The following is a 144,179-nucleotide window of genomic DNA, read 5'->3' as shown; positions in this document are numbered from 1 at the left end:
TGTATTAAAGACTTTAATGTATATTTTTTGAAAATCGAAATAACTGCTGGTTGAATAGTATAGGTTATTCTTAGACCTAATGCAAGTTGTGTCTTTTTTATTAAAGGATACAGAAAGGCATACAAACCACTTTTAGGCTAATGGATAGTCCTGCTTATGACACTATATTAATTTTCACAAATATAATTGTGTACCACAGCACAGGATTTTTCTGCTTCCCCATCCTTTGCAACCTCCATCTTACCTTGTTCATCGTCTGTACTGTATTATCTCAAGACAGGGGGCATGTTCAGGGGGCAGGGTAGAAACCAAATAAAGCAGCTAGAGTGATATAACTAGGCCTTTAAAGAGACAAGTCAGCAATACAGTGATTTATGGCAGAGCCTGTTCAGTTGTCGCTTCCTTAAAAATGACTGTTTCTTTAAATTACAAGAAACAAGCCCCTCCAGGGGCCAACACATGGCAATATCCTTAACTCAATCACGGTTTAGATACTGCAAGCTTCACCAAGTATTCTTAATTATACTGTTATATTTATGCAATACAAAATTCATTCCATTACCTTAAAAAGGGGATCAGAAAAAAGTTAAAGGGTCTCTGTTGTATGCAGAATGGAATGAAGTTCACAGTATATCAGAAATAAGGTGCATAGAGGTTATAAAGAAGCAAACACTACTGTCCATGCCCTAGCTCTAATAGGGTATAGCTTGTATAGCTTGTATGCAAATCCACAACCTTTAAGTGAGTATCAAGTGTTGCACTCCACAAAGATAATAAGAAGAAAGCTGGGAGTAGCTACAGAGGAAAGCAGACCGTGCGGCTGCAGAAGGGCACAGGAAGTATGGGGGCCCCATGAGACTGTAATTCATATACAATTTTAATAAATGTTTTGGGGGTGCTGGGCAGCTACCTCTTCTGCCTACTGCTAGACTGAACCCAGCTGAAACTCTGATTGCGATATGCGCCGTGCGCTCAAGTGGCGTTTCGTGCACGGAAGCATCTTTACTGTGCATTCGCGCCGGGAAAGTCTTTACTGCGCATGCATACCGGGAACGTTTTTACTGCGCATGTGCGAGTGATGGAGGAAAGGAGGGGCGAGCAGGCTGGCTGGGCTGCCTAGGGTGCCCAGCGGGCTTGGCCCGCCTCTGACCTCTAGATATTTTTGGGGCCTGAAAAATTGCCGTGGGGCCAGTAATATATTGTTACACCACAATGGAAAAGGGTCATTCTCCACAGTCCTGCTATCATAAAATCCTTAACTATTATTTAATTACCCTTAACGTGATTCTGTCTTGGGAAAACATTTCTTTTTTTTTAAAATGCCTCAGTTAATAGTGCTGGTCCAGAACAATCCTGCACTGAAATCCATTTTTTATATTTCATTTCGAAATCTGACATGGGGCTAGACGTTGTCAGTTTCCTAAGTGCCCTCAGTCATGTGACTTGTGCTCTGATTAGCAGTCGATCTGTACTGCTGCAATGCAAGTTGGAGTGACATCACTCCCTTCCCCAGCAGCCCATCAGCAGAGCAATTAGAAGGTAACCAAATAACAGCTCCCTGGTAGATATGAGAATAGCACTCATTAGTAAAATTCCAAGTCCCACTGTGACTCCTGTCACAGGAGAAGGAAATGTACTGAAGCAGTTTATTGTCAATAAAATTAGCCACAACAGTGCAAGCTATAACACTATTTATTCTGTAGAATGCTTTACCATAGCTGAGTAAACAACTCTAGAAGCTCTCTGTTTAGGATAACAGCTGCCATATTCACTTGGTCTGACATCACATCCGGCCAGAGTTTTCCTGCTCAGTCATGGCTCTGGGCTCAGATTACAGCAGGGAGGGGGGGGGAGCAAACTGAGCATGCTCAAGCCCTAGCCCTGGAGGTTTAAATTGAAAATAGGAAGTCTGATACAGAAGCCCATGTGTACACAATAGAAGGAAGCAAAACTGTGTTTCTTTTGACAGAGGAGCAGCATTACTTTGAGGGTTTACTGGTGTATTTATATAGACCTTTATATAGATCTTTCTGATAAAGCTTACTTAATCTTAGCCTTTCCTTCTCCTTTAGGGAAAAGTCGCCTGCGGCATAGCACACACGTCGCTTGGTATTCTGAAGTTGCCCGAAGTTTCCTCGCGAGGCAACTTCGGGCCACTTCGGAATACGAGGCGATGCGTGTGCCATGCCCCAGGCGATTTTTAATTTGAGCCGGTGCAAGACAGAGGTAAGGCATTCAGGGAGATTGGTTGCCGCAAAGACAGGCGATTAGTCGCCAGGCGACTAAATCTCTCCAAATCACCCAGTGTGACCTTACCCTTAAGTTACATTGAGTAGGAGAAACAAAAACTTAATCTGTAAGCAGTTCCACTGTGTTGGCTCTTTTGAAAGCACAGGAACAGGCTCAATGATCTGAGATGGTTGCCTACATACTAATATTAAAGCTAAAAAAATACACTTGCTTGCAAGGAATACAATTTTATACAGTGCAGTGAAAGTTTTGGTCTTCTGTACCAGCCCAAGACAACCACACATCTGTGTCTCCAAAGATGCCCCAGTAGCTCCCTGTCTTTTTTCTGCTAATTCATTGCACATGCTCTGTGCTGCTGTCACTTACTGAGCTTAGGGACCCACTCACAATATATAGTACACATAGAATAGAAATGTCACAATATAATTATACAGACAATTACCACCTGGTAGCATAGAAACCAGAGTAACTAATATCGGAATTTAATAATCAGCCCTTTAGCATCAGTTTATATCACAGACAACCCTCATTTTTTGCTTGATAATTTGCAACAACCCCTAAGCTTAGCATATCAACAGCTGCTCAGAGCCCACTGAGCATGTGAGTGCCACTGACACTTTCCAAGATGGTGACCCCCTTGTGACAAGTCTGAAGTCCTAGATCATTGCTGCTATTGAAAAGCTGAAACTTTACACTGGTGCAATAAATTTAGTATATACAATATGGCATTTTTAGCCATATTCATTTTACAGGTTTACAGTGTTGGACTGGGATACCAGGAGTTCACCAGAAGACCTTAGGCTAAGGGCCCACTTTCCAAAACTATTATACCTCCTCTCCTCACTCAACCTCTTTATTCTCCTGGTCTCTTTTCTCTAAGTACTATACGCTAGTATTCCCTTATTAAGCCTCTTTGTTCACATAAATAAATAGGGAATGGCCGTGATATAGGCTAAATGGTTAGAAGCAAGAGGCCCACTGACACCTGGGCCCACCGGGAGTTTTCCTGGTATCCCGGTAGGCCAGTCCAACACTGCAGGTTTAGTTCTCCATTAAAGGAAAGCAAACCTTAATCATGACTCATGGCCATCTACAGTATTAGGGCAAATAATAAATAGTGTAAAACAACATACCAATATTCCCAAATAAGCAACCTTTCCCCTGCAGCTATGTAGTAATCTGTCTTTATTCAACGACTTGAATGACATCATATTGCTTAATACTAGTGCTCCTGTATTGAGACCAAGACCAAACGCATGTCCACAAAGACTGTTTTTAAATTCTGCACATGGCCATAATGCATATCAAGCTCCTTTACTGTACACTGATATGAACAGGTGCATGTGCAGGACACAGAAGATATTGATGACATCAGCACAGGAGATATTGATGATATCAGCAGAACCAATATGATGGGTGCAATTTTCAAAGACGATATTCTTCAGTGTCACACATATAAAAGTAAGCTGTTTTGGGCAACATAAATATGGAACATGGCAAGTGGCTAGGGTGGACAATTGTTTGGGAAAGTTATGCTTTTGGGGATTTCCTTGTTATTTAAAAATGTGCCAATATCAAACAGCAGTATCACGTTATACAGTATGGCGGTATTCGAAACTGTGAAGCTCAAAAGAAAAGTCCATTGTCCTCATACATGACAGTAATTACTGCCGCTGACATTTTGATACAACTTTACCAAAACTACCATACATCATATTCCAATTGGTCTGTTCACCTCTTGGACATGTTGGACATGAACTGGACCCGTTAAAGCAAAACAGATCAAAAACTAAATCTGACTGAAGCATCTCTACTAGGCAAAGTACAACATAAACTGGACCTTATGGTTTAAATAAACAGGAGTTTTCAAAAAAAAGAAACCTTACAATGACTCTATTCAATGTAATAAAAGAGCTAAATGTCAATAATAATTCTGTCATGGCTGATGCCATGTATAGAGAAGACGCACTTACATATACAGCTTTGTCACTTGTGTCTAGATATTTCTTTCAAACCATAAAGGAAATTTAAGAAAGAATTAAGATCCATGTTGACAATGGAATTGAACATTGAGGTCTTAGTTTTAAACAGGAATTCTAAAATCCTAAAAATGCTGTTTTTTATCCATATGCTTAAACCTAAATAGCCTCCTCTGTGTAGACCAACCATATCTGGCATCTCCAGCATTTTATCTGATCTAATTTACATCACAGCTTGAAGAGATCAGGTTTTGTAGCATCCCACAAACTCTTGTGGTGTTGCGTGAATTGTATGATGAGAAACACATCTATAGCTAAACAAAGTCTCTTGTTTAGTTTAGCCCTTACTAACAATTGACATCAGTTTATCAATTTCTATCCATAGATGCAGGACTGAATTAATGACATCCCTCCTCCATGTTGCTAGGCCCCTGGGAACTATATGAGCCCCAGGTGACCACCTGGATTGACTTAAAGGTAAACCGCCACTGCACAGATGTTATTTTTGCGTCTAAAATCATATTTCGGTGACAGTAATAATATCTACAGGGTTGGGAAAGTTTCACAATGCAAAGATGAAGATGCTGGAACAAGCACTGATATGGCTTTATTTATTGATCCTTCATTCAAAGGACCAGATTCCTATAAGATATACTACTGGTCAGCTGGCTCCAAAGAGTGTCTGGTACTATAGAGGAGACAAAGGTACATGCAGGGGTTGTGCAGTAGGTTAGGTTGCCAATAGGATTCTGCAATAATGCCACATATAAAGCATTACTTAGTATAGTTTGGGCCACAACAAGGTTTAGATTAGTGGAACACCACCCATCGCTGCTATCAACACAGTTAATAGATTTTTGAGGTATGATGCATTGACCTTGGGTTATTTGAAGTGGAGGTGTAGCAGTCACTTCTCCTGTTACTCTCAGCGGGTTTGTTCAAACACCTTCACCTGTGCAGTCGTGCTCACTCTCCAGTCAGGCCACACCAGGAAGCCCAAAGGCAAATTCAATAAACAAGGGTATGGATGGAGCACATCAAACGCAGTCTCTGCCGCAAAACATTCTTTATTGCATCACAACATGTTTCGGACCCCAAGGATCCTTTATCAAGGATCCTTGGGGTCAGAAACATGTTGTGATGCAATAAAGAATGTTTTGCGGCAGAGACTGCGTTTGATGTGCTCCATCCATACCCTTGTTTATTGAATTCACTTCTCCTGTTGCCTAGTATCTGAAAACAGTCCATGAATTGTTGGTGGATCGTAAGATGTAAGAAGTGTCATAACATAATAACTGTAACTAAAAGATGGACTGCACTTCCAGACATTAATTCTATAAATTCCTCAATTTTGTTGCAAGATGGAAACTCACAATGTATTGAAGACCAGAAGAATCATTGACTAGGCACAGTCACGCCAACTGACTTTACAGTCTATCTTTGTTCTTGAGTAAGGCTGCCTCCATATGGGCATTTTTCTAACAGAAGTTTGTCCTTCCGGGCCCCCAAGAGATTTTACTTTGATGTTTGTTCATATGAAAAAGAAAAGCGATCCACTATCCCCTAACCGGTTTAATTTTTCTGAAACCCATTAGTTCTCAAACTAAGTCTTCAGGCACTTGAGCAATTCCCATTTCCTAGGTATTCTCGCAGAAGATGGATCAATAATCAGATAAGACATTCTGACAGAATCACCTGAGTTCCTGACTGATTCACCTCTACTCCTGGGTGGGCAATTGGGGAATCTGCACTGCTGAAAAGGCCTTAGGACATGAAGGCTTTGAAATCACTACTGTAGGCTGCCAGAGTGAATTGTTAAATATACTCCTTATGGCGTTAATATGGTAAAAGTTCACAGAAACAAAGAAAAGTAAATCTGGACAAAAACTATGCAAACTACACGTACAACAGAAATGTGTTCAAAGTGGACTCTTTTTGTAAACTAACAACATAAAAACTGCTAAAAATGATCCATATATAATGTCTAAAGAATGTAAAATCAGCAATCAGATGTTCTAAGATGTTCTAATATGTTCTAATCCTCAAAAACAATAACTAAAACAGTATTCATGATGAATTTCATGATGGTCTTATATTAGCATGCAGAAATATTCTGACTTAATCGTGTGGTGAGTCATGTGGTGAATTCCCATTGACCTGCCAAAAATGAACTACTTATTTCGGAACATAGACTTTAGGGCCTATTGACAATTCCCTATGCAGTGTGCAAAATGCACTCAAACCTTGAAAAGGGAAAGGAGAAAAGAGCCTTAAAAGATTCTCAGATACTGTGGGAAGTCCTGCAGCCCAAATAGAAGGACACTTGGCTGTTAGAGACAATCTTCATAGTGGGGAACCAAGTAAAGATGTAGAACCCTATAAAAAGGAATTCCTTGACCTCCATAATAGATGATGGATGAGGAATCCCTTCTGCAAGGGGTCTGGAGTTGCTTCATCTGAATAAAGAACAAGGCATTCTTCATCCTTCATCTATTATGGAATTGCCTTCTGTCAATAGCTGCAGTGCACACCAAATGCCAGAAATTATTTCAACCAGATCTTAACACAGCCACTGTGCCAACTTTGTGGGCTTTTCTCACTGCACTTGCAGTCGTGAATGACCCTTTACAGTATATGTTTGCCAAATAGGTTCTTATGATTACTGCCCTGTGTCAGGCCAAAATGGGGTTTAACCTGATTGTAAAACATGTAGGGCCCTATAAAGTTTTAAAACACAAAATACATAAGGATGCTGCAAGTGCAGGAGAGGTTAATTCACCTGGGGCATTATTCCTGGTGATATATGAAGAGTGCTTGAGGGATGCATTTAAAACATTGCAGGTGCTACGTGTAGTTCTCCTGTCTTTAAATAGGATTTCATTGTGTTCAATTGACAAGGACTCGTACTATTAGTGCAATTTCTTCCCTGAGTAAACAATGAGACCAGTCAGTAGCCAGAAACATGGAGATCATTGACAAGTGTGCGAGTCCCAATTCACTTTGTTACAACAAACAGTGTCCCGCCTCTAAGTAAAGCTGACATCTCTCATCAGTCACTCTAGGAAGAACATTCATTTACCCTGCCAGCGGATGTTTCCGTGCAATAAATACAATGTTTTGACTTTTAATGGAAACGGTATGTTTTAGTTATTAGACAGTCACACCAATTACACAGTTTTATACCAGCTATGAACTTGATTTAGTGTTCCCTTAATGTCAGGAGAGAGTAGGAAGCATGTTGCATGTTCTCATTCCATTTCCTTTGTAGTTCAGCTCTCTGTTTCATGGTGACAAGTATATTCAGGGGGGGAAGAACTGCTATGTGTATATATATTTTATTGAGTTGCATGTAGTACAAAAGAAAATCTTGGCAGCAGAAGCTATTGCCAAATGGGACCTTTATCACAGCTGAGGGAGCCAGCAATCAATAAATGCTGTTTTATCACTTGAATCGGCAGAGTTCACAAACTTCTTCAAAATCACAATCTTCCCTGACCTGAATATGATTTAGTGATTCTTTTATGGAGCCATAAAATGTGGAACCTGAAAGTATCAAGTACCCTGGCCTCTCTAGCACTAAAACAAATCGTCCTTACAGAGAGAATGAATAAAGTTCTCTTGAATTCAATCATACAGATCTTATTTTGTTTGAGTGGGACTCAATGAAAGAAAAATGTATGGGTTCAGTTACGACTACTGAACCCATACTACTGAAATGGATGTATTTATTGTAGAAATTGACACCATTTGTTAAAGGTACTTGTGTCTAAAACTGTTCCTTGAACTCCCGCATAGATGCAAATAAAGGAAGCAGACCCTGTGACTTCGGGGGGAGGGGGGGCATGAGGTATAGGAGGCCTTAATTAGGGAAGCACCGAATCCAGGATTCGGTTTGGAATTCGGCCAGGATTCGGCGGAATACTTCTACACGGCCGAACCCAATCCAAATCCTAATTTGCATATATAAATTAGGGGTGGGGAGGGAAATTGAGTGACTTTTTGTCACAAAACAAGGAAGTAAAAGATGTTTTCCGCTTCCCACCCCTAATTTGCATATGCTAATTAGGATTCGGATTTTGTTTGGTATTTGGCCGAATCTTTCACGAAGGATTCGGCCGAATCCAAAATAGTGGATTCGGTGCATCCCTAGCCTTAATTAATGAGCAGTTTCAACCAGGGTCGGACTGGGGGAACCGGGCCCACTGGTGTTTCTATCCCAGGGCCCTCCTCCGGCCCCTGCCACGTGCATGCGATTTTTGACATGCGGACGCGTTTTTGATGCACGTGAACTTTTTTTTGCCACAGCCCAGAAGGGAGGTCGTGGCAGGAAGATTATCCAGGGAGCTGGTTTGGGCCCACCAGGTTGTTTCCAGTGTCCTGCCAGCCCAGTCCGACCCTGGTTTCAACATTTATTCGTAAAATAGGACAATCTCAAACATGACACTAGTTCCAGGGTTCCAATTTCATGCAGCACTTTCAAGCCTCTACTTTGTTAGGCTTTTTGCTCTCATGGCACTTCATTGACTGCTTCTGCCTTCCTTAGAGTGGGAAATCCTATAGTTTGGCATCCTAAGTACTATAAAATCTACTATAAAAAGAATTATAGAAAAGACCAAGACAAGTTTTGGCCTGAGGCACCAAGGTCTTGTACATTGAGTGAGATTATGAACCATTGAACCATTGCTGATTGATGCCTCCTACCATTAGGGCTCTCAGCTCCCATTGCCTAGCACAGGTAAGCTTTTCCTTTAAAGAGTCAGTGTTCAGGCTCAGCACCAAGCAACACAAAAGCAGTCTTCTAACTGGAAATAAAAAGCAATTCTATCTTGATCAGCAAATACAACACACGGTACAGTACCTGAAGTGAAACTGAGAAATGATCATTTTTAAAAAAAAGAATTAGAAACACCAGAGGAATACGGCCACTGTTCCTCCAGGACATATTAGCAGCTTAGTCAGCATTGCACCTTATCAACTTGCCCTGATAACCCTCCCTCTAATTGAAGTCTCTTTTTTTAAGACATTTTTGCAGATAAGCAATATAAACCAATTCAGCTTGTTTTTGTAGAGATCCAATGCTTGATAGGTCTGAGAGATTCTTCTCTGTAGGTCTGTATATTATAAATTATTATCAGTATGTAGCATAGGTCATCTACTTAATGATATAAAGAATCAAATTCCTTATATAAAACAAACCTAGTGAAACCTAGGTATAGTCAGACCTAGTAAGGGTTAGTCCACACGAGGAGATTTGGGGAGATTTTGTCGCCTAGCGACTAATCGCCTCTTCTTCTGGGCGATAATCTCTCCGAACTGCCTTTGCGTGCCTTCCCATCCGCTATAATGAAAAGTCGCCTGCACTAAAGCACATGCGGTGCTTCGTTTTCGGAAGTCGCGCGAAGTTGCCTCACGAGGGTTAATTAACTTTGTGTCCACCTGGAGTGGAGTGAGAGACTGTGCTAGGTTCTAGACAGATTCATAGTTCCCCGGTGCAGGAATATTATTGAATGGCACTTGTTAACCTCACTGTTCTTTTATTCTTTATATAAAGTTAAATTGTTTTACTGCAAACTGCGTTTGCAGTAAAAACTGCGCTGAAAATCCCAGTTCCCATTATACTTCATACCCTAAGAGAATTCAGGACCCTGGATTGCAAAGGGTTAATAGCTATATAAATGTTAGCAGCACCGGATAAACGGTTGGGTTAAAGGACAAGTCAAGCCAAAAAATATTTTTTTGATAATAAAAGTAAACAATTGTTAGCAACTTTGCAATATACATTCATTACACATTTTCTATATAAGTTATTTGTATTTGTATTACTATTCAAGGCAATTTCTATTCTCTGCCATAGTGGCTCTGGCTTTTGAAACAATGTAACATAACCCAACGGATTAACAGACCTGTCTTGCAACAATGTTTAAAAAGTAACAACCTGGAGTTAGGCAAAAGCTGCTTTAGGTACATATAACTTTTAAAGCACTAACAATTTTAATACAGTCATATTGGAAAGTTGCTTATAATTGCATTTTCTTTTATTAGGCAAAAAATCATATTTGGGTTGACACGTCCTTCAACCTACTGATCCTTTGCTGTTTGTTTTCACTTAATCTTTTATGAACACTTTAATTTAGCAATGTGGTATATCCAATTTATTTGCACTTTATTAAACAACACACAGGGAGCCCTGAATTTAGCCCCTGGTCAATTTATGTACAAAGGTAGAGCCAGCAAGCTTGCCCACGGTGCTAGTATAGGAAAGTGCAAGGTACGTATTCTACTCTCAATTATGCATATACCAGCCATTAACTAGTCCACTACTACAGTGTTGTTGTTGTTCTCTTTAGCCATCAGATGTACATTGTGAGAGCAACATGTCCTTCTGTCACAATGACACCCGTTTTGCAGAGACTAAGGGGCACATTTACTTAGCTCGAGTGAAGGAATAGAATAAAAAATACTTCAATCATCGACTTGGCTACTTCAACCTTCGACTACGACTTCGAATCGAATGATTCGAACTAAAAATCGTTCGACTATTCGACCATTCGATATTTGAAGTACTGTCTCTTTAAAAAAATCTCACCTACTTTGCCACCTAAAACCTACTGAGGTACAATGTTAGCCTATGGGGAAGGTCCCCATAGGCTTTCTAGGTATTTTTTTTATCAAAGAAAAATTTTTGATCAATGAATTAAAATCCTTCAAAACATTCGATTCTTCCTACGATCGTTAGAACGAACGAATTGCGGTACATCCTTCGACTTCAATATTCGAAATCGAAGGATTTTACTTTGACGGTTGACTATCGAGGGTTAATTAACCCTCGATATTCGACCCTAAGTAAATGCACTCTTAATTGTGGTTGTGCCATTGAAATGGACAGAAGTTTGGCAACTCATTGATATATTTTTTCAGGAAGATTTTATTTTTTTTGCACTTATTATTTTAAAATGTTCTTAGGGGCAGATTTATCAAGGGTCGAAGTGAATTCGAGGGAATTTTCAAAGTAAAAAAATTCAAAATTCGAAGTAATTTTTTGGCTACTTCAACCATCGAATAGGATACTACGGTGCACATTTACTAAGGGTCGAATATCGAGGGTCGAATTTGACCCTCGAGGTAAAATCCTTCGACTTTGAATATCGAAGTCGAAGGATTTACCGCCAATCCTACGATCGATCGATCGAAGGAAAAATCGTTCGATCAAACGATGAAATCCTTTGAATCGAACGATTCGAAGGATTTTAATCCATCGATCGAAGGATTTCCATTCAATCAAAAAAATCTTAGCAAAGTAATGGGGAAGGTCCCCATAGGCTAACATTGTACCTTGGTAGGTTTAAAGTACCGAAGTATGTAGTCGAAGTTTTTTTTAAAGAGACAGTACTTCGACTATCGAATGGTCGAATAGTCGAACGATTTTTAGTTTGAATCGTTCAAATCGAAGTTGAAGTCGTAGTCGGAAGGTCGTAGTAGCCTATTCGATGGTCGAAGTACCCAAAAAAACTTAGAAATTCAAAGTTTTTTTACTTCAAATCCTTTACTCGAGCTTAGTAAGTGTTGCCCTATGACTTCGAATTTACTTTGATTCGATTCAAAGTAAAAATCGTTCAACTATTAGGCCATTTGATAATCGAAGTACTGTCTCTTTAAAAAAACTTTGACTTTAATACTTCGCCAACTTAAACCGGCTAAAGTGCTATGTTAGCCTATGGGGACCTGCCAGAGCATATTTCTAAGCGACAACTCTCATGAGATCTAGTCTTTGCAAGTGGAAAAATTCATCTCCAGCTCCCTTAACTGCCTCCAGAGGCAACCAAATAAATTTGTCAGTGTAAAAAATGTTTATGGGTTTCAATATGACTTTAGTCCGAGAAGTGAAGCAGATGGATCCCTTGCTAGTTGCTTTCATTGGTGCTAAAAGCCAAACTGTGTCATGTCTGACCTCTGGGTCTCAGTCTATCATTCCGCTGTGTAATGTTAATATAGTGACTTTGGATGTCCTTCTGTTTGTGACACTCTGACACTTCTCCTTTAGGTGATTTATACATAAAGCCACTATCAATCCAATGTCATCTACTCCTGTGCGATACACACTTGAGACAAAAAAAAGAGCCCCTGTCTAGGACACGAGCAAAATCAATTCATAACAAAACAAGAAGCAGACACAAAGGAGGTAATTTATCAACAGTATCCAAATTTGCACCAGTGCAATAATACTTATCAATCAAACTGGAGTTAGCTTTATTCAGTCTACAAGATGCAGAATAATGAAAGTAAATCTCTGACTGCAGTAGGTTACTGCATGGGGCCAGATTTATCCTTTTTATTAAAAGGAAATGTAAACCCTCAAAATGAATGAATGTAAAATTGTGCTCTTTGTGCTCTTCTGAGCAGTTTACATTTTTACTGATTTCCAAGATACTAGTTGTTAAACGGCTTATATAATTAACCTGCTGTTTATTTTGACAACTGGAACCTTCAAATGAAAATTAATTTTTTGAGAAAAGGAACGACTTGTGATGTTGCCGTGCTTTTAAAATTAAGTTAGTGAGCAAAGAAGAGCCATAACATTGTTCTCTGTCGGTTCTGAGCAGAGCAACATTGCAAGATGTTACATTGCCCAAGGAATGAATTTTCAGCCCACTGAAGCCAGTTGGAGATGTTTCTAGTTCACCAAAAAAAATTATTCAAAATCCTATTTTATCACATTAGTCAAGCAAAATAAACTTTAATTACACTATATAAATTAGAATATTTGATTGACAGCTGACATGTTTAAATGAGCTTACAACAGCTGTGAATGCTTTAATAAAAATTAGAAATTGGATTTCATATTTAATTTGAAAAGGACTTTTATTATACAGCTGTTTGTGTCTGGGTGACAGGTCCACTTTAAAACTGGGTAGTTCGTCTTCATAATGATATTTTGTTTCTAAATTACACACATAAAATAATGAAGTTTTTCATACTGCTTTATTTAGTTCATATGTTTTATCTAGTGATGGGCGAATTTATTCGCCAGGCACGAATTTGCGTGGAATTCGCGTGATTCGCGAGAATTTGCCAGCGAACATTTGCCGAATTTTGCAGTGAAACGCCCCAAATTCGCCCATCACTAGTTTTATCCCCTTTTGCTTGAGATGTGGGTAGTTAAAGGGCATGTAAAGTCTATAATAGAATAAGGCTAGAAATGCTGTATTTTGTATACTAAATATAAACATGAACTTACTGTACCACAAGCCTAATCAAACAATTAATTTATGCTTTCAAATTTGGCTACAGGCAGTCACCATCTTGTAACTTTGTTAAAGACTATGCACATGCTCAGTGTGGTCTGGGCTGCTTAGGGATCATCATAAACAAAGCTGCTTGAGTTCTGCATGGCTGGGAAGTAAGGCGGGGGCTCCCCCTGCTGTTCATAAGTATGATTGTTTCTCTGCTTAGCAGTTAGGGACCATCTGACAATTCCTATCCACAGGGAGAATTTCACTGCAGAAATTAGGTTTCTTGTAAAAACGGTACACATTTTTTAATTAAAGTATATTGGAGATAGGTTTCTTTTTCATTAAAGAAAGTAAAAATGGGATTTTATTTTTTTGTCTTTACATGCCCTTTAAGTGTGTGTATGCATATCATTGGTTATTTGTATTTTCTGTGTGTGTGTGTGTGTGTGTGTGTGTGTGTGTGTTTTTCCTGATGTTACAGGTATGTGCTTGCAGTCTGTGCTTTACTCTATGACAGACCAGATTTTTATAAAGGCATATGGTGGTTTAACATTTGTGGAACAGCACACTAAGCTGATACAAATAATATATTTCTACACATACGTGTTTATATTGAGAGAGAGCATGCACATCTGTACTTAATATCAACATTCATTAAATACTTCTTCTGAGAGCAGATTATTTGCTTTTCAAAAAAAAAAACCAACTGCGGTTTAGTAGGTAATCTACTCTAATCCTTTAATGGATATTGATATTAGTAAGCATGGATGTGCCCTAATTTTTTGTCATGTCTTTATCTGTATACAGCTTTGACCTTTTTTTGGCACAATCATGTTCTGTTTACTAAAACCTTTGCTGAAGCAGTTGTTCATGGTAACCAGTTACCATTCCATTTCCAAATCAGCTTTTTTCAACCAAACAGTCATTTCAAGAGGCTGGAGGTGTCCTTTAGACTTTATGTGATGTGACATCACTTTCAATTAAATTTTTGTTGCCAAACATTTATGTATAACAATTTCATGTTTATTATTCACAATATTAATAAAAATGACCAGGTTATCCCTATTATATACAAAAGAACTCATTTTTCAGATGATACAGAGGTGTAATTACCAATAAGAGTTATATTCCAAAGAAAAGAACAAAAAAAGCAGTAAACCTCCTCACTATCAACTATTTATAGGTTAATCAATTAATAAAGTGCACTCAAAACTCTTAAAAAAAGGATGAGGATATGTAACGGTTGGCACCCTGAATCTAGAACCGATGCCAAGCACCCTGGTCTCGGCTCGTGCTTCTGCCCGTAGCAGCCGCCTTTGGCCTCGGGAGGAGCCCACAGCTACCCAGATGCCACAATGTCTTAAAACGAGAGGTGCTAGGCTCTAAACAAGCAAAGGGGCACAACTGTGAGCAAAGTCTTTGGGCAGAAGGTTGTGGTACAAGACGTAAGACAGAATCGTAGTCAGATCAGGCCGGGTCGAGGCAGGCAGAGAATAAACATAGTCAGGCTGGCAAGGGTCAAAACCAGGTAGTCAATCAGAAGGATGAGGCAGAAGAGGTAGTCGATATTCAGGCAAGGGTCAGGATACAAGAATTCAGAATAGTCAATAGCCAGGTAAGGGTCAAAACAGAATACAGATCAGAATCAGGAACAGATAGCTCAAAGCTTAACACCACCAGGATAAACCTATAATGGGCAAGGTCTAGGAGCCCAAATGAGCCTTTTATAGTGGTTTGAATTTTGCACCATTGCGCGCCTGTGTCATTACGCCAGCGCATCCGCGACTATTTTAGAAACGAGACACGGGCACGCGGGCACGTGCGCCCTAAGAAACAAACATGGAGGAAAAAGAGGCATGGCGTGGCGGGCGTCCCCGCCGCACCACTGGACCACCAGGGCAAGTAGTTTTTATTACAGGATACCAATCAATTCTGTGCCGACCATTAATGATTCCAATTGATAGACACTGATTCCTGAATCAATTAAGAATTGCCAAAATTACTTCAACTTACTTCTCAATTAATTATTCTGAAAGAAAAAGGTGTTTTTTTTTACACCAATTACTAGGTCAATTAAAGATTACCATTATTGCATCAAATTAGATCTACATGAATTGTTCAGATAAAAGGATTTAAAGTGCTAGTTATGTGAGAGAGCCAGATGACTAGCAAAACGTCTTCAAGGAAAAAGAAAATACAGCAAGTCCAGTTGACTTGCTGTAATAAATTACTAAAATAAATTACAAAATTATTAAAATATAGACACAATAAAAATAGCACAAAAGGAGAACAGATGCCTGGTGGGGTTTTTACATGTGTAGAGGACTAATGACTAATGTTGGGCTATGAGCTGTCATGTTAGTTTAAGGCTGATGATATCTATTAAAATTAGTGATACTGATGGAAACGAACAAACGATTACAGCGGGACATGCCAGCAGGAAAGTCAATGGCTATTAGTTTCATATATAAACTCCTAGAATGTTACAAAAAAGTGTTTTTTTATTTCTATGTGATGCTCCTTGGGTAGAGAACATTCAGCTGGTGTCTGTACAGTTTCTCTGCCTACAAACTGAGAACAGATCGGGAGTAGTCTGATTCTAAGCCATTTACATAAAGCTGAAGCTGATAGGATTCACGTGGTTTGCTCCAGAATCCCTAATGAGCAAGAGTGATCACATTTGGCAGTGAGGTGAAGAAGCTGATATTTTGGTATATAAGTTATCTAACCAACAGGTCAGGAAGGAAGTTCTAAATCTTTTCTCTGCAGCTAATTTATGTTTAGTTCCTCTATATTCAGTTTATATTGCAGGATCCATAAAGGTTTCACTTATTTGCACTGCCCTGAGAGAGACCATGGCTGCAAAGGTTTCTAAAAGTGCGAGTGGCACTCTAACGTTTACTTTGACTTTGACTAAAGACAGGTATCTCTAAAGACAGCTGTATCCGTGAGTGCTCCTAAATACTTTCCATTATTCAGAATTATGAGGAGCACTCGGGATTTGACTTGGCATATGGTGAGTGCCGGTATACTCTGAGACTGTATATATATATATATATATATATATATATATATATATATATATATATATATATATATATATATATATATATATATTGACAAATACAAGAGACCTCTGCACTCAACCCATTATCAATATATTTAAGACACTGAGACATTTTGTGCCTTAATGTGGCCACGATATTATCGTACAAAACATCTATCGGTGCGCGTGTTGGGAGACAAGGCAACTGATATTGGTAAAAAGCCTTGGATATCTGTCTGATCCGACTCTGTTAAAGGATCCTGAACATTGTAACATTAATGCTGAATCTTCAGATAGAGCTAAAGATTCCTTTTTGTTTTTACCTGCATGTCTGACCATTCAGCTCTTAACGTTAGAGTGAAAGATAGATCTTGTAATAAACTCAAGCTGGCCAACCATGTCTAAGACATCCCTGTGTAAAGTGTATACTGAAGCAGTAGAATTCTTAATGAATCAGATCAGTGGTGTTACTAGATATTACTGGGACCCACAGCAAATTATTTTTCAGGCCCCCAAAATGTTTAGCGATTGATTTATTTTACCAATATTTATTGAAACTATATATGAATTAAGGCCTCATGGGGCTCCTATACCTCCCTGCAGCCGTATGTTCTACTTCCTCTGTAGTTACGCCCCTGAATCAGATGAAAATTGAGTGTAGGACTTGCCAGACCAGGGTTGACTTTGACATAATTGGTCTGCTTAAATATATTACAATATATGGACTAACAATCCCTGTTTTGTTTAAAAGGGAGGGGATTTTTTGGTAGCTTAAGGCACAAAATGTCTCAATGTCTTAAATATATTGATAATGGGTTGAGTGCACAGGACTCCTTGTATTTGTCAATATATATATATATATATATATATATATATATATATATATATATATATATATATATATATATATATATATATATATATATATATATATATATATATATATATATATATATATACAGTCTCAGAGTATACTGGCACTCACCATATGCCAAGTCAAATCCCGGGTGCTCCTCATAATTCTGAATAATGGAATGTATTTAGGAGCACTCACGGATACAGCTTCAAGTGACTTTATTCAAGTTTTCATACAATCCCCCACATCTACGCGTTTTGGTTCTCCTTGAACCATCGTCAGGTGGTTACCGAGGAGTTTCATGACCATATAAAAACACGAGGCCGAATATCCTCATATCCTCATATTTTGCAACTGGGGGTACTTTATTTATTATAATACACAAGTTTCAGTGAGTCAAGTGACAGAAATGACATTAGAACTCACCGTTTATAACTGATGACATCAGAACTCACCATTTATAAGGATATAATTTACAAGGTATTCATGGCTCTTGTGTATTATATACAAATATATATACTCTAAGGCAAGCAGTAAAGAACAAGGCTGGGGGCGTGCCTTCTGATGCTGCTCTTTGCTCAGAGCACCATATTTTCGATTCAGCAATCCACTCAAAGAGGTGCTTGTGCTTCAGGAAATGAGAACTATTGTGTCACATATTTCTCTTGCACTTGTGCCCCCAGGGGTCATGAATGACCACTATGATGTGAGTAAGTCTGTGTTCTAGCATCTGTCCACATACACTGTAAGTACTGTACAACAGGGGTCCCAAACATTTTTTACCTGTGAGCCACATTCAAATGTAAAAAGAGTTGGGGAGCAACACAAGTATGAAAAAGTTCCTTGGGGTGCCAAATAAGGACTGTGATTGGCTATTTGGTAGTCTCTATGTTGTCACGAGCGCCGGGCGGCACGTCCTTAACCGGCGACGAAGCATCCAAGATGGCGGCGCCCATCTGTCCCACGTGGGTTGCGACGTCGGCGTAGTGACGCCAGCGTAGGGACGCAGACATGATGACGTCACAAACTGGCGCCAAATTCGATTAAGAGGATGCCCAGGATGCCGGTTCAATGCCCAAGTATAGGAATTTCTGCATTGTGTTCCTGGGTTCCCTAAATTCCTACTCTGCTATTTCCTGGTTTCTTGACTCCTGCTTGATCTTGATTCTGATCCTTGCCGCCTGCCTGATTGGATATTTTGCCTGAACTAGACCACGATTTCGCCTGACCCTTTCGGATACCATGAACCTGGACTTCTACCCTAAGCTTCCTCCTTGGTCCTGACTACTCCCTGGTGGGAGCCGATAGGCCCCCTGACATATGTGGACTGGCAGCCTACAAGAGGCTCTACTTGGCACTATACTTCGTTTTTATGCAATTAAAGCTTGCTTTCAAGCCTGGAATTCAAAAATAAACACCTGCTTTGAGGACCCTGAGAGCAACATCCAAGGGGTTGGAGAGCAATATGTTGCTCATAAGCTACTGGTTGGGGATCACTGACCTAAGAGTACCCAAAAGTTTCAGACTTACCAAATAAGTGTGCAATCACAGATATGGAATCTACCATAGACTCCATTTTTTCCGAATAAACCAAATTTTTTGTTCTTGATCCAAACTAAGATATAATAATTCATAATAATAATCCTTATTGGAATAATAATTATCCTTATTGGAAGCAAAACCAGCCTATTGGGTTTATTTAAAGTTTACATGATTTCCTAGTTGATTTAAGGTATGAAAATACAAATTACAGAAAGATCCATTATCTGGAAACCCCCATGTCCTGCCCCCTCCCAACGGCATCAACTGCACACCTGCGATTACTCCTATTCTTGGGAAGTGGATAATCACTGCTGGACTCTAGAAGAACAACTACAGTTAATTACTATCCCACTGGTCTCTAATAGCGAAGTAGCAAATCACTTTAACAAGATAAATGTTAATCCCACTGATCCCTAATAGTGAATGGTTAGGAACTGCTGTGAGGAAGGCTATTTGTGTAGTAAAGTGGAAACTGCTTCTGTCCTTAACAAGACAAAGTAATATTACTGATATTTGTTGAATGAAAAACAAGCTCCACAATTCTCATGCAGTGGAACAGTTCATTAACAACATCCTCTCAACTTTTGCTTGATGTTATATTACACATAGAGCTCACTCAACCTGCTTGAATGTTTCATTCACAACAACATAAGTAGCCTCCCGGGAACCACATTCAGATAATATAACTTGTTACTTTCAAACCATGGCCTGTTGTGCCTAGACCATGCCCTCTGCCCCACTGGATTACAAGGTCTACATTATAGATTGTCAGACTTATAGTGCTATTTGGGCTCTCTAGCCCAGTACTTCATTGCTGGGATTGCCTCCTACACAACTCAATAGAACCTTTCTTAATGGGACCTCTTAGCCTATCTTACGACACTTTAGCAGAAGGAGTTTGCAATGGTCTCACCAGCCATAGGCCTGTCTGTGTCCCTTCAGTGCTGATGGCATATCTGCCCCAGGAACTGACTGTATTTCTGACTGGTCAACATATTAAATAGTAACATACAGTCACAGCAAACTGTAGGTAACGTTGGTGCTCCTCTGAGGGCCCTGCTCCAAACCCATGATCCTCATTGTGATTATTCTGAAGATTTAGGGCATAAAAGATTCTAAAAATCATTTTATCAAGCTGTTTTTTAGGAGCAGTAAGGTGCTCCCGCCTTTCCCAATGCATGATTACTGCTCTGAAATATCCCCTGTATAATGCTAAATCTTTTTTTTCCTAAATTGGCTGGATAATAGTATCTGACCAGACCACAAAAGCATAGCATTTCCATTATTTTTTTAACCAGTTCCATTCATATGCCGACAATCCATTATTCTGTTAAACAGCAAAGACAAAGTCTAGGGGGCAGCTCAGACCTTTGTATGAAACTTAACTTGTGCTCAAATGTTTTGACCTTGGATGTCCAGAGCAGCACAGTAGAATTAGCCTCACGCTCTGTGAAGCGCTGGGCCTTGTTCTATTCTGTCCCATTTAAAGTCCACATACTACAGTACATGGTGATTTTATTGGAATCATTATATTCTTTCTTTAGAAATAACAATTGGTATTGATTTCCAATGCAAGTCTTCCAAGTCTTTTCCAAGTCTTCTCAATACAGTTTACATTTAGAAATACAAGTGCCATTAGAGACCGAGAGGAATTCGCAGTAACTCAGCACTTGCTGTGAATGAAAATCGATGCTTTGTTAATTTTGCCAATTTGCATAAAATAATTCTGCTGTTCTGTCACTGTCTGATATTCCAGCCCCATGAGGCTTGGACTTCTCATCGATCCTTTGCCTGCATTACTCAGCTGGAGAAACAATTTTTTATCAGCTTTCTCCATCCCACGTAATTATTATAGAATTTCTTTAATGTGATGTAATGTTTATCTTTTCTGTTGTTTATCACAATGTACCAATAAATTGATTCTTGTTGTAAGAGACATATTCGCAATAATTCTGAGATTTCCCATCTTTGAACACGGTGAATGGTGTTACTTTTTTGTACTTGCTCTGTGTACTCTTTTAGTCAATGAGTCAAACTGATTACAACCCGCTGAGTGAAGCTGCTTACAACCAAGCTGATACTATCCCATGATAGATGGAAGCTGATGTCCTCACACATGCTTTATAAAGCATAGGACAATGTTTAACATTTAAAGGACAGGACATTTAAAGGATTAACATTTTTAATAAGCCTAATAAGCCTAATGGGAAGACCCGGCACCTGTGAATTGGCGCCAAATCTGACGATATTTAAGGAAACGCCAGAAGCAGAACTGTGCCTTGTTATTAAAGTCTAGCCTAGCCTAGCCTTCTTCTACTGCTGTGATATCCTAATGCCGTTCCTGCCTGTTATTGACCACTAACCTTTGCCGCCCTTCTCGGCCTTCTGCTTGTGACCTGATTCTGAACCTACGCTGCCTGCCCTCAACCCAGACCCGTTTACCAAGCCTTCTGTATTAACCCTGGTACTTTGCTTCTATCATACTAATAGCCTCGCTGGCTTCTCTCCACTCGCAGTCCTCCTGTTCAACCTTCGGGTAGGATTTGCGTTGTGTGAGCCGCTTGTGGGTCATTATCAGCTTGACTGAGTCCTTCTTCACTGGAACCCCCAGTAATCCTGACACCAATTAGTCAATGGAGTAAGAGCATCTGGCACATGTATGGGTATAGATTGTGAGGGGATGGAAAGTTTACACCTTCCAATATTTTTTCCTTTAAATAGTGACACTAATGAACAATGCATTATACAGATGTGCTGGAATTTGTGCAACACATTCAGATGTACTTCATGGATCTCCCTTTTTAAAATGAGGTGTTAGAATACACTTTTGGGACAGCAGGGTCTCAAGCACTTCTAAGTAACCTTGTCGAAATATATGCCTCCTTTGTAAGATTAGAATTTTCAGGTTACAAGGGGGGCAATATAGAAGGTATTTACTTTCACTGTTTTAGGGCTGCTATATCCCTGATTAGCCTTTAATTAATTAAGAAACTGCAGTCATACAAATAGTGCCAAAAATGGTAGTGTGTTGCTCCTTTTTTTCATCTGAGCTGTGCGAATTCTGCATGCATCTTGGCACAGCCACATTCAGGAGCTTTTCCTCCTAATAAAAAAACAGTGGAAGAAATACCCCAATGGGCATTATTCTTCTACTCAGCTTCCTAAAGGCTCGACAGGTGCTCCTTTTGCCGCTCACTTGTACTGAAAATAAAGAATAGCTGAGTTATTATGAGTTTACAAGTGCTATATTTTGTTGGAAATGCACTTGTATCTGGTAATTGACTCAGGCTGGTGTATGAGGAGTGAAGAGACTCGAGGATAAAATGTCCTTAAGGTTAAGTGGCTGCTTTGTTGTTATCACCAACTCATCACCAACTACTCTGCCTACAAAACTTTCAAGCACACCATGAATGCTTTATGCTACAAAAGGGGCAGCATGACTTTTAGAAGTTCCTGCCTTAAGAACATTTCTTCCGTTTGAAATCAAACATTTTTGTCTGCTGAGCCATTTTCACCCCTTTTTTCCTATTATAATTGGACCAAGAGTCCACATCAAGCAGAGAGAATGTGGGCGGTGCTGGCTGTAGATTTCTATTCCTTTGTCTGATTTTGTACATTTATTGATTCTAGTTTGTCTCATGTATTTACCTCTCACTAGTGAACTCGATTTTAGCATGTTCAGGCCAAGCAGGATACTTATGAATGCCGGCAGCTGTATTGAAAACTAGTATTGTTGACAGGACCTGAGAAAAGAGATAAGTACTACTAGATTTGTTCTTTTCAGTTGCAGCCTGAGCTTTGACCAATACAGTTTAACTTGTTTAGTGCCTCTCAATGTTACATAACACGGTGACTTTTCAATATTCGGAACACAAATGCCTTGTTTTTTGCTTCATTCTGCTCTACTCTATACTTTGAGATTAAATGCAGGACCAGCAGCATTTGGAATGTCTAAATGAATATGGATCCATTTCCTGTAGAAAAAAGCATTAATATATTAAAGTAAGGAATGGTTAAAAAGGAAAAAAAACAGAATTCTCTTGTTTGAGGGATAAAAAGATTTAAGGATTCAGATTCAGTTCAACCAAGCACTTGCATTCAGCCATATCTGAATCCTACTGAGATTTGCCAAATACCCAACTGAATCCTGGATCCTTGGTGCATCCCTATATATATATATAGCATTTTAAAATATCTGTGTCATCATATGCACATTTATGAATAATATATGGTGCCTGATTTTGAATTTGGCTAAAAATAATTTTTATTTTTATCAATTGCATTTTTTATGGAACTCCCAGCTGAGATGCTCCAATCATAGTTGGCCTCACATCGGGGAGTATAAACTGAAGTTCCCTTTTAGGTAGGCCTAACTGCGGAGTAACTTCCCATAAACTGGAGATGGAAGGCAGGCACATGGCAGCCAAACATGGAGCCTAGTAAAACCAAGTAAAATTAATGATTTCACCAGATATGCGTTTATATAAAAAATATATATGTTTTAAGCAGAAATCCTGATTTTTTATTGTAATGTGCCTGTTATCAGTTCTACTATATTCAGCTATATTCAGCCATTTAGCAAATGTTCAATGGTGCTTTAGATTATAGGTAAACTACCCCCAAATGCCCTACAAGAAAAGTGTAGAGATATTTTGTAACAAAAATAGCAAGCTTTCTAGAAATTGTTTAGAATAGGTGAACATACTATGAACCTTTTCAATAACTTCTAATATATATACGTTTCTAGTCATCACGAGACACCAGTCCTCTGCCTACCCACTCTGCTCCCTGATTGGTGCAGATCAGATCATGGGAAGAGGTTCCTCCCCCAGGACTGTGACCAAATTAAGTTGCAAGGTTCTGGGGGAAATATTTTTTGAGCATTTATTTTATACATATGCATCTGAAGGCCAGTTCTCTTAATGATGTGCCCAAGCAGGTGTACATGGTGGTCCCTGTCCTTTATACAAATTATCTCTTCACCAGTCTGGAAATGGGGGATCTCTTCTATATATTGAAGGTTTGATGGGCAGTCTATTCATGCTTCCAAGTAAGTGTACCTATCTCTTGTCATACCATGCATGTAAATGGGTCACACATGGCTTGTGTAATCCACTTAGACTAAAGTCATTGCGAGCCTTTACGTTGCAGAAAATCATCTGGGTGTATCATATGAGCCCATGGAGCACTTACAGTACACACTAGAGCATAGAAACAGCCAGAGATGGTAGATTTTAATATCCTTGTATTTTTTATGGAATAAAATAAAACACTTTCCAAAAGCAAATGTGTGGACATTTATTAAAATACTTGTTCTTCGAAATTGTGTAACTATTTGAAAAAAACTCAAAGGCAGCCAAATCACATTCTATCCAACATTATCGTTGAGTCTGCCAAATTTCCAATAAATCTTGAAAAATAGCTTGAATTTTGCTAATACAACTCCCAATGACCTCTGCAGGAACTCGCCAGCTTTTAGATTAGCAAGTCTTAGATTTTAGCAAGTATTTCTATTTTTTTTTCCGATTAATAAATAGCAAACATCTAAGGGGTTATTTACTAAAATCCGAAAATTTCTCACTATTTTATTAAAATAGACTCCATAAAAAACTTTATTATTGCCGGAAAACCACTAATTATTTGGATTATTGTACGAAACCCAGTGCAGCTCATGATATCTTCCAGTTGTAAAAGGGACATCTGCCATTGACTTCTACATGACCTTGGCAGGTCCAGAACCAGAAAAAAATCGGACTTTAATAAATAACCCCCTTAAGTTTTAGAAACTCAAGTTCTAATTTGTTATTTGAGCCACAAAAAAAACCAAACCCGAACCTGATTCAGCAACAGGAGTGCTTCGCAAATGAGGCAAATTGAGGCTGTTGTCTCAGGCGGCAGCACCCCACTAGGTACTGGTACTTTAAGAGCGAATTTCCGGGGGAGGGGGGGCAGCAGCAACTGCCTCAGGGAGCAGAGGGGCGCAGGATCGCCCCTGTTCAGCAATGTAGAATTCAAGTGGGAACTGTGGCAGAATCTATTGTGTTAGTGCTCATTTTAGAGTAAAAACATCCAGGTCATTATAAAAAATTTTCCACATGATAAAATAGAAGCAACTGGTCATTAAGGCTTGGAAGGGGTTATTTTTCTGCATGTGCTGCTTCTCTTGGCTGAGTTAAAACTGATCATTTTTCAATTTGTTCCCATTTCCAGTTGTACTACTGCCACCTTGTGTCTAATTATGAAAATGAAATGTGTTAGGAGCTCTAAAATATCCTGTTCCAGGAACATACAGTATATATAGAGCCAGGCCGACACAACTCACCTTACTGAACTCACATCTCATTTAAAAGGCTGCTTCACCTTTAAGTTAACTCTTATTATGTTATAGAATGGCTAAATCTAAGCAACGTTTCAATAAGTTGTCTTTATTCATTTTTTTTATCGTTTTTAATATTTTGACTCTTCCCAGCCCCCATCTAAAAACAAATGCTCTGTAAAGCTACAAATGTATGGTTTATTGCTTTTTATTAGTCGTCTTTCTTTTCAGGCCTCTCCTATTCACATTCCAGTCTCTTATTAAAATCACTGCATCGTTGTTATGGTACTTTGGACCTCGCAACCAGCAGAAAAGAGTCAACTGATGTTTCTCTGGTCAGTTCTAAGCAACGCAACATCACAAGACTTTCCTTTCTCTTATAATTGTCTTATTAACTTTAAAACTTGATAAGTGTTCTGCTATTGCAGAATTACCACAGGTTTCTGAGCTTTATTTCAGAACACAGAGATCTCCAGCTTTCCCCTTACATAGAGCACTCTTGCACCCCCTCCACACCCCAACTGCGACGCCGCGCATGCGCGAAAAGAGCCGCGCGCATGTGCAAACAGTGCCGCAAATTTTTTTTTTTGTAGGACTGGGGGATCGGGAGAGGGGGTCTGGCCCGGTGGGGGCCTATGAGGGGCGGGGCCCACCAGGTTTTTTCCCTGGTCAGTCCGACCCTGTTTGCACCCTTAAAAGAGAAGTAGTGCAAAAATGTTATGTTTTGGGATTCTATACCAGCCCAAGGCAACCACAGCCCCTGTAGCTCCCCATCTTCTCTTCTGCTGGTTCACTGCACATGTCAGTTAACCATTTAATTTGGATTGAGCACACAGTACACAGAAAAATATGCCAGTATGAAGACCAGCATGCAGCAGGGAATCAGGGAGTATACTGTAGCAGGCAAGACTTACCAAGGAGCTGCTTTCTATTGTTAAATGCCATACTAATATACTGCAAGAAATCCTAGGGACGTGTGTATAATGTGGGCAATCCATATTTTATGCTTCCATCATACAGTCACTCATTGTTTTCTGCTTGGTGTGAGATGATGGACTTTACAGGGAGCTTCAGTTCTTCAGTTCATAAGAAAGATAGGAAAAGGCAAAAGCCCAGCCTATACCTGATGCAATTATTTTACTTAACAATGTGACTATGTATGGGGCCATAGGGATCACAAGCTCTTCATACTAGTATTTAGCTTAACTAAACAATGACAATTGTGGGGCTTTTTCCACATTAAAGACAACAGAGCTCAATGATGTTCCAAGTATGCATCAGAAGAGCACCAACTGGCACAGTGATTAGCACTAATGTCTTGCAATTCTGGGGTCCTCTCCATGTCTGATTGGGTGTTGACCAGGCACTTTGGTTTCTTCTCACACTCTAGAAACATAATGATTTGGCTCCTGATGAAACGGACCCTAGTGTGTTGTGTGATAAGAACCTTTGATTGTAAGCTCCACTGGGGCAGGGAATGATGCGAATGATGATCAGTTTCAGTAAATCGCTGCGGAAATAAGTTGTTAGATAAATAAGAGAGAATGGATAAAAGCATATTTCAAAAACAAATCCAAAATGTGTGCATCTGTGTCATGGAGTATGGCAAGATGGATTAACTAATTATAAAGGAATTGTTGGCATGTGGAAATAATCCTTAAATAACATATGGTATATTTCAAAAAATAAAATCACACGTAATCCAACATATAGTACCTGTGATCATCAAGGTTCATCGTGTAATCACCAAACAGACAAGCACATAATACAGGTATTGGATCTGTTATCCAGAAAGTTCTGAATTACAAAAGGCCATCTCCCACAGACTCCATTTTATCCAATTAAACCAAATTTTAAAAAAATGATTTCCCTTTTCTCTGTAATAATAACAGTAACTTGTACTAAAATATAATTAATCCTTATTTGAAGCAGAACCAGCCAATTGTTTATGACTATGTTTACAATATTTTCTAGCAGACTTAAGGTATGAAGATACAAATAACAGAAAGATCCATTATCCAGAAAGCCACATGTCCTGAGCATTCTGGATAACAGGTTGCATAGCTGTACAAGAAATTGTGTCTTTGCCTTATATTACCTTTAGACAGATCAACATACTGTTATAAAGATAGCCCCTGTTCATACTTACACATCAGTATGCCCACAAATACCCAAACTTTCACTATTGTGCCCATTGGTCCATGCACAATGATCTTTTCTTCATGGGAGCTATCTGGCTGTCAGAAAATAACTTCACTCTTTACATGATAGAGGTGCCCATATGATCTCTGCATGACTATGTTCTTTCAGCTACAGTATAGGGATACCATCAACAAGCTTGGCATTGCAAATGCCACTATCTGTGAGTAACTTCAGTACCAAATAAATCTATTTGACAGTACAAAGCATTCCTACAACTGCTGTGGTGTTTATACAAATGGCCTGTAGATGTCACTGTGCTCAAGACTTATAATGTGCATACTTTCTATACAGCTTGTGGCGTTAGAGTTGCTTACTGTTGTGTAATGGCTGCATGAGCCTGCTAATAAAGCACTGTTATACTCTACTCATCCTCGGCTACGAAAACATAACATATTGGCGATGAGATGTCTCTTCTACCTCTGCAGCAGCCTGCAGCTTTACTTCCAAACCCTGGTGAGCCTACCATACCTTTTACTGCTTGGATCCGTATGTTTGAAAATTACATTATTGCTGCTGACCAAGGGGAGATTTCTGCTGCCAGAAAGCGTGCTTTACTTATTCACTGCCTGGGAGCAGAGGGACAGAGTATATTCTATACTTTACCATTACCTGATGATACTTATGAAACTGCTCTTACTGCTATAACAAACTTTTTCATGCCAAGAGTAAATGTGGTTGTTGAAAGATATAAATTCTGCCAACGTGGCAATGTAATGGCGAATCCACAAAACAATTTGTAGCAGCTTTGAGAGAGCTGATTGTTACCTGTGAGTTTGGGAATTTAACAGATGAAATGCTAAGAGAGAGAGAAACTGCTCCTAGAGCAGGATTTAACCCTTGCAAAGGCTATTACAGTTGCTAGCCAAATTGAAACAGCAGTGGCAGAGGCTACAACTCGCAGTCAGGGAACTGCTGGGAATGTACAGATTGTGAATTCAACACTGTGGCCTAATAATGCACAGTCACAGGCAAAATACAGTGCTAAGGAAAGGGATTCACCTACACTGCAAAACCGTGCAGCAAATACAAATAAAAACCACTGCTTTCAATGTGGTTCAACACAACACACTGCAAATCATGCTACATGTCCTGCAAAAGCTAAACGGTGCCGCAAATGCAAAAAAGTAGGACATTTTGCTAAGATCTGCCGTAGTTCTGCTAAAGATGTTCATGAAGTCACAACTACAAATGTCACAGTATTAAGTGTGGATAAAGCTGGTACATTTATTCCAGACATCCTTATTAACCTGATGCTTGATACAGGTTCAGCTGTTTCTATACTACTGTAGCGCTATAGTAAATTGTGTGTGTGTTTCACCACTATTGAGCTCCACTCCCAATAAATATGCTCCGGATGAGACCTGTAATCTTAGGGAGTGAGCCCTCGCATCGGTGTGGAGGCAGGGTGTAGTGCAACTGTAACTGGATTCAGGGTATACTAATTGGGCGCCAGTGGTTCTTATAACTTAAACAGGAACGTATTTATTGAACATACACAATCCTCAGTGGAGTATACAATAGAGCATGACAGGATTTGGCATCACATTGAATAGGCAATACTCACAGCACCATATGGTCAGTATTAGTCCCCACAGGCAAGAGGACGTGCTCAGCAGCAATAAAGGTACACCCAGCTTTCAGCCTTTCCCCAAGTGGAACCTGAGGGGAATCTATCTACCCTGTTCCTATACACTTAGTCCCTACTTCTGGGCTATTAGTACCCAGGGTCTTAATCCCTCTGGCTCTCCTCATCGGAGCCTTGAGCTGCTCAGCTAAATAACCTGTCTATCTGTCACTCCTAGAGTGACCTATAATGGTGAGTAGCCTATTCTTACTAGACCTGACCTGTCTAGGTTCCACAGAGCTCTACCTGCCTTTTCAGGTCAGAGCTAACACAAAATGGACCCTGAAAGCATGGCTTCAGAGCCTTTTATATCCCAGCACAGTACCATCTGCTGGTCACTGTGAGAAGCAGCAAGAGGCATAGTTTAGAGCAGAAAGAGTTACATGTTGCAGACATCAAACTCCCACAAAACAGTGTGCATACAAAATCATCTACTGCTGACATTGTGAAACATCACCAAGCCAAATGCAAGGCTTATACTGACAGAAAATGTGGTGCCAGAGAAGTACACTTTCAGCATGGATCTTTAGTCAGAATTAAGAAACCAGGAATACTGAAACAAGGATCTAAATTTACTACACCACTTGAAGTGAGACGCCAGTGAGGACCATACACATATGAACTGTCTGATGGATGCATATGGAATGCAAGTCGTCTTGCTCCTGTTAGATATGACTTTGGAGAAACTCCATTTGATCAAGGACATTTTCCTACACCTGATGTCAACTGCAATAGGCCTGAAGAAAGTGAACCTATAAGGCGTACTGAGAGAATCAGAAAACTACCTGCATGGACCAAGGACTTTGTGATGTGAAGAATGTAGGGATGCACCGAATCCACTTTTTTGGATTCGGCAAAACCCCCGAATCCTTCGTGAAAGATTCGGCCGAATACCGAACCGAATCCGAACCCTAATTTGCATATGCAAATTAGGGGCGGGAAGGGAAAAACATTTTTTACTTCCCTGTTCTCTGACAAAAAGTCACGCAATTTCCCTCCCCGCTCCTAATTTGCATATGCAAATTAGGATTTCGATTCGGTTCGGCCGGGTAGAAGGATTCGGCCGAATCCGAATCCTGCTGAAAAAGGCCGAATCCTGGCCGAATCCTGAACCGAATCCTGGATTCGGTGCATCCCTAGAAGAATGTATAATATTGTTTTACAATGTATACTGTTTAATTGTTGCTGTTGTCCAAATGCTTTCCTACTATAGGTGGAATATGCAGTGTTTATAAAAATGGCCTGTAGATTTATACAAATGGCCTGTAGATGTCACTGTGCTCAAGACTTAGTGTGCATACTTTCTATACAGCTTGCGGTGTTAGAGTTGCTTACTGTTGTGCAATGGCTGCATGAGAGCCTGCTAATAAAGCACTGTTATACTCTACTCATCCTCAGCTACCAAAACATAATAACTGCCAAGAATATCCAGCTACAGCCTTTATTGACCTATAGGCACTCCTGAAATGGAATGCTTTCAGCTGTAATAGCTGAAATATACACACACATATATAGTTTTTTTTTTTTCAAACTGGTTATATTAATAAAGCCGTTAAGAATCCATGAGCTCTAAATCACTGTAGTTTCCAAGCGAAGCCACCAGAGAAAAGATAAGTGAGTTCATTTTCTAGAACCCTTTCAGTAAGGCATGGAGAATTCAAATGTACCACAACAAAGAACACAACCTATAAGAAAAAGATAACAACCTATAACTCTTTTATGTAAAGGAAGGAAAGTGTGTTTTTTCTCGCAACATTACAGTAATTGTTTCATACTGGGGGATACTGTAGCTGCTTGAACTATTTAGAGTGACCATGCACATGACTTTTGGACTAAGTGGGATGGATTGTGGAATACAAGGAAACTCCAGGTTTCCCTATCGGAATCTCATTGAAACCCACAAACACCTAGGGGAAGATTTTATTTTAGAATCCAATTGGGAAATTAGACAGAGATTGGCTACTGATCTGACCACTGTAGACTGTTGCCAGAATGTTTATCTTGTGCATTAAAGTTGTGCCACAAATCTGTCACTGACTCAAATGTCCTCCATATAAAAGTTCATTTATGAATCCAGCCAGAACTGAGGTCTCACTAATTGTTGATGTTCATTAAGGTGCCTTCATGCTTCTTGCTCTCTCATATAGGGGCAAATTCAAAGGACGAAGCGTCTAACGCTAGTGTTAATTCACTAGCGTATCGCATTTTCGTTAATTCGCCGATTCACTAACTAAATTCGCTAGTGTTACTTCGCACCCTTACGCCTGGCGAATTTGCGCAATGGACGTAACTACGCAAATTCACTGACGCACGCATTTTTCTGAACGCTACCTTTTATGCTAGACTTCCTTCGCCACCTCAGACCAGGCGAAGTGCAATAGAGTAGATAGGGATTGCTTCCAAAAAAGTTGAAATTTTTTCAAAGTCCCAAAAAACGCTGGCATTTTTTCTTTTTTTATGGGTGATAGGCTGAAAAAGATCGAAATTTTTTTTGGGGCTACCCTCCTTCCCCCCCTACATTTCCTAACTCATGGCACCTTAACTATACAGTGGGCACATGTATAGGGCAAAATAAACATTTTATTTGATGTTTTGAACGTTTCCCAGGCTTTTGTAGTGCTGCTATGTATGCCTCCATTGCAAATTCAATTTGGCTCCGTAAGCCAAATCTTCCTCAATATTCTGTTACTTACATCATATTCTTGATTGGAAAAAGCTCAAGTTCGAAAAACGCAGGCATCTTTTCCTTTTTTCAGAGTGATAGTCTACAAAACTCCTTAAAAATTTTTTTGGGTAACCGGTTTACTCATACATTTTCTAACATATGGAACATTAACTATACAGTGGGCTCATGTGTAGGGCATTATACCAGCTCTAATGTCTTTATTAAGGTTTCCTGGTCATGTTTAATAAACAGTGTAAATGTAATGTATTTGCTGCAACATATAACATAAAGAAGTCCATTCAACTTTAAATTTCCCGCTGTATGCAAATTAAACTGAGCGCAAGACCTCTAGCGAATTTGCACTCGGCAGAAATGAAAGCTAGCGCATCTTTGCTTTGATTTGCTCGCATTGCTGAAGTAACGCTAGCGAAAATTCGACCAGCGTCCGTCGGCCAGGACGAAACTTTGCATCCTAGTAAATTTGCGTTGTTCCAGCGAATTTTCGTCTGGTTAAGTGTTGCGATGGGTGCGAAGCCGTCAATGGCGAATTTTCACCGCTTAGTAAATTTACCCCAAAGGGTTTACAACACAGCAATGAAAGTTTTGTTTTCTTCAAATAAATGCTATCAGGATTTCAAATACAGGTACTGTATGAGACCTGTTATCCAGAAAGCTCAGGGCCTGGGGATCATTTTTGTAATTTGGATCTTCATACCTTAAGTCTACTACAAAATCATGTAAACATTAAATAAACCCAATAGGCTTGTTTTGCCTCCAATAAGGATTAATTATATTTTAGTTTGGATCAAGACAAAGGGAATAATTGTTTAAATTCTTAATTATTTGGATATAATGGAATCTATAGGAGAATGCCTTCCCGTAATTCAGAGCTTTCTAGATAACAGATTACTGGATTAAAGATCCCATACCTGCAGCTATATCCTGCTATGCAAATACATACAGTTATGGAACCTGTTATCCAGAATGCTTGGGACCTGGGGTTTTCTGGATAAAGTTTATTTTCCTAATTTGGATATCAATACCTTTAGTCTACTTAAAAATCTTTTAAACATTAATTAAACCCAATAGGCCGGTTTTGCCTCCAATAAGGATTAATTATATCTTAGTTGGGATCAAGTATAATGTACTGTTTTATTATTAGCGAGAAAAGGGAAATCATTTTGAAAACTCTGAATTATTTGATTTAAATGGAGTCTATTGGAGATTTCTGCAATTCGGAGATTTCTGGATAGTGGGTTTCGGGATCCCATAACGGACCTGTTATAAATGTTAATAAAAACGTCTGCATTTGCACAAATACCATTAGGAGGTACATTTTTTTGTTTTTCTTTTACCAAGACCGTAAAACCATTTCAAGTTTGACATAACAGGAAAAGGAAGTGGGTGTTGGAATGAATGAAACATCTTGTGGTCATTAATCATAAACCAAATCTATAGCTGAGTGTTTTGCAAGTAGTCAGGTATCTTGCACAAACTGAACAAAACAGAGGCAGATAAACATCTAGGTGCCCTTATACATGTATGTGTTGATACTAGGCTGATTTTATTTATGGACTGGTCAATAGAAGCTGAAATAACGGTTGAGGACAATCTAGAAGAATTCTGGCGTCACAGGGTGAGAGAGATGCACTTTAAAGCAGCTAATCATTGATCTACTATGTTGCTACCAAAATTGTAATGACTAAATCCATTTCCGTGCAGAGGGCACAAAAGACTGCAAATTGTCTCAGAATATCACTCTCTACATAATACTTAAATGTAAACCTTTACACATGGAGATTTTGGGGGATTAGTCGCTCGGCGACTAATTGCCTCTTCTTCGGGCGACTAATCTCCCCGAACTGCCTTCCCGCCGGGCTAAAATCTAAGTTGATGGCACTTGGATCGATTTGTTTTCTGAAGTGGCGACTTCAGAAAACAAAACGCTCTGAGTGTCGTCTCGCCGACTATTTTGATTCTAGCTGGCATTTCAGAGAGATTAGTCGCCCGAAGAATAGGCGATTTGTCGCCGGGCGACTAAATGTCCACTGAATCTCCACATGTGTCTCTGCACTTAACCTCCCACATTTTGCAGGCAGCTTCTCTAAGATACTCGTATGTTTCCTTTTGTGTCCGTTGATAAGCAGGTAGGGTTCCCTGTTGGTGATCAGTCTTGAAAATCTTAACCACCCACACATATTATTTGTTATCTAGCAGACAAGCTAAATATTTCCACAACATATTCCATCTTTTTTATCTGTAACATACTGCATCATCATCTTATAGCCTTAAATCTAAAGCAGGCCCTGGCGGAGACAGACATTGCAGAATGCATACGTGGCTTTAGCAAGCTGTAGAGTTAAGTCCATCGCTCAGATGTGGCGTGTGCTCTTCATTTCTCTGAACATGAGATACTGTATCTAGGACGGCACCTGTTGTGTAAGAAAATATGGCCATTAGGAATGTAGCGAACTGTTCTGCTGCGAACTAGTTCGCGCGAACTTCGACCGTTCGCGTCCGCCAAATGTTCGCGAACGTTTGGGAACGTTCGCATTTTGAGTTCGCGTTCGATTCGAATACAAGTCGTTCGACCATTCGAATTCCTTCGACCGCTAAAAATCGAACGATTTCCATTCGTTCGAACGATTGTAAGCATTCGATCGAATGAAAAGCATTCGATCGAATGGCTTCGATCGTTCGATTCGAATGAAAATCCTTCGATCGAATGATTAAAATCCTTCGAACGATTTTAGCGGGTGTTCGAAGTTCGCAAACTGTCCGCGAACGTTCGCATTTTTTGCCGGTGTTCGCGAACGGCGTTCGCGAACACCAAATCGGCAGTTCGCTACATCCCTAATGGCCATCCTATATTGCTATCTTTCTCCCCTATTAGTATTGGCACCAATGATCTTTTTCCCAGCCAGGTGGCAACCCTAGATATATCAGCAGGATTGCACTATACCACTAGTCTTCAGGCTGAGTATCATATCAGTGGAAAGTTTTGTTCTCGTTAAATTTTGATGTCACCATTTGTTGAGCTTTAATAGATTAATGCGCCAACAATCGATCCCTTCTCTGTTTTCTGCTCAGATCTATAGGCTTACTTCATAAAGGGACAGCGTACACCTAAAAATAACCTTTGCTAAAAATTTAACACAATTAGGACACTTATCAGCGCTGGATTTAGTGGCGGTCCTAGTGCCCGCTCGCATACCCCCCTCCGGTGCGAGCGTGCATGCCTACCTGCACCAGGCTCCCAGGGAAGCGGCTGGGCGACATGCCGCCCCTAATATTCTGCCGCTCTAGGTCTGGGCCTTTGTGGCCTTGCCACTAATTCGAGCCTGACACTAGTTTGAAAGTTGGGCTATTTTCATGAACTTTACCCCTCTTCATTTATAAGGTTCAGGGCACACAGGCAGATTCGGGGAAATTAGTCGCCCCGTGACAAATCTCATCTTCTTCAGGGCAACTAATCTCCGCAAACTGCCTCCCCTGCCTTCCCGCCGGCTGAAATGAGAATTGTCGGCGATACGGCACTTGGATCAATTCATTTTCCGAAGTTGCCCGAAGTTTCCTCATGAGGCAATTTCGGGTGACTTCAGAAAACAAATTGCTCCGAGTGCCATCCTGCTGGCGATTTTCATTTTAGCCGACGGGAGGGCAGGGGACGAAGTTTGGGGAGATTAGTCGCCCCAAAGAAGAGGAGATTTGTCACCGGGCGACTAATCACCCCGAATCTACCTGTGTAAATATGTTCCATATCTATCAATCAATAAACAAACCTCTACCATCTCTAATCAGCTGACTTTGAGCAGCTAGTTATCAGAGGCTTTTAGTTTTATCAACTACTTTGAAGTTCAGACAGTAGTGATAATTGGCTTTACTAAGACACTATGGGCAGATTTATCAGCGGTCAAAGTGAAAATTCGAATTTAAAAATTCAAACCTTGAAAATCAAGTTTTTTTTCAGAGAAAAACTTGAATCAATTTAGATTCTAATTCGATTCTAATTCGATTTGAGTTTGCGGGTCGATCCCATTCACCCGAATTTGAAAACTTTTATTATTTTATAGATTTCAATTGGTCGTTAGGGATGTAGCGAACGTCGGAAAAAAAGTTCGCGAACATATTCGCGAACTTGCGTCAAAAATGCAAACGGTTCGCGAACGTCGCGAACCCCATAGACTTCAATGGGAAGGCGAATTTTAAAAGCTAGAAAAGACATTTCTGGCCAGAAAAATGATTTTAAAGTTGTTTAAAGGGTGCAACGACCTGGACAGTGGCATGCCAGAGGGGGATCAAGGGCAAAAATGTATCTGAAAAATACATTGTTGACACAGCGCTGCGTTTTGTGCTGTAAAGGGCAGAAATCACACTACATTTTTAAACTTGTGTAATAAACTGCTTTAAAACGTCCGGCGTCTACATGCCAATCAAGTCGTGTAAAGGTTACAGCCTGTTCACACGCAAAGACGAAACGCGGCGCTTACTGCAACGCAAAAGACGCAAAGAGCTTTAATGAATGATACCGTCAAGTGAGCAAATAATAGTTGTTAATTACTAGTTGAGCTTGTCACCTCCAGGATGTTCGTCCTGTTGGTGGCAATATTTCTGTAGTGGTGTGTTTAGCAGTCACCGTGCTTGTGCGCACGTGCACGGTCAGGCAGAGGTAATTCAATGTACAGTGAAGCGAACCAAAAAACACCGATTCTGCAGTGTGGGCCCAGTTTTGGTCTACTTTATTGATCACCTGCGGTGACCATAAAAGATGCGATTTTGCCACTGTTGCAGAACCCTGAAAAATTAGGCATGTGTACTTTCCTGAAAAATTATGTTTTTTTTGTCGCAGCCACTGAAGCACAGAGGCCAGAAACAATATGCCATATAAATGCTGAAAATATTAATTTTTTTTTGTCGCAGCCACTGCAGCACAGAGGCCAGAAAAAATATGCCATATAAATGCTAACAATATAAAAAAATTTGGTCGCAGCCACTGAAGCACAGAGGCCAGAAAAAATATGCCATATAAATGCAAACAATATAAATTTTTTTTGTCGCAGCCACTGAAGCACAGAGGCCAGAAAAAATATGCCATATAAATGCTAACAATATAAATTTTTTTTGTCGCAGCCACTGAAGCACAGAGGCCAGAAAAAATATGCCATATAAATGCAAACAATATAAATTTTTGTTGTCGCAGCCACTGAAGCACAGAGGCCAGAAAAAATATGCCATATAAATGCTAACAATATAAATTTTTTTTGTCGCAGCCACTGAAGCACAGAGGCCAGAAAAAATATGCCATATAAATGCAAACAATATAAATTTTTTTTGTCACAGCCACTGAAGCACAGAGGCCAGAAAAAATATGCCATATAAATGCAAACAATATAAATTTTTTTTGTCGCAGCCACTGAAGCACAGAGGCCAGAAAAAATATGCCATATAAATGCTGAAAATATTAATTTTTTTTTGTCGCAGCCACTGCAGCACAGAGGCCAGAAACAATATGCCATATAAATGCTGAAAATATTCCTTTTTTTTGTCACAGCCACTGAAGCACAGAGGCCAGAAACAATATGCCATATAAATGCTGAAAATATTCCTTTTTTTTTGTCACAGCCACTGCAGCACAGAGGCCAGAAAAAATATGCCATATAAATGCTGAAAATATTCATTTTTTTTTGTCACAGCCACTGAAGCACAGAGGCCAGAAAAAATATGCCATATAAATGCTGAAAATATTCATTTTTTTTTGTCACAGCCACTGAAGCACAGAGGCCAGAAACAATATGCCATATAAATGCTGAAAATATTCCTTTTTTTTGTCACAGCCACTGAAGCACAGAGGCCAGAAACAATATGCCATATAAATGCTGAAAATATAAATTTTTTTTTGTCGCAGCCACTGCAGCACAGAGGCCAGAAACAATATGCCATATAAATGCTGAAAATATTCCTTTTTTTTTGTCACAGCCACTGAAGCACAGAGGCCAGAAACAATATGCCATATAAATGCTGAAAATATTCCTTTTTTTGTCACAGCCACTGCAGCACAGAGGCCAGAAAAAATATGCCATATAAATGCTGAAAATATTCATTTTTTTTTTGTCACAGCCACTGAAGCACAGAGGCCAGAAAAAATATGCCATATAAATGCTGAAAATATTCATTTTTTTTTGTCGCAGCCACTGAAGCACAGAGGCCAGAAACAATATGCCATATAAATGCTGAAAATATTCCTTTTTTTTTTTGTCACAGCCACTGAAGCACAGAGGCCAGAAAAAATATGCCATATAAATGCTGAAAAAATTCTTTTTTTTTTGTCGCAGCCACTGCAGCACAGAGGCCAGAAACAATATGCCATATAAATGCTGAAAATATTCCTTTTTTTGTCACAGCCACTGAAGCACAGAGGCCAGAAACAATATGCCATATAAATGCTGAAAAAATTCATTTTTTTTGTCACAGCCACTGAAGCACAGAGGCCAGAAAAAATATGCCATATAAATGCTGAAAATATTCATTTTTTTTTGTCACAGCCACTGAAGCACAGAGGCCAGAAACAATATGCCATATAAATGCTGAAAATATTCCTTTTTTTTGTCACAGCCACTGAAGCACAGAGGCCAGAAACAATATGCCATATAAATGCTGAAAATATAAATTTTTTTTTGTCGCAGCCACTGCAGCACAGAGGCCAGAAACAATATGCCATATAAATGCTGAAAATATTCCTTTTTTTTTGTCACAGCCACTGAAGCACAGAGGCCAGAAACAATATGCCATATAAATGCTGAAAATATTCCTTTTTTTTGTCACAGCCACTGCAGCACAGAGGCCAGAAAAAATATGCCATATAAATGCTGAAAATATTCATTTTTTTTTTGTCACAGCCACTGAAGCACAGAGGCCAGAAAAAATATGCCATATAAATGCTGAAAATATTCATTTTTTTTTGTCGCAGCCACTGAAGCACAGAGGCCAGAAACAATATGCCATATAAATGCTGAAAATATTCCTTTTTTTTTTTGTCACAGCCACTGAAGCACAGAGGCCAGAAAAAATATGCCATATAAATGCTGAAAAAATTCATTTTTTTTTGTCGCAGCCACTGCAGCACAGAGGCCAGAAACAATATGCCATATAAATGCTGAAAATATTCCTTTTTTTTGTCACAGCCACTGAAGCACAGAGGCCAGAAACAATATGCCATATAAATGCTGAAAAAATTCATTTTTTTTGTCACAGCCACTGAAGCACAGAGGCCAGAAACAATATGCCATATAAATGCTGAAAATATTCCTTTTTTTTTTGTCACAGCCACTGAAGCACAGAGGCCAGAAAAACTCAGGATTTACCTGGATTCAAATTAAACCAGTAGGGTTTGCACCCTAGTTTGTAACGGTGGTGGAGGGAGGAGAACGCTAAAGGACAGCTGTTTGTGGAGTCATGAGGCGTGCAGAGAAGGACAGCTGCATGGGGAGTCAGAATCAGAAACTCAGAACAAGTCTTCCGGCGTGCAGTAACCCTCCGAGATCCACCCCTCATTCATTTTAATAAAGGTCAGGTAATCCACACTTTTGTGACCTAGGCGAGTTCTCTTCTCAGCTACAATCCCTCCTGCTGCACTGAAGGTCCTTTCTGAGAGGACACTTGCGGCGGGGCAAGACAAGAGGTTCATGGCAAATTGTGACAGCTCTGGCCACAGATCAAGCCTGTGCACCCAGTAGTCCAGGGGTTCATCGCTCCTCAGAGTGTCGATATCTGCAGTTAATGCCAGGTAGTCCGCTACCTGCCGGTCGAGGCGTTCTTTGAGGGTGGATCCAGAAGGGTTCTGCCGCTGCCTTGGACAAAAAAACATTTGCATGTCTGACGTTACAGAGTGGCCAAAGTGCTTTGTCCTTGCAGGTGCGCTCGTGGCAGGATTACTGGCACCTCTGCCCTGGAATGTTGATGAGTTCCTGAAGTGACATCACCCTTAAAAGCATTGTACAACATGTTTTGCAGGCTGGTTTGTAAATGCAGCATCCTTTCAGACTTGTGGTATGTTGGTAACATTTCTGCCACTTTATGCTTGTACCGAGGGTCTAGTAGAGTCGCGACCCAGTACAGGTCCTTCTCCTTAAGCCTCTTGATACGGGGGTCCTTCAACAGGCATGACAGCATGAAAGACCCCATTCTCACAAGGTTGGATGCAGAGGTATCCATCTCCGCTTCCTCGTTATCAAGGACTGCATCATCCACGGTCTCCTCCCCCCAGCCACTTACAAGACCAGGGGTCCCCAAAAGGTCACCACTAGCCCCCTGGGAAGCCTGCTCCTGTTGGTCCTCCTCCTCCACAAAGCCACCTTCCTCATCTGACTCCACTTCTGACACCTCTCCCTGCGTTGCAGCAGGTGCCTGGGTTCGTTCTGGTGATTCCGACCAGAAATCGTGCGCTTCCTGCTCCTCGTCACGCTGGTCTACAGCCTCATCTGTCACTCGTCGCACGGCACGCTCCAGGAAGAAAGCAAAGGGTATTAGGTCGCTGATGGTGCCTTCGGTGCAACTGACCATATTTGTAACCTCTTCAAAAGCGCGCATGAGCCTGCAGGCATCGCGCATAAGCACCCAGTAACGGGGTAAAAAAATCCCCAGCTCTGCAGATCCAGTCCTACCACCCAGTTCAAACAGGTATTCGTTGACGGCTCTTTGTTGTTGCAGCAGACGTTCCAACATGAGGAGCGTTGAATTCCAGCGAGTCTGGCTGTCGCAAATCAAACGCCTGACTGGCATGTTGTACCGCTGCTGAATGTCAGCAAGGCGTGCCATGGCTGTGTAGGACCGTCTGAAATGGGCCGACACCTTCCTGGACTGCCTGAGAAGGTCCTGGAATCCTGGGTACCTTGAGACAAAACGTTGGACTATTAAATTCAGAACATGTGCCATGCAGGGCACATGTGTTAAATTGCCCAGTCTCAGTGCTGCCAACAGATTGCTTCCGTTGTCACACACCACTTTTCCGATCTTCAGTTGGTGTGGGGTCAGCCACCGATCGGCCTGTGACTGCAGAGATGACAGGAGTACAGATCCGGTATGGTTTCTGCTTTCCAGGCACGTCATCCCCAAGACAGCATGACAACGGCGTACCTGGCACGTCGAATAGCCTAGGGGGAGCTGGGGGTGCACAGGTGTGGAGGAGGAGGACCCAGCAGCAGAGGACGAAGAAGAGGAAGAAGACGAGGTAGAGAGCGAAGGAGGAGTAGAGGTGGTGGCAGAACCGCGTGCAATCCGTGGCGGTGACACCAACTCCACTGTTGTTGTTGAGCCACACATTCCCTGCTTCCCAGCCATTACCAAGTTCACCCAGTGGGCAGTGTAGGTGACATACCTGCCCTGACCATGCTTGGAGGACCATGCGTCAGTAGTCATATGGACCTTTGGCCCAACACTAAGTGACAGAGATGCGGTGACTTGGCTCTGCACATGGTGGTACAGGTGTGGTATTCCCTTTTTTGAAAAAAAATTGCGGCTGGGTACCTTCCACTGCGGTGTCCCAATTGCTACAAATTTGCGGAAGGCCTCAGAGTCCACCAGCTGGTATGGTAAAAGCTGGTGGGCTAAGAGTGCGGACAAGCCAGCTGTCAGACGCCGGGCAAGGGGGTGACTCGCAGACATTGGCTTCTTACGCTCAAACATGGCCCTCACAGAAACTTGGCTGGGGGCAGATGACTGGGAATGGGAACTGGTGGTCAAGGTGGAAGGCGGAGTGGAGGGTGGTTCAGACGGGTCAAGGACAGCAGAGGTAGAGCAGTAAGATGCTGGACCAGAAGGAGGGTGGCTTTTAGTTTGCCTGTTGCCTTTGAGGTGTTGCTCCGAAAGTGCTTTGTGCTTGCCGTTCATGTGCCTTCGCATAGAAGTTGTACCTATGTGGCTGTTGGGCTTCCCAAGACTCAGTTTCTGACTGCACTCATTGCAAATTACAACGCTTTTGTCAGAGGCACACACATTAAAAAAATCTCACACTGCTGACCTTTTTGAGGCTGGCAATCTGGCGGTAACAGTAGAAGTCGGCGGCGTTGGCGGCAATGGCGGGTGCGTTGGCCGGCTGACCACAGGTGCCGATACATGTTGTTGCCCTACTGTTCCCTGCGAGCTGTCCTCCCTGCTTCTTCTAAGTCTTATTCTCCTCCTGCCTCTCTGACTCTCCGTCTCTCCATCTGAACTATCCTCCTCTTGCTCTCTTCTACTGGGCACCCACAAAACATCAATCTCCTCATCCTCATTCTCCTCAGATGCATCAATTTCTTCTGACAGCTCACAGAAGGAAGCAGCAGCGGGGACCTCCTCATCACTCATTATGTCCATCTCTGTTGTGTTCTCTGCCAGAATTAAATCTGGTGTAACGTCCTCATCTCCTTCATCTTCTTCTGCCAATAATGGTTGCGCATCACTCAGTTCAAGAAACTCATGTGAAAATAACTCCTCTGACTCCAGTGAAGAAGGGGCGCCGGTGGTGGAGGAAGTGTTACGTGGGGTGGCCATAGCAGTGGAGGATGAGGATGTTGTGGTAAAGTTAGAAACGGTAGAGGATGGGGTGTGCTGTGTAAGCCAGTCAACTACCTCTTCAGCATTTTGGGAGTTCAGGGTCATTGCCTTTTTAAAACTGGGCAATTTCCTAGGGCCACAGGATAGCATAGCAGCACGGCCCCTAGTGCCTCTGCGTGGCGGCCTGCCTTTGCCTGGCATTATTTTTAAAACAACAACAACAACAACTCAGGTGGTGTTTCTGAAGACGGTATTATTATTGATATTTAGACAGAATGTGAACAAGCTCACACAGCTAGATGGGAGTTGTTTGAAAATGAAGAACACACTGGGCAAACAAGGCCTACAAGGTCAACGTATACACTTCTACAGCAGTGGATACGGAATATATTATTGCTGCCTGGAAAAACGTCACTCGGGTGGTGTTTCTAGAGACGGTATTATTATTGATATTTAGACAGAATGTGAGCAAGCTCACACAGTTAGATGGGAGTTGTTTGAAAATGAAGAACACACTGGGCAAACAAGGCCTACAAGGTCAACGTATACACTTCTACAGCAGTGGATACGGAATATATTATTGCTGCCTGGAAAAACGTCACTCGGGTGGTGTTTCTAGAGACGGTATTATTATTGATATTTAGACAGAATGTGAACAAGCTCACACAGCTAGATGGGAGTTGTTTGAAAATGAAGAACACACTGGGCAAACAAGGCCTACAAGGTCAACCTATACACTTCTACAGCAGTGGATACGGAATATATTATTGCTGCCTGGAAAAACGTCACTCGGGTGGTGTTTCTGGAGACGGTATTATTATTGATATTTAGACAGAATGTGAACAAGCTCACACAGCTAGATGGTTGTTGTTTGAAGAACACACTGGGCAAATAATGCCTGCAAGTGCACTACTATTGGTGCACTACTATGAAGAACAGCAACAGCACTGTACACGTTAAAGAACAGTAAGATAAGTAAAAGAAAAAAAAAATATATGTATATTAAAAAAAAATTTCTCGGGTTGCTGCTGCTGAACTACTAGGAGCAGCACAGCAGCACACCAGTCCCACTCCCCAACACAGCTAGACTAATAGCACTGGGCTGTTAAAGTAGCAAAGTAAAACAACAAAAAAGAAAATAAAAGCAGTCCTTACAAGGACTATTGGGTTATTACAGCAGTCAGCAGATGAGATCAGAAGAGATCAGTGCCCACAGCAGGCAGCTACATACAGAGCACTGCAGTAGAAGGTAGATTACTAGCCAGCAAAGCTACCTAACCTAAAATGTCCCTCAAATCCCTGCAGACTTCTGTCCCTCCAATACAGAGCAGTATCAAGTAGATTACTAGCCAGCAAACTTACTATCAACTGTCCCTCAAAGAAATCAGTGAAATCAGTAACAGCTCTCTCCCTACACTAGCTCTTGCAAGCACACACAGGCAGAATGAAAAAACGCTGCAGGGCTTCAGTTTATATATGGAAGGGGAGTGGTCCAGGGGGTGTGGGGGTGGTCCAGGAGGGAGAGCTTCCTGATTGGCTGCCATATATCTGCTGGTCTGGGGTGAGAGGTCAAAAAAAAGCGCCAGGTAAGGCGAACCCAAAATGGCGAACGACGCGCGACGTTCGCGAACAGTCGATGTTCGCGCGAACAGTCCGCAACATCCCTATTGGTCGTATGTTTCAGAATTTTGAGTTCATGGGAGTTTATGGAAGTTTTTACAAACTCCCATGAACTCGAAATTCGACCCTTGATAAATCTGCCCCAAACTGTGTTTTAGCAAAGGAGTATTGTTTATGGCATTGTATTTTGTAGCTGCTGCTACTAGCTCTGGAGTAGAAATTAAATAATTTAATAAAAATCCAGGAGAAAATCCTTTGCTTTCTAATAATCAATTACACATAGTAGAGACAATAGTACAAAAATATATTTATTTATCCTGGGGATAAAATATTAACGAACTGGACGATTTAGCAAACAGGGACATCCAACCTGCAGCCCTCCAGCTACTTGGACTAAAGCTCCCTGCACAGAATGAATGGGATTATAAATCCATAATCAACTGCAGGCTGGACCTCTTTGCTCTATGTATAAAGGCATATCAAGTAAATGAGCATCACTCTGGGAAATAAGAAAATACCACAGTAATACTAAAATTGAGATAAACAGTACATTCCCAATTTTTGCAAAGCATGAAAAGTCCAAGCATTAAAAGAATATATTAGAATGCCCGTATGATACACGCAGGTCTATCTAGGAGACTTTATCAATGTATCCTTCATTCCAAATATAGAATAAAGTAACTTATTGCATACATACAAGAAAACAGTGGTTTGTTCATCTGTGTCAGTCACAGTCACAGTACAGGTATAATATATATTTTGTTACAATAAAATATATTGGGCCAGAATCAATTCAGTAAGAAAAAAATGATCTCGCAATTTAGGGATAAGCAAGTTGGAATGCACCGAATCCAGGATTTGGCTTTTTTCTGCAGGATTTGGCTGAATCCACGTGACTTTTCGTCACACAACAAGCAACTAAAATGATGTTTAGATCTTTAGCCCCTCTTTCCCTTAAATTTGCATATGAAATTTAGGATTTGGTTTGGTGTTTTTTGGCCAAATCTATTGGGAAGGATTCGCCGATTCCTAAAATAGTGGATTAGATGTGATACACCATGAGATAAGATATCCGACTTGAATCGCATCACAAATTATATCTCATGGATATCCGACTTGAATTGCATCACAAATTAAATCTCGTCCATGACTTTTCATGAGATAAATCTTCTCACTGAACTGAATCTGGCCCATTATTTACTATATGCTCCTTTCCTCATTAAAAGTGCTTCTGGGAATTACCTATTAAAAAAAAAGAAGTCAGTGGTCCTCATATACTAATAGATAAATTATATGCACAGTGGATAATGTCAAGCATTTATTAATGCAAAATAATCACATCAAACAACAACAAAAGCATCGTATTAAGTCAAAACATACCACAAATCAGTGTCCTCCCTATGTCAGCATACCTCATGCCAGCCACTCCTTCCTGACACGTTTTGCGCCATTGGGTGCTTCATCAGAGGTTGCTTATAGCTTTATACAATGCTTTTGATGTTGTTTGTTGTGATTATTTTACACTAATAAATGCCTGAAGTGAGCCGCCTTGCTTAACATTTATTTTTTAGTACAGGTATGGGACCTGGGGCTTTCCGGATAACGGATCTTTCTGTAATTTTGATCTTTTTACCTTAAACCTACTAGAAAATCATGAAAACATTAAATAAACCAATAGGCTGGTCCTGCTTCCAATAAGGATTAAATAAATCTTAGTTTGGATCAAGTACAAGCTACTGTTTTGTTATTACAGTGAAAAAGGAAATAATTTTTAAAAAGTTGGATTATTTGGATAAAATGGAGTTTATGGGAGACAGCCTTTCTGTAATTTGGATCCTTCTGGATCAGGGGTTTACGGATAACGGATCCCATACCTGTACTATGCTAAGGGGCTTCTCATGGTGACAGTCAGGTCCGGACTGAGAATTAAAATAGGCCCTGGCATTTCAGGTACATAGAGGCCCACTCAGCCCACACAGAGGCCCAAACAGCCCCCCACCAGCCCACTAAATACTGACTTTCTATAGGACCTTATAGCAGCCCCTCTGGCATTTGCCAGAACCCACAGATTGCCAGTCTGGGCCTGGTGACAGTAAATATCCAAATTGTGTTTCTTCTAGACTAATTTAGGTGTTAATTTGCCCTGGTGCATTAATATCACAGCAACCAATCAGCTTTTCCATTACAAAAGCTACTTGCAGTACACTGTATAAAAATCGATTGTTGGTTGCTATGGGTAAATGATCTGGTGCTTCAGCGACTATGCGAGTAAACATGTCCAGCTAGATGAGTTCATTGTGTGTTAGAATTTTGTGCGTGGCCAAAATCAGGGTCCATCTCCAAAATCTGTATTTTATCCTGCAAATAGTAAAGGGGCTGCTATTTAGGGTCTATGGTTCTATGGTTCTCCAGACATCCACAGAAAGGAGAATTGTTTAGTGGACACAACCGACAGGTTCCCAAAAGGACCTATATGCTTTTGCCTTACTGGGTCCAAAAACTGACAATCATTTAGAACAGGTATGTCAGAATACATATGCTGACATATGATCACTAGGAGACTCATTTCCAGCAATGCTTTGCCTAATAGGGCAACATTTACAATGTGAACCTGCTCTGTCCGAATTAAATTGTTATCACAAATATCTGTCCTGTCGATTTAAGAGTGTAACAATCAAAACATCCATGTGTTATTCACCGAATGGGATCTCACAGGACTTCAACAAGGACTCCCTGAGATAAAATATTCCAATTTTCTCAAAAAGGAAAAGCTATTTACAAAAGGCTTTTGTTTTCCAAGTAGACTTCCCGGGTAGAAGACTGTGCATAGGGTGAATTGTTCATTGAAATGTAACAACCAAACCATGTCTTACATTTGTTTAGTAGCGGCACTTCCAGGTAGCTATGGTGTTCTCTCCTAGTGGTATTGTCTTTTAATGGATTATCTTCTATGGTGCAAAGAAACCAATTTTTTCCCCACATCCTTTGCTCCATCTTACTTAGCATTGCAGCCCCCTGAGTCCTGGAACTGTGACCTTTCCAAAGTGATATATGCTGTTGTCGTCTCCAAGATTGAGCTTTTTCACCAGGTTCTTCTCATACATGAGAGGGTGGTAGGCCCCCAGGGTGCAGGCACGATCTTGATATATCTCATAATAGTGACAGAAATCAGTCTGACGTCTGGATGGCAGGAATTCATAAACATCCACCTGATTACAGAGATTCATCATCAGCAGGATCCCTTGGAGGAATAGGATTAAAAAAAAAAAGTATAAATTTGGATGTATATATTATGCTTTCACAAAGCTGTGTCTTTCAACATTTAACTGGGAAAATTCTGATGCTCATATACTACTAGATGTGTTATCATTCTAAGTAGGCTACAGGTATGTCCTACCCTATAATGTGCAAAGTTAAAGGAGAATTCAACCCTTAACCCTTAAAGGAGAATTCCACCCTTAACCCTTAACCCTACCCTATGTAGACCCCCTCCCGCTTCCCCCATTCTAGCTGTTACCCCGGGGAAATGCCCCTAACTTTTTACTTACCTTACTTACCTTACTTATTCAGGGATCACAGTTCATGGCAGCCATCTTCCGGGTCTTCATGTCTTATTCCAGCGCTTCTGCAATTTACGTCATTTCGGCACAGTTGCAGTTGTCACGAACCGGAAAATTTCTCCAACTGCCCATGTCTCAGATTACCGAAGACCCAGAAGATGGCTGGCGATCCTTGATCGGCACCGAGGGGTAAGTAAAAAGTTAGCAGCTAGGCTGGGTGGGGGTGGAGGGAGGTCTACGTAGGGTAGGGTTTTTTTTTTAGTTAAGGGTTGAATTCTCCTTTAATGACACACAGAATAAACGTGATAACAGTGGGGGGGGGCAATTGAACCTCCTGGGGAGCCCTATTTCTTGATCACCTACAGTGATCCTGTGGGAGCAGGACAAGGTAGGTGCGAAAGTAAATAGTGGAGCAAAAATAGTTGTTGGAGGTAAGAAAAGTAAAATAAATTTAAAGAATAAAAAATGTATCATATCACTTATCAGGCCAGTTATTTGCCTCTCCATCCACTTCTAGATCTCTAAGATTTTATGTTCTCTTTGTCACCATAACCATAATTCTTTGCCCCATATTATGAACGTTTGTTTGAGGGTATGCTCACATGGCCACCATCTGGAAATATACTACTTAACCTCTGATTTTGCACCAAGAAGAGCAGCAGAGCAATAAGAAGCAAAAGTCTGCTGCAGAAACCAAGACTCTAGTTATGTGGGTATATGAGGTATATGAGGAGGCTGTGGGAAGTCTACAGTAGAGCACTGGCTTCACACTTGACCCCAGGTTATCAATAAAGCCATCATAATCCTGAGTGTGTGAAGTTTGTGTAATTGAGAGAAATAGATGGCTAGTGACATCAGCATACTGTACGTCTAGTAAAATAACTAATATTTGGAAAAGGATTAGAAGTACTTGCCAGAAATAGAGGGAAACAGATTATTTATTGGACCATTGATGCCCTTCCCCTATGAATGAAAGTAAGTTGTATTTTGCGTTTTAATTTAATTTAATTTCAAATTTTAAAAATTTTAATTTTAAATTTAATTAAATTTTTGCATTTTAATTTCCTGCAGTATAAACACAGTATTTGTTGCTGTTGTGCCAGTTTCACAAAATCTCTATCTGAGTCAACTACTGATCCGGGGAATGTATCTAACCAGGAACTCTTTATCTATAGAAAATCAGATTATTCCCTTTAAGGGAAGAGACACACGGGCAGAGATATTCATTAGTCGCCAGGAGACAAATCTCCTCTTCTTCAGGCTGACTCAGAGTGCTAAGTTTTCTGAAGTCGCCCGAAGTTTCCTCGTGAGGCAACTTCGGGGCAACTTTGGAAAACGAAGCGCTCTGAGTGCCATCCAGCCATCGATTTTCATTCTACCCGGCAGGAAAGGCAGTTTGGGGAGATTAGTCACCCCGAAGAAGAGGAGATTTGTCGCCGGGTGAATAATCCCCCCAGAATCTGCCCGTGTGTCTCTGCCCTTAGCAATGAAAGTAAAACATACAATCCACTGAATCAGCAGATCTATCTAAAACTTGTAGGTAGAGAAGTTTATTTAATAACTCTTGGATTTAAACTCTGGCTGGTTTCTTGGGAAGATGCTAATAGAAGAATTTCTTAATCCAAATGTGCCATGTTATGTGCATGTAAGTATATAGGCTTGTGTTTGTAGAGCCAAAGGTCTATCAGATATTCTGTTTGGGATGCAATATTCATACAGGACCATATGTGACTCATGTTGCATGTGACTTACCTAAAAAGCCAGATGAAGGAGGGCCCGGATGAATGTCTTCAGGTGAGTTTTGCTGAATTATATCCCACAGCTGCCAGGCAGCCTGTGGGTTTAGGACATAGAACATCTGGTCTGGGTTCTTCCTCCGATACGTACTATATCTTTCAAAGAACATATAGTCTGGGTTCCTGTGCCACTGAGAGCAGAGATAAAGACACAGTGCAATGTTAGTGCCATTAAACACATTAAACAATGAACACCATTCGGATTATTCTCCAAAGTATCTTTTTTTAATTGACGTTAGGCTCTAGATAGAAAAACATTTAGTTAAAGGGGGTGTTCAGCTGCTTCTTCCTTCCTTCCTTCCTTCCTTCCTTCGTTGTTCACCTTTAAATGAACCTTTAGTATGATGTAGAAAATTCTGAGTCAATTTGCTATTGGTTTTTTGGATTTTTTACTATTTGTGGCTATTTAACCTTTTATTCATGAGCTCTCCAGTTTGTAATTTGAGCAATCTGGTTACTAGTGTCCAAATTACCCTAGCAACCATGCACTGATTCTGAAGGGCAGAGACACACGCTCAGATTCGGGAAGATTTAGTTGCCCGGCGATAAATTGCCTATTCTTCAGGGTGACTAATTTCCCCAAACTGCCTCCCGCGGCTGTAACTCGCCGGCAGAATAGCAATTGGAGCGTTTCGTTTTCCGAAGTCGCCTGAAGTTTCCTTGTGAGGCAACTTCGGGGACTTCGGAAAACGAAGTGCACCAATTGCCACCCCCCGGCGATTTACATTCTAGGTGGTGGGAGGCAGTTCAGGGAGATTAGTCGCCCCAAAGAAGCGGAGATTTGTCACTGGGTGACTAATCTCCCTGAGAGTCTATGTCTCTGTCCAAAAGAAATGTAGCGTAAGATGTTTTTTAAGGTGCGTAATTAGTAGTGATGAGTGAATTGTTTCGCCAGGCACTTTGCCATCTGCTCATCTATTTTTGCCAAAACTGCTGCAAAAATCTGCCATGAAAATTTTGACCACAACAAAATTGTCGCAGAGGCAAATAAGTTACGAAAAACACCCATTGACTTTAAAGGTGAAGACACACTAGTAGCAGCTACTTGTCATGGCTACATAATAGACAATAGTGATAATTGGCTTAGAGAAGACACTACGGGGGTTATGTATCAAAATCTGAAATTTTCATATTTTTTAAATAAAAAAAAGTTCGACCAAACTAGAATCCATGATTTGCCCATATTTATCAATAAAAAAACCTAAATAATATCGGATCGGATTTTTGTTCAAAAAACCCAATTTTTTTGAGATTGACGCCCAAAAACCACAGAACCATGGACCCCAAAAAAAAAACACGGACCCAAAAACCGCAGAAAAACCAGCGTCAAATCCCGAAAACATCTTCAAATGGTTAAGGCAACATTTGCCATTGACTTTTACATGAATTTGGCAGGTTTTAGATGGAGTATTTTCGGATCCCGACTTGGAACAGATTCGGGCTTAATATATCGATGTGACGAAAAAAAATCGTGACTTAATAAATAACCCTCTATGTATGTTTTATCAGAGGTATTGTCTATGGCAAGGGTTTTTTTTGGCTTTTTGTAGCCACAACAATTGATGGGCGAATTTGTCCGTTTCACTTGGCAAAAAATTTTTCAAATTCCCTGCGAAATTCGCTAAATTGCGAAAAATTCACAAAATGTGAATTTTGACGCCTGCGTCAATTATGACACCCGCGTCAGTTCTGATGATCATTTCAATTTTGAATAATGTTGATGCGCAATGGTTTTGTCACAAGCAACTTTTCTGATGCATGTCCAAAATTTCTTGACAACAGTGAATTTTCGCGCCAGTTTCGTGAATTTATTCGCCAGCAGCAAAACACAGAAATTTGCCACGAATTAGCGCCTGACGAATTTATTCACCCATCACGAGCCATAACAAGAAGCTGGTGCTAGCAGCTGCGCTTGCCTTTACCCTGATGCATTTCGACAAACAAGTCGTCGAAAAAAAAAGTCGCCACAAGGAAAATGCCCATTGACTTTAATGCATATGGAGTGAGAAAAAATTGTTGTTGCACTTAAAAAAAATGTTGACACCCATTGACTAATGTGTGATTTAATCTAAATAAAAGTAATATGAAATTCTACATAATTTTACCTGATCTAAATCTGCTTGGTATTGTGATGGGTCCCACATAAGTAAGGTGCCTTCCTTATACAGAGGATCTTCAAAGAATTTAAGCTCAGGACGGGAAACAAGCTGCACACAATCAGAAAAATACTTTAATAAAAGCAGGGTTAAATTGTGCCTACAAGATTTAAGAATTTGAGTAGCTCCAAGATAGGCAACCTTTGGAGCCTTAATGTTTGCTGGCATAGGCTTGAGAAATTATAGGTGCACTGTAGCAAAAGTTCCCTACCTTTTCTGCATAGAGAGCTAATTAAGGGGAAAAGGTGAAACTATATAGCCTGGGCACAGGCTGAGACAATGCTGGTCCAAGAGATACTTGAACCCCCAACTTCTCCACACCCACTCACTATTTCTCAAACTTAAAGGAGAAGGAAAGCTCCAAGACAGTATATTGCCAACAGATTAGCCACAATCGTGCAAGCTAGAACGCTATATTTATTCTGCAGAATGCTTTACCATACTTGAGTAAACAACTCTAGATACTGTCTCTGTTTGTTTAGGATAGAAGCTGCCATTTTAGGTTGGTGTGACATCACTTCCTGCCTGAGTCTCTCACTACTCACTTACAGCTCTGAGCTCAGATTACAGCAGGGATGGGAGGAGGGAGGGAGAGAGGAGCAAACTGAGCATGCTCAAACCCTGCCCTGGAGGTTATGCTGAAAACAAGAAGTCTGATACAGAAGCCCATGTGTATACAATAGAAGGAAAGAAATGCTGTGTTTCTTTTGACAGAGGACTCGGAGCAGCATTACTCTGAGGGTTTACTGGTGTATTTATATAGACCTTTCTGATAAAGCTTACTTAGTTTTAACCTTTCCTTCTCCTTTAAAGTAAGACTGGGGAGGGTGAGAGCTGGGGAGGGTGAGAGCATAGTGTATTATACAGTCATTTGTTTTTTGTAGTTGACCCTCCCTAATTCTGCACCTGGGCTGAGGGCAGTAAAAATAGATAGTCCTCTATCTTCAAACTGGCTGAGAAGGAAATCACTAGTGTAGCAAAAAAAATCCATGTTTCTAACCCTGGATAAAATGAGGTTATCACATTGGCCCATGTCAGAAATACTTGCAACAGTACTTTAGTCTTACACTAAAAAAAGATGGGATTTTCATAGCAGAACAAGTTTTTCTGCTCTTACCTGTGAATTCAGCAAACGGAATGTAGTTTTTGTTCCGACATCATCTTGATGACCTCGAGTTGGAGCAGCATTAAACCTCAAAACCGCATCATGGGCATCTACGTATGGGAAGAAAACGCAGTGAACAAGAAAAAATACCAATCTGATAAAGCAAACGGAAGATATACTGATATATTATTGCTTATCTGTATGAAATCATGCATGCCTCCCCGCAGTCTATAACTGAATGTAAACAGCTTTACTCACACGGTACCTTTATAAGAAACAGGGATATTTTACTACTTACTACAACTGGTAGGAATGCTTTTATTTGTTCCAGTTCAGTTGGTGGCCCAGTACAATTCTCGTTACTGGAAATACTAATCTAGTGCTAGACTTTGGCTATGGCTTTACTCACCAATCTCCTGTCCAAGACTTGAGTATTTGATGGATCCTGCTGATGACACCACAGCACATTTCCCCAGGCTTTTGATTTCCTCCTGTAGAGTCTTTATGGGCAAGTATTGGCTCCAGGAGGAGGCATTTTGGGGAAGGTCAGCTCTCACAAGGGTACTCATATTCACCTTATTTTTTATTGCACACAGCAGTTCTTGTGGTGTGCATAACTGACCAGGTTTTCCTTGAAATTTGACCTTGTATTTGTTCATTGATTGGTACGACTTCTTCACCACCTGCAGTCTAGGTAGTATGTCTTTTGATGACATGTGCTCATTCCATACTCCATACCTATTGTATCGTCCCCATCTTGATTGGACTAGTTGCTTTTGACGGGACTTAGCTAAATGTTCTGCTTCTGCTCTGACGATAGTTATTTTCCTTTCAATCTCTTTTTTCCTTTCAATCTCTTCGCTTAAATTATTCTTTTCATCCTGGGTCAGCTCCACCTCAGATTTACTCGCAAGGAACTGCCTAGCATGCACTTTCTTTGTTGTACAGCTGTCCAGAAATTTGGATTTACCATAGAAGTCCAAGAAAAAGAAGCCAAAAGTGCAAAGTATGACGAACATGACAGTGAACTTACTAATGTAGCGGGCCATGATATTAGGAAGGATCTTGTATTTATAAACCTAAGGAGAGAAGGGAGTCTATTAGTGCAATATAACCTCAGTACATTCATATTAAATGAAATTCTTTAGCTTATATGGTGGAAAAGACAAGAAATAATACTAATAACTAATGGAAAGGCAATGGTAGGCCCAATTCAATATTTCAGATAATCTAAAATAACAATCAGGAAAAATAAAGCGAAAAATAAATCTGTTTTAAAAGAACCTAAAATCAACATGAACCATTTTATTTTAGATTGCCTTGCCTCTGAAAGTGAACGGCCAGGATTCGGCCTTATTGCAGCAGAATTCGAATTCGGCCGAATCCTTCTGCCAGGCCGAACCGAAATCCTAATTTGCATGGGGAGGGAAATTGCATGACTTTTTGTCACAAAACAAGGAAGTAAGAGATGTTTTCCCCTTCCCACCCCTAATTTGCATATGCAAATTAGAATTCAGATTCTGTTGGTATTCGGCTGAATCTTTTGCGAAGGCTTAGGGGGTTCGGTCTTATCCAAAACAGAGGATTCAGTGCATCCCTACTTTCAGGGGACAAGGAAAAAATGATGTAAAACCCAGGAAAATGTAAAATTTGGGAAATGTGTTAAAGTAACTTTTTCTTCAAGTACTGAAAGGATATAAGCACAGGAGTCCAATTTACTTTGAGATACAATATTTACTGTGTTAATAACAAGGGTTAAACATTGCAGCATTAATATTACACTATGGGGGACATGTGCACAACCTAAAGCAATAAGTGATTGGTGCAGGACTGTATAAGGGGCAGACTAATTGGAATTGACCATTTACAGGCAGAACCATGGCAAAATATACATCTGGTTAGTATTTTAAAACCTCTTTATTTCACAAATAATAAAATACTTAGAGGAAAAAAAGTAGTTTTTCGGCACATCAAGACAAAATTTTGATGTAAAATCCAGGAAAATATTACTTAAAATAAGGGAACTGCACCCATTGAAATGCATTATACATTGGTGGGACCACAAATAAAAAATGTAAAATGCGGGAAAAGCTAAAATCAGGGAACCTAAAATCAGGGTTTCACTGTATTTACTGTCATTTGCAAGGCTGCAAAGACTGAAAAGCAAATGGGACAGGTTCTATTATTCTATTATCATTTAGGGGGCCTATTTACTATGGGTCGAAGTGAATTTTCGAATTCATAAACTTCAAATTTCAAAGTAATTTTTGGGTACTTTGACCCTCGAATAGGCCAAAATTCAATTCGACTTGAAAAAACTTTGAATATTCGACCATTCGAAAATCGAAGTACTGTCTCTTTAAAAAAACTTCGACTTCGACACTTCGCCACCTTAAACCTGCCAAATTGCTATGTTAGCCTATGGGGACCTCCTAGAACCCATAGCCAGTATGTTTTTAGAAGTCGAATTTTTTTTTTTTTGAAAATCGTTCGACCGATAGATTAAATCGTTCCAATCGTTCGGTTCGAACGATTTCTGTGATCGATCAAACAATTTGAATTCACTCCAAAAAAAAAGCTTTGACTATAGAATTCCTACAATTCGATGGACGAATTTCGAAGTTTTACCACTTCGAAATCCGACCCTTAATAAATGTGCCCCTTAATGTTTCATTAATGAGCTTCGCATGGGAGTAGGATCTGGAAGGAGTGGGCCAAGGGATATGAGGTTATTTCCAGAGGAAATGAAACTTCAATAGTGTTGTTTTCCCTAGAATTGTGCAGAGAACACAACATTTTTACTATATTATCACAGCAAGAAGTTCATAAACAAGCAAGTGGGTAGTGAACTTGATTTCACAAATGAATTATCATTCCATCTTTTAGTATTTCTATAATGTCACTTTCAAACGATAAACAGGTACATTGACAAAGCTGGGGGCATTCCCTGTCCCAGAGCGTGGAATTGTTATCACACAGAATATGGACAGTTTTATCAGGAACCAGTTACCCTGTCTGTATGTTTTTCGAGTATGGGAGGAAACCCAGTCAAAGATTAGAAGAAAATACAAACTGTCTTGTTTGAAACCAGGTCTGTAAGGAAACAATGCTGTGCCACTGTGCAGCGCTTGTAGGTGTGTGTTGTCGGATTTTCAAATAAATGAATATTTCATCATAAGAATATTTGGGTTCAATAATAACATATAATTGTTATTATTGTATATAATATAACCTTATATTATTTTATGTATACATGATTTATACATGTTTGATCTATCAGGTAGTAATGAGGAATAAATGTTTTATTTTGTTTTATACAAATTAATGTTGGATGGGAAGATACATGAAATTCATTTTCTAAAAAGGATAACTTAGCTGACCCAGGTGTTTCACAATTTTAAGCTTAAGCAAATTTCAAAGGTTGTAGAATTCTTGGTGTCTGCTTGAGTATAAGATGGGAACATCTTAAAGAATAGAGCCTATATGTTTGTTAGGGTAATAATTAATCAAAGACCAGACCAATTTTGAATGGCTAGTGTGTTCACAAGTATATTGTATGTACCAAAGCTATTAAGGAATCATAAAGTATTGTTCCAGTCTGTAGCAATGTTAACATTAGTGTTTAACACCAGACTAAGGAGGTCAAAGGCTATTATGTATTTTTTAGATATTTTTAGGCCACGATGTTTGAGGCAATAGTGCCATCTACAGGTAGTGTAGGACATCACGTCCAGGGGTCAATAATTGACATTTTACTAAATATTTAGATTAGATGGCGATAGTTTAACTTTTGGAGACTACCCTTCAATTCCAGTTGGTTAGTTGATTAATCCCAGGGGTTGAGTTTTAGACAGAAATGAGGGATAAATTAGGAGACAATTAGGAGGATAGAAAAAGGAAACTAAAGAAAACTAAAAAAAAGAACTAAAGAAAGGAACTAAGAACAGGAGAGGAACTAAGAACTGGAAAAGAGGACTTAGAAAAGGAAAGGACTGGAAAACAGAATTTTAAACTACAAACCAAATTAAAGAAAAGGATCAGATGTCTTAAAGCTCCAGGAAGAGAGATCAGGGTGACATCACAGGCCAGTGAGAACTTACAACTGGTAAATATAAATTTCAGTTATATTTAATACCAATTAAGTTATCTGCTTGGATATTTGTTATTCCTATATATTGTATAGTTATACCCTAAACATCAACTTTCCCAGCGTTGCAAACTGGGAATCATCTGTTTAATTTGGGTTAATTTTCATTTTTATTAATATATATATATATATATTATAGGATGCACAGTGTGTATTGAATAAACACGTTTGATTGAAGAAAACGGTGTGCTGGTCCATTCTATGCATGTATAAAGACTTTGACCGAGCACCCGGCCTGGAGAAAAAAGTGGACAGAGTGCAGGTGTTTGTACTATAATATATATATATTATGATGTCCAAGCTAGTGACTTAATGGGAAAGTAAAAGATTGAGGGTAGAATTCCTTAAACAGACCAGATCAGTCACATATTCCTCCTTTGATTCCAAATTAGATAATATCTTATAATACACAAAAGCCATGAATATCTGAGTTCTGATGTCATCAGTTATAAACGGTGAGTTCTGATGTCATTTCTGTCACATGACTCACTGAAATTTGTGTATTATAATAAATAAAGTACCCCCAGTTGTAAAATATGAGGATATTAGAAGTTACCTCGGAGTTCAATGACCTTCGGCCTCGTGTTTTTATATGGTCATGAAACTCCTCAGTAACTTATATCCTTATATTTTACAAGAGGGGGTACTTTATTCGCTATATAATCTACAGTCTGGTCATTTCCCTATGGGACCAGACTGTAAATTATTTCCTTATAAACGGCGCGTTCTGATGTCATAAAGCGCCGATTATAACAGAGGTCCCTGGCCGTTGAATTTGATGCAGCGTATCTGAATTTGACGCCGGTGCACCCGAATTGGACACTGGTGCACCTGATTCGGACACCGGCGACCAGAATTGGACACTGACCCCTCCGACATTTCACACAAAATGTAGATTATAATGCATAATGTACCCCCTACTGAAATTTATAAAGATATTAGAAGTCACCTCGGAGTTATGTGACCTGTATATATGGTCACATAACTCGTCGGTGACATAATATCTTTATAAATTACAGTAGGGGGTACATTATCCACTATATATATAACTGTAGCCTATATTGCCTGCAAAAGCTGCCTCTATCTGTACTGACAGACAGGATGTGATGAACACTGTAAACCAACAGAAGCAAATAAACAGATATCAGAAGAAATAGTTTTCTAGTACAGGTATGGGATCCATTATCCAGAAAGCTCAGAGTTACGGAAAGGCCGTCTCCCATAGACTCAATTTTGTCCAAATGTTTAAAAAATTATTTCCTTTCTCTCTGTAATAATAAAACAGTGGCTTGTACATGATCCCAACTAAGATATAATCAGGTCTGGACTGGGAGTCAAAATAGGCCCTGCCATTCCAAGTACACAGAGGCCCAAACAGCCCCTAACCAGCCCACTGTATGGTAACTTCCATGGAACCATACAACAGCCTCTCTGGCATTTGCCAGAACCCACAGATTGCCAGTCTGGGTCTGGATATAATTAACTCTTATTGGAAGCAAAACAAGTCTATTGGGTTTATTACTTAGGGGCCCATTCATTAAGTTCGAGTGAAGGAATAGAAGAAAAATTACTTTGAATTTCGAAGTGTTTTTTGGCTATTTCGACCATCGAATGGGCTACTTCGACCTTCGACTACGACTTTGAATCGAATGATTCGAATTAAAAATCATTCGACTATTCGACCATTCGATAGTCGAAGTACTGTCTCTTTAAGAAAAAACTTCGACCCCCTAGTTCGCCACCTAAAAGCTTCCGAAGTCAATGTTAGCCTATGGGGAAGGTCCCCATAGGCTTGGCTATCTTTTTTTTGGTTGAAGGATAATCCTTCGATCGAACGATTATTCCTTCGATCGTTTGCGCAAAATCCTTCGACTTCGATATTCGAAGTCGAAGGATTTTAATTCCCCAGTTGAATATCGAGGGTTAATTAACCCTCGATATTCGACCCTTAATACATCTGCCCCTAAAGGTATGAAGATCCAAATTACAGAAAGATCCATTATTCAGAGCGACCCAGGTCCTGAGCATTCTGGATAAGAGACCCCATACCTATAGTAAATGTGAGACATTGAAAACTTACCTAAAGCAAGGTTATAAGTAGGTGACATTGTCTTTATTTTTAGGGAATATGGGAACAGCACCAAATACCTGGGAAATACAGTTAAGATACTGTCATGGGAAAAATAAATTTTTTAAAAATGAATCAGTTAATAGTGCTGCTCCAGCAGAATTCTGCACTGAAATCCATTTCTCAAAAGAGCAAACAGATTTTTTTATATTCAATTTTGAAATTTGACATGGGGCTAGACATATTGTCAATTTCCCATCAACATGAAAACACTATGACCCATTGCAAAATTCTACAACTACCTAACAAGGATCCATAGACAGGCCCAGATTTGTAGCAAGGCCACAGAGGCCCAGGTCTAGGGTGGCACAAATTATGGGACGGCCCAGGATAATACCGGCCTCTGGGTGTCCTGGCTAAAAAATTCTGCCCTGTCCATAGAATCAACCTTCAACCAGAACCATTCGTGTAAAAACAGAACCGAGGGCCTTGCAAACACAGCACCCTGCATGTATACAAAAAGAAAGTGTGGCTTATGTACCAAATGGGTAACAAAGAAAACGGCGTAATATATCACATTTTTTTCTAACAGCATTTTACAGCAATTCCATCGGAGAATTCCCAGGGCAAAAAGTGCAAAGTAATCCTATTAAAATAGCAGCAGGAGCACTCAGCAAGTGAGCACACAATGAATCTGCATAAAGATAAAGAACTGCTTCTCCCATACACACACAAGCAGTGTTTATGCACAAATCTCTACCCATTTCACTCAGCACAGTAAACACAGAACTAGTGGTGAGGCAGGAAATACATTGTCTTTTGTTTAACTCTTCTGTGCTGAAAAAAATGGACTTCCATTATTCTTTAACTTCCCAAGTTAGTTTCTGTACTCTTCACTGTTATTTCCTTGACGTTTACCATGTGCAAAACTATTTTTTTTTGTCCATTATATTTGCATACCATGAACATTTTCTCTGCCGCTTTTCAAAACAATAATAGAATAGAATTTTGGCAACCTGGAAAAAGTTCAAACAAATTCAATTTAGGGCCCCCAAACATTAGTAAATTAGCTCATTCTACCAAAATACTGTACATTGAAATTACTCATTAGAGGCGTGGTTCATGTTTACTGTTATAAAATGGCTAATTCTAAGTTACTTTTCAATTGTCCTTCATTTTTTTTCTATTTTATAGATTTTCAATTAATTGTCTTCTTCTGACTCTTTCCAGCTTTTAAAGGGGGTCACTGACCCCATTTAAAAACAAATACTCTGTAAGGCTACAAATTGATTGGTATTGCTTTTAATTACTCATTTTTCTATTCAGACCCTCTGCTATTCATATTCTAGTCTCTAATTCAAGTCAATGGATAGTTGCTAGGGTCATTTGAACCCTAGCAACCATATTGCTGACAATGCAAACTCGATGGCTGCTGAATAAAAAGCTAAATAACTAAAAAAAACACAAATAATAAAAAAATGAAAACCAACTGCAAATTGTCTCAGAATATCACTCCCTCTCAAATGTGAACAACCCCTTTAATTAGGACTTTACTTCCCCCTACACTCCTAGGCCCCCCTGCAAGGTCTGCTTCCTCTGTAGTTCCGCCCCTCACTGAAAAAATTTTAGCAATTAGATTGAATTTTTTCCCCTTTAGAGGGTGGCAGTTTTTTTCCTTTGCCCGAAAAAAAATAGGTCAAATTTAGTGATGGGCAAATTTGGGGCGTTTCGCCGAAAAATTCTCGAATTTCCAGCAAGATTCACGAAACGGCAAACAATTTGCAAAACAGCACTGGCGTCTCGTTTTTGACGCTGGCGTCCGTTTTTTTGGACGTCCGTTTTTTTGGATGATTTGCACTGGCATCCAAAAAAACGGACGCTGGTGTCCATTTTTTTTTGACGCCGGAGAATTTTTGCTGGCGAATTTTCACGGCGGTTTCGGGAATTAGCCGCGAATTTGCACCTGACGAATAAATTTGCCCATCACTAGTTAAATTAAAAGTGTTTTCATAACTAGGACAAACAACACCGGAGGAAAAATCTGATTGCCTTTGACAAAGCTCGCTGAGCGAGCGAAACGCGCGTCAGGCGCCTCTTACCATTTTTAGCTCAATTAGGCAGGGAGTTAATTTGCTGCAGTTTAAGTAACTTCTTTTGTAACATACCTCACCGCTGACCACACAGCACCGCTGGGGGTGCGTCAAGGGTTGGGGGCTGAATCATACCATAGTGGCTAACATTGAAATCAAGTAACGCCGATAATGGAATCTCTATAGACAGGTTCTTGAGCTTTACATTTCCTGTCGCATGAGGGTGTTTTCGGAAATCGTTTTGGGCTGATACATATGATGCCCACGGTTCGCTTCGATTTGATTAACAAGCGCATCCTATATCATTTTGCACTCACTAGTGGATTAACCCTTTGGGGAATTGAGTGCTACCACTATGGCCTTTTGCCATAATTCACAGAACTTAATGTAGTTAATCCCCATGATGATGCTTCTTATATGATCCTATCAGTTCTGAATACGATCAATCGCTAAGCATCTGGGCAGACTACTTAATTCAGCAAACAATCTGCTCCTCATTTTTTGTAATTTTAATCACTTTTGATTTTCCACCCTTGGGTCATTTTAATACATACCAATAAAGGTTAAGTTTTACCTTTCTTGTTCATGGGATTTATGGAATAATAAATGGGGTGGTGCAATTTTTGGGGTCATTCTTTACTCTCCACTGAATATTTAAAAATAACATTAGAAAGCACATTCTATTCTAATTTGAACAGAAAACAGTTGATGTTTAGTTAATCTTCCCCATGTGAGTAGACACACAACAAGTGGGAATGCAGGTAGAGAGGCAATATGTACATATAAATAGAAGCTGCAAATGTAGACATAATCTTAGAGCTTTGAAGGTACTAACTCAGGCTGATCAGATTCAAATCAATGGAGCAGGGGCATGGGGCAGATCTGCTTCTCTCAGCCTGCAAAAATATGCAGGCTGACAACAGCGGGAGACAACAGCCTGTATACCCATAGCCTCAGCTAGCTCACTTCAAGCTTTGATCTCCAATACATAGTACAAAGGAGAGACCCAAAACACCGGCTTCTGTTTACATATAAAAAGGTCACAGTTTGCTTCAGAGGAGAAAACTGCAACTTTAGAAAATTCTTTCCAGCAATTCAAATAAAGTAGCCTCTGCCCCAAAAAATAAGCATATTAGAAGTCACATGGGATCTTCACAATGTTTCAAAATGCACTTGACCGCTGCCTTGCGCTCTTATATGGTCCCAGACCTGCATGATTGCAATCTTCAGCGTCCCCAGAGAACACTCCATATTACCTTCAACCTTACCTTCTGTGTAAAGCACAAATCTTCCTTTCTCTTTCCCTCTGGTAACTGATGTGTAACGCCACCCTCCGGCAGTGCCCGTGTGCTCCTCAGTGTTTGTTCCTATTGACATTTCAGTGTGGAGTGAGAGGAGGATCTGACTGAGAAACAGAAAGGGTGAAAGACTTATTAATGAGATGAGGGGAGAGGTAGGTGACTGCTGTAGTTAGGGACTGGGAAATTCCCAGACAGCTTGAAAACTACAGTTGGACACAGAGCTAATTTGAATGTTTTATAATTTCTGGTACAGAAACATAACTAGTGTCCTGAAGGCCCCAGAGTGAACTTGAACTGGGTTCCCCCTTGTACTGCCCCCCATATTGTCTTTCAATGAATCTCCTGGCAGTGTTGCTACTGCACCGACATCTTCCCCACAGACCCTGGCGCAGACACAACCCCTGACCCCTAGTAGTTATCCCACTGATCTGACATTATTATAATAAGTATAATAAGTATGAATAATGCAAGATGTAAGTCAGTTAAAGGAGTTGTTCACCTTTAAATTAACTTTTAGTACAATGTAGAGAGTGGTATTCTGAGACAAACTGAACTCATTTTCATTTTTTATATGTGTTTTTTTAATTATTTAGCTTTATATTCAGCAACACTCTACTTTGCAATTTTGCTTGGGTCCAAATTTCCCTAGCAACCCTGCATTGATTTAAATAGACTGGAATATGAATAGGAGAGGCCTGATTAGAAAGATAAGTAATAAAAAGTAGCAATACAATATATCTGTAGCCTTACAGAGCACTTGTTTTTTACATGGGGTCAGTGACCCCCATGTAAAAACTGGAAAGAGTCAGAAGAAGGGATTAAATCATTTTAAAAACCTATTAAAAAGAAAAAAATAAGGCCAGTTGAAAAGTTGCTTAGAATTAGTCATTCTATAACATACTAAAAGTTAACTTAAAGCTGAACTATCCCTTTAAGTCCAACTTTTTCCTTATTCAAAAACCTTCACACCTTCAGCAGTGGAAAGAGGCTTGATTGGGGTCATTAGGTTTTAAGTGTAAGTTTACATAGAGATCAAGGAAAACTAGTTGAATGTATGGACTTTGTTTAAGCAGTCAAACGTTTCAGTTCACATAGCGCGTATTTATTTTGGAACTGCAAACTTTCCTAGAGATCTAATAGGTCAATCTAGTGTCAAACTGGGGTTCCTGGGACCAACTATACAACCTGACCTCTAGGACCAACCCTCTGTCCATTGCTCACCCAATAAGCACCCTTAACCTGTGGCCTGATTCAGTGCTGGGTCAATCTTCCCAACTGGTTTCAAAATGTATAGCCCCCCGACACTGTTTTTTTTTTTAGGTTGGTTCTGTTTATTACGTGTAAAAATACAAAGCATTCGACAACAATCTACAAAAAAGTTCATCCACCTATTAAACATGCCTAAATTTGTGCTGCAACATGCTATATCTTTAACCTACCTTAAAAGTGGTCAAACAATTCAAAATTTGCATAAAGGTGGCCATACACGGGCCGATAAAAGCTGCCGACAGACCGAGTCGGCAGCTTATTGGCCCGTGTATGGGGCCCTCCGACGGGCTTCCCCGATTGATATCTGGCGGAAAGTCGGCCAGATATCGAACAGACGGGACTAAAAATCCCGTCGCATCGCGGCCGCATCTGTTTGTTGATGCAGTCCTGCGATCCGACCGCCCGTTACCCATCATTACTCAAGGTGGGCATATCGGGGAGAGATCCGCTCGTTTGGTGTCATCGCCAAACGAGTGGATCTCTCCGTGTATGGCCACCTTAAGGCACCTCAGTTTCAGCCAACCATCCTATTTCCTAACCAACAGGTTCTGTCCGACCCACACACCTTTTTACATGATAATGTCCCTTTTCTGTATATGGATAGGAAATCTGCAGTTAGTCTGTAGCTCAAATGAATGGTATTTGAGCTATTTGAATATGTGACCATTTGGCTCATAGGGCTGATCACAGGCCAGCTGGTTCAGCCATTAATCTGGTTTAACAGCAATATTGTCATGAATCATAATTTACAACATTTCCAGTTTATAAACTGCTCATGCTGATTTAATCTCAGCCCACCCTAGATACACCCCAAACCCCGCCCTTAATATACTCCAAGCCCCTCATCCTTTACGATAAGTTCTGCCCTTTTCAGCTGCTAATGAGGACTTTCCAGACTAATGGCCGTGTTGTCCAACATTAAAGATAAATATCACCAATGATGTTGCCTACTGCAACCAATCTCATCTTTGTTTTTGCTTGCTAACTTGTAGGTGACTGTTTATATCTAGTTGCTGATTGGCTGCTATGGGCCACACCACCACTGATATTTATCTCCAATAATATATAATAAAGACTCTGAATTTGGGTCACGTATAAACACATCAAACCCTAAATTCTCAGGGCAGTAACATCTCCCAGACAGACCTGACCTCAGGCCATGCTTTATCATATATTTCTGATGCTTTATTCTCAATGTATTGCACACTGCTGCAGTATAAACAAGATAACAATAATCCTTTGTTTATTTAACCAAAACTACATTGCCATATTGTTAAGGCAACATCAATACACACAATTCCTGCTCTGTGTAAAATGACTGTTACATTAAATTTTACATTGATCTGTTTTTCTGCTTTGTGTCAACAAGGCCTTATACAACTGACCTCTGGCAAGTGACCTACATACCCAGACTCACATTAATACAGTATATGTCTGTTTAGCAGCGGCATTGCTAGAAGTCACTGGGACCCATTGTGAAATCATTTTAGTTCCCCCTAAATTGAATATGAATAAGACATTTTTCATAGGCAAATTTTGAAACGGCTTATTAGTTTGTGCCCCCAGTGGGACCCCTTTACCTTCTGGGCCCCTCAACAGATGCAACATCTGCTCCCTTTATAGTTATACAGGTATCCATTATCCGGAAACCCGTTATCCAGAAAGTTCTGAATTACCGAATGGCTGTCCCCCATAGACTCCATTTTAACTAAATAGTCCAAATTTTAAAAATGATTTACTTTTTCTCTTTAATGATAAAACAGTACCTTGTACTTTATCCCAACTAAGATATAATGAATCCTTATTGTAATGAAAAATAAGCCTTTTGGGTTTCTTTACATGATTTTACATGATTTTTTAGTAGACTTAAATTATGAAGAACCAAATAACAGAAAGATCTATTATCCGGAAAACCTCAGTTCCCACGTATTCTGGATAACAGGTCCCATACCTGTACTCCTACTGTTTGGAACAGAATTCCTCAAAGTACAACTTTTTAGTTTCTGAATTACAACCCCAATTAAAATGTAACTTCTAGGCAAAAGCTGGACAGCCAACAGCAATTAATGGAGGACACTCCCTTTACACGAATTTAACAAAAGGTGCAAGAGTCAAGGCTCTTACCCAAAAAGAGTCAAAAAAATAATGCAAACCACAAAATGTTACACTGCACACATTATTATATTAATACAGACGCTTAAGGCATGCAATAAGTGGTTTAATAAAGATGGACAGCTCCAATTAATCATTTAGGAGAGAAATTCTCTGTATGGCTGGTTGTGACTATTGAGGCAATATAACGAGAAATGAGGGGTAATTTTAAGACTGCAACTGCAGTGAGCAAAGTGTAATTTTGAGTTCAGATCTAGGTTTCCCCTGCCCCAATAGGTGCAACTGCATTCGATTCAGAACAGGCAGCAGGAGAACCCTTTAAGCAAGCACATTTAATTTATTACATCTTTTGTATAATTGATAGAAGGGACATTTGCATGACCTTAACTTTGGCAGTGGATGTAAATGAGCCCTATGTAAAGGCATTGTGGGAATTGTAGCCTTGCCTAGAGTAGAGCTGGCTGCTGCAACATTCCATCTAGTGATGTGCGGGCCGACCCGATACCTGCAGGACCCGATACCTGCAGGACCCGTGGGTCGGGCGGGTTCGGGCCGACTTTGCACACTTCTTCGCGGGTGGTGGCGGGTAGAGCTCTTCTTTTGCTCTCCCCGCCTCTGCCACCGTCAATTGCGGCTTTCGACTTCCGGGTTCGTCTTTTAAAGACGCGGCGGCGCCTGCTCGCCCTGCCCCTTTTGTGGCTGGTCGGTGCGGGTAAATAAAAGCAACCCGGCAGTGCGGATGCAAGCGGGCCAAGGGAGGGCTGGTTAGGGTGGGGTGCGAGTCGGGGGAAATCCCGACCCACAAATCACTAATTCTATCCATTACTGTGATGGTGTAGATACACTAATTTCTCAGTTATTTTATTACAAAATAAATTAACTGTATCGAATCATAGATTAACAAACTCTGGCTAATTTGGGTGAGAGTAAGTTGAATGCATAATGGCTGTTCAGGATAGCCCTAGATTTATAGCAGGCTGAGGGCTATACAATCATTTTTTTTATAAATCTATAATCATATTATAAGATTAAAAGGCCCAGTTAAAAAAAATACGGTACAATTTGGGGTGAGTGCTTATTAAGTGCTGTGCATACCTAATTTACTTTTTCTCTGTAATAATAAAACATAGCCCTGTATTTGATCCCAACTAACTATATATAAGCGATGAGCGAAATTTTTTGCCAAGTTTCGCTGCGTAAATGATACCCGTAGACTCTAATGGGTGAAAAAAATTGTCGGCATTTTGCGAATTTTCGGAGTAGCAAAACATGTCAAATTCGCCCATCACTAGATATAATTCATCTTTATTGAAGGCAAAACAATCCTAATGGGTTTAATTAATGTTTAAAAGATATTTTAGTAGACCTAAAGTATGGAGATCCAAATTACGGAAGTATCCCTTATCCTGAAAACACCAGGTCCTGAACATTCTGGATAACAAGTCTATTACCTGTATTCCTATTCATCCGTCATCTTGGTATGGGCTACTGGGGCCCAGCCTGTAAGCAGGTTATGTCTTGCATGCAATTATTTGCTGGTATTGGAACTATAACAGGGAGTCATGTAACCACAATAGGGCTCATTTATGACTGCAGTGTGCAAAGTGCAATTTTGGATACAATAAGCCATGTTTTTTTACTGACAATGCAGCAGATTTTCTTTACACTATAATTGTGACTGCTTGCAATTGCATGTCATACGTTAAAATTATACAATTGTGTGTGTAACTTTTTACAAATTGAGGTCAAATTTGTTGGCAACATTTCTGGCTACAGGTCAAAGCATACGATATGTAGCCTTGTGCCTTTACATATACTATCCCAGTATACTCCAGCTTCCCATTCACATCAAAGCAACTCAGCATGGAAAACCTTAATCGCTTATTGTGATAAATCAGTAGGTAGCTGCCGTTATGCTTTAATTAAAATTTGCAACCCTCTGTGATCCCTTAATTACTCTGCCTCCCATATAGCCTAAACAACAGAAAAATAGATTGAAAATTGGAGCCATGCCTGTTTAAAAATATTTAGTTCATAGGTGACAGAGGCACAACAGGATTTAAATATGAAATAAAACACAGTATTAAAGGGTACCTTTCATCCAGACATAAAAAGCTGTATAATAAAAGTCCTTTTCAAATTAAACACGAAATCCAAATTCTTTTTTTTATTACAGTATTCATAGCTGTTGTAAACGCAATTAAAAATCTTAGCTCAACTATTGCCTGCCCCTGCTCTATGCCTTAGGCATAGAGGTGGGGCAGACAATTACTTTCACTTTCCATTCAGCACTTCCTAGATGTCACTGCTCTCCCCATAGATAGATGATTCATTCTATGTCCCTATTTATTGTGAAATGCTGCATAAAATGCATATTAAATATCCCTATTTATATCTAGAGATTTATATATGTTACTTGTAAACCGAATAGTAACAGCAGGAAACAACCAGCGGGTCCATCAAGTCTCCCCAAAACAAACTGTATTTGTGTTTTCTGTCTAAGTCCTCAAAATAGATGTATTCGTCTGTTATTCATATGAACAATTTGCAACAGTTGTTGCCACCATCTGTAATGGAAGTAATTGCATATTTTTAGCACTCTTTCTGAAAATAAGTGCTTCCTTATATTTCCCCTCACTTCAGGTTCATAGTGTGTCCACGCATCCCTGCCATTGTCCACTTTATGAAAATACTTCCTTCCTGAACTTTGTTTATTTCCTTGATCTATGTGGACAGTTCTGTCTCCTCTTTCCTTCACTTCTTTCTTCCAAGTTGCTCATGTTGGAGATTTGAAGCAGCATTATTTGGGTCAAGGCCCCCCACCAAAGAAAAAAACTTGAATATATTCATGATTGTGTTTTTAGATATTGTGAGAAAATATTGCTCTTATTTACTAATGCTGATGTTAGTGAAAAGCCCCATCTAGTTTTGGTCTCCATCACTCAAACAGGACATTATTGTATTAGAGAGGGTGCAGAGAAGGGTAACTAAGCTGGTAAAAGGTATGGAAAATCTTAGCTATGAGGAAAGACTGGCCAAACTGGGGATGTTCACACTGGAGAAGAGGCGCTTAAGGGGAGATATGATAACTATGTATAAATATATAAGGGGATCATATAATAATCTCTCTAATGATTTATTTACCAGTAGGTCTTTCCAGCTGACACGAGGTCACCCATTCTGATTAGAAGAAAAGAGGTTTGGTCTAAATATTTGGAAAGGGTGAGAGCTGTGAAGATGTGGAATTCTCTCCCTGAATCAGTTGTACAGGCTGATACATTAGATAGCTTTAAAAAATGGTTGGTTGGCTTTTTAGCAAGTGAGGGTCGGGAATACAGGGTTATGGGAGATAGCTCATAGTATAAGTTGATCCAGGGACTAGTCCGATTGCCATTTTGGAGTCAGAATGGAATTTTTTCCCCCTCTGAGGCAAATTGGAGAGGCTTCAGTGAGTTTTTTTGCCTTCCTCTGGATCAACTAGCAGGTAGGCAGGTTATGTATAGGTTAAAGGGTTCAACTAGCAGTTGTCTTTTTTCAACCTAACCGGTTATGTTACTACTGTATGTAATGGATTGTGCCATAAGCAGCTGTAATGTACAGGATAACCAATGCACAATGTCCAGAAACACTAATGCTTGCGCCAGTAGAATGGCAGGTTTGTTAGATGTATGTGTATGAACAGCCATGTGCCACCCATTACATTTTGGGAACAGCTAATTGCTGTCAGGCAAAAATATTTGCATCTCAAGAGGCTTTTTGTGCATCTGCCCCATTTAGTTAATTACCTTTGTCTTGGTATATCTATTATTCAAATCCTTGTCAACTTATCCAATTTCCATAACAGCCTGTTATTAACCTGCATGTTTAAAAAACTGATCAAGCTCCTGTGACAAAATCTGTAATAAGGAGGGCACAAAAATGTTCTTTTGCATACTGCACTTTTGGAAAATATATGTGGGTGCAAAGGTGCACACAGTGTTCCTTATAGGGCATGTCAACCAAAAAATATTTACTTACCTAATAAAAGAAAATATAATTCTAAGCAACTTTGCAATATACATGTGTTATACATTTTCTATAATGTTTAAGTAATTTGTATTGCTATTGAAAGTAATCTGTCCCTTTCTATGCTCTGTGCTGATGGCTCAGACTGTTGTTACAATGTAAGACAAGGAAATTGATTAACAGACCTGACTTTGTTCATTTTTAATTTGCAACATTGTTTAAAAAGTAACAACCAGGACTTCAGCAAATGCTGTTTTCAATAGAAATTGTTTTTACAAATAACTTTAAAAACGCAGAACATTTTTAATAAATTCATATTGGAATCAGAATTATGCTTTCTTTTATTTGGGTACATTTTTATTTTGGGGTTGACTTGCTCTTTGAGTTGGCTCTGGCACCTATAAACATTTAGCACACCATAGTATATAGGAAAATTATTTTATATATTGTTTTTATATATAGTGCATGCAATAATACATATATATCTATAAATAATAGAATATATTAGGGACATCATTTTAGGGTCCCCAGTCCCCTGCAAAAAAAAACAATTGCAAGTCATCCACAATGTATAAATGCGGTTACACGTGCATCATGGGTCATCCGTGGGTCCCCCTAGAGAGGAGACTGTGTCACCAGGAGGGCCACAGTGCAAAAAATTCAAATCTGATAAAGCAGATACTTTGGGGCCCATTCACTAAGTTCGAGTGAAGGAATAGAAGAAAAAATACTTCGAATTTCGAAGTGTTTTTTTGGCTACTTCGACCATCGAATGGGCTACTTCGAACTTCAACTACGACTTCGAATCGAACAATTCGAACTAAAAATCGTTCGACTATTCGACCATTCGATAGTCGAAGTACTGTCTCTTTAAGAAAAAACTTCAACCCCCTAGTTCACCACCTAAAAGCTACCGAAGTCAATGTTAGCGTATGGGGAAGGTCCCCATAGGCTTGGCTATTTTTTTTGGTCAAAGGATAATCCTTCGAACGATGGATTAAAATCCATTGAATCATTTGATTCGAAGGATTTAATCATTCGATCGAACGATTATTCCCTCGATCGTTCGATCGAACGAATTGCGCAAAAAAGGATTTTAATTCGACAGTCAAATATCGAGGGTTAATTAACCCTCGATATTCGACCCTTAATACATCTGCCCCTTTGTGTAAAAAGGTGAGAAACCTACAATATCCAATTTACACTGTGATACTAGTACTATTTTCTTACTTGTGATATAAATGTGTTTTTGTATTCACTTTTAAAGACATAAAAAAAAACCTTTTTTGTATATACAGGTATGTGACCTGTCATCCAGAATGCTCGGGACCTGGGGTTTTCCGGATAATGGATCTTTCTGTAATTTGGATCTTCATACCTTAAGTCGACTAGAAAATCATATAAACATTAAATAAATCCAATAGGCTGATTTTGCTTCCAATAAGGATTAATTATTTCTTAGTTTGGATCAAGTACAAGGTACGGTTTCATTATTACAGAGAAAATAATTTTAAAAAATTTGGATTATTTGGATAAAATAGAGTCCATGGGGCAAATTTACTAAAGGGAGAAGTGACTAACGCTGGCGAAAATTCATCCGTGTGACGTCATTTCGATACTTTGCCAATTTAGTAACAAGTGCAGGCGTAACTTCGCTAGCGAAGGAGATAAACTCTAGCGGTACTTCGCACTCAAACGCCAGATGAACTTTCGCTCTGGCGAATGGATATAGCTCCACAAATTCACAAAGATGTGTATTTTATTGAACGTTACCTCTTGCGCCAGACTTGCCTTCGCCACCTCAGACCAGGCGAAGTGCAATAGAGTAAATAGGACTACCTCAAAATTTTTATGAAAATTTTTCTAAGTCCCAAAAAATGCTGGCGTCTTTTCCTTTTTTCAGGGTGATAGGCTACAAAAGAGCGTACATTTTTTTGGGGTTAACCAGCTTTCCTCCTACATTTCCTAACATATGGCACATAAACTATACACTGGGCTCATGTGTAGGGCAATATAACAACTCTATTTTATTTTATTAAGGTTCCCTGGGCTTGTGTAATGTACTTGCTGCAACATATACAATTATTCAACTATAACTTCCCGCCGTTTGCAAATTAGCCAACGCTAGCGCAACTTTGCTCTGCTTGCCGAATTAACGCTAGTGCAACTTCACCAGCGTTCAGTGCCCTGGACGCAATTTTGGATTTTAGTGAATTAGCGTTGTCCTGGCAAATCTACGCCTGCCGAAGTGTTGTGCTGTGAGCGAAGCTGTCACTGGCGAATTTTCGGAGGTTATTAAATTTGCCCCTATGGGAGGCAGCCTTTCTGTAATTCAGAGCTTTCTGGATAATGGGTTTCTGGATAATTGATGGCGACAAGAATTCACAGGCACACAGGTAATGCAAGAAGGTTATTCCTTGCTAAGTATTTATTGCAGCATGCAATGTTTCGGGCTTACCCCCTTTATCAAGCTGTGTGCCGGCGAATTCTTGTCGCCATTGGATAGTGAGGTTGCCATTTCCTCCATTTTGCTGTGCACCAGGGTTCTCTACCTTTCGGGAAGGCCAGGGTGTGCGAGTGCTTCCTGGATTGTTCTACTATTTCTGGATAACGGATCCCATACCTGTACCATAGTGTGCTAAATGTATTAAGTTTCTGCGACACAGAGCTACATTCCCACTGATATAAATGTATGTATCCAGCTCCATAAAGAACACTTATGGGAGAATGTAATATTGGTCGCTAACGCAAAAATCGTTCGCAATTAGTTTGCAATGCAAATAAATGTTCGCAAAGTGTGAACAATTTTGCCTTTGCAAACATTTTGCCCCTCACACCACAGTAGGGATAGTGTTTGCTTATTTTATAGTTTGCGAATTTGTATTACTTTGGTGTGAAGTGAGTCACTCACTAATTTTTTGTCTCTGCCCAAAAGCCTCGAGCCTGACAGACCTCGTGCAGTAAGTCTTGAATGAAAGGAGAGACCTTTTCATATCAGCTTCTAAGTATAGAGCACTCAGCTCCCTCTCTGGCTTCTGTTACAAATCACTGAGCACCAGTTTCATCTTTCTTTATGGCTCTTTTCCCGCGACCACCTTCCCTTACACTCTCTTATTGCTTGCTTGTCTATTTATTACACTTTCTTCACACTGGATTAAGAACCCTTTTTATGTGACACAGATCCCATTCATAGTAGCTACGTTCAAAGGCAAGCCATGGTTTTAAATCTGTCTTCTGATACAGCCTGGGGCTTTAAAACTATTTTCCTATATCTTTACAGCAATTCCGTTTCTGGACAGTGACTATAACAAATAAAAAAACAAACAAATACAAAAAGTATTGTAGAAGTGATACCTATATTGGCTAACAATAAAAATACAATACTTTTTGTATATGTTTGTTTTTTTATATGTTATTTTTGCTTCTGGCTAACACACTAGCACAGTTTTTGTTTTGTGCTGGACAGTAACGGTGTTACTTAATGGCTGAGGCAACGATAGGCCTAGGGATAAATCACATTTTATTATTTTATGAAGAATAAAAGGCAAGACTGGGGCAGGACCACTATAAAATGTAGTGTTTTGGTGGGTACTAAATCTGAGTCTGGTCTTCAGTACTACAACTCTGTTTATTGCTTTATTCGACATTCATTGCTACTTTAAAGGTAAGAGCACACACAAAGATTCGGGGAGATTTAGTCTGGGAGATTTTAGTCTACCACAAATAAATCACCTCTTCTTCGGGGCTGCCTCCCACCAGCTAGAATGTAAATCGCCGGTGGGAGTGCTTCATTTTCCGTTGCCCGAAGTTTCCTTGTGAGGCAACTTCGGGCAACTTTGGAAAACAAAGCGCCGTGTGTGCTTTAACATAGGCGACTTTTCATTGTAGCGGATGGGAAGACACACAAAGGCAGTACGGGGAGATTGTCACCCAGAAGAAAAGGTGATTAGTTGCCAGGCGACAAAATCTCCCCGAATCTCCTTGTGTGGACTAACCCTAAAGGTCCCCATAGACGCAAAGATTTCTCTTGCCGAACGACCGATTTTAGGGAAGCCCGACCAATCCTTCAAAATTATCGTGCGGTAGTGGGATTTGAACGATCGTACATCTTACGATTTTTCGGCCGACATCTGTCAGGAAATTGATCGGCCAGGTCAAAAAATCTTTGTCGGTCCCAGTGCAATCTATCTACTGTATGTTTGCAGGGCCAAGCAGGCAGCTCCCCTTTGTTTTCCTGGCAAATTGGTCTTTTTAGTTGATGGTAAATTCGTACGATCGTTCTGAGAAGATCGTGGTCTCACGATCAGGATCTGATCTTTTAAAAATCTCAACATCTATGGCCATCTTAAATCTCCCCAAATCTCCTCGTGTGGACTACCCCTTAGAGCTTTTAGCATTTAAATGTTTATACTGTTTATTAGAAGATCATAAACTCATTTCAGCCCTAAGTATCTTGAGATTAGATCCAAACAAAAAATACAGTAGTTTAATAATTCTATGCAGGTTTCCCTTTACTGTGGGCAGGTTATAGGCACACTTTGGCACTCAATCAAACTGTTGCTGAACTTTACATCCCAGTTGTAACAAAACAGCTAGGTTGGCTGGGGCATGCAAGGAGCTGCTATTATTCTAAATGGATTAAAACTTGAAAACTCTTGTTTCATTAACATCATTATTGGAGGATTCTGTCAGATGATATTATTATACATTTTCTCATTACAGGACAACATTCTTATGGGATTAAAGGCTAATCACCAAACTGATTTAGATTCCAGAGGTGCCGAATATGCAAAGTACTGAGCCATGTAAGAGCTTTCCAACAGGGTTTCTAGGTTAAGCCCAACACGGGCACTACTCCTACACAATGTGGGGGGCAAAGGTATACAAATGTCACCAACTGAGCTTGAACCAAAGTAAAAGTGCCAGAAATGGTGTTTAAAAGAAATACTAAACAAAGTGCGTGTGTAATACAAGGTATCCTACACAATATATCTATATGCAATACTGTATGTAACAGAGTAACAATAATAATAGCATACATGTGTTATATCATTTAAACGGATATCACTATTATTACAAAAAGACTTCAAGTGAAGCTTCTTTAAACACTTGTTTCAATGTGAAAGCAGGAAGAAGAGGCGTGTGAAAAAGAAAATGTGTGACTTTTGTTTCTTCTAACTTTATATTAAGGGGGTTATTTATCAAAATCCGAATGTATCGCACTATTTTTGGATCCACTCCAACCAAATCCGCAGGGACTTCCCCCACCTTTTTATCTTTACACTTTGCAGAAAAATTCTTGTGCGGGAAAAGTCTGGATAAGATCAGAAAAATATCTGAATCCGCATCTTTTTCGGATTTGAGGCCCGAATACCTCAACTTTTTTGGATTTGACGCCCATATACTCTTTTAAGGATCTGCAGCCCGGATACTAAAACTTTTTTTAGAAACCCAGCTCAAATCAGGATATCTTCTGGACATCTGCCATTGACTTCTATATGAACTCGGCAGGTATGAGTTGGAGTAACTTTTTATTTGGACTTTTAACACCATCAGGGTTTAATAAATCACAATAAATGTTTGGGGGTTTTTTTCTACGAAAAAATGGTGGTTTTGCCCCTTAAAAGTCCAACCAGAAAAAATTGGACTTTAATAAGTAAACCTCTAAAAGTGCCACTGTTTTTTATTCCTATCCATTACATCACTTTACTTTCACAGATTTACCTGAATGTAAAAAAAAAATGCTTGTAGTGAATCCCCCTGTCCGTGCTGAATGCTGGGCTGTGACTTCTCAGGTCTAATGTAGAAGAAGAGGTGTTTGGGTGACTTAGGCAAATTACAGTGTACAAGGCTGGGCCTTCTTATTGACTAATGTGCCTGTTTGTTCTACTAATTTATTGTTCTGCTGTACAGTGCGATGCTTTCATTTAAATAAAATATACATTCATATACATGAACAAAAATAAGACATACTGCAGGTTGGATGTTCCTACTATATATATATATATATATATATATATATATATATATATATATATATATATATATATATATATATATAAAATGGGTCCCACAGTGTGTGCAGGAAGGAAACCCCAGTTTTACGTATCTTCCATATTTTACCCAGGGGAACATTATGTCTCATGATACATTAGTGGTATCACTACAGATACACTCGATCTTCTCACAACTGTCCTCTCTAGGAATTTGACCCGTTTCGTTTCGCCAAAAATTCGCCACCGGCGAAATGTCGCCGACACCCATTAAAGTCTATGGGCGTCAAAGAAAATGTTGTCGCCCGCCGACATTTTTTAAATGCACGTCTTATTATATTTTTTTTGTCGCATGACGCCATACAAGTTTATGGGCGTCATTTCTGCGGCGAAACAAGGCAAAAGAAATTCTCCCATCACTACCTCTCCAGAAGTCACAATTATCACAACAAGGCTGTATATTAGTTACAGATAATTGTATATACTAATAGTTCTAATGACAGGTCTTGGCTGACTTTTACTGGATTGAGTCAGTAGTCTGCATCCCCCAGGAGCTGTTGCATTAAACTTTCAGAATCTGCAGGAAAATGCAGTTTAGCCATAGCCTGAGGACGCTGGTCGGACATCCCTGATGGGAGAAGAGTTAAAAGTACAAAACCTATTGTCCAACAGTTCAGCTTATATAATATATATATATATATATATATATATATATATATATATATATATATATATATATATATATATATATATATATATATATATATATATATATATGAGCAAATAGTGGCAGCACTCCAAGGAATTTTGTAGGTTTATTAGTCCAACGTTTCAGTTCCTTATGGAACTTTCATCAGGGAAACTCACTCACACTTTTTTTCCCTGATGAAAGTTCCATAAGGAACTGAAACGTTGGACTAATAAACCTATTTTTTGATAAACTTGTGCCTGGTTACAAAATTCCTTGGAGTGCTGCCACTATTTGCTCTCATATCTATCTCTCTATATGGATTAGCACCCAGGTTATGGACATTGACTTAAGGTTGTGCATTCCTACTTGCAGCACTATATATATATATATATATATATATATATATATATATATATATATATATATATATATATATATATATATATGAAAGAGATGACCAGTAACCAAGGCTCTTGTGCATCAAAATTTCTGTATTAAGCGAACATATGTGTACAACTTGGGACTAAAATGTTGGTTGCTAGTCATCTCTTTCTTCTATAAATTAGGTTTTTACCATGCACCAGGGCAATCAAAAGGAAACTGTGTGCAGTCTGGATATATATATATATATATATATTTAGCCCTCAGTGAAAAAACAGCGTTAGGGACCGCCATTCGGGGTTTACCTTGACGTGGTATGGTGGCTTATCAATAGAGATGTCGCGAACTGTTCGCCGGCGAACTTGTTCGCGCGAACATCGGGTGTTCGCGCTCGCCGGAAGTTCGCGAACGTCGCGCGACGTTCGCCATTTTGGGTTCGCCATTGTTGGCGCTTTTTTTTGCCCTCTCACCCCAGACCAGCAGGTACATGGCAGCCAATCAGGAAGCTCTCCCCTGGACCACTCCCCTTCCCTATAAAAACCGAAGCCCTGCAGCGTTTTTTCACTCTGCCTGTGTGTGCTGAAGAGATAGTGTAGGGAGAGAGCTGCTGCCTGTTAGTGATTTCAGGGACAGTTGAAAGTTTGCTGGCTAGTAATCGTTTTGATACTGCTCTGTTATTGGAGGGACAGAAGTCTGCAGGGGTTTGAGGGACATTTAAGCTTAGGTAGCTTTGCTGGCTAGTAATCTACCTTCTACTGCAGTGCTCTGTATGTAGCTGCAGTGGGCAGCTGTCCTGCTTCTGATCTCATCTGCTGACTGCTGCAATAACAGTAGTCCTTGTAAGGACTGCTTTTATTTATTTTTTTGTTGTTTTACTACTACTACTACTACTACTACTATAAGAGCCCAGTGCTATTAGTCTAGCAGTGTTGGGGAGTGGGACTGGTGTGCTAATCTGCTGCTCCTAGTAGTTCAGCAGCACCAACTTTAATTTTTTTTTTTAATATTCATTTTTTTTTTATTTTACTTTTTTTATTTTACTACCGCTGTAGTAGTGTATAAGTTGACCTTTTAGGCATTATTTGCCCTGTAGGCATTATTTGCACACTGTTTTCTTCAACCCGCCATCGAGCTGTGTGACCTTGTTCACATTCTGTCTAAATATCCATAATATTACCGTCTCCAGAAAAAACACCGGAGTCACTTTTTTCAAGCAGCCATAATATATTTTACGTAATCCGTATCCACCGCTGTAGTAGTGTATACGTTGGCCTTGTAGGCATTATTTGCACACTGTTTTCTTCAACCCGCCATCGAGCTGTGTGACCTTGTTCCCATTCTGTCTAAATATCCATAATATTACCGTCTCCAGAAAAAACACCGGAGTCACTTTTTTTGGCAAAAAATGACTATTTTCAGCATTTATGTGGCATATTTTTTCTGGCAACTGTGCTTCAGTGGCTGCAACCAAAAAAACTGGGCAAACAATGTCTACAAGGTCAACGTATGGCGAAAAATTACTATTTTCAGCATTTATATGGCATATTTTTTCTGGCAACTGTGCTTCAGTGGCTGCGTCCAAAAAAACTGGGCAAACAATGTCTACAAGGTCAACGTATGGCGAAAAATGACTATTTTCAGCATTTATATGGCATATTTTTTCTGGCAACTGTGCTTCAGTGGCTGCGTCCAAAAAAACTGGGCAAACAATGCCTACAAGGTCAACGTATGGCAGTTGTTTAAAGAGAACAGTAGATTACTAGCCAGCAAAGCTACCTAAGCTAAAATGTCCCTCAAATCCCTGCAGACTTCTGTCCCTCCAATACAGAGCAGTATCAAGCAGATTACTAGCCAGCAAACTTACTATCATCTGTCCCTGAAATCACTAACAGCTCTCCCCCTACACTATCTCTTCCAAGCACACACAGGCAGATTTTTCAGATACATTTTTGCCCTTGATCCCCCTCTGGCATGCCACTGTCCAGGTCGTTGCACCCTTTAAACAACTTTAAAATCATTTTTCTGGCCAGAAATGTCTTTTCTAGATGTTAAAGTTCGCCTTCCCATTGAAGTCTATGGGGTTCGCGAACCGTTCGCGAACCGCTCGCGTTTTTGCGCAAGTTCGCGAATATGTTCGCGAACTTTTTTTCCGACGTTCGCTACATCCCTACTTATCAATTTTATGATCATAACTTTGTAACAAAATAACCCCTGTTTTGGGTATATATGCAATAGCATTTATTATACTTATATATATACTTTAAAGCCTTTAGAGTGCTCCCACAACCCCCCTGTTTTGATATTATATATATATATATATATATATATATATATATATATATATATATATATATATATATATATATATATATATATATATATATACACACACAGTATATAAACTGAACTGTTGGACAATATGTTTTGTACTTTTAACTCTTCTCCCACCAAGGGGCCATTCAATGCTGAGAGTCTATTGCAAATGCCCTTCACTTTATGCCTCTAAATATCTATAAGCCCCAGTACAATAACAAGCTTTGATGAATGGGGGATTGTGGTCTGGTCCCCACTCAGATCTCTTCTACATGACTGGCAGAGCTGTAAGTCCCCTGTGCCCCTCTCTAGCAGCCAGTGCCCATGGAAAAGCAGAGGGTACTCACTGTGCCCATGATTGCTCGCCCTGCAGTCGGTGTTTGGCTACAGACAACAGCTCTCAGGAACTCATGCGCCGGTTGGATCGCTCATTCTCGTACAGACTGGCTGGAGCGCTTATTCGTTTACTCTTCTTATGGTGCCGGGCGGCTCTCTCTTCGCCAAACACCGGATGGAGCGCTCGGAGCAGAGACAAGCGATTTGCTCAGCCAGCGGTTTCGCACAGACTGAACTCGATCCAGACTGAGCGCTTTTCGCCCCCCTGCGACTACAGACTGCTCCGTGCAATGTGTTGTCGCACATGAATCGGATGCGGCCGCTGCTGCCTCTCAGTGGGAGATGTGAAAGATCTGCCAGGAGAGAAAGTGTTTATTGTTAGGCAACTGGCAGGGGCTGTTTCTCAATAGGGCACTTTAATGACAGCTGGAGGGGGGGGGGGGTGATATGTAAAGTTTAATGACAGCTCGGGGGCTGGTGGTTGGACGTTACTCATTTATTACTTTTTATTCTACTTCATACAGTTGTATTCAGCCTCTCTGCTGCATTGTCAGGGACTCCCTGATCCTTACTCTCAATAAGTGGCACCTACACTACCTATGCAGCATGGGATGAACGACCCCCTACTCCTTACCCAATATGTACTAAATGGAGTCCTAAGAAAACCTTTCATACAGGGACCACCAACCACTCTCATTCTCTCTCCCAATGATGTTAATTTTCATTTAATTCTCCTTAGTCCTTTATTCTCCCCCCCACCTCTTGTCTCCTTTCCAATTGTACTGATCATCCTCTACATTTTTCTAACTCCATTTTCCTTTTATCCCTCATTTAATAACAATCTGCCAGTACCTTTGTTTAGGGCAAGGCCAGACGTGGCGTTTTTACGTTGAGTTTTTTATAAAAAGCTCTGTCGGGTGTAAATACGCATAAACTGCACTACCACTGAAACTAATGGAAAACACACTATGGCAATTCTCACAGGGCGCTTGCAAGCTGAAATCCGCCACGGGACGCCAGTATTGGCGGTTTTTTAGCAGAAACTTCAAGAAACTACCGAATCAATAGACTATGGGATCTGCAAGTTTGAAACCACACTTTACAGAAATACGCAGCGTATTTTAAATATGGCGTCCAAATTTTCGGAAGATAAATGACGCATATAAGTTTTTACGGCCGGTGACGCAATTACGTTGCGTATTGACGATCATTCCTGCTCCATTTTGCATGTAAATAGTTTTTCTATTTCTAAATAGCTTTTCTATTTTCTATTTCCAGCCAGCGGAATTATGGGGAATGAGAACAATGAGAAGTGCATGTTGGGAAAAGAAACCCCTGTGCTGAAAAACAAATGAAAAATACATGTTGACGGTCACGTGTGGTTTCAGTGACGTATTTACCCCGACGGAGCTTTTTTTGTTGTCTGTGTGAAGGCAGCATGCTATAGGGCACATCAGTGTTGCTGTATTAGGCTTTTGATTTATTAAACTGGTCAAACATTCAAACACTCCCTGTTCCCACCTTGCTAGAAGTACACATGGGGGCAACTTTACATAGGGTCGAATATCGAGGGTTAATTAACCCTCGATATTCGACTGTCGAAGTTAAATCCTTAACTTAGCGTTATTCGTTCGTTTGATCGAAAAAAATATATAATCCTTCGAAACGATTTTAATCCATCGATCGAACGATTTTTGTTCAACCAAAAAATGCTTAGGCAGCCTATGGGGACCTTCCCCATAGGCTAACATTGACCTCGGTAGCTTTTAGGTGGCGAACTAGGGGGTCGAAGTTTTTTCTTAAAGAGACAGTACTTCGACTTTCAAATGGTCGAATAGTCAAACGATTTTTAGTTCGAATCGTTCGATTCAAAGTCAAAGTCGTAGTCGAAGTTTTTTCCTCTATTCCTTCACTCGAGCTAAGTAAATGGGCCCCATACTACTGGTTGATAGACTAGGAATTAGAGAACAAAATGACATCTGCCATACATTGTGTGACCCCTCATAAGTTCTCTGTCCATTGGGAACAAAGGTCAATAAGGCAAAGGGCTTACACAGCCAGGTATGGATGACTTTAAAGCCACTGCAGGTGGGACTGTGTAGTCAGAATGGAAAGATAAACCACCCAAAATGTTCCATTTTTAGTATTACGGTTAAGGAAAATAAGCTGTTTATTACTGAGAGTTTGGTGCTTCACTGCACACAAGCTGGTCCTTCATGCACCAGTCGTTCACTACTCTGAGAAAAGCACTAAAATAACTAAACAGGAATTAACGAAGAGAACTTTACCAGTTTGAGTAGTTCAGGACAGGATAGTTCTTATATCTAACAGCACATAAAGTGAACAAGCCTAACATTGCCTCTGTAGCACCACCATATCCTCACCATTCTCCATATGGAGTTCTTGATTCACAGGGCATGACAGTAAGTCAGAAAGAGAGTAAAGGTGGCCATACACGGGCCGATAAAAGCTGCAGACAGACCATGTTGGCAGCTTATTGGCCCCTGTATGGGGCCCCCCGACGGACTTCACCGATCGAGATCTGGCCGAAAGTTGGCCAGATCTCGATCAGATGGGACGAAAAATCCCGTTGGATCGCGGCCGCATCTTTTCGTTGATGCAGTCCTGCGATCCGACCGCCCATTACTATCTTTAGGATCCGATCGTTGGGCCCTAGGGCCCATGATCGGATCAACCCGATATTGCCCACCTCAAGGTGGGCATATCGGGGAGAGATGCGCTCGTTTGGCGACATCGCCGAACGAGCGGATCTCTTTGTGTATGGCCAACTTAAAGAGCTGGACTGTCAGATATACAGGTGGAAACAATAGAATATACCTCTATCTGACGATTCAGCAGTAAACCTGGCCGATGTTTAGACGCAATCACATTTTCAGTTTTGGCGAATTGACTAGGCAACCTCCATACAATTCTTTTGCTGAGATCGGATGCCTTGTCTCCTGCCATCAACAGATATAGTGCTAAATTTTGTTTTGTACAATAATAATTAATATCTGTATGTGTATGACCACCTTAAGAGAGGACAGCTGAGCTTTTAGATATAAAACCAGGCTCGCCAAGCTGGGATTGACAGAGAAGAGGCTTCATTGATTTGCAGAATTAATATACAGGTATGGGATCCATTATCCAGAAACCTGTTATCCAGAAAGCTCTGAATTACAGGAAGGCCGTCTTCTACAGACTCTATTTTTATTAAATAATTCAAAAAAAAAATTTCCTTTTCTCTGTAATAATAGTACCTTGTATTTGATCCCAACCAACAAGTTCAGACACCAGAAAAAAACCCGGTGGGCCCCTACTGGCCCAGACTGCTTCACTGATCAGCTGGCCACTAAAGTGTGACGCAAGATCAGTTCGGGGGGTTCGGAGTTTGGAAGTGACTGCCAGGGAGGCACGCGGTTTCCCAGCCCCGGTGGGCCCCCAATGCTTCAGTCCAACCCTGCCAACCAAGATATAATGAGCCTTCTTTGAGACCAAACAATCCTATTTTGTTTAATTCATGTCTAAAGGATTTTTTTTGGTATGGAGATCCAAATTACAGAAAGATCTCTTATCCAGAAAACCCCATGTACCGAGCATTCTGGAAACATAGTTGTGAAGGCTGCTACCAAGTAATTTATCTGTGTACATAACAGACAGGCTTTGAGTTTAATCCATACGATAAAAATGGAGGTGTAACATTATTTTGATCCATAAATACCTCTTCAGGTTGGTAATGTTATATGTACCTGTCCTGTACCTGGATAACAGGTCCCATACCTGTATATGTATACCATACAGTAAAGACCTATTATTTATGTTCCCATTCTCCAAGCAAATAGATAAGGATTCTTGGATGGTAGCGGCGTTTTAATCACCACCAAAAGTAGCAGTGGCATTTTGGCAAGATCCATGGGTTGCTCTTCATTGCATAATAAGGTTAGCTACAGGGGAAAGAATGGTTTTATTGAAGTCTCACTTCATTCACAGGGAGGTAAAATCACAACAGGACCATAGAATTTGCTGCATCCAAAGTCGATAACGCAACACATGCTTATCGCTAATAGCTATTGAATTCATTCAGATCAATTGATGCCATTATTTCCAGCATGTCTATCCGGCTACATTGTTATAAAAGTAGGCGCTTAAAAAAAATATCATATTCTCCCTTATTATAGATTTTCTATGCAGAACAACCCCAGCTCTGTGTATGTGAAAATTCATGTTTCATGTCCTGATAATGCTAAAAATACCGTCGTAAAGCCATACTATTATTCTCATAATTCTCAATTCTATTATTAAAATAAAACTCCACCCAGAAACCACAATTAGAGACCATTTGGCGGGACTGTATTAAAACTACAGACAAATACATGTAAGAGCTTTTTATGCTCAGGACATGGGGTTTTCCAGATAACGGATCTTTCCATAATTTGGATCTTCATACCTTAAGTCTACTAGAAAATCATGTAAACATTAAATAAACCTAATAGGCTGGTTTAGCTTTTAATAAAGGTTAATTACATCTTAGTTTGGATCAAGTCCAAGGCACTCTGTATTATTACAGAGAAAAATCGTTTTTAAAAATTTGGATTATTTGTATAAAACGGCGTCTATGTGAGATGGCCTTTCTGTAATTTGGAGCTTTCTGGATAATGGATCCCATACCTGTAATAACTTTGCTGTGAACTGAATCTAGAATGTAAAACGCTTTCATTATGTCTGTCACTCTGTTGGTACCATGCTATGGTTTTCCAAGTTTAAAATGAAGGTCAAAAAATATGTAGCTGTTGGGTTAAAATGCAGGGTTTAAGGATCAGGGCACACAGGCAGATTCGGGGAGATTAGTCGTCCGGCGACAAATCTCCTCTTCTTCGATGCGACTAATCCCCCCTGAACTGCCTTCACCTGCCTTTGTTTTCCGAAGTCGCCCGAAGTTTGCTCATAAGGCAAAGAATCGCTCTGAGTGCCTTCCCACCTGCGATTTTCATTATAGCTGGCGCCAGGCGACTAATCGCCCCGAATCTGCCTGTGTGCCATGACCCTAAATTGGAGTGCAGAAAAGATGAAAGAGCCACATTCTACATATCCCAGCTTTTCCTGAAAGCGCCAGATTCTATTTAGTAAGCTGATCTTGCCTTTTTAGCCTTATATTATTTCTTAAAAATGATCGATTGTTGAGGGGAAAATATATTATGATTAAGGGTAGGCAGCTGTTTCTTTTTAAAAAGTGCGATTTTTATTGCAGGATGCTTGTGTTAGTAAAAATAACATTTAATCCAAATGTAAAGCATAGCAAGCGACTTTCCCCCTTAGAACTGACACGGACCCTAAGGGCCCTGTATTTGCCTCCGTCCTTCCTCTTCTGCTGAATTGTTCTCCGGTGAACCCAGTGACACTAGTGAATCTCGGAGCTATAACTTTATATATAACTTGCACCTGCATTGGGCACAACTTGCAGCAAGACACTGGGTTTCTGGTCTAATCCTTGCACTTTAGAAAAATCATATGGTTATATGTCCAAAAATTGCACTTTGCACACTGTATTGCCTACATTGTCCCTTACCCTCTCATTTTGGGTCTCTTCTGGGCCCCTCAACCCTTTAATATACAGGTATGGAATCTGTTATCTGGAAACCTGTTATCCAGAAATCTCCAAATTATGGGATGCCCGTCTCCCATCCACTTCATTTTAATAAAATAATTAAAATGTTTTAAAATTGATTTCTATTTTCTCTGTACTAATAAAACAGTGGCTTCTTTGTCATCCAAACTAAGATTTAGATTTATGAAGGAGGGGATGAAAGTCCGCGCTTGCTGGGTAATTAGGGGGTTTAAGCTGCACCAATCAAAGCAGTGGATCCACGTATCCACATACAGATAAATCGTGAGAGCAAAGGTAGGTGCGCTATGTTAGAATGTCAAGAATTACCTGAATTACCCGATAGTGTATTATCCTTTAGATATAGGGTAATGTGCGCTAGAGAACTACTCACAGGCGATTAGTAGAATGTCTTTCATTGTTAAATCATGATAGTTTCAGTGTCCTGTTGCAGTAGGTCTCATCAGCGTTATACCTAACGGGAAGAATCTCAAATAGCGCAGAAAAGGCTGGCTTTGCGGGTAAAGGAAGACACAAGGTTTATGCTTACATCAGAGGTTTAAAGCGCACTCCAATACTATTGTCCGGTAAGCATAAACCTTGAGCCGTTTTCTAGCGCACATTACCCTTTATCTAAAGGATAATAAACTATCGGGTTTTTTCCTTTCTAGGTAATTCTTGCTTTTATAACATAGCACACCTACCTTTGCTCTTAAGATTTAGATTTAATCCAAAACCAAAAAAAAATAATTCATTTCGGATTTTTGTTCACAATTTTCTCAAGTCTTTTCCCGCACCAGATTTTTAATTTATTGATAAAAACTGTAAAAAATGTGCTTGGGAGTTTGGTCGAAGTGGTTTTAAGAAAATAGTGAGAAATTTTTGAATTTTAGTAAATAACCCTCACAATTTCACAGACGTCAGCAGAAAGTAATGCAAGGTGTTCTCACACCAGCTGGCAGTAATGGAAGTGAATATTTTGACAGCTTGGGACAAAACTAGCATTCATGAAAAACAAATGAGTGAACAGGAAATTTCAAGTCAGGGTTTTAAGTCTACTTAGCAGTAATCTTCATAAACAGGATCAATTATCAGTGAGGGGTGAATTGCAAACATTTCTTTGAAAGGAAACTGGAAACAATAGATGCCCGTGTCAGCTGGTTTCTGGGGGAAAAAAGTCAGCAATTTGAATTCTAGTTTCATGAAATCAAATGGTTCATCACCACTATGATGCTATAAACCCAGACCAGACAAAGTGGGTTGTGGAAAACCAAGGGGCAGATTTACTAAAGAGTTAAGTGGCCAATGCTAATGTTTTTTCGCCCAGCGTTGCCACCCGCAAGGACATTGCCAATTCAGCAGAGGCAGGTTCCAATTCGCTTGCGAACGGGACCATCGTTAGCGTTCATTCTCACTCTATCGCCAGACGACTTTTCGATCTGGCAAACAGACGTTACTCTGCAAATTCACTAAAATGTGGTTTTTACTGAATGTTAGCTATTCCACCAGAGTTGCCTTCGCCACCTCAGACCAGACAAAGTGCTATAAAGCAGCTAGATCTTCCTCAATCTTCTGTCACTTACATCATATCCTGTGAGCTGAAAATGCATTAAAGTTCAAAAAACGCTGGCAACTTTTCCTTTTTTTTAAGCAGGATTGGGTGCAAAAGTATTAACTTACTTTTTTGGGTAAGCGGTTTTCTCCAGACATTTCATAACATGTGGAACATTAATTTTACAGTGGGCTCATGTGTAGGGCATTATATTAACTCTCTTGTCTTTATTAAGGTTCCCTGGACATGTGTTATATAAACTAGTAACAAACCATTTGCAGCAACATTTATAATAAAGACGTCCATACAACTTTAAATTTCCTACCCTATGCAAATTGACCTAAGCACAAGATCACTAGCGAAGTTTCCTAGACACAAATGAACGCTAGCGCATCTTCGCTAGGAAATACACGCACAGCCGAAGTAACACCAGCAAAAATTCAACAGCGTTCGACGACCCAGGACGAAACCCCGAATTTTTGTGAATTAGCGTATTTGTATCGTATCGTGGCGCGATGGGTGCGAAGCTGCCGATGGCGTAAATTCCCCGTTAATGAATCTGCCCCCCAAGCATCCCTCCTAAAAGTTATACATGGGTAATTAAAGTGCTGCCTTAGAGTGATACACATGGCATAGAAAGTGGAATAAAGTGCATAATGTCTTAGAAACATTGTCCAGAAGAAAGTTTAATAAACTGCAATCACTAGTATATTTCTGGATGGGAGTAATTCACAGAGACATGGAGATTACTCTGTATTTATTTTATCTGTAGACAGTTCTTGGAAGCAAAAAGATACACATCTTAAGGAATGCAATTTGCTCTTCACAGTTGGAATTTAATACCTGTCCCAGAGCACCTACAATTAGTGATGGGCGAATTTATTCGCCAGAGGAGAATTCCCACGATTCGCCGCCGGTGAATACATTCGCAAAACCGCCGCAAAAATTTGCTGGTGTAAAAAAAAACGGACGCTCGTGTAAAAAATCAACGCCGGCATCAAAAACGAGACGCTGGTGATGTTTTGCAAATTTTTCGCCATTTTGCGAGTTTCCCTGGAAGTTTGCAAATTTTTCAACGAAACGCTGCAAATTCGCCCATCACTACCTACAATCTTTTCCATTATACTCCGAGGTTAACTAGGTATAGGTTTATACATTTTAAACCCTATAATGTTGACAAGGTTAAAATGTTAAATAAAGGTATTGTGTAAAATTGTGTGACTGAGCAGGAAAGCAAAGGTTATTCCATTTATTCTGTGCTGTTCTCTGTTTGGCTTTCAGCACTGAAAAGGAAACACGTCCTATTTTACTACTATCACTCTATTATTACTGTATGTGTTTATTTAATATGAAACCAAAAATTCTGCTGTAAGGAATGCCTTGCCCTTTTTTTCAGAATTCTGCCTATTAAAATTCACATGCCATTGCCTGACCAGTGTCTGGGGCCATTTGTCAGTACAAAGCAATGCTACAAAAGAATTCACTGGGTGAGGAGCCTTAGAAATGCCAGCTATCCGGAATGCTTGGAAACTGATCTTAACGATCAGCACCCACCCTTGGCTGGCATGGAATATATTGCAGAGGACTAAACCACATTTTTCTTGTATACCAATAAACTGAACTAAACAAACCCTTCTGAATCAGTTATCTGAAGTGCTTGAGGAATGGTATCCAGAGGAAAATGTATTTTATTTCAAGTGAGGAGATTAGGGGAACATCAGCGCTGCAGAAGGCAGAGTTACTTTAGAGAACAGCCGCTGTTTTACATCCAGGCTTTGGGAGGGTTTGGTCATGTTCATTCTGATCATACACTGATGTCCTACCATCTAGGAAGGATGTTTATAGAATACAACTTCTATTGGGGGGTCAGTGGGTTGTTGGTTCTGGCTCATCAGTCCTGGTGCCAACAAGAGTGAGCTGACTCAGGATATGCTAATTCAGGATATGCACCTTCTCTACATAATCCCAACAGAATTATATTATGTCAAAAACAGGGTATATTTCCTAATTTTTTGTTTTGCTACTGCTAAGGGTACAACTACACGAGTGTCTTCAATGCGCTTCCACGGATCCGACGCCGTGCAACAAAACACAGACTTCAAGTTGGATGAGATGGAAAATAAAGTAAGAAAGACAAATGTCGGATGGTGTCGCAGCGTTCATCCAATGCGAAACGACTGTCGGATGCACGCGATGCATGCTGCGTCTGCATCCGACCGTTGTGTTGCTTCAGATGAACGCTGCAACACCATCCAACATTGCTATAGCTTACTTTATTTTCCGTTGCATCCGACTTGATGCCTGCGTTTTGGCGCACCTCGTCGGATCTGCCGGAATCGCGTTGAAGACGCTCGTGTAGTTGTACCCTAGAGCTCAACAATGTAGTAATGTTAGTAAGTAGCACATTGCAAATTAGTGGCTCAAGCTGCCAATTAGCTGCCAATTAGAGATGGTGACATCTGTCAGCAACTCACAGCATCAGTGTGTTGGTTGTAGCCAGAAAAAAATGTTAGGTTGAGGAAAAAAAACCTTAGTATTTAAAAGCAACTGTAATAGAATATAACGAAGACTGTAAAGATTTATTACATATTGACAATTTGTGGGGTTTTTTTTTGTCTAATAAAAAATTAGCATGTCTGAAAAAGAAAGAAAGATAAGGTGAACTGTCCAAAAAAAAGCTTATCTGCACATGTATGGACAAATGTTTGTATTAGAATGTGCTCAGAATAGAGAAGATCCCAAGCATCCGGGGGTTGAAGGGTATATGAAAAGGAAAAGAGGAGACTCATGCACAGGAAGAGTCTGAGCTGAGAGCAGGAAGGAACGAGAGGAAATGCTCAGGGCATTGGCTGCAGAAAAAAGCTGATGTTGGGAAACGCAAAACCACCTCTGTAAAACTGCCAGGGAAATGAGGATTCTCATTCTTGTGTTTATTGATATTTATTGAGATAGATAAGTACATACATTCATGTCAACAAGTTTACATCACATACAGTAAGTTCACAATTTCAGTTAATATCATGCTGGCTGGCACATCTTGTAAGAAAACTGTTCCTCATAGCTGGAATGAACAGAAAAAAATATCCCTCATTCATAATTCTTCTGGCCTGATGTATGAATTCTCAGAAAAAGATTAAAGTCAGAAGAAAAGAAGAGATTACAGCACGACAAACCACGTCCTTCCGAAACCCAAACAACACAATGGAGGAGAGACATTAGCAATGGATGTTCGCTTTATAAATGTCATTAATTGGCTCATCTGATTCCTGCCACATTGTTCTTTAAAGTTATATGGTATGTAAACCTAACTGGTCGATAAAGGGGGCACATTTACATTTACTATGGGTCGAATATCGAGGGTTAATTAACCCTCGATATTCGACCATCGAAGTTAAATCCTTCGACTTCGAATATCGAAGTCGAAGGATTTACCGCAATTCATTCGATCAAACTTTTCAAAATTTTAATCCATCGATTGAACGATTTTCCTTCGATCTGAAATTACTTAGAAAGCCTATGGGGAAGGTCCCCATAGGCTAACATTGGTGCTCGGTAGGTTTTAGGTGGCGAAGTAGGTGGTCGAAGTTTTTGCTGCAGGTTGAATAACACTACTGGAGGGCTGCAGGTTGAATCATTTTCCTCTCTTCTCTAACTTGAGCCCTGTATTAAAATGAACGTTTTTGCAGCTTTACAAGAGTGTTCCCTTCTATCAGTGTCAGTATAAAGCTGACTGGATGTCAGTGAGACAGGGAACATCATGTTTTTAAGATGCTGCGCAATGGAAGAGACACAGGTATTTGTTAATGCTTATGTCTTTATTACTTTTATGAACCATTGCATGCACGTCTAATTCCAGATGTAAAATTAGAAACACACGGGACTATTGGCACTGACACATCGCAGATCCCCCTCATTAGAGAACAGAAGTCCCTACGATATTTGCACATACCACAATAAATACCAAATGCTTAGTAATATCAAAAGTCCTATGTTTCACTAATTGTGGGGTCTGCAGCAGAGGTTGAGGGGCCTAATCTGAGAGCAATTTTGGGCGAGGTTTGGTGCTAATGCCTTTGCATCTTTTTTATACATCTGTGATCATCTAAATATATATTGGATCACTTCCCTTGTGGGTTAGATGCTAGAGGTTAATGTAGTGTGATACCTTTTTCTTGGCAAATTTGGTATATTATAAAATGCAATTTTTTGGGACAACTTAGATCCCTGTTTAGGTGTGGTGTACTGGCGGAAGCAGGAATCTAAGTTGTCCCAAAAGTCAATCTCTGCTTACTCTGGCACTGAAGGTGACCATGAACTGGTATTTATCAAGCCCCTGTGGTCCTCCAGTTGTTGTTGGTCTCCCAGTATCTCAATGACAGATAAGTTCAAGGCCACAGATTGAATATCCCAGATCTATGTAGTCTATGTAGTGTAATCACACATTGCTGCCCATCTGAGTAACTTACAGGTTTGTGCAGTTCAGTAATGGGTGTGCAGAGTCACAAATGAACAGTTAGCACATACACTACAACAAAACAAATATTTTAAACATACACAGATAGACCTAAGAGTGAACCATTTAGAACATAACAAATTTATAGATACCTCCCCTAATACTCATCAAACGGCACAGTGTCCCAGAGTTGGAAAATGTTAGGAAACAGAATACAGAAGACAGGTTCCAAGGATACAGAACACTTTTCTTTAATCAGTGTGGAGTGGTGGGAGGCCTGGCATTAAGAAGAGCAGAGAGAATAAGCAAATTCCAAAAAGTGTAGAACATGGGCACACTCCACATAATGCTTCTGCAGACAATCTTTTGAAGAAAACTTCTTTTATTTATGAGATCCCAGCAAACGTTTCGGGGACGTGCCCCTTCATCCAGTGCTACTTACAAACTGTGCAAACAAGACTTTTAAAGGGAGGTGAACTGCAAGCCCCACCTTCCTTAACCACACATTTGACATCATCAAGTTAATTAACATAGTGATAGAAAAAACTTCTTTTCATATATAAATATATTATAAAACTGAGGAGGAAAGAGACAATATCCTGAGGGCAGCGGTATCACAAACGCTCGATTTTAGAAGCATACAGAGTCCAGCTGATAAAAGACAACGATAAGAGGATTTAAGTAAAAGACACCTGACACTCAGTCTGCATAGTACAGCTCTAACAGAATATGCGAAAGTCCAACGTATACCGAGAGGTTTGAGAATAAAGAACCAACCAGCCTTATTGAAAGATAATGCAGAATATTTAGAAAAATGGCAATTAATTCTGAACAAGGCAAGTTTGGATCTTATTTTTCTCACCCTACAGTATCTACAACCTGAAATTGGCAAAACCATGAAAGAGATTGGTAAAGCACAGGAAGAGTTAAAAACCAGCTTGTCCCATGATGACTACGTCACCTTTAATGCAAAACTCACTGCGGGCATTGAGTCCTTACAACACGAATTACTGCAGTCTAAATTAAAGAAGTTCAGAAGGGATACTGAAGATTATTCCATGAGGCGTGTGTATACCTGGCATTTGGAGAGGAGACAGACACGGAATTGGTCCAAACGAGAGAGGAAGCCACGCGGAGCGGTAGCGGGTGACGTCACTTCCGGTTCTATGGAGAGCGACACGGATTCAGCAGAGGAGCAGCGTCAAGGAAAAAGGAACCACGAGCAGTGGGACCAGACGCAAGGACAACGTGGGGAAGGTTTTTTAGGCGGAGGCAAGAGGGACATCCCGGCAGGTCCTGCTCCAGAGCGCAAAAAAGAATCAGAAGGGGGAGGAGGCGCGTCACTACACACCGCAACACCATTCAAGGAGAAAGCAGTGCGGACCAGGAGAAGGAATTGATATCTCCATGCATGCCAAACACACCAGAAAACCTTGTGGTAAATATATCTAACCTTATTCTTACTGACTGTCAGACTAGTGTTATTAACAAGGGACTGGGCTTCGTACCAGCAGCTAAAGGTGATTTTGTACGATTTAAAATTGACTTCATGCGCTTTATAAGAACTATCAGGTTGAAAATGCATTTTAAGGATGCAAAGGAAATAGAGCTAAGTTTACCTGTTGTAAAGAAAAGGAATACCTCATTTGATCCGGAGATTACCAGTGAAAATTTAAATGTGTTCACACAGATGGTTCTACAGGACACTGAAACACTTAATTGGAAATGTTTGTCGAGAAAATTATATAATCTGTCTAAAGAAGAGCATTTGGCACTCCAGGAGTTGAAAAGTAATACAGATGTGATTATAAAGAAGGCGGATAAAGGGGGAGCCATTGTTGTGATGAACAGATCAGATTATATGGAGGAGGCTATGAGGCAATTGAATGATGTAGTACATTATACAAAGTTGGAATATGATCCCACGAATATTATAAAAAAAGAAATTGATATGTATGTGAGGGAAACATTTGATAATGGCATAATTGATAAAAATGTACGTGACTTTTTGATTACAGAACATCCAATGGTGCCAGTTTTTACCTCCTACCCAAGATACATAAAAATCTGTTTAAACCACCGGGACGCCCAATAGTATCAGGGGTAGAGTCATTACTACAACCGTTAAGTATATATTTGGATAAATATCTGCAACCATTGGTACAGGATATTAAATGTTGTCTTAGAGATACAACGGATTTTTTGAACGTAGTAAATGAAATATCAAACTTGGATACTTGTACCTTTTTGTGCACTGCAGATATTCAATCATTATATACTAGTATTCCACATAGTGAAGGCATAATGTACATTGAAGAGGCCTTGTATCAATATGGGTATGAATCTAGGTTGGTCATTTTTTTAGTGGAATTGCTGCGGATAGTATTAACAAAGAACTATTTCAGATTCGATAGTATATTCTTCTTACAGAAACAAGGCACAAGTATGGGTAGTAATGTCGCCCCAAGTTATGCAAACATCTTTGTCTCGTTTATTGAGGTCATGGTTTTTTTTGAACAAACATATAGTCCATATATAAAAAACTATCATAGGTATGTGGATGATATTTTCTTTACTTGGCATGGGGAAAAAAAAGACATTGGAAGATATGAGTAAAATTATTAACACCTTGCATCCTACATTGAAATTCACGTTGACATTCCATGATGAGAGCATCAGCTTTTTGGATGTATTGGTATCCAAAAGTGATGGAATACTTAAAACTGATTTATTTCGTAAAGAAACAGATAGGAATAACCTGATGTTAAATTCCAGCTTTCACCCTAGAAGTGTAAGTAAAGGTCTTCCCTATAGTCAATTCTTGAGGGTGAGGAGGATTGTTTCTGATGACCAACTGTGTCACAAGAGAATGATGGAAATGGTACAGAGATTTGAGGATAGAGGGTACTCACGGGATTTTCTGGTCAAACAGATGCAGAAGGCGATGGGAGTAGAAAGGGTAAATCTTTTGGTGAGTACAGAGAACAAAAAGAAACGGAATACGGGAAAGAGATTACCATTCGTTAGTACATACAATGCACACTCTGATAGAATAAAATCCATTGTATATAGACACTGGGGAATCCTAGAGAAGGATAGACACTATGGGACCCTATTTAGGGAGAAACCGTTATTTTCATATAAAAGGGCTAGAAGCGTGGGAGATCAACTCACTAGGACAGATATAGGGGTGAGGTGTAGTCGCCAGCCCACATTTTTTGGTACACCACAAAAAGGTACATACCCCTGCTTAACATGTCAATGCTGTAGTAGCATTATAAAGGGCAATAAGTTTAACCACCCGTCTAAGGGGTATGAAATTGGTTTGAAAGATTTTGCCACATGTACAACTATGGGTGTGATATACATGATAAAATGTCCTTGTGGTAAAGCCTACGTTGGAAAGACAAAGAGACAGATTAGAGTACGTATTGGTGAACACAAAAGGTCGATTGATAACTGTGATTTGGATAGAATGAAATATGTCACTCCGGTTAGTAGACATTTTAAAACCCATGGACATAACAGCAAACAACTGCGATGGCTGGTACTCCAGGTAGTTAATTTCCCTATGAGGGGCGGTAACCAAGACAAAATACTATTGCAACAAGAGGTTCTGTGGATAGAAAGATTGAACACACTAGCTCCCATGGGACTCAATGAGGATTTAAGTTATTCCTGTTTCTATTAGTGGGGGAATATGTTTGTGCCTGTTTTTGTAAAATTGAGATATTTTAGTGCATTTTTTGACTTTTTATATAAAATCTTTTGTATATTTTTATCTACAGTCTTAACACAAAGGGATCACGTGATTGTATGGATTATGAGCACCAAAGGACTATCAATAGTATTGAAAAATCACCTTACTAAGGTATTACGGATCCTTTTTTTATAATATATTTATATATGAAAAGAAGTTTTTTCTATCACTATGTTAATTAACTTGATGATGTCAAATGTGTGGTTAAGGAAGGTGGGGCTTGCAGTTCACCTCCCTTTAAAAGTCTTGTTTGCACAGTTTGTAAGTAGCACTGGATGAAGGGGCACGTCCCCGAAACGTTTGCTGGGATCTCATAAATAAAAGAAGTTTTCTTCAAAAGATTGTCTGCAGAAGCATTATGTGGAGTGTGCCCATGTTCTACACTTTTTGGAATTTGAGGAGGCTTTTTGTTTGCAGCAGGGCCTACGTGGAGCACCACCTGTGAGTAATTAAACAGTTTTTCATACGAAACAAGTAATTACAGGGAATGAGTTTACAAGTTTGGATAGAGAGAATAAGCAAAAGGACGATGAATAGGAATAAAGGTAGCAAGAGGTTACAACAGAAAAGTACAGCAGCAACAGTGCGAGTGAAGGTTGTAGTAGAAGAACTATTATTAGCACTACTTAAAACAGATACACCTTACAGATTATGGGGCTGGTTGCTCAGAGATCTTGGCCCATTTACTACTACTGTGCAAATTTGTACCTGGGCAGTAACCCAAAGCAACCAATCAGTGATTGACTTTGCTCAGCTAGCAGAAGGGAGGTACTCCAACCAATCCAACACATGGATACAATTTGAGGGCCAGATAAATATTATTCCATAAACCCAGACCTACCACCTGAAATATTGGAACATCTGACCAATGAAAATGTGCAAGACTGATACTCCTAGATTAATACATCAACCATATGATAATAAATTGGAAGCGCTCAAACTCAATTCCCCTTTGTTAATAGGGTTAATTGACACCACTGCTCACCCTATGACTGGGTGGACCCGGGTGCAGATCCCCCGGACCTTTCACTTTATCAATCTACGTTCACAGGCATTCTGTATACAGGTCACTTACCGCTTGAGGTCCCTGGTCCTGGTGCAGCGCCCCGAACCTGCAGCTTAGGGAGACACAATAGTCAGTGAAATTCCATTGTTGCGTGCACTCTCACGGATCAGCAGACAGTGGTGGTTTTAGAATGGCTTTATTTCCCCAACAAAATCACCTAACGCATTTCGCAATGCCTATGAGTACGTGGGATTTTGTTGGAGAAATAAAGCCATTCTAAAACCACAGCTGTCTGCTGATCCGTGAAAGTGCGTGCAACATTGGAATTTCACTGATACTCAACTAGAATTTCAAGATTTTGGGTGTTATATCAAAATCCTAAATGGTGTCACTATTTTCTGAAAACCACTTCGACCAAAGCACAGACTTTCCCCCCTATTTATCAATACATTATCATGAAAATTTCTTGTACAGAAAAAGACTCGATAAAACCGTGAAAAAATCCGAATTGTACAATTTTAAGGGTCTGGCCACACGAGCAGATTCGGGGAGATTAGTCGCCCCGGCGACCAATCTCCTCTTCTTCGGGGCGACAATCTACCCAAACTGCCTTCCCCCTGCCCTCTAAGTTAGAAAATTGGTGAACAATAAACAGACAATAAAGTAATTAACAGCTCTGGCTAAAACTGCAATAACTATAACAATTAATCGATAATAGCTCCCCAGCAGACCCCGGTGTACACACCTAAGTCCCAGCGACAAATCTCCTCTTCTTCAGGGTGACAATCTACCCAAACTGCCTCCCTCCTGCCCTCCGCCGGCTAAAATGAAAATCATCTCGGGGAAGGCACACGCGGCACTTCATTTTCCAAAGTCGGCCAAATTGCCTCACAAAGAAACTTCAGGCGACTTCGGAAAATGAAGCGTCGCGTGTTCCTTCCCCCAGGCAATTTTCATTTTAGCTGGAGGAGATTGTCACCCCAAGCAGAGGAGATTTGTCGATGGATCGACTAATCACCCGAATCTGCTCGTGTGGCCTGACCCTTACAAGTTTGTCGCCGAAAACTGCAACTTTTTTCGAATTTGATGCCCGAAAACCATAAAATTATTGAACGAAACCCTGCGCAGATCAGCAGATCTTCAAAATGTCAACAGGACATCTGCAATTGACTTCTACATGAACTCGGCAGGTCTGAGTTGGAGCACTTTTTTATGCTGACTTTAAACACCATCTGGGTTTAATAAATTTTGAAAAGTTTTTTTTTTCTATGAAACATTTGTGTTTTTTCCCATTAAAAGTTTGACCAGAAAAAAATCGGACTTTAATAAATAACCCCCTTTGGGTTTAATAAATGTCGAAAAGTTCGGGGTTTTTTCATTAGAAATTTGTGTTTTTTCCCTTTAAAAGTTTGACCAGAAAAAATCTGACTTTAATAAATAACCCCCTTTGTGTTTAATGGCCCCCCTTACCAGCCATACATAGGTAGATGGCTAAGCAGTGTGGATGAAACTGGCACACTCTTTAACCAAAATTTGGCATGTATAACCAGCTTAACTGTACTAGAGAAAACCTGCCCACTATTACTAAACAAACCTTATGGATCTTGTTAAACAGCAGATGAGAGAGTTGTTCTGCTTTCTTCCAGGTTATATAAGAATATAGTTTGTGCCTAAACTGTGTAATAAAATGTAAATACATAACTTTTTGAGTTATCATTCAGCTCCCCACCCCCCTCCCAACTTTGAAGCTTATTAAGGACAATACCAATAAATTCCCCTTTATCAAATGACTTCTATCCATGTTCTGTAGCTTCTCTCTGCATTCTAAGCAACCTTCATATACATTTCACAAATCTGGACTCTCTGCTCTGGTCATATTTTTGCAACCAATACACCATGTAAGTAAAACAAATGTGGGGTAAATGCAAACACGTCAAATGAAAGTGATAATGTATTCGTCACCGTTTCTACTAAACATGCAAATCAACCATAACCTTCTTCCTGTTTTCTTTCACGTGCCTGCTGCATTTCTCTTTTCAGTGCAACCACAGATTTGGTCATAATAATTGGTTATAAACATTCAGCACATCCCTACCAGCACACGTCCTTTATTGGGCGAGACAAATTCTAAACCCATTTGAGTCTGCAAAGCCATAATCCTAATTGCAATCATTTTTGCAGTAATCTTATGTATAATATTATTTCATGGCATATCAGTGCCTGGGCTGAAATTCTTGCTGCACAGAGACAGTTTTGGTACAAGGAAATCATTTTTTTTTTAAAAATTGGATTATTTGGATAAAATGGAGTCTATGGGGTATATTTATCAAAGAGTGAAGTTAGAGATTGGCACAATCCAATTCCGCCTCTCTCCATTCAATTTCTATGGGATTTTAAAAGAGTATTTATCAATGGGTGACGGTTCATACTTTGATAAATATACCTTTCAAAATCCAATAGAAATGAATGGAGAGTGGCGGAATTTCACTCTTGCAGATTGTAGCGATCATTGACTTCACTCTTTGATAAATATACCCCTATGAGAGACAGCCTTTCCATAATTTGGAGCTTTCTGGATAACAGGTTTCCTGATATCGTGACGGGGTCGGATTTCAATTCCAAGCTCCCCTAGGCCACTTGCAGCCCACTGCCCCCAGTACACACACACATTTCCCCCCACCACACACAAACCCCTGTCCCCCACGGTGCACACACAACACCCGCTCCCACTGTTCCCTCCTCCGCTTGCACACCTACTGCATCACCTGTTCTTGGTGGCTATCAATTGCTGGGACTGGGCAGAAGACCCAAATTCTCTAGCCCAGTTCACAAGGCGCATGCCACCCACAGATTTTAGCCACACTAGACACAGGCCTTTATGGTCTTCCCACAAATTCTGGCCGTTCTCACTCACCATTTATATTAATATCAGGTTGAAAAGTTTGGCACAATTACACCTTTAGAAATATGTAAATAAAATGTCGCTGGCAATTATCTTTAAAATGCAACACTTAGCTGCTAATCCCAGGGTATCTGAGCTGCTATTAGAGCTCTCACCCAAGTCTGCTATGTAGGTAATATATACTGAGAGTTTAAAAACTTGTATAAAAGTACCCGGCCTTTGTTCTTGTGCCTATGGTTATAGTACAGGTATGGGACCTGTTATGCATAATGCTCGGGACCTGGGTTTTCTGGATAAGGGATCTTTCTGTAATTTGGATCTTAATACCTTAAGTCTACTAGAAAATAATTGAAACATTAAATAATCCCAATAGGCTGATGGGATAGTCCTGATGAAGGGTGGGTGAAAACCCCCCCGAAACGTTGATTTTTGGTGGTGAAAAATAAATGGGGAAGCTCCCCACCTGCAACAAATTGGTGTTGTGCTGCTCTCTTCCATTCAACTGTGATTACTATAATTACTAAATATGATACATACATTCACAAAGTCTCATACACTGCTGCAAGTGGCTGTGGTTAATGATGGTCACATAGAGAAGCTTGCTCATAAACGTGTATACCTTTCATATAAAGGAAAGCTGACTTTACAATACTGTCTGCACACCACCGGTGTATAGATATGACTTGTAACTTTAGGGTATATGGTCAGATTTGGCCACTAGCACTATTTGAGAGGCATTTCCTTACACACAATAAATAAATGCACAGACACATACATTCCTTCACAAACATATTAACTCCCTATCTGAATGTACCATAAGTAGACCGAGCTTCCTGCACATCTCATTCATATTTTGGGCACCACAATAGACATAACTGCTACCTTCCACCTTGGCTATCTACAATACCTATTGTTCTGTCATAAAAAAAATATGTTATAACACTTAAAGTAGTTCTATATTTAGTCTAAGTAAGAACCGGGTCTATTGGCCTAATATCTCTCCTTGTAAAAGTTTCTCTCTTATGAAAGTGGAGCCATTGACTATTCTGGGCAGGAAACTGTCTAGCTGCCTTCCAGGAGATCGGCCTTCCTATAAGATATTTTCTGCTTCCTTACAGAGTAAACCTAACCTGCTTCTTAAAGATAATACTTGTGAAAATAATTACATTCATACACTGCTGTGTACATTCTGATAACTGAGGCCTGGCAGCTAAGATACAGGTTGGGCTTAGGTCATAGGAATGGGGCAGGGAATGTGAGGTCAGGTATTGGTTTAAGGAAAAAAAGCCTGCTATGGTCCTTCTTAATAAACCAGTTCAAGAATAAGCTTCAGGAAAGTCCCCCCCCCCCCGTTTTTTTAAGGGTCAGGCCACACAAGCAGATTCGGGGAGACAAATCTCCTCTTCTTCAGGGTGATAATCTCTCCGAAAATGCCTTTCCCATGCCCTCCGCCGGCTAAAATGAAAATCGTCTGGGGGAAAACACAAGCATCGATTCGTTTTCCAAAGTCGCCCGAAGTTTCCTCGTGAGGAATCTGCTCGTGTGGCCTGACCCTAAATAGTCTTAATTAATTAAATCAAGACTATCATTTAATTTATAAAATGATCACTAATCCCTTACTGCAGCTAACCAAGCCATATCCATATCCTAATGCAAAAAAAAGCAAAAGAATGCAATGGAGCATTCATCTGAACTATTTTGCATAATTTTCTTTTTCCCCCTTATAATCTGTAAGTCTATCACATAAACTGACGACCAGTACCTGGTCCAGCACCCTGTCCAGGACTCTGTCTATCTAGTAGCTCAGACAACCAACTAGAGCAGTGATCCCCAACCAGTGGCTTGTGAGCAACACGTTTCTCACCAAACCATTTGTTTTTGCTCCCATTGGCCTCAAAGCAGGTGTATATTTTTTAATTTCTCATTTGGGGCCAAACTTTGGAGGCATAATGTGTACTGTAAACTTCTGTAGTCTGGAAGTCTACATGCAGCTATCAAATAACCAATCACAGACCTTGCTGAACACCTCCTAGGAGCTTTTTTTCAAGCTTTTGGTGCTCCCCAAGTTTTTTATTTTTAAATGTGTGACACAAATAAATTTGCCTGCGTCAAAACATTTTGGATGTGCGTCCGAATAGTCACTTGTGTCAAAATCAGCGTGTGTCAACACTATTGGGACGGCCATTAACGTTAACACCGGCGTCAAAATTGACGTATTTGGACCAATTTTGCTCACATTTTTTGTGGTTTCACTCATTTCGCAAATTTTCCGGCAAAACATAACAGGAGAAATTCCATTTACTACCACTACCATTTAGTAAAGAAATAGTAGGATCAAAGAAAGACAGAAGGGAGGAACATTGGTTGGTATGAATAACATAGATTCTTTGTACTTGTGAAAACAAGAATATTTCTAAATGTATTTCTTGCTAAAGACAAGCTCAGATTTGGACATTTTTACATATCACAATTTACATCGTGATCTCATCAGATCTGTTATGGCTGCAGTCATTGAAAAAATAAACACAAATGAGAATATGTGTCTTTCTGCTTTTTTAACTACCTACATCTTTATTTGGTGGAGATTAAATTGAACAGGAAACCTGCTTAGACTGGAAACTCTAGCAACTTGTTGTTCTCTACGCAAAAAAAAAGTCCCATGTCCTATTTTCACCTAAAAATACACATGTGCACAAGTTTCAGGTGAGAAACATGTGTTAATCACTCCTGCTTGAGTCTTTATGCAATGGTGGTGGTTTGTGGCATTTTCGCAGTGGTTCCCAAACTGTGGACTGACATTCCCAGAGGGACCCAGAGTCAGTGTTGGACTGGCCCACAGGGATACCAGGAAAACTCCCGGTGGGCCCAGGTGTCAGGTGGCCCTTGTGCAGGTAAATAGTTGGCCTATTTCATGGCCTTTTCCTATTTCTTATAGGAACAAAGAGGCTAAATAGATGAAATAATAGATTACAGTATGTAAAGAATAGAGACTAGGAGAATAGCAGTTGAGTGAGGAGAGAAATAATAATAGTACTGAGAGTGGGCCCCTGGTCTATGGTTCTTTGGTGGGCCCCTGGTCTAAGGTTTTTGGGTGGGCCCCTGTTGTCCCAGTCCGACACTGCCCAGAGTAGTGACTGGAGGTCTCAGTCTGAGGATCAGTTAAGAGTAGCTTTGGGGAGATTTGGATGGACACCTATTTGCTCTCCAAAATATTCTTGAACGGATTACCGTAACAACATTACAGAGATGTATAAACTTGTGATGAGCTGAGGGGGAAAAAGCCAAAGTTTGTACCTCAAAGGGGTCGAACAGATCCAAAAACCACTGCCTTAACACAAACAAAACACAAACAGTTTTCGGTTTCACATTAATTTTATCTTAATCACTGTCTACATTAATTTGTCTCTTATTTTAACACCAGTTAAAGCAGGCATTGAGGCACCATCTAGTGAGTGTGATCAGGCCCAGATTTACTATCCAGGCGCTCCTAGGCTGGCTCCACTCGCCCCCCTTCCCTTCTCCTGCCAGTCTCCTTCTCCTCCCCTTCCCCTCTCCATCTTCTCATCCACATCCCCTTCCCGTACACGTTCACTTCTGTTACATACGCGAGCGTGCACATGCACACGTAGAACTGGTCCAGCACTGGAGACGCTGGATTCTACCGCCCTAGGCCTGGGCCTTTGTGGCCTTTACACAAATCTGGGCCTGAATGTGATAACAAATACAGTGAAACCTCAATTTTAAGTACCCTGATTTAAAGTTTTCCCGCATTTTACATTTTATCACACTTATTGCTTTAGGCAGGGTACTGCCACATGAAGTCCCCTCCAGGCAGTCACCGGGGGCCCCCTCCTGGCTTCCCTCTGTGTGCCTCGCTCTCACGCCTCCCGGCTTCCCTCTGTGCCCGTCTGTGAACGCCGTTGTGGCACGCGCTTTTGTGAAGGGGCAGCAGCAAAAGTTTTTTTAATGGGGAGCCCGATCAGGGAATATGGCTGGGCTGGTGGGGGCCCATGATGGCCGGGGACCACTGGATTTTTTCCCGGTGTCCCGCTGGCCCAGTCCGACGCTGGCTTTAGGTTGTGTATGTGACTGACAGAGAGACTTGCACATGTCCCACATAGTGTAACATTAACACTGCAATGTTTAACCCTTGTTATTAACACAGTAAATATTGTATCTCAAAGTAAAATGGACTCCTGTGCTTATATCCTTTCAGTACTTGAAGAAAATTTTACTTTTAACATTGATTTTACATTTTCCTGGATTTTACATATTTTTTTCCTGGTCCCTGAAAAACGTAAAATGAGGGTTCTACTGTATGTCAAACTGAAATGTGGGTAGTTTGTAGAGAGCTATTTTTAACATCTGCTTCAATAAAACACATATGTTCTAGTTCTGAATGCTGTGTACATATCAGGAAATCTGGCTGCTGCTGACAAATGAAAGACTAGTAAAGTAGCTTGTTGTGCTTCTATAAATACCCAGAGAGTGTCATCTGATATGGGACAGTCATCCTGTCAGTTGACACCAATACTGTTGAATGTTAGTGGGAGTCCTTGACTTGCTCAAAGTTAAAAGCTGCACTACACAACAATGGCTGAGACCTGTTGAGTCACAGTAGAGTTATTTCACCATAAAATATTTGTGAAATCATAAAAATGCTCAGCATTGTTCATTCTGATTTATAAGTCTTGAAATAAGATATGGAGTTGTTGCTGAAATGCATGCATCCAATGAGTCGGCAATGCTTTATGCAATTTCTAGTTTGAAGAAGATAAAATTATTTTACCACTTCCTTTTACACCACCGTCTATGACGATAATGTAATAAAAGGTACAAACCAAGACATCCGTTTACTAACGTTTATAAACATTGTCTATAACTTATCACTGGGGTACAAGGGTATCTGTAAATACTGACATATTTCTCTTCCTAGTAAGATTAGTGCTGCAAATATCCTTGTGCCAATATTAACACTGGCTCCCATGTTGACTAAAGTGCGGTGTGACAAATTTGTCATATGATATTTGGCGTCATTTATTGAAGTGCAGCAGTTAATGTCAGTGTTAATGCTAGTTTTTTTGATGCATATTTAGGTGAACTGCATAATCTGCTATAAATCCTGCAGATTTTTTTGGCACCACTGTTTATGGCAAACTTAATTCTACATCCCCTGAATTTATGTTTTTCTGGATTATTCACCAAATTTCCACAGGTGCTTGTATGCTGCATTCATTTCTTTCCTCTCCATCCCTGACCAGCCTCTGTCTTATCCCTACTTCACTGCACTGGGCTCCCTATCATCAATGTACCCCAGGTAAGTGACTGGGTAATCCGTCACTGACTAACCTATTCAAAACTTGAAAAATGAAGAATTAAAGGAACAATAATACAACAAAATAAAAGTTTCATTAAAGGGGTTGTTCATAGTGATGTGCGGGTCAAGAATTTCTCGACCTGCCCCCAACCTTAACCCTCCCCTTCCCAATCCACATGCCCCTCTATTTATAGACCCGCCCCTGCCCCATCCAGCAGTGACATCACAAAAGGGGCGGGCGCAAGTCTATAAATTCTGGCACCGGAAAGTGCTAGGTTGCGGCTGAAGATTTTGTGCAGGAGTCGGCCTGAACCACCCGACCCACGGGTTTCAGTCCGGCCCACACATCACTAGTTGTTCACCTTTGAGATTACTTTAGTATGATGTAGAGAGTGATATTCTGAGACAATTTGCTATCGGTTTTCATTTTTTATTATTTAGGGTCTGGGCACATGCCAGTAACGTACGCGATTTTCGTCCAGAATTCCAGTGGCACGCGGGCTGCCGGGGGGCCCTGAGGGGTTGCGGGCCCTGGCCCACTCGCACCCCCTGCTCCCCTGGTAGTTCCGCCACTGGCACATGCTCAGATTTGAGGAGATTAGTTGCCCAGCGACAAACCTCCTCTTCTTCGGTGCGACTTATCTTCCCTAACTGTCTGCCACTGGCTAGAATGTAAATCGCTGGCGGGATGGAACTTGGATCGTTTCATTTTCCAAAGTCATTCGAAGTTTCCTCGTGAACTTCAGGAAAATGAAGTGCTCCGAGTGCCATTCTGCAGGCGATTTACATTTTAGCCAGCGGGAGGCAGTTTGGGGAAATTAGTTGTCCCTGAAGAAGAGGAGATTTGTCGCTGGGTAACTAATCTCGCCGAATTTGAGCGTGTGCCCTGACCCTTAAGGTTTTCAATTCATTTAGCTTTCTCTTCAACAGCTTTTCAATTTGCATAGGGTCCAAATTCCCCAAGCAACCATACATTGTTTTGAATAAGAGACTGGAATACGAATAGGAGAGGCCTGAATAGAAAGATGAGTAATAAAATTAGCAATAACAATACATTTGTAGCCTTCCAGAGCATTTGCTTTTTAGAAGGGGTCAGCGAGGCCCATTTGAAAGCTGCTAAAAGTCAGAAGAAAAAGGCAAATAATTGTAAGATTCTAAAAAATAAATAATGAAAACCAATTCAAAAATTTAATTGGCCATTCTATAATATACTAAAAATTCCCTTAAAGGTGAACCACCCCGTTAAAATATAATGCACTACTGCTCTGCACTGGTAAAACTGGTGTGTTTGCTTTAAACTGTTAAGTAATGCAGAGAGGAAAAACATCCCTTCCAGCTTCATTTTCATTTTATTTTGTTGAGTCCGGTTGTTTATGAGTTGTGGATTAGCCATCACGTCAAAATAAATTAAAACTAGAATCCCATAAGGTTATACATTTTTTTTTTTTTTTTTTATTAACAGTTTTTTGAATGTACATCAATTTGAAGAGAAGAGGAGAGGGAAGGAAGAAAGAAGAAGAAGGAGAAAATTTGGAGTACTGGTCTCGTTCGCATTAATGCAGGTGAGTAATTTAGCACTTAGGTAGTTTTAAGCAAGTTGGGAAAAGGTAGTCTCATATAGGGTCATCCGTTCTATTTCAGCCTGTATCTGAAGTTTGTTGGGTAAACTGGTCGTCTTCCAATTTCTCGCTAGTAGGGATCTGCTTGCTAGTAAGAGGCGCATGATTTTCAACTTTGTAGCTTTGTCTCTCGATTCTGTCTCGTATCCCAAAAGAGCCAATGCTGGGTGTAGACTTCTTTTATCTCCTGTAGTGTCTATTAGGATGGAAGTTACTTCCTCCCAGAATTTTTGTGCTATTGGGCATGTCCACCATATGTGCCATAAGGATCCTTCTCCTGAGTGGCATCTCCAACATTGGTTTGGTATATTGCGATAGGCTTTCGAAATTTTATCAGGTGTCATGTACCATCTGTACATAATTTTAACAGTGAGTTCGTGGTGATTTAGTGCTCGTGAGTATTTCGAAGTTTGTAGGAACAGTTGTCTCCATACTTGCGTATTAAGTGGGATATTTAGCTCAGATTGCCATTTTTCCATTGCCGGTAAAGGTTTGTCTTGGTCGGTCATTTGGAATAGGCTGTATATGGATTTTGCACCTTTCTTTTTTTCCTTGGGTGCCCAGCATTTGATATCAAAGAGGGTTGGTTGTTGTAAGCCATTCCATTTGTTTGAGTGAATATAGTGCCTTAGTCGTATATACGTATACAATTGTGTATTCGATATTTTAAATTTGCTTTGCAACACAGAGAAAGTAACTAGACCGTCCTGATCATATAAGTCTCCCATTTTTGTGATGCCTGCTTCTTGCCATTGAGTTAGGCACAGGTCTGAAATAGCCCCTTCCAGTATGTGGATTGGCATAAAGGCAGTTGGGGGATTGGTTATGAGCCGGTTAGACTTGGTTGTGTACCAAGTTTGTAGCGTTGCCTGTATAGTGTGCGGTAGCGTGCTCGTAAGTGGTTTCTGGTGCTTGGTCATAGACCAGACGTGGTCTATAGCTTTATGTCCCATGTTTGAAAGGTATATCCACCTCTCCATGTCCACCCATTGTTTGGTTCCGGTTGGTAGATGCCAGTCTGTCATTTGATCAAGGATTATAGCTTTGTAGTATTGGTGCAGGTTAGGGCACGCTAGCCCAGCTTTCCTTTTGCTAGTATACATGATGGCTTTTGAAATTCTCGGCTTCTTCTGGTTCCATATAAACGTGAAAAGTACTCTTTGAATCTGATGGAAGAAAGACCTGCATAGTGGGATAGGTAATGTCCTGAACTTGTATAGGATTTTGGGAATAAGTAGCATTTTTATTGCGTTGATCCTTCCTAGCCAGGATATATAGGTAGTTTTCCAGCTCTGGAGTGTCATTTGAATGTCTCTTAACAGCTCCGCGTAATTCTGTTGATATAAATGAGAAGGATCCGCCGTGATCTTTGAGCCCAGATAGTTGATTCCCGTAGGTTGCCAATCAAGTTTATAGTCCCTTTTGAGTGACTCAATCTCTGATTTTGGCATGAGTATTGGTAAAGCCTGCGTTTTTGTGGTGTTGAGCTTGTAGTAGGATAAAGAGCCAAAATGTTCGGTCAAATCAAATAGTTCCTGCAATGCAATACTTGGGTTAGCCACAGTTAATGCAATATCGTCAGCGAACAGTAATATTTTATGTTCTTGGGGGCCTATTGTAATACCTCTAATATCTTGTAATTGTCTGATCGCTTGGGCTAGTGGTTCGATACTTAACACATAAATAATAGGCGAAAGCGGGCACCCCTGTCGAGTCCCGTTTGACAGAGAGAAGGGGTCTGACAGAAAGCCATTTACTGTGACCTGAGCTGTCGGGTCAGAATATAGGGCCATAATTGCAGTGATTAATGTGGTGGGCAGGTCAAACTTTTCTAGGACTTTCCTGAGGTATAGCCAGTTCACTCTGTCAAACGCTTTTTCTGCGTCTAATGCCAACACCAGTGATGGTAATCTTCTATTATGCATTTGGTGTAGTAAGGTAATGAGCCTTCTAGTGTTATCATGAATATGACGATCTTGTATGAAACCTGTTTGGTCATTATTGATAATTTTTTCTAATATCGGTTGGAGTCTTTTCGCTAGAATCGCTGCATAGATTTTTATGTCACCATTTAATAGTGATATAGGTCTATAATTAGAGCTCTGCGTTTCGTCTTTTCCTGGTTTGGGGATTGTTGAAATATAAGCTTTAAGCATTTCTTGGGGAAAAGACCCTTGTGTGGCTGCCGCGTTTAAAGCTCTTGTAAGATAGGGAGCTATGACATTACTAAATTTTTTATAATACATGTTCGTATACCTGTCAGGGCCCGGGGCTTTGTTTTTTGGCATGTTCCTAATCACTTCCAAGACTTCCGCAGTCGTAATTGGTTTGGTTAGAGGTGGCAGAGCTTCAACAGGAACTATCGGCAATTGTAGCTTGTTTAGGAATTTATTTATGTCTTCCTCTACGGGCAGTTTTATGGAAGGTTCGTCCTTAAGATTATACAAGTTGCTGTAAAATTTAGCGAACGTGTCGGCTATATCCTTGGGATTAATTCTAGTTTTTTGGGAGGCATCTTGTATTTTCCCAATTCTATGCTGTAAGGTTTGTTGAACAAGTTGTTTTTTCAAGATAGCCGAGGCTCTATTCCCCATAATGTAGGTCGCGCTCTTAAGTTTCGTAAGCTGCGCTTGACATCTACCCAGAATAAGGAGGTTTACCTCCTCTTTAAGTTTGTTCAGCTCCTCTATTATAGCTTTTGATGGGGTTATACGTTTTTTTTGTTCAAGGGCGTTAATTTTCAATAAGAGTTGTTCCTGTTTTTTCCTTGCTTGTTTAGTTTTGTATGACGCTATACTGATCAGTTGTCCTCTAATAGCTGCCTTGTGGGCACACCACAGAGTTAGGTCTGCTATGTTCGAGTTGTCATTTAATGAGAAAAATTCAGTTATGTTCACCTCTATCTGCTTGTGGGTAGTATTGTCTGTTAGCAAGTCATTATTGAGTCTCCAAGGGGGCTTAGTGGTAAATTGGTGCTGTTCTTGGAGCGAAAACTCTACTAGAGAGTGGTCTGTCCAAGTGGTGGTTTTGATATTGCATTTTGATGTCATATGTAATGTTGATGCGTGGGTTAGGAATAAGTCAATCCTAGTGTACGAATTGTGTTTAGCCGAATAAAAAGTAAAATCTTTTTGTGTGGGGTGCTGTACTCGCCATATGTCATACAAATTATACTGCTCTAAGAGCCTAGAAAATTTTTGGGACTTTTTGATAACTACCCTACCATAACTTTTGGGTAGGGACTCTACCTGAGGGGTTCTGTCCATCTTTGAGTCGGGTATGTTATTGAAGTCACCTCCAATTATGACTGTCCCTTGCTTAAAGTTATGAATTTGTTCTAAAGCTTGCGTTAGAAATACATTTTGTTCTGTATTTGGGGCGTACAGGTTGACCAAGGTGTATAGCTGTTGATTAACGTTACAAATAACAATTAGACATCTGCCACTGGAGTCAGCCAAGTGCCGCACACTTTTTATATTTAGTGACTTTTTTACCATTATGGCTACACCTCTCTTTTTGGATGTTGAGGTCGCCGCTGCCATCATCTTATAGTGTTTATTTTCTAGTTTGTTTTGATCTTTGGTCCTAAAGTGGGTTTCTTGGATCCAAATTAGGTCCGCTTGTTGTCTTTTGCATTCCGCTAGCATTAACAATCGTTTGCATTGATACTCATACATTTAAGAACCATTGTGGTATAGTAAATTGCTAAGTGGGCCGTACCCGGCTGACTCCACAGTTAATAATACATATACAATCTTATACAGTGTACCAGTCTCCAAAGAAAGATAGAGAAAGTGGAAAGGAAGAAAAGTAGCATAAACAGATCTAACAAAACATATATACAGTTTAGCCAAATATATTGGCTGTTCTCTACCTGCATGCATGCCTTTGCTAGGCCGAAAGTTCAGCAGTTAGAGATTGTAGAAGGGGGGTGTTTGGATCCGGTGTAATTAGATCCATGTGTCTCCTTTCCGGTGTCAGGAGAAGTGTGTTAGTTAAATGACCAGGGTAAGCTTCCCTTGCTTAAGGTTGGACTTTGTTCCATTCCTGTTCAATTTGCATAGAACCTTTTGAGGGTGATGGTGCTTGCTGTGTATCCGTGTAGATCTTCCATTGTTTAAGAGCTGCTGTGCCCTCCGCCACTGTAGCAATGATTTTTGTAGTATTTTGCCAGTGGACTATTAGCTTAGTTGGATAGCCCCATTTGTATTGTATCTCATTTTGGCGTAAGATTTGCGTAATTGCTGCCAGTTCACGCCTTTTGGCCATAGTAGCTGTCGACAGGTCAGCATATATTTGGATGTTGTCATATGGTGCTAGGAGTGTCTTGTGCTGCCTAGCGTAGTGCATCAAGGCTTCCTTTACGTGGAAAAAATGAATTCTCAGGATAGTGTCCCTAGGAGCACTGCTAGGGGCATTTTTTGCCTTAGGGATCCTGTGAATCCTATCTATTATTAGCTGGTCCGCTGGGGTGTCCGGTAGTGCCGCTTTAATGAGGTCTAAGGCATATTGGTGTAACTGGGGTGGAAGGGTTTCCTCAGGGATACCCCTTAGCCTCACATTGTTCCTCCTTGAGCGGTCCTCAATATCAGCTATCTTATTCTGAATTTTTTCCAGCTCTGCGTCATGTAAATTAACTGCATCTGCCATAGTGTTGTGCACTTCCACAAGGTCTGCCATTTTATTTTCTAGGCGGTCAGTGCGTTCGCCCAGTTCTTGCAAATCCCTTCTTAGGTCCTGCACTGTGCGCTTGGTGTCTGCGCATATATCTTCCCTGAGCTGTGTAAGCATGGCTTTTAAATCTGCCTGTGTTATGCCTTGTACAGAATCACCGTACTTATCTGGCTGTTGTTCTGTTTCAGCTCCCGCGTGTGCAGGTGATGATGCGCTGGAAGAGGAGCGGGCGCCATCTTGGCTGCTGCTTTTTTGAGAGGCCTTCGGCTGGGACCCGTAGAAGTCCGTGAGCTGCAGCGGTTGCTGCTTAGTTCTCCTCCTGGACATTGCAGTAATGGCCGTCGGTAAGTTTGCGGTTGAATTCCGCCCTGGATCTGCTTATTGCTGCTCTTTTTGTGACACCGGACACGGAGCTCCACAAAGACGCGTGTAGCTACATGCACGCGCAAGCCACGCCCCCCCCATAAGGTTATACATTTTTAATGACTATTTTTATAAAAGAAGAAAAAACAGAAGATACAACAATTTTGCTCAAATGTAGCTGAATTACAGAAGCCCTCTAAAGATTCACTGAAAAACCATTAAAAGAAGCAATTAATAAGGAAATTGAAATATGCAATATGATGCTGCCACTACAGAGAGTAAGGGAAATAGCAGTTTCCAATGAAAGATTTCATGGGCTAAATTGCACCTGCTTTTTTTGGCAGCTATTTCTCCTATCCTGGCACTGAAGGAAAGCCTTCATTTTCCTCTTCACACAGTCTTCTGCAGTGTGCAGCTGGACACTAGAGAGCAAGCTTTCCAGACAAGCAATTGATGGACATTCTCTGGCAAAGACAAATGATGCAATAACTTTAGAATATTTGATTTTTTTTAATTTTTTTGCTTGATGAACGCACTATATGCTTTATTTTAATATTGCCCTCTAAATGTCCTTCATATCTAGTTAGTTTGAGAATTCATTTTAACTGACAGTAGCACCTGGTCTCCCTTAAAAAAGAGCAGAAGATCACAGTTGTCGCTTTGCAGAGAGAATATACAGCGGGCAACAGGCTTTCTGGTAAGATACTGTGCATTAATAATATACTCAATAAATAGATTATATTGTATGATTATTTTAAATCTGTTCCTTACTAAGGAGATTACATTGTATGGTTAAGGAAAATCATACTATGTGGCTATATTTTGCAGCATATACATTAGTTTAGACTTGAATGGTTTAGGTTTAAGTCCAGCAGCTGTGATATGCCTGTTATAATAATTACAGACACTGCAAGATGTATTCTTTTGACTGTGCATTCATATAGGGAAAGCTCTAGAGATCCAACGGAGAACTAGAATATCATGGCAGAAAAGAACAAATATGTGGGTGATTTCTTTAGCTATACGTCGATGTAAGATCCCTATATCAGTTTCAGGCATATGTTTATGTAACTGAGTAACGAACAATGTACTACTGTATCGAGACTACTGACTGGATCCATCATTTATCATTATTTCCATAACGTTCTTCTTTTAATTGATTCCTTCCCCTTTTTTGTAGAAATCCTATAGTTTTAGTGCTTACTGCATGAGCAACATATAAAACTTAGAAGAATGCATATGTTTCTGTTGTACTATCTTCTATGTTCTTCTTGGATATAAAGGTGTTGTTCACCTTTAAGTTTACTTTTAATTATGTTACAGAATGGCCAATTCTAAGCAACTTTTCAATTGGTCTTCATTATTATTTTTTTATAGTTTTTTAATTATTTGCCTTATTCTTATGACTCTTTCCAGCTTTCAAATAGGGAGTCACTGACCCCATCTAAAAACAAATGCCAAAGTTACATATTATGGTTACTTTTTATAACTCATCTTTCTATTCAGGTCCTCTCCCATTCATATTTCAATCTCTTATTCAATTCAATGCTTAAAACTGCAACTGGAGAGCTGCTGAATAAGTCACACAAAGTTTCCTCGTGAGGCAACTTCGGAAAATAAACAGAACCGAGTGCCATCCCACCGGCGAGATATATATATATACATATATATATATATATATATATATATATATATATATATATATATATATATATATAGTGTTTAAAAATATATATATATATATATATATAGAGAGAGAGAGAGAGCGAGAGAGAGAGAGGGGGTTTATTTACTGTGGATTCCAGAGCAATATTAATAGGAGACTGTGCGTGATACAAATTATATTGGTTATAATTGACCTGTTTCTTATATACAATAGGTGAAGTTAAATAAAAATAGGGATGCACCGAATCCACTATTTCGGATTCGGCCGAATACCGAACCGAATCTGAACCCTAATTTGCATATGCAAAGTAGGGGTGGGAAGAGGAAAACATTTTTTACTTTTTTTCTAACGAAAAGTCACGCATTTTAACTCCCCGCCCCTAATTTGCAAATACAAATTAGGATTTGTATTCGGTTCGGCTGAGCAGAAGGATTCGGCCGAATCCTGCTGAAAAAGGCAGAATCCCGAACCAAAACCTGGATTCGGTGCATCCCTAAATAGAAATAAAATATGCTTATTTATTTGCCGAAGCACTTGATTTAATAATCATTTCCCTTATTATTACTAATGCATTTATACTGTTTCTAGATCATCTTAATATTCTTGTGCCAAAATGTGGGCTTTGTCCTTCTTCTGTGTCCTGCTGGTACCTCTAAGCTCCTTGGCTGAAGATGTCCCTGACCAGTCTTCAAGAAGTCCTTGTGCTAATTGGATGGGAGGTGTACCTGGCTACCCTGGACACAATGGCCTTCCAGGGAGAGATGGCAAAGATGGAAAGAATGGAGACATGGGACACATGGGAGAACCAGGTCAGTAAACAGAAGGTAGACATGACATACATAAGAGTCCTAGTTGTTACTCTATATAAAACTGAAAAATATACCAGCAATATACTAGGCACAAGGTATTTTTTCTAGTCAGTCCTAGAGCAGGTTACTTTGACCTACCATTGGCCAGGAGAAATCTTAAAGACTTCTGGATCCTTTTGCTCCAACATAGAATTCATTTGCTGATGCCCATGCACTAATGAGTTAATGGACACCACTGGCATACAGGTAGTTAATGGCCTACTAGTGGTTTAACATGTGCCATAAGATGCAGTCTATACCAGGATAAAATAAGAAACATGGATTAAATAAATTAGTACACAACTAAAGGTTATGCATGGATTTTTCCCTTACAAGCCTTCTGTAATCCCAAATTAAATTAATCCCAAAGAGCCTCAATCCTACAGAGTTCACTAATTAAGATTTAAATTATGGGATTAAGGAAAGATAGTTAAGTGTTCCAAAGTCAGCACCTGCATATTTCTATTCAGCAATGAGTGAACAAGCAGCCATATTGCTTTTTTTTTGTGAAAAGAAAAATGGTGGAATGCTTGCATGGATTTACTGATTGGAAGTGCAATCTATACTTTATGTTGGGTTAAAACTCATGCGGTACAATCTGGAATTCCTTTTCTTTACATTGGATATATTAAACAAGAGTTGGCACATCCTTATTCTAAAGCAGATGCTGTTCTAGCCAGGAATAGATAATTTAGCGAACTGTTTAGAATTATTGTTGTTGGGGATTGAGATTCTGGGAACTGTTGTCATGCATTGGATCGAGCTGCCAATCCCTAAGAGATACTATGTCAATTTCTTGCAGGAGGCTTAGGTGTGATATGGATTGTCATTTAAATGAGATAAGGCTACAATCGTTTACAATCGTTACACCATTTGCATGACTTTTAGTATAAATTAGTAATTTAAACTACACTTTATAGGTCCAAAAGGCCCTGAAGGTGAACCAGGGAAGCCAGGACCTGCAGGACCAGAGGGGGCTCGTGGTTTTCCTGGAGCACCTGGAATGAAAGGAGAGAGCCCTTACATCCAACGTTCTGCTTTCAGCATGGGGCTGAGCACCAAATCTTCTCTTCCCAATGTTCCTATCCGCTTCACCAAAGTATTTTACAATGAGCAGCGGAATTATGATGACAGCACAGGGAAATTCCGCTGTGCTATCAAAGGGCTCTACCAGTTCTCATACCACCTTACTGTCTACTTGAAAGATGTCAAAGTTGGGCTGTACCGAAATAACAAACCGATAATGTTCACTTTTGATCAGTTTCAGAGCAACAATGTTGACCAAGCCTCTGGCTCAGTCCTGCTATACCTTGAAGTTGGAGATGAAGTTTGGCTCCAGATATATGGGGATGAGAACTTTGCAGGAATCTATGGAGATAATCTAAATGACTCGACTTTCTCTGGCATCCTTCTGTATGCAGACTAAGGCAATTCATCAATTCCTGCCTAGAAGGGCCACACTCTCATTTATTGCAGTCTTTTAGCAAAGGCTAAGCCAACATCATTACAATGTTTAACAGGTTTTTAGCCAATAAATGGAATTTATATCCAGTATAGGGTGTTGAGGACTAAATCCTTTCAGTAAATTTACAGAAAAGCAAGAATTCTTAAAATTAGGTATTTATTAGGGATGGGCGAATTTGACCCTTTCGTTTCGCCAAAAATTCGCCACCGACGAAATTTCGCAGATGCCCATTAAAGTCTATTGGCGTCAAAAAATTTTGTCATGTTTTTTTTTTTTGACGCACGCTGCCATACAAGTCTATGGGCATCATTTTTTCTGCGAAACGAGGAGAAAAAAATTGCCCATCCCTAGTATTTATACATGTATCTAAAGCTCCCAGGAGAGCAGGTGTGGGTAGTCTGTTACCTTTTTTATATTTCATGGCATTAGTTTGAAGGGGTGGTTTACTTTTATGTTATCTTTTCATATGTTATAGAATGGTTCATTCTAAGCATCTTTTCAATAGGCTTTCATTTTTTTAAATTATTTTATTAATCATTTGCCTTCTTCTTCTGACACTTTCCAGCTTTGACATGAGGGTCATTGACCCCATCTAAAAACAAATGCTCTGTAAGGCTACAAATTTATTGTTATTGCAAGTTTTTATTACTCATCTTTCTATTTAGGCATCAGGCTAGAGACCTGCACAGGTCTGTTTTTAAAGACCCGCGCCCAACTCGGACCCATTTAGTTTAAGCTGTATCCGGTCCCACTTACCCGCCTTTTGATGCCCAACAATTTTCTCCTTGCAGGCTGCCCGGAAGTTATGTTGTGTAAACCGGAATTGACGTTACGTGATCTCCTTTTTAAATCAGGAAGCATAGGGTTTTTTAGTTTACCCCAGGATTAGCCACCTGTAGGTCATCCGACTGCATTAGATCCATTACCCGCGAGCCACTTGCACAGTGGGCACAAAAAGTATAATCCGGCGTAAATCCGATCACAATACAGGTATGCCGAGGGTACCCAACCTAATGCATGGTTGCAAACTGGAGAGCTGCTGAATAAGAAGCTAAATAACTCAAACAACACAAATAATATAAAATAAAAAAAAAATGTAAATTGCCTTAGAATATCACTCTCTAGATTATACCAAAAGGTAATTAAAAGGTGAACAACCCCTTTAAAAAAAAAAAAGATATCAAATTGAAATCAGTTTGGATTTAGTGATTTTATTAGAAACTATTTTCAATGACAGGGTTACTGAAATCTTTTTGAAATCCCTGGGAAATAATATCATTGCAATTGATATTGTTGTATAGAAACTTCAGAGAAATAACTAAGTTACAGGTTATATTGAATCAGAAGTGATGTCACCAAGTGCAAGGCAGTTCTTTGTCTATTATTTTTTGATCTGATATGGTTTTTCTGCATGACCTCTGAGAGTGTTATAAAACAGTTGTTTTATTGTATAATACATATAGCTTATCTCAACAATTACACAGCTCCCCTCCCCCAACAAAAAAAACTTTAAAGTAGGAAAAGGAAGACCCTGGTGTTATCCTATCCATTATTACCTAACCTCTCCAGATATATTTTGTAAATGAATAATTAAATAAAACATTTTTTGTTCATATTTCTTCCCTGCTTTTATTGATGCATCTGGGGCACATCATGCATGCATCAGGGCATTCCTTTCAAAGTGAAAATGTTGTGGCTGTGGGATGCAGATTATTATTATTATTATTAACATGTATTTGCAGTATATAGCGCCAATATATTTCGCAGCACTGATGCTTCATTTGGCTTTATATGAGCAACATTTATAAGTAAATCAAACCAAAGTTATTATGTAAAACAAACTGACAAACTCTGAGTATCCCTATATGTAATGTTAAGGGTCTGTTAGGTCCATGTGTCCTTACAGAGCTGATTCAGTAAAGTCAGGAGTGATTTAAGGGTTCTTATGAATCAAACGCTCAGCATCCAAAAACAGCTTTTGATCTTAAGGGATTCTGGGAGTTGAATGTCACAACAGTTTTGTATGTTAGGAGTGGGATATCCAAGGTTTACTTAAAGGAACAGTAACAATAAAAAATGTAAGTGTTTTAAAGGAACAGTAACACCAAAAAATTAAAGTGTTTTAAAGTAAAGAAAATATCACGTAGTATTGCCCTGCACTGGTAAAACTGATGTGTTTGCTTCAGAAACACTACTATAGTTCATATAAACAAACTGCATGCGGAGCAATGGCGGAAATTGAAAAACGGCTATATGGCACAGGTTAACAAATGGATAACAGATAACACCATTAGAAAGACAGAGCTTATTTGATATCTGCTGTGTAACCTGAGCCTTTTCTCCTCTGAATGGCTGCTATTTATTTATATAAACAATAGTAGTGTTTCTGAAGCAAACACATCAGTTTTCCCAGTGCAGTTTTTCTATATAAAGGAAATTAACAGCTTAGAAGGTAGAGAAATGATCAGTACCCTAAGAAATACATACTGTAGCAGTGGGATAAAACAAAGTATAAATGCAGAATACGGGCAGACGGAATTGACAGAGACCAGGGAGGGCTGTTATCAAAATATGAAGTTTTCTCACTATTTTCTGAAAACCACTCCGACCTAATCTGCACAGTCTTTTCCCCTCATTTATCAATAAATGTTCAGGAAAATTTCTTGTGCGGAAAAGACTCATTAAAAACGTGGAAAAATCCAAATCGTATGATTATTTTACCCCCGAAAACTCTGACTTTTTCGGATTATAGCCCCAAAACCTCTAAATCATCGGATTATTGTACGAAATCCAGCGCAGATCAGGATATCTTCAAAATGTCAACGGGACATCTGCCATTGACTTCTACAAAATCTCGGCAGGTCTGAGACGGAGTACTTTTTTATTCTAAATTTTTATTCCCATCAGAGTTTAATAAATCATGAAAAAAATCTATTTTTTTTTTCTACAAAAACTTGTGTTTTTCCCCTTTAAAACTCTGACCAGAAAAAATTGAGTCCAATAAACAATCCAATGCATGTTTCTATCTCTGTGCTGTTATACTGCATTCCTAGAAATGCCCTAACTTCTACTAGTCATACTTCTAAAAAAGAAAAAAAACTAATAAAGAATGGGGGGGGGCAACTGACTCTTTTAAACCAGTAGCAGCCGCAGACTCAACTCTGTCAATCCATAAATAAAAATACAGACAATAGGCAGACTGAATGGGGAAAATGTATTTTTATTGCTATAATGTTAGTTAGCAAGATCTCCCAGCAGGTGGTGCTGCCGTCCTGGAAATGGTCTAAATTTATAACAACTGCATGAAGTGTATTTTAAAATATCCTCACCATATTTCTGAAATAAATATCAAGTAATAGAAAAAGCAGTTATACAGAAGTATAGCATTCATTTGACAGATCAGTGGCTATTATCTGAATCATTCAAACCAGATGCTGCCGGATTTCCAAACCTGTCCATCCAGAAAAGAGCATCATGGCTTAAAGGGATACTGTCATGGGAAAAAACATTTTTCAAAATGAATCAGTTAATAGTGCTGCTCCAGCAGAATTCTGCACTGAATCCATTTCTCAAAAGAGCAAACAGATTTTTTTATATTCAATTTTGAAATCTGACATGGGGCTAGACATATTGTCAATTTCCCAGCTGCCCCAAGTCATGTGACTATGTGTATGGCCGTCATTTTTGCAGAAGAATTTGGCTCATCACTACTATTAACATTTACAAAAGGGACCTCTGTCATTGACTTCTACATGAACTTGGCTGGTTTTAGGTGCTGAATATTCTAATTCAAATTTTTGAAGGGTCTGACTGTAATAAAGCTCACATTCAAATTCAAATTTGAGTTGGTGGTTTTAAATTCGAAATTGTGAGTTTTGACCAAAAAAAAAAATGTGGAAAGTGTTAAATAAACAACGTAGCAGCATAGTATCTGCGTTGGCCTATCTGTTCCTTTATTGCCGGTGGGAAAGCTTTTACAAAAGTAGCGATGAGCCAGGTTTGCCAGGTTTCAGCAGGTTTTCTCCAATGGGTAAAGAAAAAAAAAAAGCAGTGCATCAAAAGTAAAAATAAATTTGTCGCCCATTGACCACAATGCATTTGGCAAGTATTTTGCCATTTCAAGAATTTTTTAGCAAAGCAAAATGGGTCAGGGTCGCCCATCACTATAGAGAAGCAGAGATTTATCATTGGCGAATAATCTCATGATGTGCTATGGCTCTTGGATCCAATCTGCCCACTAACCTGTGAAGCCAAATTGCAATATCTGCAGAGGTCACTCTCCATCTCACTACTGTCAGTTCACTGTTCTGGGTTCTAGAAGGACAAGTCAGACACACACACACATACAAATGTAATTGCAAAAAAAAAAGTTTAATACAGTAACTAATTGGCAGTGCCTACAACTGGTGGCATGTCATTTAAAAAAATGCAGTTGCCAAATAAACATTCAGAAAGTGGGGCACTTTCTAAATATTTATCTTATGGGGAAAGGGGTGGTATAAATAAGTAACTTGCTCAGCTACAAGCTGCTCTTTGCCAGTCTTTGGCATGCATTCTGTAGTCATTCCCAGTCTATCCATATGTTCTCAAAATAAAGTTTGCCTTGAAGATTACTTTATTTCCAGATAACAAAAATTAAACAAAATAATTCAGCTAACTGTAGTAATGGCAAAGTCAGCTAAGGATCCTAAGATGTTCTCTTATCACAAACTACAGTAGATCATCGCATTTTATACCAAAAGCCATGCCTTTGGCCCTCCTGCAGCTTGTGACCCCTAGTACTCCTAGCCTGTGTATCTAAATGATAAGCAAGGGGGGCACTCCAAGGGATACCCTTATACCGCCCACTGTCTGCCCCCTTAGAAGACCCCTATGAAATGTTCTTGTAGAACTAGCACATAAGAAGTGGCTGTGGGGGAAGTTAAAGAACTTATAACTGTTTTTTCCTGAGATGGAACACTAAAGGTAAATTAAAGGTAATTTATGATGAAGGCCAAGAGAACTAAGGGAGAAAAAAGTGTGCCCCTTAGTGCCCATGCAGAGAGCCCAGGGTGCGTCTGTGCTCTACAACCCATGCTGGATAAACTATCCAATGTGAGGTATAGTAAGGAGCCCTGTCCTTACTATATTCCATTTGCAGGTAGAGGTCCCTGATGTGGTCTGTGCCTGCTGCTGCTCTGTAACTTTTGCACATGAATGAAGCTCAAGTTAAGGGACGGGTGAGAGGGGATGTCTTTGTACCTCCCCACTCTCAAATACAGGACGTGTTGTATTCATAGAGGAGACCACAGGAGCAGAGACCTGCAAGAATTCATTCAGGATAGAAGGCAGGGTGGAATATAAAGTGGAATGTGCACTTTGCACCCTGCCTTCCACTTCGTAAATGGCTCCCTCTGTCTTCTGTGCTGAGATACAAGGGGGCAAATTCACTAAAGGGCAAATTTTCACATGCGAAGGCTTCGCCACACTTCACGCCACTTCATCAGGTGCAAATTCGCTACCACTTTGCTAATTCACTAAACTGCGAAGTTGTCTCGGCAGCTGAACGCTGGCAAAGTTTTGCTACGGTAAATTCATCAGTGCGAGCATTTCATAGCAAGAGCTCATTTGTGCATAGCGAAACCTCGTTAACACGCTATAGTCAATTTGAATAGGGTGGGTACATATAGGTCATATATAAATGTCTTTATTAGAGATGTTGGGGAAGTTGTTTGAAGTGGCCACTAATTAAAATTGTCCAAGGAAGCAAAATAAAGGCCAAAAAGATCCTCTAATGTCCTAGACATGAGACTACCCTATAAAACAAATGTGGCCTGCCTCTCAAAGGGTTAAAACAAACATTTTTAAGTCACAACTTTTAAAAACAATCCCACTTTAAAATATGAAAAAACGCTAGCGTATTTTATAGTTTTTTAACTTTTCGACATACAGGATATGATGTCGGACATGAGATTGAGGAGGATGCAGCTTCATCTTTTCAGTTCGCCAGGTCTAAGCTGACAAAGGAAACTCTGGCGAAAGGGGTAATGTAATAGAAAAGTCACACTTTAGGGGATTTGCGAAGTAACGATCGCTCGCCTAAGTGAAAATGCGCCTGGTGAAAGGGTGTAAAACTTTGTTAGCTATGTACTCTATCGCTAGCGAATTGTCCTCTACACCTGTTAGTAAATTGGCAATGTCCCTGTGGATTGGATTTCTGGCGAAGTTCCGCAAGCGATGGCCACTTCGCCCTTTAGTAAATTTGCTTGCTAATGCCAGTACAAAATGCAGTGCTATTTTATGTGTCCTTAAAGTTAAGTAAACCTTAAAAGTAAGTGAATGTAAAATGAATGAGGGTGCTATTCTAAACACCTTTGCAATGTACATTCATTATTTATTTTGTTTTTATTCCAAGGTATTAAGGGATAGATGCACTGTTAATATGAGTTCATTTTGTCAGTTTCCGACCACCAAGTAGTCAAGGAAGTTGTAAGGAGAAAGAAAGAGGCTGTTCTGATGTTCTTCTGCTTAGGAAAAAGATTATAAAAATGATACTTCCTTGACTACTTGGTGGTCAGAAACTGACCAGCAGGTGGTGCTGTTGTAACAAAATTAATTCATGTTAACAGTTCATGTATCCCTTAATATCTTGGAATCTAAAAAAAAAAAAATTATGAATGTACATTGCAAAAGTGCTTAGAATAGCACCCTTCTTATTAATTTTAAATTCACTTATTTTTAAGGTTTACTTATCCTTTAAAGGGGTTGTTCACCTTTGAGTTAACTTTTCATAAGATATAGAGAGGGATATTCTGAGACAAATTGCAGTTGGTTTTAATTTTATATTATTTGTGGTTTTTAAGTTATTTGGCTTCTTAATTCAGCAGCTCTCCAGTTTATGTCAACAATCTGGTTGCTAGGGCCCAAATTACCCTAGCAACCATACATTGATTTGAATAAGAGACTGGAATATGAACACTAGAGGCCTGAATAGAGAGTAATACAAAGTAGCAGTAACAATACATATATAGTTTTACAGAGCATTTGTTTTTTGATGGGGTCAGTGAAGACTTAGAAGAAGGCAAATAATTAAAAAAAAACTATAAAAAATAAATAATGAGGATCAATTGAAAAGCTTCTTAGCATCGATCACTCTGTAACATACTAAAAGTTAACTTTAAGGTGAACCAACCCTTTAAATGTCATTCACAAAGGCAATTGTGCCAATACATGCTTGATTCTTTCACCTTGCATGAAAATTAGGGATGCACCGAATCCAGGATTCGGTTCAGGGTTTGGCCAGGATTCGGCCTTTTTCAGCAGGATTCGGCCGTTCCTTCTGCCCAGCTGAACCGAATACGAGTCTTAATTTGCATATGCAAATTATGGGCGGGAAATTGTGTGACTTTTTGTCAGAAAACAAGGAAGTAAAAATTTTTTTCCCCTTCCCACCCCTAATTTGAATATGCAAATTAGGATTCGCTTCGGTATTCGTCCGAATCTTTCGCAAAGGATTCGGGGGTTCGGCCGAATACAAAATAGTGGATTCGGTGCATCCCTAATGAAAATACTGGTTGTTTCACCGGTGGAGCAGGGGAGTCCTGCCTTGGGAATTACTCCCTTTGTGCGTCACCCAGTTATAGGGAAAAACTTAAAACTTTCTGTATGAAACATACTGTATGAGTGGTGTAACAGTGATGACTTTGGGTAGGACTACACAGACGTTTTCTGCGCGACTCGACGTGCTGCGACAAATCGCATGCCACAAAAATAAGGTAAGTGAATGCATTGTCGGATAAAGTCGCAGCGTTGATCCGACGCGATACGACTGTGGGATCAAAGCTGCGACTTCATCCGACAATGCATTTACTTACCCTATTTTTGTCGCAGCACGTCGGATCGCGTTGAAAACGTCTGTGTAGTCCTACCCTTCATCAGCTAAGATGAGGAATACAGCAAGCTTTCAAAACATTTTAGTTCCTGCATCAAAGTTGTGAACAGCACGACAGCAAGCATATCTGTGCTGATATTAATGCACATTCACTCACACGTTGGTGCCAGAAATGCTTAAAGGCAAGTTGCAAACAAGCTGCATTATGTATTGGTGTTCATGTTTATTCCATTGCACTTGCATTTGTGATGTTTCCTGAGAAAACAGAAAGCAAGCTGTTAATTTGAAGAAACTGTGGGAAAAGTAGGGATAAGCAGTGTCCCAAAAACCATAGAAATGCTACTCGTTAACTAAGGGAAGTCCGATGCTCTGCTCAAGCTGCAGGGAGCACAGGGATCCCATGCTAGGATGGTGCTGCTTACCAACACACAAAGCCAGAGCAATGGCTCCTTTATCTGTAGCAGAAACTTTGGATGAAGCAGAGCACACTCAAATGGCTTACCAGAGAACGCCTGGTGCACAGGGTGGAGGTACGGCAGTCCCCAATATATATTTGAACGAAAAAACTCTGGCACTCAAGGCAAGTGAAATGCAGGGTTCCCCCTTGCTTTTATTTCTTGTGCAGACGTGCACAAGAAATAAAAGCAAGGGGGAACCCTGCATTTCACTTGCCTTGAGTGCCAGAGTTTTTTCGTTCCTTTATCTGTAGCCAATATGTTTCCACCCCTTTAGCTTCTGGTATTTGCCGTTTCAACAGAGAGAGCCTCTGTGCCCAAACATGCCTTATACAAAGCTAGAAATTCCCCCCCATGTCAATATTTTTACTTCATTGTTGATGTGACATTAAGTAGTGTTGCGTTGCAATGTCAAAATTCTGTGACCAGAGGATGTTGTCCAGGTATGGGACCGGTTATCCAGAAAGCCCAGGACCTGGGGTTTTCCAGATAATGGATCTTTCCATAATATGGATCTCCATACCTTAAGTCTACTAGAGAATCATGTAAACATTACATAAACCCAATAGGCTGGTTTTGCCTCCAATAAGGATTAATTATATCTTAGTTTGGATCAAGTACAAGGATCTGTTTTATCATCTCATAGAAAAAGGAAATAATTTTAAAAAATTTGGAATGGTGTACGCTTCTAATGAAGTGGCGAGAAGCCATGAAACGCGTAAAGCGGATGATCTGATATTTTGTATGCTGTTACTTTCGTTTAACATGGATTATTAAAATTTAATGATTTTAACACACCACTCCGAGTGCTCCGTATTGGCTAACTTCATTAAAAATTTGGAATATCTGGAAAAAATAGAGCCTACGGGAGACAGCTGTATCATCATTCGTTGCTTTCTGGATAACGGGTTTCCTGTTATAACGGATCCCATACCTGTACAATCATCCATTGTACCCAAGTACATTTCTATTTAAATGTGCATTATTCACATTTCTATTGATGAAATTCATAGGGAGATTTAGGGTAGGGCAAAGATATAATTTGTCTGGAGCCCATATTGTCATAGGAGTATAGATAGTTGTGTTCAGAAAAATAGCAGTCTGACATTACTAACTTCATCAGTCACTGTTTTTGGTAGAAATTATATGTCTACATGGCAAATAATATACTAGAAGGTGTAATAGAGTAACAGAAACCCAACAGTCATGACATGCTGCTAATTCTGTGTCACTGAATCATTAATTAAAGCTTGTTCCAAATAATAGCAGTGTGGAGTTCAATTAGTCAGCTCATTCATTCTGTGATAAAACAGGTGTCAATTGCAGCCCTTATTTAAGGAAGGAAGGAGCAAATGTTGTGCTGCTGGTTATAGTGCTTTTCACTCTGAGTAAAATGGGTCGTTCCAGACAATGTTCAGAAGAACAGCGTACTTTGATTAAAAAGTTGATTGGAGAGGAGAAAACATATAAAGAAGAGCAGAAAATGATAGGCTGCTCAGCTAAAATTATCTCTTTATGCTTTAAAGTGGCAACCAAAACCTGAAAGATGTGGAAGAAAATGAAAAACTACCATCTAAATGGATAGAAGAATAGCCAAAATGGCAAAGGCTCAGCCAATGATCAGCTCCAGGGAGATCAAAGAAGGTGTAAAGTTACCTGTGATACTGTTACAATTAGAAGACGCCTATGTGAAGCCAGGATATCAGCAAGAAACCCCCACAAAGTCCCATTGTTGAAAAGGCATGTGCTGAAGAGCTTACAATTTGCCAAAGAACATATTGAGTGGCCTAAAGAGAAATGGCACAACATTTTGTGGACTGGTAAAAGCAAGATTGTTCTTTTTGGGTCTAGGGGCCACAAACAGTTTGTCAGACGACCCCCAAACACTGAATTTAAGTCACAGTACAGAGTGAAGACAATGAAACATGGTGGCACAAGTATCATGATACGAGGATGTTTCTCATACTATGGTGTTGGGCCTATTTATCACATACCAGGGATCATGGAACAGTTTCACTACATCAAAATACTTGAAGAGGTCATGTTGCCTTATGCTGAAGAGGAAATGCCCTTGAAATGGGTCAACAACAAGACAACGACCCCAAACACACCAGTAAAGGAGTAATATTTTGGTTCCAGACCAACAAGATTGGTGTTATGGAGTGGCCGCCCAATCCCTGGACCTTAATCCAATAAAAAACTTGTGAAGTGATATAAAATATTCTGTTACTGAGGCAAAACGAAGAAATGCAGAAGAATTGTGGAATGTAACAGGTTCCAGAAGTCAGTGGACTCCATGTAACACAGATGTGCAGCAGTTCTCAGAAACAGTAATTATACAACTAAATATTAGTTAAAGGAAAGCAAAAGCTTGAAAATATTTTCAGTTTATCTGGCAAATGTGTAAGGTCACTTTCCATTCCATTGCTTTTAGTTTTGCACAGTAAGACAGTTACAGAATAACACACTTTTTTGCAAACAAAACAAGATACGACTTCTAGCAAGGATATTTTATTTACAAGGCAACTATAAACACAAAGTCATCTAACATTTCCCATCATTGATGGGACGTAAGCAGTAAATAGAGTCTTCGTGCATTAAAGCTGGGATATTACTGGATATCCTCATCATCAAACAGATCTTCAAAATCTGAAAGAAAGGGCATCATAACAATTGTTTTGGTTGTTCTGTTTGCACATATTGGCATAATATTACCCTGGCCTTGCAACTGTAATCTCACCATTGAAGAAATCTGCATGCACCGCCTTTTCATTTGCTGCTAAATCCATCAAAAGTCCAGAACTTCCACCTGCCTATAAGGTAAATGAAACAGAGACAACTGAACTGTACTGAACATAATGTGCAGCAACTACCAAAGATGGGTTCTTTCTTTTAAAGGGCATTTAAAGGCAAAAAAAATAAAATCCCATTTTTACTTTCTTTAATGAAAAAGAAACCTATCTCCAATATACTTTAATTAAAAAAGGTGTACCGTTTTTATAAGAAACCTGACTGTATGCAGTGAAATTCTCCCTTCATTAACTGCTGTGGATAGGAATTGTCAGATGGTCCCTAACTGCTGAGCAGGGAAACAATCATACTTATGAACAGCAGGGGGAGCCCCCGCCTTACTTCCCAGCCATGCAGAACTCAAGCAGCTTTGTTTATGACGATGCCTAAGCAGCCCAGACCACACTGAGCATGTGCACAGTCTTAGTCTTGCAAAGATGTTTAACAAAGTTACAAGATGGTGACCCCCTGTAGCCAACTTTGAAAGCATAAATTATTTGTTTGATTAGGCTTGGGGTGCAGTAAGTTCATGTTTATATTTAGTATACAAAATACAGCATTTCTAGCCTTATTCTACTTTACATGACCTTTAAAGGGGTTGTCCACCTTTAAGTTAGTATTTAGTATGTGATAGAATGACCTATTCCAAGCAACTCTGAAATTGGTTTTCATTAGGGATGCACCGAATCCAATATTTTGGAATTCTTCGCGAAAGATTTGACCAGAATACCAAACCTTAATTGGCATATGCAAATTATGGGTTGGAAGGGGAAAACATTTTTTATTTCTTTGTTTTGTGACAAAAAAAAAATCCATCCTCACCCCTAATATGTATATGTAAATTAGGATTCGGATTGGCAGGCCAGAAGGATTTAGCTGAATCCGAATCGTGGATTCTGTGCATCCCTAGTTTTCATTTTTATTTTTAATAGTTTTTTTTTTTTTTAATTATTTGATTTCTTTTTCTACATCTTTCCAGCTTTCATGTTGGGGTCACCGACCACTGCAATCAAAAAACTATTGCTCTGTGAGCATACGATATTATTGTTACTTTGTATTGCCTATTTTACTATATAAGCTCAGTGTCTCATTCAAACCACTGCTTGGTTGCTAATGTAAACAAGATCCTAGCAACCAGACAGCTGCTAAAAATCCAAATTGGAGTGCTGCTGAACAAAATGCTAAACAATGCAAAATCCATAAAAAAAATCAGTTGCAAATGGTCTCAGAATATCAATATGTACATACATGATAGTTCATTTATGGCCAAACAACCCCTATAAAGGGGCTGTCCACCGATGAGTTAACTTTTAGTATGATGTTGAGTGCTATTCTGAGACTATTTGCAATTGGCTTTCATTTTATATTATTTGTGGTTATTTAGCTTTTTATTCAGCAGCTCTTCAGTTTTCAATTTCAGCAATCTGGTTGCTAGGGTCCAAGTTACCCTAGCAACCATGCATCGAGACTGGAATAGGAGAGGCCTGAATAGAAAGACGAGGAATAAAAAGTGCTAATAACAATACATTTTAGCCTTACAGATAGGGTTGCCACCTTTTCTGGAAAAAAATACTGGCCTTCCTATATATTTATATTTTTTCCCTATTAAAAACATTGGGATCAGCCATAATTTTTGGCAGCCAGGCCAGTAAAATACCCGCCAGATGGCAACCCTACTTAGAGAGCATTTACCTTTTAGATGGGGTCAGTTACCCCCGTTTGAAATCTGGAAAGCGCCAGAAGAAGGCGGAAAATAATAAAAAAAAAAAAAAAATGAAAAATAAATAATGAAGACCAACTAAAAATCTGTTTAGAATTAGCCATTCTACAAGTTAAAGGGATACTGTCATGAAAATTTTTTTTTTCAAAATGAATCAGTTAATAGTGCTGCTCCAACAGAATTCTGCACTGAAATCCATTTCTCAAAAGAGCAAACACATTTTTCATATTCAATTTCGAAATCTGACATGGGGCTAGAAATTTTGTCAATTTCCCAGCTGCCCCAAGTCATGTGACTTGTGCTCTGATAAACTTCAATCACTCTTTACTGCTGTACTGCAAGTTGGAGTGATATCACCCCATCCCCCTGCAGTTACAATGGGAAGGTAACCAGATAACAGCTCCCTAACACAAGATAACAGCTGCCTGGTAGATCTTAGAACAACACTCAATTGTAAAAACCCATGTCTCACCATGACACATTCAGTTACATTGAGGAGGAAAAACAGCAGCCTGCCAGAAAGCATTTCTCTCCTAAAGTGCAGGCACAAGTCACATGACCAGGGGCAGCTGGGAAATTGACAATATGTCTAGCCCCATGTCAGATTTAAAAAATTAATATAAAAGCCAGAGGGTGAGCAGAGACTGTGAGAGCTGATTTGTGGCCATAGGTTCATGGGAACATACTTCTATGCAGTTGGTCAGTTTGCAATACAGGGGGGGGGAGACATTGCTAGGGCCAGAGTCAACATCAGTGGCAATTAAATAAATGTAGTTACTCACTATAGGAGTTCTTTACCGCAATTAATGAGATTATTATAGCTTGCACACTCACTTTGCACTTCAAAAAGAAAATACATACGTGCATCCCTATCTATGGCCTCACACAAGCTAATCCTCTGTGCGATTTCAAGACTACCAGCAGCCCTAGAGCTGTAGTAGTAGTAGTAGTAGTAGTAGTAGTAGTAGTAGTAGTAATAATAATAATCGCGCCTCCTTCACCTCATCTAGATCCACATAAGGACCAGCTCCCTCTGGGAACATCTCGTCCACTGCCGGCTTCATTTCAACACTTCCGTCTTAGAGCAAACAACGCACTCACAACAGAGCAAGTACAGCGGACAGACGCCTCCTCACGCTGCGTCACTGACCCGAGCTGGTGTAGGAAGCGCAACGCGGAAGTGACGTCACGATCCCTAAGCGTATTGAGCTGGCGCTACGGAACACATTTTAGGACATTGTCAGGGCGCGCATTCCATGCAGGACGATTTCCCCTTACGATGTCCCAAAACGCGTTCCGTATAGCGAGTGAATGAGGCAAGTGGTTTGGTGGAGGAACATAGAATTGCAGCGCACACAGATTGTGTTTATGGTGTTTCTTGATAGAATATAATAAAACAACAGGAGTATCCTACTAGACTGTAAAACTGAAGAGGTGCACCTTGTCTTCTAATGTCTCTCCCTACACAGGAGCCTTAAAAACAATTCCAGTTTATGTTAACATTATAAGGGGCATATTTATCAAGGGTCGAGGTGAATTTTCGAATTTAAAAAATTCAAATTTCGAGATATTTTTGTGTACCTCGATTTTGAATTTGTAAAAGATTCAGATATCGAAATTTATAATGTACTGTCTCTTTAAAAATTTGACTTCGTCGATTTGCCTTTTAAAACCTGCCGAATTGCTGTTTTAGCCTATGGGGGACCTCCTAGAAAAATCTGTTTTTTGGGGGGAAAACTTCGAATCAAATTCAATCGAATGCGATATTACTTCGATTCGTATTCGGCCGAATACAAACCTATTCGACACAAAAAAACCTTTTGACTTAATTTTGGTTGGTCTTTTTGCATTCAAATTTCGGCGTGTTTTCCATTCGAAATTCAACCCTTGATAAATCTGCCCCTAAATAAACCCAATGGTACAGTTTTGCCTTTAATATGGACATTAAGGGGCAGATTTATCAAGGGTCGAAGTGAATTCGAGGGAATTTTCGAAGTAAAAAAAATTTGAAGTAATTTTTTGGATACTTCAACCATTGAATAGGATACTACGACTTCCAATTTACTTCGACTTCGATTCGAAGTAAAAATCGTTCGACTATGCGACCATTTCATAATCGAAGTACTGTCTCTTTAAAAAAACTAACACCAGTAACATCCCGGAAGTATCCATCATAACTAACAATTCCACTATCACCCCCTCTCCCCAGGCCTTGGATTATCCTAGATTCTGCCCTGTCATTCACTCCCCATATCCAGTCACTTATTAAATCATAAATAGGGGGGTTGTGGGTGCACACCTGAGGCCAATTTCAAAATGTTTAGAGCCCTGTCTTAATGATTCAAGTAAATATGCAAGTGCATGTAATTTTGAAACAGGGTTTTTTTGTTACAAAGTTATGATCATAATATTGATAAGCCACCATACCACGTCAAGGTAAAACCCCACATGGTGGTCCCTAACTTATTTACCTCTAATCATAGTAAAAGAGGAATTTTACCTCTCTGTTTAGTAACAATTCTTTATGTAAACATTATGTAAACTTCTCCTGTGCCTTGGTTTCAAACTTTGTGCTAAATCCTCCCCCGCCAACTGCTGAGCGGCTTTGAAGAGGGAGAGACTGCCTAAGCCCTAAACCAACGCCCATTTTAGAAAAAAAGAAGTAAAGTGGTGTAATTAAAAACAAAGTGGAGTGGAGTGATATGTGCAGTTGCACAATAGTGTGTATGGTGGTGGAAAGTGTGTGGGCTCTAAACGTTTTGAAATTGGCCTCAGGTGTGCACCCACAACCCCCCTATTTTTAGCTTTGGCTAAGCTCATGTGGTTGTTGCACCCTCATACCCACCCCTTTATACTTTTGGTGGTCCTTTTCACTTTTTGAAAGTGCCTTGGTTTGTGCAGTCTCTCTCTCTTAAAAGCCATAAATGCTAGCAGCATGGGAGGATCTAGCCGTGAAAAAACTAATGTCCCATTAGACACTTTTCCACGCACACACACATTACACTTATTGCGTTCTTCATTTAGTTTTCCTTTATACAATTTCATTCTATGCATACATTCATACACATCCCCAAATACACACACACTTTCCACCACCATATACATTTCACATATACATGTATACACACTATTGTGCAACTGCACATATTACTCCACTTTGTTTTTAATCACACCACTTTACTTCTTTTTTCAAAATGGGCGTTGGTTTAGGCAGTCTCTCCCTCTTAAAAGCCGCTCAGCAGTTGGCGGGGGAGTATTTGAAACCAGTTTGAAACCAAGGCACAGGAGATGTTTACATAAAGAATTGTTACTAAACAGAGAGGTAAAATTCCTTTTTTACTATGATTAGAGGTAAATAAATTAGGGACCGCCATGTGACGTGGTATGGTGGCTTATCAATATTATGATCATAACTTTGTAACAAAAAAACCCTGTTTCAAAATTACATGCACTTGCATATTTACTTAAATCATTAAGACAGGGCTCCAAACGCTTTGAAATTGGCCTCAGGTGTGCACCCACAACCCCCCTATTTTTGTACTTATTAAATCATGTCACTTCCACCTAAGGAACATATCCAAAATACGATCATTTATCACCCAAGACGCTGCCAAAATTCTTATTCACTCACATGTCATATCACGTCTAGACTACTGTAACTCTCTTTTAATTGGCCTCCCCCTCCAGAGACTGTCACCTCTCCAGTCCATAATGAACACTGCTGCGAGGCTCATACACCTCAGCAACCGCTCCTCCTCTGCCTCGCCATTCTGTAAATCCCTGCACTGGCTTCCGTTACCTTTCAGAATCAAATTCAAATTATTGACTTTCAAAGCACTTCATAACTCTGCCAACACCATACATCTCTGAACTCATCCCTATATACTCACACAACCGCTTTCTACGCTCCTCTACTGACCTGCTACTCAACTCTTCTCTCATTACCTCCTCACATGCTCGCATTCAAGACTTTGCAAGGGCTGCACCCCTCCTCTGGAACTCTCTCCCACGCTCTGTCTGACTTTCTCCCAACCTTTCTGCTTTCAAGAAATCTCTTAACTACCAAACGCAACACCACATACAGTACCACATTTCTCACCCACTTAATTCGATCTTGCCCACTCCCACACCTGATGTATTACTCCCTTCCCTTTAGACTGTATGCCTATGCATAGGGCCTTCCTCACCTTTTGTACCGGTATTTCTCTGTGATGTATGTAACTCCATATGTTCTGTGTATATAATTCATGTGATTTAGTTGTATAATCACATTTTCTTTACAGTGCTACGCAATATGTTGGCGCTATATAAATACATGTTAATAATAATAATAACTTCGACTTAAATACTTCGCCAACTTAAACCTGTCAAAGTGCTATGTTAGCCTATTGGGACTTTCCAGAGCATATTTCTAAGTTTTTTGTATTCGAAGGAAAATCGTACGATAAAATCGTTCGAATCGTTCGATTCTAAGTACAATCGGAGTACGATCGTACTACGATAAAACTTGTTTATATAAACTATTGTAGTTGTTACAGTGGAGCACAGCAGTACAGTATATTTTCATTACTTTAAAATACTTACATTTTTTTGGTGTTACTGTTCCTTTAACAGCATAGACAGGCCTGTAGGAGTACATATAATAGTTAACAGGGATATCTGAGAATAAATACTCCAATAGATAAAAGTCTAAGTCCCTTTGTAAAATGTATAATGAAGCAATAGAATTCTTAATGAATCAGATGAAAATTAAGCGTAGGACTGGCCAGATATGGGATGACTTTGACGTAGTTGGCCAGCTTAAATATATTGCAATATATGGACAAACAATCCCTGTTTTGTTTAAAGGGTAAGGCATTTTTCAGTAGCAGTATGCACAAAATGTCTCTGTCTTAAATATATTGATAATGGGTTGAGTGCAGAGGACTCTTGTATTTGACTATATGTATTTTGTGGTCACAGCCTCATTGCACCCCCGCCTAATGGTTTTAAAAATTAGTGGTGAGCACAACTTTCCCTTGTTTGTAAAAGTCTAAGAATGTATAGAATTATATTAAATAATAGAAATACTCTGTAAATCATAGCGTGTATATATCAATGACCCTCAGAAGGTTTAGCTCTATAATACAATCATGGGATCCGTTATCTGGAAACCCATTATCCAGAAAACTCCGAATTACGGAAATGCCATGTCCCATCGACTCCATTTTATTTTAAATTTTTTACAATGATTTCCTTTTTCTCTGTAATAAAACAGTATCTTGTACTTGATCCAAACTAAGATATAATTAATCCTTATTGGAAGCAGAGCCAGCCTCTTGGGTTTATATAATGTTTAAATGATTTTATAGTAGACTTTAAGTATGAAGATCCAACTTACAGGAAAGATCCATTATCCGGCAAACCCCAGGTCCCGAGCATTCTGCATAACAGGTCCCACACCTGTATAATCATATCTTTTATACTGTTACCAGATGATGGAGTCAGTTCCACAAAACACTCAGTAATACGTTTAATTTCTTTCCAAAGCATTTTTATTGCTATAAAACACATGGCCGCAATGCTTTTACTCCAACGGGGCTTTGCATAATACAAAATATATCATTTTTATTCTGGAGGCAAAAAGCAAACAAATACAGTATGTATAAAATAGGAAGCTTAGCCCCAAAACTTTGGAACCATCTATTTTGCTCAGGATTAGTGGGCTGATGGATTTTACACTTGTAGGTGAGCTCAGGTACTCATCATTTCCCATGTTATTGATCCCCCGAGCGATATGTCATTTATACGCTCTCTATGTACATTAAGGTATAAGCATGGCCAATAACATGCATCTATTCATCATCATTCCTGCTGGTGTAGCCAAGCGTATCCCCAATAGGATAATGAGCAAAGAAGGTACGAGCCATATCATTTATCCTGTCATATGCACCCAGGGAGCGGAAATGCTCCACATACTGCCAGAAGTCTGAAGTGGAGAAGGGCCAGTAAGGATGAGCAGGGGCATCCTCGTATGGATCTGCAAAGAACAAGATGGTAGTGTTACAATGAATGTTGTTTGCAAGTCTGTTTATATTATAGACAAGGAACTAATCTGTGTCCACTGGAGACCTTCTGTTCTTAGCGGAAATACAAGTTAGTTAAAAGTTGCTGTTTGAATAATGTCCCGATTGTGTGGGTAAGTGGTACCAGAAGGTTTATTATATGGAAACTGCAAAAATATTCAGTGTGTGTGATACTTATTAGTTACTTATAACACCCAGGGTAAAACTCTAGGAAAACACGAGTTTGTGGAGTTCAGCCTTACAATGATCCAGAGATAAACAGAAAAAAAACAGACTATTTATCCACATGAGGAAAATAAATATTTCTCTGTCCCTGGAGGATTTCTCTCTGGATCATTGATCAGACTCATCTCAGGATCAATATCGAGTACAGCTTCAGTTGATAAACTATCATTCAGTGATTAACTGTATCTATGAGCAGCACAAGCCTAAGCTTTTTGTATATCTATTGAGCCTTATGCTAAGATGTTTGCAGCTTCCTGTTTAAAGTAGCAGCATCTTCTGATTAACTGCTGAGAAATTGTGAAACTAGATCATTGAATATTTAGGTTAGAAGTCTGAGTTTATAGCACTCACTGGGGCTAATTTATCAACACTGGGCAAATTTGCCCATGGGCAGTTACCTATACCAACCAATCAGTGATTAGCTCTTTATAGCCAGCTACAAGTAGAACTATGCATGCAGCAATTTGATTGGTTGCCATGGGTTACTGCCCATGGACAAATTTGCCCAGTGTTGATAAATGACCTCCATTGTGTATGTGCAGACAAGAGTGAGACCAAAGTGCAGATTGGTTGTTATTATTAGGGATGCACTGAATCCACTATCTTGGATTTGGCCGAACCCCTGAATCGTGGATGCGGCTGAATACCAAACCAAATCCGAATTTGCATATGCAAATTAGGTGTGCGAAGGGAAAAACATTTTTTACTTTCTTGTTTTGTGACAAAAAGTCACACGATTTCCCTCTATGTCCCTAATTGGCACATGCAATTAGGATTCGGATTCAATTCGTCTGGGCAGAAGGATTCGGCCGAATCTGAATCCTTCTGAAATAGGCCGAATCCTGAATTCGGTGCATCCCTAGTAATCATGCAGTCTGGCAAAAATTATTTGCTTCTGATAAAGTTAGTGGGGGTCATTTATAAAAGCTGGTCAAATTTGTACCTGGGCAGTTACCCATGGCAACCAATCAGATGTTTGCTTTCAATGTTCAACTTGCAACTGGCTGGGAAAAATCTAATCATTGATTGGTTGCTATGGGTATAAATGAGACCCATTGTGCCTTATTTGTGCTTACTCTTTTTATTATCAAAGAACTGCAGCGTCACCTTGCTTTATGGCAAATATTTTATATAAACACTCAGGATCCAGTGCTGACAAGAGTGGGACCAATAATATTCTAACTGAAAGGTTTATTTACATGTAGAGTGCTGCTGTCTGGGAAGGTCTAACGTTTACTTTAACATGGAGATGCTGACAGATTTGTTATTCAATGTGTTCCAAAACCTTAAATACCCAATATTCCATAACCCTTCTCCCAGCCAAAGCAATATATTAAACACTCTATTTACCTTCCTCTCCATACACTGGCCTGGCATCTGAAAAAAAGAGAAACTTTCATCAGTGGAACTGAATTCAAACAATGAAAACCTTCATAGCAAGTGTGAGTTGAAACCTCAAGTCAGCAGGAATTCTTCATAACTTGGGCCTCACATAATAGGGCCGTGTGTCTGCGTGGCACCCGTGGGTCACATGGGAGCAGCATTCCCAGCCAACTCATACACATTCACAGAATAGAGAAGGTATGGAAGTCAGGCTGGGAGGCTACTGAGCTAACGGATAAACACACCGTTCATGGACAGAGCCTTTAACACTAGTAGACACATAACCTTTTTACATATTTACGCAAAAATCATGCCCCCCCCCCATCTGTCTTTGCAAAATGATTAACTTGGTCTTGAAGATTTTTATGGCAAAATAGCATGGTGTCCAAATTATAATTTTTTATATACTTATGTGTCCGTTCGGTCCATTTGTATCTAGAATCACACTAATATAGTATATCATGAAAGGTAATTTAGTTTTGCAAATGGCGTGTACATAGTGCAGTTGTGGATGCAGCTCACTATTTTTTATACCCTAAATACCCTAAATGCAGCATTTTTTCCTATAATTTCAGCATAAGTGTGGCTGCCAGGGGAGTAGCATCCGTTGTGTTATTGGCTGCAACTGCACTGAAATTGCATCATATCCGGCACTCAGCATCAACATAACACCTTAGGCGCAAGCGCTGTATATATTGATGCACTTCAGCTCGGGAACCCTGGAGCGCCTCTTGGTTATCAAGATATTTTGTGTATTAATTGTTAGTAGTGTATTGTAAGACTGAAACACTGACCAATTAAAGTGATACTGACACTAAAAAATTTATTTTCAAAATATTAATCTATGTTAATAGTTACCTATAGGTCATGTTGATCGTTTTTGCCTGATTGTTCTGCTTTTGTAAGTAATTAAAAAAAGCAATTGACTGTTTTGCCAAACATGACTGTACCTTCTTAGGGAGCTGGAACACGAGCAGATTCAGGAAGATTTAGTCGCCTGGCGACTAATCGCCTCTTCTGCGGGGCGACAATCTCCTCGAACTGCCTTCCCTGAACTGCCTTCCGCCTGCTATAATGAGAAAACGCCAGCACCAATGCACTCGCGGTGCTTCTATTTCCGAAGTCACCCGAAGTTTCCTCATGAGGCGACTTCGGAAATCGAAGCACTGCGAGTGCATGGGCGCTGGCGTTTTCCCATTCTAGCAGGGGGAAGGCAGTTTAGGGAAATTTTCGCCACACAGAAGAGGCGATTAGTCGCCAGGCGAATAAATCTCCCCAAATCTGCCCGTGTGCTTAAACCCGTAACCTGTCAGTTAAGAGTTTCTAATGCTAACGGACTACTGCTGCACAAACATGGCAGCCCCCTCATAGAGGAACATGGGGATAAGCAAATACTTTTATGGCAAAATTCTAAATACCATGCAAAGACAATGATATGATTGAAGTAAAAAAAAAAAAAAGATTAATTTCTGGTATCAGTATCTCTTTATTATGCATTATATACATACAAATCCTCATTAAGCTCTGCCTTGCTTCCATGGGCCTCTACTTTTAGAAACCTGGCTGCTTCCATATTTAATGTGGAGATGTGGCTAAAATTAAGCCAAATGCAATTAAGAAAAAAACAGTTGTTTAAACTATTCCTTAACTGATGGTCCTTTCCCTATGAAATCCAGGCTCCCTTTTGTTCGAACCAGCAAACTCGTACAATGAATCATAGATAAAGTATAGGGCTCAGATAAGTACATCCTGATTTTTTAAAGTAGAAAATTCGTGACTTACCAATAAATGTGCCAAGTAAAACACACGAGAAACATAATCCAATAAGAAGCAGCTTCATGATTCTTCTGAGAGATATTTCCCAACAAAATGACCTGTAATCTACAAAATGTCATTTTTAACCACAAAAATATCAATGAATGGCAAAAGTGCTAATATCTTAAACTACCCTCTTTATATGTGTTTTATTTCTATGCGTTTCTGATTCGTGTTGAATGTAGTGAATGGATGAGGGGTTTTTTTAACTGTAATTGATTTTGTAATGATGTACGATATACAGTATATATCAATGATTTATAGTGACTTATATTGCTGAGCAAACAGGAATGGTTACCCAGCAAACATTTACAAAAACAACCAGGTTTTAGCAAACAGAAAAATCTGACAAAACACTAACAAAACTGTTTTACTTTACAATTGTTGGATTATTGAAACAATATCTCAACCTGGGATTGGAGATATTTTATGATTTTTAGCATAAAATGAAAGCCTCCATCTGGGTTCAGTGGCTTTATCTCTAATTCATAAATGGATGGCAGGAATTTTGGATCATTGATTGTTTTCTGGGTACCTGAAGGGCATACAACGAATGTTGTGGGGCATCTTGATTGTGTTGAACCGACGGTGAACTGACTATCTTTTTTAACTGTTGTAGAGTTGCATTTTTCACAAAATAGTTTTCTAACCAAAATAATAAGTCATTTTCCAATCATTTTAGTTTCAGTGCCTTAAATTAGAATATCATAGAGAAAAGAGATTTCTCTTAGTAGAAGAGAATTGTTCAAAGTTCTATAATGCTTTGCAAGGGATTGTAGTTAGAATGCTGCCTACAAAGCATAACAAAACTGGCGTTTTCGGGAAATGTTCAAGTTAATTATCACATGCACAGACATATTGATGATATAAAATCAAATGCAAATTGTTGCAAATTCTAAGGTCTCAACGCCATTCTAGATGCCCACACTGCCTGCTGAATTCATTTCAATGGCAAGAAATCCAACAGCAGGTGTTTTGATCAAATTTCATGTGTGTTTGAGCGCTCAAAAGATAGTACTAGTCGTACGTTTATGTGGATTTTGTGCCATGAGCACTGGTGTGCAACTGTATTGGCAATAAATTATGTAGAATGACAGCAGATGATAACCTAAAGCTCTGCCTAACCCAGGATATCTTTCAACATGCTTTTGGAGGAGGCTAGGCATTCACTGTCAGTTGTGATAGACTAAGCACCTGAAAATATTCAATCTGTCTCACTTTAACCATCTAGATCCATAATATTATTGTCCATATACAACACGTATGATGCTGTAACCTGCAGCAGATGCAGTAGTAGTGTCTGTAGAAGTGCATGTAGGTACAAATAGGATTTTACCATTGGCAAAAGTAATTACAGCATGAAAAAGAAGAAGTGTAAGTACCAGTCATTGTGTCATTTTGTAAGACTTAAATAAGACTACAATACTCCAACTAATGTCAATTATGTCGTACAATTATACACAATAATATTTTTATCTATGGAAATTAGTCCTGACTTCAGAATAGTAATTGTAATATTAGTTTTAATAACTGCAGCACCACATGTCGGAGTAATCATAGCATATCCATAGCATTACCTGTAGTCCTTGTGGTGCACCTATGGCCCTTGCGATGAGCTGTGTTTTTGTGTTGGTTGCCCAGCTGCCTTCTATACAGATCTTAGTTCTGCCTCCTCTCTCAGCCTCTTCCTCTCTCTCTCTCTCAGGTTCACACTTCTTCTTTACCCACATTCTGTACAAAGGAGGGCTGTCTGAAGAGAGCACAGAGGCTGCTCAGAATTTTCTCACCGGCAAATAACTAAGCAGACCTTTGTGTCCATGGGGAATTTGCCCAGCATACCAACATCTGCTCCAAAGTTATAACACTAGAGTACAAACCAAGTCTAAGGGGGTTATTTACCAAAATACAAATTTTTCAGATTTTTTAAATAAAAAAAGTCCGGCCAAACTAGAATCCATAATTTGTCCTTATGTATCAATAAAAGAAATTGAAAAAAATCAAGAAAATTAAGAAACGCCGAAAACCATGAAAAATACGAAATTTTGCAGGAAAAACCAGCATCAAACTCTAAAAATTTCGAACATTTTGTGAGAGTTAAAACATATTCAATGGTTTAGGGGACATCTGTCATTGACTTTTACATGCATTCCGCAAGTTTTCAGATTCGGGCTTGGAACTGTTACGAACGGAGTCTTAAACCCAGATCTAGCTACAAGGTCCCAGTCGTGGCTCAGTCTTCCACCTATAACAGCCACCTTTCATTTCGTGAGAAGCCCTCCGCTACTCTGGTGCCGCCAGGTCTTAACGTGAGAGGACCAAGGAGAGAGTTCTGGGCAGGCAAGGGAACCGAACATTGTAACTGGAACGGAGAACAAGGAGTGTGGTCAAGGGACAGGCCGGGTCGATACAGTACAAATGTGAAACACACCAATATCGCAGTACTTAAACAGGATCCAAGAGAGTAGTCAAATATCAGGCAAGGGTCAGGAGAGGCAGTGAACTAGGAATAGTCAGCGCAATGACGTCTGACACAGCAACGCATCAAACCGGGAAGAGGCACATGAGCATGCGCTATTCAGCTCTCAAAGAAAGACATGGCGGGCGTCCCCGCTGCACTACCGCTAGACCACCAGTTACTCTCACAGGAACAGTTTGGGGCCTAATAAATCGTGAAAAAAAAACGTCTTTTTTTACCACAACTTTTTCGGATTTCCGGCATCAAAACAGACAGTCACATATATTGCCTAGGTTATTTATTAAGGCACAATTTTTTTGTTTTAAAAGAAGCAGCTCGAAGGAATGACCACAACTTTTTTGGGTTTCCAGCATCAAAACAGACGCCTCGAAAAAAATTGTGCCTTAATAAATAACCCCCTTAAACTCTTATTGCCCAGGCAATATACAGTATGTGACTGACTGAAATGATGTAAGAAGGTCTATAGATATAACTATAGAGCTATAGAAACTGCACTTGCAACTGTCTCTTTCACTAGCGAATAATTTGGCGATGTCCCTGCAGATGGGATTTCTGGCGAATTTCTGGCAAATTTTCACTAGCGACAACCACTTCTCCATTTAGTAAAAGACTTTTTGGGGATTGGAGCAATACTGTATATAGGGGTCAGTGTAGTATATGAGCTTTTTCCCAGGGCCCATTTCTTTCAGCTGCAATCTGTTTTTAAAGAAGCAGCTCAAAGGAATGACAGACCACCTTGATCATCAGTTGAGATCATCACCAGAGATTTATGTGGGAATGTAATAACTTCAGTAATGGAAAAAATATTTGCAATGTGAAAAGTTATGTCTTTGTGCAAAACAAATTTTCCTTTGCTCAAGTTGAATGTAGCTTCTGCGAACCCGGAAACTATGTAGCGACCACTTCTGACACTGGAAGAAGATTTGCAAATGTTCTAGTTTGCGCCAGTGCGCAGTGAATTTAATCAAACTTCTGAAAACGTTATGTTTGCTCCAAAAGATTACAGCCCCTTCAAGCACTTCTTAAAAGTGGGCAATGTGCAATTAAAATTCACAATGCAATAACAGTTTATGGAAGAATATTACATTGTGAAATACAAATTTTTATTTGTGCAAATTGTTACGACTTTTATTACATTCCCCCATTAGTATCATATCGGTGCAGCAGAGCGACCCAAGTGCTACACAGCTCCCACTGTGAGTCTGACTGAGCTGCCTCTATTGTTGCTACCTTTACTAAAAAAATATTTTGGTCCCGTGGTAAAGGAGATGGGGACAGTTAGGTAAGGGGGGCAGGGCTACGAGGAGTCACTACCCAGGTGACATAAAGGGAAAGATCAGTTGGGGATTTAGTGGAAAGTGTAGGATAATGGACAGGCCCGGGGGAGATTAAGGGGCATATTTGTTATGCTGTGTAAATAAATGGTGAGATATACACCACACATCAAGGTCAGACTGGGGGACTTCTGTCCAGGGCCCCCCTCCAAACTCCCCTGGTGCACCGCTGTGCGTAAGCACACTGCCTGGTCCCCTGCCACCGAGCATATTCGCACTGTCCCCCGCCAATGCCGCGCCACTGAGCGTGTGCAGTCATGGCAGGAAGCCTCCCGAAGATCGCGGATCTAGGTCGGTGGGGCCCACAAAGCTCGGGGGCCCACCAGGTTTTTTCCCAGTGTTCCGCCGGCCCAGTCCGACCCTGCCACGCATTGCCACACTTAGCCATGTAAAAAACCGTGTACAATGTTTATGGGTTTTTTTCTTGTGTGACTTTCACCGGAAACAATGAAAAATAAATGTCAAATCTGGTGTTCGCATGGCATAAAATTACATACACCTTTACCATTTATTTTACCATTTATTTTACACAGCTATTTACACCGTTTTTTCAGCAAATTTCTTTTTACACATCATAGTAAATATGCCCCTAAAGTAAAATGAGAGAGGGGATTGGGCTTCTGTGAGTAAATTTGCAATCCTGGCCCATCTCGTGTGCCTCAGTTCAGTAACTGATGTCTGTTTTATTGCAGGAAAAAGTTTAATGGCACCAAGGGCTGATTTACCCTTATAGGGCAAGTCAACCCCAAATTAAAAGATTGCCTAATAAAAGAAAACATCGTCCTAATCAATTTTCCAAGATACATTTATTAAAAATGTTCAGCAAAGAAAGGTCTATTAATCATCTGCCTTGTCATGGACTCCCGTAGGTTAAAAATCTAAAAATTTGGTGGTTTGGCATCTGGGAAGGAAGAACAACAAGTTAAGGCGGGGGTGCCCAAAAAGTTGATCGGGATCTACCAGTAGACTTTTAGTTGGTGATCAGAAGACCTCCTATTTCATGCTTTTCATTCAGATATTTATTACATTAAGGTTACATGAGAAATAGTTTTTTAATATAGCAATATATATATATATATATATATATATATATATATATATATATATATATATATATATTCTCAAAAATCAATATAATATTTAAGTCATATTTTCCATGGAACGGAATGCGAACAATGCTTTTATTAATGTATATTATAATGGGACAACATCATTAAAGTAGACCTCACATTAGTAAAGTATGGGCTCTCCTGAGTTAAGGGGTAAATGCACTTATTCTTATTTGGATGTTCTGTTTGGTCAGACCTAATAAATGTGACCTTCCCCCACTGCCATCTGCTGGTGGATAATGGGCACTGCAAAGAAAATATTGGAAGTAAAGTGTAATCATCTACTGTACATCAGGAGTTTCCTCCTGCTTTATTTGTACCAAGGTGTCACATATGTTTCAGAGTCAAAGACAAGCTTCATTCATCTGACACACAGTTACAATAAAAGTTACAGATGGCTGTCTGCTTTTCTACACATTTGAACATTACCCATTTAGAAAAGAAATAGCCTGATCAAATAATATGCAATATTTTGTCACGGGAATGCTAATAATAAATTACTAGGCAGGAATAGCTTATAAATAGGATATTAAATCTAATTCACCAGCCACATGATTCTCAAACAAATCATATTTTACATTGTTAAATTCTACCCATGATAATCATTGTGGAATTTTACACTTTTTGGGGAACCAGTGGCTACTATCGCTTATTACATACAATTAACAGATTGCTCTAGCCCAGGGGTGCCCAAAAGGTAGATCGGGATCTACCAGTAGACCTTTAGTTGGTGATCAGTAGATCTCAAGACGATGTCAACAAACAACTTATCTAAATCACTGTCCTATTTCATGCTTTTCATTCAGATATTTATTATGTTACGGTTACATAGAAATAGTAACATATAGCAATATAATTTTTCTCAAATCAATATAATCTATATCTAGTCTATACTTTTCTTGAAGGTGTAAATAAAAACTGGGATATCAGCTTTCCGCTGATGTTGCTCTGACTTTGCTCTGACTTTGCTGGAAACCTCAAGCTGTATAACTATGCTGTCATTACACTGATGGGAAAAGGTGACAGCAAGGGGCAGATTTACTAAGCTGGAGTGAATAATTCACTATTCGAACATTTGATAATCGAAGTACTGTCTCTTTAAAAAAAACTTTGACTTCATACTTCGCCACTTTAAACCTACCGAAGTGCAATGTTAGCCTATGGGGACCTTCCAGAGCACTTTTCTATGTTTTTTTTGATCGAATAAAAATCATTCGATCGATCGCTAAAAATCATTTGAAACGTTTGATTCGAACGATTTTTATTAGATAGTTCAATCAAAGCTTCGATCAAATATTCGAATTCGAAGGAATTTACTTAGAGGGTCGAATTTGAGGGTTTTTTAACCCTCGAAATTCGGCCCTTGATAAATCTGCCCCCAAGGGTATATTCTCAATTTATCAGATCCCAATTAAGTGCAGCATTGGCTGCTGTTTTTTTTAAGTAACTATTCTGGGTAGAGGAATATCTGGGTGATTAGGAACCTTTAAACAGGGAATGTAATAAAAGTCAACAGGTAACTATGTGCAATAATAAAACAGCTTACCGAAAAAAAAATTTTTTTTTTGAACAAAATACATTATGGAGCCCATTTACTTAGCTCGAGTGAAGTAATAGAGGAAAAAAACTTCAAATTTCAAATGTTTTTTGGCTACTTCGACCATCGAATCGAATGATTCAAACTAAAAATCATTCCACTATTCGACCATTCGATAGTCGAAGTACTGTCTCTTTAAGAAAAAACTTCGAGCCCCTAGTTCACCACCTAAAATCTACCGAATCAATGTTAGCCTATGGGGAAGGTCCCCATAGGCTTTGGTAGCTTTTTTTGGTCGAAGAAAAATCGTTCGATCGATGGATTAAAATCCTTCGAACGATTCGCGCTAAATCATTCGACTTTGAATATCGAAGTCGAAGGATTTAACTTCGATGGTCGAATATCGAGGGTTAATTAACCCTCGATATTCGACCCTATGTAAATCTGCCCCTATGTTTAGGCCAGTCTAATGCATTGCACATAAGGGGGTGCAGCAAAGAGGCAATGTAGATCTTTGCACCAATAGAACATGATGCAACATGGAGTCATTAAATGTAAAATGATAATGTAAACCTCAGTCATTAGGGAGGCAATTTGTTAGGAACTGTAATTGCTGCACCTGTCTGGGGTAGTTTCCTGCAGGAAGGGCCGCAACTGCCTTTCCCCAAACTAAGGGATCCCCTGTGCCTCAAAATGAGCACCCCTGTCATTGCCAAAGCTATCCTTACATCTCCCCCCTCAAAAAAAAACCCAAACTGAATCAGTTACATATTTTTGGAACAAACCCAGACCCATATTGAAACCTAAACATAAAAATAAAAACAAGTCTAGGAGCCAGAATTCTAATAAATCAGTGTCCTTTTCAAGTGTCTCCAGCGATTCAGGTGATGAAACTTCGTATTGTGCTGATGATTTAGAAACGACCTCTTTGCAGACGACTAGGAGGAATCCGACAAAGCGGACCTGGAGGATTTGGGTACAGCGGATATT

General features: G+C 39.7%; 4 protein-coding genes across 5 annotated transcripts; 1 reads left to right on the top strand and 3 right to left on the bottom strand.

Moving 5' to 3' along the window:
• Nucleotides 1-45,627: 45,627 nt before the first annotated feature.
• Nucleotides 45,628-79,538, bottom strand: st6gal1.S (ST6 beta-galactosamide alpha-2,6-sialyltranferase 1 S homeolog). Of its 2 annotated transcripts, XM_018265857.2 has the most exons (7): nucleotides 79,195-79,537; nucleotides 62,051-62,187; nucleotides 52,887-53,556; nucleotides 52,490-52,587; nucleotides 51,322-51,423; nucleotides 49,173-49,347; nucleotides 45,628-47,101 (listed from the first exon to the last, which is right to left on the bottom strand). In XM_018265857.2, exons 3-7 carry the CDS (start codon nucleotides 53,524-53,526, stop codon nucleotides 46,860-46,862), a joined length of 1,257 nt encoding a protein of 418 aa, XP_018121346.1. In that variant the 5' UTR covers nucleotides 53,527-53,556; nucleotides 62,051-62,187; nucleotides 79,195-79,537; the 3' UTR covers nucleotides 45,628-46,859. The 2 variants fall into 2 exon arrangements, with proteins under 2 accessions (XP_018121346.1, XP_041420926.1); XM_041564992.1 differs by lacking the exon at nucleotides 62,051-62,187 and having other exon boundaries at nucleotides 79,195-79,538.
• A 31,284-nt stretch (nucleotides 79,539-110,822) lies between these two features.
• On the top strand, nucleotides 110,823-114,499 carry adipoq.S (adiponectin, C1Q and collagen domain containing S homeolog). Its single transcript, XM_018265856.2, has 3 exons — nucleotides 110,823-111,128; nucleotides 112,686-112,906; nucleotides 113,866-114,499. The coding sequence occupies exons 2-3, from the start codon at nucleotides 112,711-112,713 to the stop codon at nucleotides 114,369-114,371; spliced, it is 702 nt and encodes a 233-aa protein (XP_018121345.1). The 5' UTR covers nucleotides 110,823-111,128; nucleotides 112,686-112,710; the 3' UTR covers nucleotides 114,372-114,499.
• A 10,731-nt stretch (nucleotides 114,500-125,230) lies between these two features.
• On the bottom strand, nucleotides 125,231-128,401 carry cops9.S (COP9 signalosome subunit 9 S homeolog). The gene is given in 3 exon segments (NM_001171784.1): nucleotides 125,231-125,384; nucleotides 125,476-125,548; nucleotides 128,247-128,401. Coding segments are annotated over 3 exon segments (174 nt in total). The 5' UTR covers nucleotides 128,310-128,401; the 3' UTR covers nucleotides 125,231-125,346.
• Nucleotides 128,402-132,761: 4,360 nt separating this feature from the next.
• On the bottom strand, nucleotides 132,762-138,428 carry otos.S (otospiralin S homeolog). Its single transcript, NM_001171639.1, is given in 4 exon segments — nucleotides 132,762-133,264; nucleotides 134,886-134,912; nucleotides 136,701-136,799; nucleotides 138,311-138,428. Coding segments are annotated over 3 exon segments (270 nt in total). The 5' UTR covers nucleotides 136,759-136,799; nucleotides 138,311-138,428; the 3' UTR covers nucleotides 132,762-133,079.
• Between the last annotated feature and the right edge of the window lie 5,751 nt (nucleotides 138,429-144,179).

This window comes from Xenopus laevis, chromosome 5S (assembly GCF_017654675.1).
Source record: "Xenopus laevis strain J_2021 chromosome 5S, Xenopus_laevis_v10.1, whole genome shotgun sequence".
Classification (NCBI taxonomy): domain Eukaryota; kingdom Metazoa; phylum Chordata; class Amphibia; order Anura; family Pipidae; genus Xenopus; species Xenopus laevis.
This window is presented reverse-complemented; position numbering and strand designations above follow the sequence as displayed.

Bases quoted from the DNA above. Each gene is read 5' to 3' on its own strand.
- adipoq.S (XM_018265856.2), top strand. From the start codon at position 112,711: ATGTGGGCTTTGTCCTTCTTCTGTGTCCTGCTGGTACCTCTAAGCTCC. The intron at 112,907-113,865 runs GTCAGTAAACAG...TACACTTTATAG, and splicing joins GGGACACATGGGAGAACCAG to GTCCAAAAGGCCCTGAAGGT.
- st6gal1.S (XM_041564992.1), bottom strand. The intron at 52,588-52,886 runs GTGAGTAAAGCC...TCCCATACGTAG, and splicing joins AAGTCTTGGACAGGAGATTG to ATGCCCATGATGCGGTTTTG. The intron at 47,102-49,172 runs GTAAGTCACATG...TATTCCTCCAAG, and splicing joins TCCTTCATCTGGCTTTTTAG to GGATCCTGCTGATGATGAAT.